Source organism: Typopeltis vanoorti, chromosome 11, assembly GCF_054136105.1.
Source record: "Typopeltis vanoorti isolate ZY-2024b chromosome 11, IOZ_Tvanoo_1.0, whole genome shotgun sequence".
In the NCBI taxonomy this organism is placed as follows: Eukaryota; Metazoa; Arthropoda; class Arachnida; order Uropygi; family Thelyphonidae; genus Typopeltis; species Typopeltis vanoorti.
Window position 1 is genome coordinate 82,134,115 of NC_143559.1, and position 119,885 is coordinate 82,253,999.

The 119,885-nt window shown below is 37.2% G+C and overlaps 2 protein-coding genes across 5 annotated transcripts in view; both read right to left on the reverse strand.

Annotated features, from left to right (window-relative positions):
• LOC150101798 (calcium-activated chloride channel regulator 1-like) overlaps nucleotides 1-19,671 on the reverse strand; it is a 146,083-nt gene extending 126,412 nt beyond the window's left edge. Inside the window, exons 1-4 of one of the 3 annotated variants that reach the window (XM_090400349.1) lie at nucleotides 19,574-19,671; nucleotides 4,439-4,638; nucleotides 4,039-4,339; nucleotides 3,475-3,581 (exon numbers count right to left, since the gene is read on the reverse strand). In XM_090400349.1, the coding sequence (XP_090256475.1) occupies nucleotides 3,475-3,581; nucleotides 4,039-4,339; nucleotides 4,439-4,594 (564 nt within the window). In that variant the 5' untranslated portion in view covers nucleotides 4,595-4,638; nucleotides 19,574-19,671. Of the gene's footprint in view, nucleotides 1-3,474; nucleotides 3,582-4,038; nucleotides 4,340-4,438; nucleotides 4,639-17,840; nucleotides 17,992-19,459 lie in introns of those variants that run through there. The other 2 variants (XM_090400348.1, XM_090400350.1) reach the window with 2 other exon arrangements.
• A 30,615-nt stretch (nucleotides 19,672-50,286) lies between these two features.
• LOC150101799 (calcium-activated chloride channel regulator 3A-1-like) lies at nucleotides 50,287-108,617 on the reverse strand. Of its 2 annotated transcripts, XM_090400208.1 has the most exons (15): nucleotides 108,155-108,617; nucleotides 95,793-95,915; nucleotides 89,177-89,346; nucleotides 88,453-88,753; nucleotides 77,163-77,269; nucleotides 76,629-76,802; nucleotides 76,342-76,472; nucleotides 76,031-76,142; nucleotides 75,486-75,713; nucleotides 72,149-72,469; nucleotides 65,435-65,695; nucleotides 63,383-63,647; nucleotides 63,027-63,164; nucleotides 59,988-60,248; nucleotides 50,287-51,126 (listed from the first exon to the last, which is right to left on the reverse strand). In XM_090400208.1, the coding sequence occupies exons 3-15, from the start codon at nucleotides 89,339-89,341 to the stop codon at nucleotides 50,666-50,668; spliced, it is 2,925 nt and encodes a 974-aa protein (XP_090256334.1). In that variant the 5' UTR covers nucleotides 89,342-89,346; nucleotides 95,793-95,915; nucleotides 108,155-108,617; the 3' UTR covers nucleotides 50,287-50,665. The 2 variants fall into 2 exon arrangements, with proteins under 2 accessions (XP_090256334.1, XP_090256333.1); XM_090400207.1 differs by lacking the exon at nucleotides 95,793-95,915 and having other exon boundaries at nucleotides 108,155-108,616.
• Between the last annotated feature and the right edge of the window lie 11,268 nt (nucleotides 108,618-119,885).

Below are 119,885 nucleotides of genomic sequence, written 5' to 3' on the forward strand. Positions count from 1 at the left end.
AGCCACACTTTCTATTGTTCCTCCTGAAAAATACTCCTCACGCATCCTATCTTGAACACCACGGATCATTGAGTTCTCATACATTACACCTCTTATCACCCTATTCCTCGATTGCTCACGTGCATCCCTCACGCTCTCTCCCATAACAGTTTCTTTCTGTGCTCCCCTACTTACCTGCCTTCCTGACATCATTCTATCCCTAGTCCCTGTGCTCCCTTATATTCCTCTCATTCCCTCTATCCTGCTGTTTCCATTCTTTCCTTTTTTATCATTCCTATATATCTGACACTCATTTCCTCTCTTCCACTTATCCTATTCTCACCTCTTCTATCATTCATACAACTCTCTCTCATTCCTTCCTCTCTTATACTGTTCCTATTCTCTCTTCTACTATTCCCATAACTCTCTCTCATTCCTTCTCCTCTACTACTGTTCCTATTCTCTCATTCCCTTAACTCTCTCTCACTCCTAATTCGCCTTGCATTTGTCTCTTCCATTTGCCTAATCTCATCTTTCACACTTCATCTCATTCCCCAGATATTCCACCTGCTCTTTCAGCTCATCTATCTCTCTCTCTGTAAGTCAGCCAGTCTTGTTTGCCATTCATCCTCCCAATTGAGACCATCTCCGAAAATTTCATAATCATTCAACCTTTCCATTCTCCTCACTCTTATTATTTTATTCATACTTCTCTCACCCTCTATCATACCCGTCATCTTTCTATGTGGAGAATCTCCCGTCTCTGACTCAACGAGGTCAGTTTTGGTCATTTCTAAATCACCAAGTTCCTCCCATTGCCTGCATTTTGTGCACATACGTTTTTCCCCTTCTTTCTCCTGTCACATATACAATCGCATACATTCCGCAAGTCCTGCATGCTACAAAATCCTGATATCGTGCAAAATGGAGTTCTTAAATGGGGGGGGGGACTTGCAATACATCATTTGCAATTTTAACCGCTGCTGCCGCCATTATTCAAAATAGTGTTGCTAATTAGTGTCAAAAAATAAATGCTAAATAAGTATCAAAAAGTATAACTATAAGAAAAAGTACAAACAATTTCAAACAGAACATTTAAGTACACTAGATATAAATAAATAAAATGAAAACTTATCCTTCATCTTGTCTTCCACCGTTATGCATTCGATTCCGACCCCATCTTCTCGGTAACCTTGTTTTCAACCCAATTCTGAATCCAAGTTCTCACAAGCTTCTCCAACAACTTAACTACAACACCTGACACACAGATAGGAATATAGTTGATGCTTGAGTTTTATCACCTCCTTTATGAAGTGGCACAATCTTGCCCTCCTTAGGAACTTGACTCAGTGCAAGACTCTTATTAAAAAAAATATGAGTATGATTGATGTCAACTCCCTGCCACATTCCTTCAAAATATGCAGTGATATATTATCAAGTCACACAGCCTTATTTACATCTAGTTTGCTCAACTCTCCATAAAGTCATTCACAAGATTGAAAGATCTTTATGAACTGCTCATTAAGTATCTCTACCACACCTTCTGCAACAGCTGTCTTTATACCATTTTCTCCAATCAATGTCATCCTTCCATAATCATTCTTTCTTTTGCTGGCTACATATCAAAAGATTCCTTGGGATTCTTTTTGGCTTCATTAGCTAACTGCTCTTCATACCTGTCGTTAGCTACCCTCACCAACCAAGTCACCTGCCTTTCCTAGTCTTTGTAGTCCTCATGGAAATGGTTATTTCCACTTCTCTTATGCTACCTCCATAATGCTCTTTTTTCTCTGCATCACATTCTTAATCTCTTTATTCATCCATCTCACACCCACCTTATTTAACCTTCTCACCCTTGGAATACATTTAGACATTGCATCTACTAGATAGTTTTTGAAAAATCCCCAAAGCTGCATTGATCTCTTTTCCAGCTAACTCCTCATTTCATGCTACACCTGCATGAAATGAGGAGTTAGCTGGAAAAGTCTCCTGAGCTCTTCATAATCACTCCCTTGTAGTTTCACATATAACCCTTTTCTTACAGAGGTCCTCACACTGCTGGCAACCATCCCAGTAATCACCTCATGGTCACTCTCACCAATTAGTGGGTGATTTGACACTTCATTTATAATTACATCCGCTGATGAGATGACCAAATCCAAGAACCTCAATCCTCATGTGCCCTCTGTTACATACTGTCTGAGGTAGTTATCCTTTAAAAACTCAAGAAACTCATTTTCTTTACTTCCAGTTGCTATCTCATCATTCCAGTCTATATTGCCATAATTAAAATCGCCCATAATGATCACTCTTTTCTTATTTGCTTGGCTAATTTGACTATACATTTCAGTCACTACCATCCACATTTCCTGGTCTATAAGAACATCCAACCAAGTACTTCATTCCATTCACCTCTATCTCACACCATACTGCCTCAAAACCACTAGCACTATTTCCCTCTTGCATCTCAATCTCTCCATGAAGTCACATTCATAAGATTGAAAGACTTTTATGAACTTTTGAATAGACCTTTATGCTCATCAAATAAATCAAAATATTCTATGTAAAAACAGAATTGCTTTTGTTTTCTAAACCATGTTATTTCGAAATTGTGTAAAAAAAAAAAGCCATGTAAAAAGAGAATTAGCTGTAAGGTGATATTCTTGGAATGCAAAAGCATTTGATAGATTACCACATGATAAGTGGGTGTATAAGCTGCAGAGGATAGAAATAGATAGAATCTTGCTTAGATGAATCACAGGTCTCTCTGAATGATACCAGAAGTTGTGTATGATGGAATCATATATCAGAAAAGGAAAGTAACCAGTGGTATGCCTAAGGGTTTTGTTCTTGAGCCCCTACTGAAACTTGTTTGTTAATGATATTTCATGTGGACTGACTAGGGATGTTCAAATGTTTGCCAATGATGCAAAGTTAGGTAAAATTATCATGAGTAGTGCTGATGTTAATTATCTAAAGGAAGATTTGAATAGACTTAACTTGGACAGATGAGCAGAGTTATAGTTTTAATATTAATAAATGCAAGGTGTTACACTTTGAGATGCAGAAACATAAGGTTACATACTGTATCAGTGAAGCTTTTCTTCAGGAAGAGGAGGATGAGAACTGGAATCTTGGGGTGATGGTAATCAGTGTATTAAAGTTTCAAGGATTTTCAAGTTATAGAAATAACACGTTACTGGACACATATTGAGATTCCATTGTAATCATGTGCCCTAACTGTATGTTCTTCCTAGTATTGTTTGAATTATTGTACTGAGGATGTCCCAAGATACTTGGGATGAAATATTTACGTAGTAAAACTTATCACTGTGGTTAGTACATGTGTTTTTTTAGTGATTATATGTTTTATTTTCTCTAACCATAAGAAGTGATAAAGATCTAAAAACAAGAGCAAAAATTCTGCTCCCATTAAATAATTTATTTCCAGTGTAAGTGACCATCTCTTAATTATTTATGATTATGTGGTTTTACCTGTTTGTCCTTTTGATATAGTACTGGATATGATGGATTGCTAGGATTACCAAATTCATCAAACACTCCATATCTCAAATGGGCCCACTGATGCACTAACTGACGACCTATTGAATGGAGGGGAAAATAATCTTGTCTTACTGAATTCACAGATATGATTGTATAGCTATTACATGTAATTATCTTGCAAACTACATGTATTTCTAATTTACATAAAAATTACTGTCAAAGATATTCTTGGAAATAATAAATGTGACAAATGAAAGCTATCACTTTCTAATAAACACGATTATGTTCATATGAGATCAGAAATACCAGACTTATTTTGTAATGACCTATTTTGTAATAAAAAAATATGAGATTATTTTTGAAGAAAAAAAAGAATTTCACAATTTATTTAAAACTTACTATATTTCAGTTTATTAATAAACATATAAACAAAAATTCTGTTTTTAGGTATTCAAAATCAAACAGAGTCAAATGAATTCTGAAATACAGTGTACTGAAATTTATCAAAACTCAGAACTAAGAATAAGATATCTTAATTGTGGATAAACTTCTCACCTGCATTACCATACCTTTCTTTCATGGGACCCCTTGCATCTCTTAAGAACTTTGGAGTTAGATGTATGTACTGTCCAGGCTTTCCACAACCTTCAGGTTGACACGTATATGGATGATCTCCATAAAGAGAATTTGGTGGCGCCACTTTAATTAAGGCTTCTTTGGAATAATCCAACTTACTGGTAATCACATAGTGGTCTCTCTCTGTCCATGTATTTGGCAATGCTATTATAACATTTCTGAAGAACACACGTCCCAAACTGGCTGTGAATAAGTACTCTGAAGCATCGGTAAACATTTCCTATAATGTGATAGAGTATAACATAACAGTTACAGGAGAATTTAATTCAAGCATAGTGAAGTTTATTTATAATGAATAAAACCAAAAAGGAATACAAACCTGGATGGCATCCACTAGGCTTTCATCTTCTGGAATGCTCCTGTCAATAGCAATAAGGACGTCTTCATAACCATGGTCATGGAGTCTAATTTGAAAACTTGGTGCCTCTTTCAGTAGCACAATAGTAGATAGAATTCTCACAAGCCATGCAATCATGATAGAATTTATTTTTCCTTTATAAAGTTAATTCACAACAAAATCTGGAATAGAATGAAGAAAACTGTACACAATACTATGAGATAATATCTGCAAATAAACAGCTACGTCTGATATCATGAATGAGATGTTTTTTTCTTCTTTAAAACAAAAGGAGTGGAGGGTGGTAACAAGCACTTTTATATGAAGGGCTTTGCTCTTACATTACTGCTGACAAGAAATTATTTTTGTTTTCATTCTTATTTTACCAAAAAGGAAGCAAAAGAAAAGTTTGTATGCAAAACAGCTTCATAACTTGTGTACCTCACAATAAGTTGCACTAGTATTCCATAATGCATGCATCATGTTATCCATTATGGGAAATGGTAGCTGCCCAGTTACCTTTTTCATGAGAGGCGAGTTCACCTTCAATGAAGTTGAATTAGCGGAAGCTGGACCCATGGGAATAATGGGAGCTAACACAGTGGAAGAAGTTACATGTATATCCATGTGGAAGTAGCAAAATAGTATATTACCACAATATTCAAATTTCGGGTTTTTTTTTTTTTTTTTTTTCTCTCTCTCTCTCTCTTCCGGAAAAACAAAAGAATTGGCAACTTGTGTGCAGAACACATGACTTCACATAAAGCTAGCCTGGTATCCCCTAATGCATAGCACACTCTACTCTTGGGTACCTATAATGTTATGTGTTATTACACTGCCCAGCCACTTTGAACTTTTAATGAGGTATTTGCAAGTTGAAGTTCCCATATTATCCACTTTTTTTTTTAATAATAAAAGAAAGAAAGAAACATGTTGAGAATCAGCCGAGTCACTATAGCAGAATGACATAAGAAGAAGAAAGCCACATTTAACTGGTTAGCTATTTCACCAAGGTTATTACAAAACCTATCATAAGGCTTCCCTCATGGGAATTTGCACCTTTTCCCTCTAGAGAAAATAAAAAGTTCCAAAACATACAAAGAGTACCATGTAGATTCTTGCAACTCAAAAATGCATTATGCATTATTAATTATTATTGCAGTATTATACATTATTGATTATGCATTGTGCCATGCATAGGTGTGTGTAGAGTGGTTTTAGCGCACCTGAAGGATAAGCAACTTTTTCGTATTTTAGTTGATAATATCTTTGTTAAATTACTGTAGTTTTTAACAAAAATATGGGTGTGTGACATTATGGGTGTGTGATTGACTGAGCTATTTAGTTTGTAAGTAAACCTTTTTTTTTTTTTTTTTGGTTGTTGTTTAAATATGATATTGTCAAAATGGTGCAAAATATGTTGCAAGATGATTTAAATTTGCAGGACTTTGTGCAGTGAAGTATGAAATGTATTCGCTGAGAAAATGAAAGGATATGTAGAAGAAAATTAAAACTGGAGACAGCGTGTAATAAATATTTCAAAAGTGAGTGACTATTAGGTGATGAGAACACAGTAAACGTTAATAGAGTAGACAGTATCAACAGTGTAGGATGGAAAATGTCAGCATTATTGTTGAACGTACAGCCATGGAAAGAGAGGTGAATGAAATGGACATTAATAAAGAAATATCACACTTGAATGCTATCTTTCATAAGACAAAGTGTGAAATTGAAAAACTGCTGAAATAGCATGAGATCAGCAGGGCTGAAAAGAGAAAGAAGCAGGTGGTTGAAGTAATAATAAAGACCAAGCTACCAAACAAGAAAAACAACTTAAGAAAAAAATTTATGTACGAAGATTTGGCGATCAGGAGAGTACTTAATGAAAGTGTAGCAAAATCATGTTTCCCTGAATAAAAATGCACAATATTAGTGCATTTTATATAATATATACACGAAAACAAAAGGTAAAAGTATTATTTATTAAATATACTACCATTTATTTCAGTCTGAAATTAACAGACTATTGTCAGTGGCTTAAAAAATAGTTTTTACATGATAGAATGCAAATAATTGATTTATTCAAAAAAAATGAGCCGTGTGATGTTAAATCGCCGATAGCGTTATGCTTTCATTGAAGAAGAGGTTAATCATAAAAGTGTAAAATAAATTGCATAAATTATATATACATATATACAGAGGATGTAATTATAAATTAGGTGTCAAATCATCCACCAATTGGTGAAAGTGACCACGAAGTGATTACCTGGGTGATTGCCAGCAGTGCAAGGATCCCTGTGAGAAAAGGGTACATGTGGAACTACAAGATGGGTGATTATAAAGAGCTCAGGAGACAGCTTGCAGGTGTAGCATGGAATGAGGAGTTAGCTGGAAAAGAGATCAATGCAGCTTAAGGGATTTTCAAAAACTATCTAGTAGATGCAATGTCTAAATGCATTCCAAGAGTGAGGAGGTTAAATAGGGTAGGTGTGAGATGGATGAATAAAGAGATTAAGCATGCAATACAGAGAAAAAGGGCATTGGGGAGGCAGCATAAGAGAAGTGGAAGTAACCAATTTCATGAGGTCTACAAAGACCAGGCAAGGAAGGTGACTCGGTGGTGAGAGTAGCTAAGCTAAAGAGAGGTATGAACAGCAGTTAGCTAATGAAGCCAAAAAGAATCCTAGGGAGTTCTTTTGATATGTATGTAGCCAGCAAAAGAAAGAATGATTATGGTTGGAGGAAATGGTATAAAGACAGCTGTTGCAGAATGTGTGGCGGAGATATTTAATGAGCAGTTCATAAAGATCTTTCAATCTTGTGAATGTGACTTCATGGAGAGATTGAGAGCAGTTGATGATGAGGAGGAGAGATTGACTGTAAGTGAGCAAGAGGTGTTTGGGGAGTTGAGTAAACTAGATGTAAATAAGGCTGTGGGACTTAATAATATATCACCGCATATTCTGAAGGAATGTGTCAGAGAGTTGACACCTTCCTTGACATATTTTTTTAATACGAGTCTTGCGCTTAGTCAAGTTCCTAAAGAGTGGAAGGAGGGCAAGATTGTGCCACTTCATAAAGGAGGTGATCAAACTCAAGCATCAAACTATAGGCCTATCTCTGTGTCAGGTGTTGTGGTTAAGTTGTTGGAGAAGCTTGTGAGAACTAGGATCCAGAGTTGGGTTGACAACAATGGTATAATCTTTGGTGAACAGCATGGATTTGCTAAAGGGAGGTCATGTTTTAGTAATCTACTTACTTATTACAATAAAGTGACTGCTTCCTTGGACAGAAGAGAAGGATACACAGTAATATACTTGGATTTCGCAAAAGCTTTTGATAGAGTACCTCATGATAAGTTGACAGTCAAACTAGGGAAGATGGGGTTGGATATTAGATTAGTGCATTGGATTGGAGACTGGCTATCTGATAGATATCAACAAGTTGTGTATGGGAGTGCAATATCCAGGAAAGGGAAAGTGACTAGTGTAGTGCCTCAGGAGTCTGTTTTAGGGCCATTACTGTTTTAACTTGTATATTAATGATATTGGGGAAGATTTGGATGGAGATATTCAGTTGTTTGCAGATGATTGTTGCCTTGCAAGAAGATTTGAATAAATTGAGTGATTGGGCAAGCAAATGGGGACATGAATTCAATCTTGCAAAATGTAAGGTTTTAAAATTTGGAAAACAAAGATGGGATGCAGAATTTATGCTTGGTGAGAATATATTGTTGGAGGTAGAGGAAATAAGAGATCTGGGGGTGATAGTGGATAAGGATCTAAAATTTAGGGGAGACATCACCAAAATTGTGAAGACAACACAAAGACTTCTGGGAATGATGCGGAGTACACTGACGTGTAGAAGTAGGGAGATTCTTGTTCCGTTGTATAAGACTTTGATTAGGCCACACATGAACTATTGTGCCCAGATTTGGTCACCGGGTTTTCAGAAGGATGAAGAGATGTTGGAAAGGGCGACTGACTAAGGAAGTTTCTGACCTCTGGAATGTTGAGTATGAGGAAAGATTGAGAAGATGTAATTTGCAGAGTCTGGTGGAGAGAAGGAAGAGGGGAGATATGATAGAGACCTACAAGTTGGTAAGGGGTTGTTATAAGATCAATGGTGGAAAAGTTCTACAGAGAATAGTGGGAGATCAGGGGAGAACCAGAGGTCATCCCTGGAAATTGTATAAAGAGGGTGTGAGTAGGAAAGTGAGAGGCAGGTTTTTTTCGTGCAGAGTTGTGAATGATTGGAATGCCTTGCCTGAGATTGTGGTGTCTGCAAGGAGTTTGAGTGTGTACACGGTATGATGAGATGTGTGTGTGTGATAAAAGGACCTCCCAGATGAGTCTTTGACTCCATGAGGTCTTGGGTAATAATAATAATAGTAATAATATGTAAAAGGCACATTTCAGACCAAAGAATGTTGTAGTCTGCCTCTATTCCATGTGGCGCTAATCCAGATTTTTATCAGATTTTTTGTGAAAAATATGATTGATGTTCTTGTATTCTTTTTTTTTTCTATCAAATGTCCAGTATGTCCAAAGTAGGAAAGATGGCAATCACATGGAACCTGATATACACCTGGAAGAGACATAGGTGAGCATTTATCTTTAGAAGAGAGAGAAATATGTTGACAGTTTATTAATAGGAACATAAGTCGCTACTAAATCATATTTCTTCAGAATTAATTCTTGAAATCGCTTCTGAAATGCCAGAGACATATGGGATTGGAACCCAACGTATTGATCCCTTGTTGTTAAGTTAGGTTTAGGAGTCAAACAGATGTTGTGTAGTGCTTTCAGAGAAGTCATTTAATTTCATATATTGTTTGATAGTAGAGTTCTTCCTATAAATAATGGGGAGTTGAACAATGTCTTAGCTCGTCAAATTCAACACTTTATGATTGTTGTCTTTTGAGAAGGATGATGTGCAGATTGTTGAAGAATGTAACATCCCGTGAAAGTGGGTTTTCTATAAACTGATGTTAAATTACCTGATGGCAAGCAGATGTAAAAAAAAAAGGTAAGGCAAAGGAAATAATTATCTTTGACAAATGATTTGAGAGGCAAGAAGAATTCTGTCAGAGAAGATGAAAAAGAATTGTTAAAAGAGGCAAAACTGAAGAGCAAGAAAGTGAAGATATAAGTCTTCTATGCTATGATAGAGTGACCTGAGGAGGAAGGCACTGGTAGCTAATGAATCTATACATAAGCTGTGCAGAAGGAATGATTTAGGATTTGTGAATCTGTGGTCTGTGTTTGATAGAAAGAAGGATTTGTATGATGCTGATGGACTGTATCTAAATGGTTTTGGTGTTAGTCTAGAGTGAGAGAGAGAGAGAGAGAGAGAGACTTGTTTACTGAGCATGCTGAAGTGCAAATTCAGGAAAGCTTGTGCAATTCGGGTGGAAGCAAGTGAGTTTTTGTGAAGGTACCCATGAGGCGAGTGAGCATGTGATTGACCAAATATGGGATCTAGACTCTTAAGCTAAAATATTGAATAGGGTAGTCAATTCAGGAAAGTAAAGGTGGGTGAGGGCCTAAAGGGATACTGCATTTCTATACACTAGTGCCAGAAGTTTCAAGAACAAGAGGGAGGAGTTTTTGACATTGATCAGTGCAACCTTGCCAAAAGTTGCAGGCATTAGTAAGACTTGACTAACAGCAGATGTACTTACAGAGATAGAATGTGAAGGGTTTAGTATTTTCAGGGAAGATAGAGAAGATAGGATGGGAGAGAAGTACTGCTGATGACAGCAGATGAATTGCAGCCAAAAAAGAATAGGAGATAGGGTGGTTGTGCATTGGAAGCAGTCTGGTGTGAAATCAAGGTCAGTAAGACAAAATATACAGTTGGTTGTCTGTATAGGCTAGGGAGACAGGTGATTATGATAAGATTAGGAAGAAGCTTAAATTGTGGCATGGTGCCAAACATTGTAGGGTAAGGATGTTAATAGTGCATGGGAAATAGTTATCTAGAAGATAACTATTATCTAGAAGAAAAAATATTAAATTATATATATAAGATATGGAGGGTTAATCAGGTAGCGTTAGATTATTATTATTATTATTATTATTCAGGCCTCCATGGAGTCAAAAGACTCATCATGGGAGGTCCTTCCTAAGAACATAAAGTCTGTCAAGATTCATTGAGGGGAGGTCCCCCTTAAGAAACACAAAGTCTATCATACCACTCCTTAAACTCATCCACTGTTCTTGCTCTCACCACTCCATCAGGCAATGTATTCCACGGTTCAATCACCCTCCACGCAAAGAAACCACTCCTCACCCTCCTGCTCACAGTTTCCTTTTGCAACTTCCAGGTATGGCCTCTTGTCATCACTCCTTCCTGCTGTTCAACCAAGCGAAAGAAACTCCCCAGTGTCAACCCTGTAACCACCTCTCAACAGTTTAAAAGTCTCAATCATATCACGTCTCCTTCTATCCACCAAACTCTGCAGTCCACATTCCCTCAGCCGATCCTCATAACTATCTTTGTACAGTCCTGAAACAATCTTTGTTATCTGCCTTTGTACCCTTTCCACAGTTAATTTATCCCCTTCAAATCCTGGGGACCAAATCTGAGAACAACAGTCTAAGTGTGGTCTGATCAGAGACTTATACAATGGAATAATAACCCTTTTATCTCTGCAGGTCAGTGTCCTTCTCATAATTGCAGAAATCCTCTGTGTTACCTTCACCACCTTTGCAATATGTCCCCTAAATTTCAGGTTTCTACCAATCATCAACCAGATGGATAAGTAATAGCTTTAAGCACAAGCTGCAGAAGAAGAAAATGCTGTGGAGGGTATATAAAGAGAAATTGACAAGCAAACTCATGAACAGTACAAGGCTCAAGCATGAAAGGTGACCAGCACAGCAGGGAAGGCAAAATCAGATTACAAAAAGAATTTAGTTGCCACATGATGAAAGAAAATCCCAACCAAAGAGTTCTTTCATCATGCAGCAATTAAGAGGAAGAATGACTATGGAAGATTAACTTGAATGACTGATGATGGTCACGAGGTGATAGAAGCAGATAAAATAGTTGACTTACTGAGTGAGTCAACTTTACTTTGCAAAAAGTATATCATCCTAGTGAGCTTACTGCTTTAACATATGTGACAGACACTAATGTGGGAACAGAGGTGGATGAATTGGAGGTTCTTAGGATATCGCAGAATCTCAATATAAATACAAATGTCAGATTAGATGGGATATCAGCTTGAGTTTTGGAAGAATGTGCAAGGGAACTGGACAAGCATCTGACTAGGCTCTTTAATTTAAGTATCAGCTCTGATAGAGTTCTAAAGGAGTAAAGAGTAATGAGAGGTTCTAAGTAGCAAATTATGTAGCAGATTATGCAGTAGCAAATTATAGACCAATCAGTATCTCAGGTATAATGGTAAAAGCACTTGAAAAATTGGTCAAACACAGAATTTAAGAATGGGTGAATAAAAATATGATACTCTATGAGGGACAACATGACTTTGTAAAGGGTAAATCATGCCTAAGTAATCTGCTAACTTTTATAATAGAGTAATAACAGCTGAATTGGATAAAAGAAATGGCTATATGATGATTCTGCTGGATTTTACAAAAGCATCATTTGCAGAATATCGCATGTAATTCTATTACACAAATTGGAACAAATGGGATAGATACGATACTAGTTAAGTGGATAAGAGGGTGGCTGCTGGACAAATATCAAAAAAAGGTATAACAGCATTGAGGTGATAACAGGTGAATAATGATGTGCTGCAAGGTTCAGTGCTGGGACCACTGCTGTTTTATGTACAAGTAATATAGAAAATAACCTGAAAGGAAATGTTGATGATGTAAAATTAGGTAAAGTATTAGTTAATAAAGGTGATGTGGAGAGCTTGCAGGATGATTTAACCATGCTACCAGCCAGGACATACATACATATATATATATACATACATATATATATATATATATATATATATATATATATATATATATATATATATATATATATATACACGTCCACATTACCATGGAATGCGAAGTGCATATTACAATTTTAATACCACTGATATTACATTGAAATTTATGAAGGATATGAAGCTTTTGAGAATGCATATTTGATCTTTAATGGCCGGTAAGGTGGTTAATAGGCTGTCAGCATGGGAAAAGATAACGGATGTCAGTTTAATGTGGAGAAATGTAAAGTTGTGCATTTTGGGATAAACAGATTACAAGCTGTGCATCACATTGATGACACTGTACTCCAGGAATTGAGATTTAGGTGTGGTGGTAGACAAGTTTAGAGTTAAAGTTTACATTACAAGTAGAGATGAGGAAGTTATTCCTCTTCATAATACCTTGATAAATACACATCTAGATTACAGTGCTCATGTCTGGTGTCCTGGGCTTTTTTGGGAATGAGGAAGTGGTGGAGAAGATTCAGAGCTGAGCGACCAAGATGGTGAGTTGTCTGTGGAATGTTCCCTATGAGGATAGATTGAGGGGTTGTGGATTGCATTAGTTAGCTGATAGAAGAAAAAGAAAGAGAGGATATGATAGAAAAATTTAAGTTGCGTAAAAGGTTTTATAGGGTTGATATAAAGGAAATATTTCAGCACTTGGCTAGAGGGGCCAAAATAAGGGATCATCCTTGGAAGTTGAATAAAGGTGTGGTTAGTAGGGATATGAGGACTAGGTTGTTTGCTTGGAGAGTTGTGAATGAGTGGAATGAGTTGCCAGAATCAGTTGTGAGTGCTCTGTCTCTTAATGGGTATAAGGAGAGTATTATAGATAGTGTGGATAGTTTAGGTCTCCTGCAATGAGTCTTTGGATTCCATAGAGATGCCCACACAATAATAATAAAGAACTAAATTAAAGCCAAATTTTAAAATGTCAAGAAACGCAAAAACACAAAATACAACATGGAAAAAGGAACAAGGAGTGTGGAGGAGGGAGATGTAGAGAACAGACAGTTCTTTGAGGACCTGATCAAGTCTGAGTGATCAGATCCTCAAAGAAGAGAGTAATATGATGGATTTCACTTCCTATGCTCATTCAGAATAATCCCATTTCCTATTATAAAATCAAATGACATACAACATACTCTGCATGCTAAAAACAAAATTCATGATCCTTATGAAAACCAGTTATGTCCATGATGCATTGTTCAAATAATAGGTGAACCTAATGATCGAGATGTATAAATTGGTAAGGGGCAATTACCAGATTAAGATGGATGAGATTTTTCATAGAATATCTGGAAACGAGTGGAGAATGAGGAGGCCATCACTGGCTACTGTATAAGGCAGGTGTGAGCAAAGGAGTGAAGAGTAGATTTTTTTACATGGAAATTAGTGGGTGATTGAAATACATTGCCTGAGAGTGTGGTGAGTGCAGAGACAGTAAATGCATATGATGAGCTGTGCATGTGAGAGTGGGGACCTCAATGAGTCTCATGACTCCATGGAGGTCTGTTAATAATAATAGTAATACCCATCATAAGGGAAATAGAACTGAATGTGAGAATTACAGGAATTCCACTAATTGTTCCATACAAGATCTATGCAAAAATTGGAGAGTCCTCAGTCTGTCCTCATAGCTAACACTGTGAAGTTCAAATATCATTTTTGTTATCTTCCTCTGTACCTTCTCCAAGAGTAAGTTATCTTCTTAAAATCCTAGTGACTAGATCTGAATATAATTCATATGTGACATGATCAGGGGTTTATACAGTGGAATTACTACTCTTATTAATTAATTATCTACTACTCTATGCTAGCCAAAGTCCTTAATACTACAGCTATCTTCTGAGTTACCCTCATCAATTCCAAAATATCATTACTTCCCATAAACAATTTTACTTCAAATTAATCTTATCTGTCAAGACTCTAATACTGTTATATCATCTTCTAAGAGCATCAATCCACCTATATCTTGGTCTTCCTTTGGATTTTTTCCTACCATCAAACACTTGTTTTGCATCAAACACTTCCTTTCCCACTCTGTTTAACAAAGTAACCACACTGCCTAATATTATTCTGCATACATATTCCTGAATGCTAATAATGTCAAGTTACTTCCTAATACCTTTACCATCTGTAAAATTCTTTGCCAGTTTGTTTGATCCAGCAGATTACTTTTCAGTATTCACCCTAGTTCCTTGAGGAAATGTGTGTGTGTGTGGGGGGGGGGATTTTGGATAAAGCCAATACAGAATACAATTTAGTCAGCTAAATCCCAAGTCATCAGCATCTGTCTACAAGTAGCCCAGTCAATGGTGCACTCAGGATTTAATCATGGGGGGGGGGGGGGGCGAGTTGAGTAGACAATTTGAGATTACACACCACTCATTGCATAGAGCATCTGCAGTCGCCAATACATGATACCCGTGATCTCTTCTGGCCTGGCTCAGGCAAACGAAGTAGCACTCAGTCCACCCCCGAGCAATACTTCATTCACCTTGTGTTCACAGCAGCCGCAATTCCTGAGAGCTATAGAATATTCCCACCTTATGTGACCGCTAATTCATTAGTATAGAAATTGAAGACACGACATAACATAAATAAAATAAAATGAATTTTAATTAGGAAAAGATTTTTGGAAAATTTTCTAGTTTTTTTTCTGGGGAAGACCCCCCCTCTGTATATTATTATACAGTATATTATATTATATATTATTATATAATTATATTATTATGATGCGACACCTCCAGGGAGTCCAAAGACTCATCAAGGGAGAGTGTGCCAACAGCATCAAACGAATGAACCCTTCCAACTACTAACTGTACTCAAACTTGCTTGACTTTTTGCAAGCCATTAGTAGCAGAGACCCTACCAATCGACCAACCTTGAAGAAGATATTTTCTTGGCAAGTTGAATTTAAATCTCAAATTACCAGCCAATTCCTTTTTTTGTTTTTAACATCGGAATGGAATGCACATTAGAAGGTGAGGATCAGACATTAGGGTGGAAACCCCAGTTAGTTCCCCACATTCTTGAAAAGATTATGTGAAAGTGTCAACTTTTCGTTATCTAACTTTAATCCTTAATAATAATACTTGTGTTTATCTTTTTTGTATTTCTATTAATAAATGCTAGAGAATTGTTTTCTTATTGAAATTCATTTAGTAAATCCTCCAACTATGATAGAAGTAATTTATGCAGCATTTTAAATCAACTTCAGTATGAATGTTGCAAGCTTTCCACAGCACACAATCATATACTGGAACCAATTTTCAATTCTTATGCATTAATGCTTGGCATTCATCGCAAAATATTTCTTACAAATATTGTTAGCATATTATGGCACATTAAATTATTACTTCAATATAAAATCACCCTCATTAGAATTAAGTAATTTTTTTTAATACATAAATCCAAAATAAGTCCTTTCCTGAAAAGGAGGCATATTAGCCAGCAAAAGTTGGTTGATTGGTAGTGCCTCTGCTACTAATGGCTCAGCAAAAAGTTAAGCAAGTTTGAAAGGGATTCGATGCTGTTGGCACACTCTCCCTCAATGAGTCTTTGGACTCCCTGGAGGTGTCACATAATAATATTCAGTTTCAGGAATGAAGCCAAATCCCCCCCCCCCTGCACTCCCAATCACTGAGGTTGATGCTTTCCAATGATGCACTAAATAGAGATAATGTCCCTAAGCCTAATATTAATCTGTATGCCTTTTGTTGAGTTGTAGGATTAAAAAAAAAAAAAAAAAAAAATTAAGTCTCTGGAGAAAAATCCCCTTGCCAGCACCAAAATGAGGGCAATTAGATTAGGATGTAGGGGTAAAAAAAAGTCTACAAACTGTTTCTCTAGTCTGTGACTAAGTTATTAAGTTTATCTGGAAATATGATCAAAGCAACTTCGACTATGAGTCTGTGTATTATGTGTGCATTCTTTTGATAGATTTCACTGTTTTGTGGAATGAAAAACCCTAACTACCTCCATATACAAGAGTATATGGAGGTAGTTAGTACTTACTTTCAGCTGAAAAGTCTTCTAAACTTTCTTTGCATTCTGAACAGGAATTGAAGTCAGATTTTTTCCAAAGGCCATTTTATCAGGGGTGAATGCTTGTCTTGAAATTCACACTTGCTCTTGTTATCATTCAAGGAGTGAGAGGGGCGATTGAAATCGGATTAGCGGAATAATGAATTACTGACCATTTAAAACTATATATTTAGAAATTTATGTACATTCAATCATACAAATACAACATTTATTTTACAAATGATATTCTATCTTTTTCAATTTAGCTACTTGAATACAAATTCTACTCTACGGTTCTTCTTTATGAGCTAGTCAATAACATCGTCATAAAAAGTTGGTTGTAACTTTTTTTCCCAAGCAACACGCACACTTGTAAAGGCTGGTTGAAGCTCACTGGCTACAGCTACTTTGACTGCATATGGACTGTGTTTAAGACAACGTGAAGGGAGCGGAGATGGCTATGCGCGCATAGTCATTTCCGCATGAAATCACAGTGCTGCTGCGAGGACCTGGAAGCTCCGACAACCGAGCAAGCCAAGGTAGCTTTGACTAGATGAGTAAGCATTGGCCTTCGATACACAATGCAAAGCTCAATTATTGCCGCACAAGCTTAAGACGTCTTCTGTCTACAAAAATAAAAGCCTAAATGAAATGCTTATAAATGCATGCATCTATTAACAAATAAATATTACTTCTTTCTCAAGTAATGAGCTTGCACAGCAAGCATGGAGAATTCGCACCTGCATTTTATTTATATAGACTGAGCTACTGAGATCGTGTCATTAACCAGAATGAAACTACAGGCTTTCTTCGGGAGATTTAGCACAATTTAAGGATGCTTTTATTATTTTTTTTAATACTGAATTTGTTGTATCAGTTGGTTTCATGCTGGTAAGTCAAGATGCCTGAAGGCTCACCCATGTGGGCAAAACGTTCATACAGCAATGTTTATTGCTAAGAGAAATCCATACTGTAATCTGCCAGGAAAACCCGAATGCATAGCTGTATAATGTCAGCGCCGTAACGTGGGTAGGTCGAACGGTGCCAGATTAATCGGGCGCCGATTTACCACGCTACGAGACTGTATACAATATTTTTATATTGTACATGGTGAATACCGAAGTATTCTTCAAATGCTGTGTGCAAGTGTTTTATCATTTGAAACGAACAATCAGAATTCCACAGGCTAAAGTTATATCTATAAAGTATTATTTACTAAAGACGAAAGAAAGAGTACAAGCTCCAGACGTGTGTGATAACATATCCGAAGTAACAGAAAACAAAACATTTCGAATTAACATTACAATCTTTTTAAAATCAATCAGTCAGTAAGTAGACTATGGACCTCATACGGACTATATCATAATATGCAATTCTTTTGGGCTTATGGACTTTACTTACTTAAGGAAATTACACCGGGTCTGATTTCAACACCTTGTTTCTTTTAAATGTATTATTATGCAATACCTCCAAGGACTCGTCGTGGGAGAACACACTATGTTACTAGACAATTCGCCCCCTTCTCTACTTCTGAATACAATCCATAAAACAGCACTGCGCACACCTTAGATTAGCTAAATTAATGTTTGATTTATACGAGTCAGCTTTAGAAATAAATCGACAAACAAAAGAGTTGAAGGCAAATAGAGTATACCTACACCTTCCTGTAGGCAACCTATTTCTGGAATATTCCCGGTTCCAGAATAAAATTCGTTTGTGTGAGTACTCGCAATGGAATTAAATAAAAAGGAAAGAAAAGTAATATTAAGAAAAGAAAGTTCTGTTTTTTAATATTGTGCTGTCAACAGCCTAACTAATTTTGGGATCAAGGAGCTACCGATAAGCTTGATACCTCGAGAATTTTTATTGGACCAACCTGAGCGCTGGGATCCAATCGAGTACGGAATTTTGGAATGTGGTAGTTGCATTTGGGGTTATTGTGAGGTGCGCTTTTCAAGAATATTAATTAAGACAAATTTCACTGTGCTAATCATAGCATGCTACACAAAGTAGACTGAATTAACTAGAATTATTCATACACTGCAATCAGCATCATACGGTTTAGATGTCATGGGCTTTGTTTCTTCCTGACTGTTTGAACAATTATTTTGTTTGACAACATTACGATGTCAAGACCTATCTGATTTGTTGGAAAGGCAAGTTATAAATAAGTACTAAAAAATTAAAAGAAAAAAAGGCGAACGGATGATTTCATATGATATCATTAGCACCAAAATGACCGCCCCCCCCCAACACACTTTATTTTATTAAACACAATTTCATGCGCATGACTATTTCTGGGCTTTCATTCCATGGCTCCTCCCCAAAATTATAGACGGCCAAAAGCAGATGCAAAATCAGGATTGATTGAATATCTATCTGAAATGTATTCACCTACATACTAAAGTAAACAATATGGATGCCAATATTTCGCCGTGTGCGATGTTGTAGCGCCTTACCGTATTTGCGGTTAGGAAATACGGTAAGGCGCTACAATCACTTATGCTGCCCATCAAGAACAGTTTACTTTCTACTTTAGCTAGCTTTCTTTTTGCTGCGTAAATAAACGCTGAGCAGAAACAAAACCAAGAGGAATGGATTAACCCTCTTGCTATCAAAGTTAATGAAAACCTTGTGGCACTCATATACTAACCCGGAAGTGCTTTCGACGAGTTTCCGCTTAACTGCTCTCTGCACATTTTGATGTGGGTCAAGGTCAGTACAAACTCTGCCACTAGAAATTGACTATCCGTATATCCTAAAAAATTATTTATCTATATAAAAATCCACCTCGGGTAGGTCGACTTTGCCGTGTCGCTACGTTAAGAATTTGTAGACAGTGAGAGGCTATGAATGAAAGCTGAAATGTCGCGAACAGTTTCGCGACATTTCAGCTTTTCGCGAACATACAGTTAGTAAGTTTCTTTTTGTTATGAAAACAAACAGGTACGCATGCATGCAGTAGGCGTTAACCTTCTCACTAGCAATTTTAAAAAGGCTACTAGCATACTTATACTTACAAAGGTGTTGTCGATGATAATAACTCCAGGTATGTAAGAAATATCACGTGATAATAAAATTATATAACAAAATATATAAAATCAAATATATAACAAGGTCTCATCTAACGTTACTTCTATATATATTCAAGGACGGAGTTTCCCGGACAGCAACAAAGTTATCCCTGCTGCGATGTATAAATACAACCACAAGCAACTACGCAACATCCGAGATACTAGAAGAGGCAGTTAGTTGTTTGCAAGGTGACGTAACAACTTCAGTCCTCGCACGTGGACGCTGTTAACTAACTACAGCTTTGTCGCTATAGCAACTGTATTGATCAATTACTATTTGTCAGAACTTTTCCAAGCCTATGACAGTAATTTTAATATATATATATATATATATATATATATATATATATATATCCTGTTTTCTAATGTTGCTTAAACCTTATTGATCTTTTTGTGCTTGATCATCCAAATTTAAGTCAAAGTCGAAAATGGATTTCATGAACTTATATACTGAGTTCGGGGTCCAATGTAATGTCGTGTGTTTCTTCTTTTTTTTATTATTATTATTACGTGACGTTTTCTTCTTTGCTATGAGCTCATCCATAAATTAAATAATAGAATCGATGAACGTATTTATTTAGATGGGAGCAAAAATCAGGGCGGTTTGTCAATGGATCTTCAGATTCCCTTCAAATAAATAAATACTGTGTATTATTTATATGATGCATATTCGTTAGGTTGCATTAAATTAGGACAGTCTGTGAGTGGATCTTTAATTTCTCTTCGAATAAATAAATAAAAGTGACACTTTAAAAGATTGATCAGAGGGCGCAGTGGTGTCAAAGACTTTTTTTTTTTTGCAAGGTCTATTAAATGTGTACTTTATTATTATTATTATTATTCCTGACACCTCCAAGGAGTCCGAAGACTCATCGCGGGAGGACACCTACAGCTGTCTCAACCACTACACCGAACCTCTACTGCGAATCATCTCCATCAACGCCATCTACCGGCCACCACAACTAGTACTTTTTGTCGGTAAATTGCGTGTCGAGATTTTGTTGTGAAATAAGAAAACCAAAAATATATAAATACTTATTTAAAAAAGATATAAGCCACACAAACTTTCCGGAAGCTTGCAATCTTCGTGTGAAAAATCCTTGTACACTGCGACCTTCACGTACTGGTGACATTGCTAGATTGGAGATTAATTGATCCTGAAAATTTTAAGTCTAGGCTTTTAAAGCTTGTACAAATGACGGTTTCAGTTAGTCGATGTTAAACGCACACCGACAAAGATCAAAAACTAGAAAGCAGTAAAAGTTTAAAAAGATGTAATAAATCCTTTCATACATTTTATTTCCTTCATAGAAGTAGGCAGAGTTCTTTTAACTCTAACTTTTTTTGGGAAATCGTAGGGTGGACAGTCTGACCATTAGCTGTCATCGAAAACAGAGCCAGTGGCTAAAGATGATTTTAAGCCATCGGATTAGAGTATAGCAGACAAGTACCGCCATCTAGTGATCCTAAACCTTAACAGTTCAAAGCATCTGATGTAATGTTTAGCTTGTATGCAGCCATTTCAATGGAAATAGAGGCTGTGCGATTTGATATGTAATCTTTTGCTACAGACCTAGCTGTGGATGTTCTCCTGATCCTGATGGAGTGAGGCCAATGGTGTGTGTTAGAAGGAACGCACAATCTTGAAAAAATAGCAGAAATAGAAGAATAATTAACAAATTGTCAGAGGCGCAAAAATATATATTTACTCTATTGGTACTACAGTATTCAAGAAAAGTGGAAACGATTGTAATTTTTGCAACATACAATAAGAGTCAAAATTCATTCATAAAAGAAACACTCAAAATTCAGCAAACGTAGAAAATATGTAACCTACACATACCGGCCACTGAATTAGAAACATTTATGGAGATGTACGTAAACGTCACTTACACAGTGTATATGCAGAATACTTGGTCTATTTAAGAATGCTGCTGATCAGTAATCGGCAATAGTGTTGATCACAATGGGAAAAACAAAGGGTCTTTTGAAGTTAGATAAAAGGCTTATTGTGAGTGCCCGTCTGGAGCCACGATTTTGAAAACAGCAGAGTTGACTGGTTTCTCAAAAGGTGAGCTATCCCGGGTGTTTAATCAGTGAAAAAAATATATTTCTTGTCTAAGAATCATGACTGTTATCCTAAATCAGTCTTCAGGAACAGACTGGAAACGTCTGAGAAGGCTTGCAGATAAACAGAACTTCCTGTGTGTAGCAATGGACGGAAGCATTTAATGAAGGTAATTCCCAACCCATATATCACCGAACTATGGCAGAAAAAAAAAATCTATAGATCACACAGACACACATACACACACATTCAATGAACTATCCGAGTAAACTCAAGTGATCCTCACAATGATGCTAATTTACCAGTTTATTTCCACAACTCAACTTACCATTGGACGAAAAAATAGTTTGTTGTATACAGGAAAACCTCGCTTAGCGCGATTAATTAATCCATCAATTAATACGCGCTAAGTGAAATTGCGTTAAGCGAATACACTAAACAATAGAAATGATTATAATTCATCCATCAGATAGAGTAAATTTCAAAAAAATTAAAAAAAAATTATATAAGAGCTTTATTAGAGGACAAAATCATCAAAAATCAATTGCTTACATTTTTATTTCATGTCTGAACATTTGATTGAACTACTTTTTTCCAAAAAAAAAAAAAAAAAAATTAAGGAAAGGGGTTTGAATACTGCTCACCTTTTTCATCTTGTCATGCAATTTGCGACAGCTGGCGACCGCTTTTTCAAGATTTCAGCGGACTTCGAAGCTTTGTTCCATATCAGGATCAGCATCAAACAAAATTTCCCTAGCATGATCAAATGCGATTGAAAACTCTCAAGCTCTTTTGCAGTTCGTTTCTTAGTCTTAACATTCTCTTCTTGTTTGCACTCCTTACCTTTCTTCTTGATATGCACGCTGTTCTTCTAGTTCAATGAGATCATTCTCGCTTAGCTGTTCTGAATGGGAATCGAACAAGTTTCTTCATTATCCAGTTCATTAAATTCAAATTCTTTTCCTGTTGTGATTTTTTCAATAATGTTAGATCTTGGATTTTGCGCACGATAAACTAACATAGGCTTAAGTTTAAAGTTGCCTTCGGCATTACCTCTTAATAAAAGCGTAAGACGATCTTTAGATATTTTGTATCCTAGATGAAATGTGTTACTTTTAGCTAAGAAAGTTTTGGTCAGCATACGTTTTCAAAAGAGACCAGTTTCGTCGACGTTAAATATTTGACAGTCGTCATAATCACCCTCCTGAATTATCCTTTGCAATTCAAGAAACTTGGCCGCAGAATCTTTATCAGCAGCAGCAGATTCCCCAGTTATTCTTACGTTATGCAGTCCAGTTCGATTATTAAAACGGTCAAACCATCCTAAACTCGCAGTAAAACTTTCACATTCCTCTGGAAATTTGGTCTCTTTCGATGAGGTAAAAATATTAAGAGCTTTTGCCTGAATATTCCTTGTACTAAGAGGTATCCTTTTTCGGTTACAATCATTAACCCAGAGTGATAGAAGACGCTCCATCTCGATCATTAAATGGCTTCTATTTTGATGATCAGCATGCTTAAAGAAGCACTAGCAACTTTTCCTTGTTCTTTGCATTGTTTGCTCTTATTTAATATACTCTGAACTGTAAACTCGCTGTATCCCAAGTCTAGAAATCATTGTATTACTGGCGCCACTTTCATTTTATTTCTTCTTCTTCTTCTTCTTCTTCTTCTTCTTCTTCTTCTTCTTCTTCTTCTTCTTCTTCTTCTTATTATTATTATTATTATTATTATTATTATTATTATTATTATTATTTCTTTTCTTTTATTACGCTTTCTTTATCAGTCTATCTCTTTTCCATATGAGGGACTGAATATAATAAATCCTTATAGGTATCTAAATTAAACCAAAATGAAGGGAAAATGATTGAGCAAAGAGAACAGAGTTTGCACGTGCGCTTGCGATGATAGCTTTGAGTCAACTGCCGAGTGTTGCCATCCACCGCCCACTGGCTGCTACATTGACAAGTGCCGCCGCTCGCTGCAGATTGGCGACGAAAAAATTCGCATAACGTAAAAAAATCGCGTTAACTGATTAATCACTCGCTTAAAACGGGAAATAGTATCATTTCACTCAATCGCGCTAACTAATTATCGCTCATGTCGAATTCGCGTTAAGCGAAGTTCTCTCTCAGATCAGAGCACTCCTGGTATCGCTTTTTACAGTAAATCGGGACTCCTCCTCTGTAACTTACTACACTTGGTCTTGGGTTTAGTTGACGTGAAGCCTCGCCAATTTCAAACGTTCTCTCCTATGATGTGAGGATAGACGCACGGAGACTACAGTTCGCCTAGCATACAGACTACCTTCATGAAGATTTCTGAGTGCAGTGGAAGCAGATACTTTATTGAAAGTTTTTCACTTGATTAGACTATAAATTAAAGACGCCAAGACATTATATTATTAGTTTAATCCTTTATCCTAATATATTTGGATAAAGGATTAATCCGTGTGGAAAGGTTCTATACATCTTCTGTAGTAGTATGTGGCATTCCTTCACTGCATCTCCGTGATGCTGTTTGTGACTGTTGCGTTTGGTTCCACAATCTGTGAACCATAGAACGTGGGATGCAGCCATCTGGCTACCTCCAACTAACTTTGGACTAGTCTTACGATTGCCTTCCACCAGAATTCATCAGTTAAATGATGTCTTGTTAAATGGAAAATCACTCCAAAAATTCCGCTTTTATATATATGGTTTATATTCCTTTGGTAACATAAACCATATATATAAAAGCCATATATATATACATACATCTTACCATTTTGTTGTGACATCACACTTTTCTGTGGTGTTTGATTACGATGTCCTTTTGTTGAAAAGACCAGAATTAGCATCCTGTTTAGAACATTCAGAACTTAATATTATAGGGACTTTTCAAATGAAGGTGAGTTAGACAGTCTCTTGTGGTGCTGGTATGGTTTAACGCTTCTAAAAAGGGATTTTCATCCCTCACCCTCAAAAACAGAAAAACTGGATAAACATTTAATTATCCGACATACTACATCGGTCTCATTTTCTTTAGTTGCTTTAGCCGAATTCTAAACAACCAAAACCACAACGAAAAAAAAAACAAAAAAAAACACCTTATTGATAATGATGCATGCGCTGACTATTTTCCCAAGTAAGTAGAACCTATTGGCGCTAAGAAAACAGAAACATTATATTACAACTGCATTTCCTGTATATTTCATGCACTTGCAGATGTAACGGAAGTATGGCTTTCCTTGAAGATTTTATAAAAGATAACATCATATCTATTGTATGTTTCATGCACTTGCAGATGTAACGGAAGTATGGGTTTCCTTGAAGATTTTATAAAAAGATAACATCATATCTATTTTAGTCGTAATGTGCAGTAGCTCTTCTGCTTTTGTTTCAAATGACTTTTGGTTCTATTGACCCACAGCACATTGTTGAACTTCAGTTCTCCTCAGGCAGGAACTTGCTCTCCTTTAAATAACCTGGATAACCTTAATTACAGTCTCATCACTGAAAGTAATACCTATGATGAAACGACTTATCTCAATAGCAGGTCTTATAGTCTCATATTCTTTGTTTTCATTCTTATTTGACACAAGCTTAGAAAGAAAATCTCTCATTTCAAATATCTTCACAACTAAACAACGTATATGTTATTTATTCCACAATGCACAGCAGATTAACTTATCGGAATACATAATACCATGCAATATGGTGAGGTCTCATCAGTGGAAACTAGACCCTGAGATTGGAAGAATAAGGGAAACGTTATCTGTTTCAATATCGCATTGAAAATTAACAAGCATACAAACGAAATTATGGAAAACTACATCAAAACAAAGTCAAATCAGCAAACGCCTTTTTATTCTCGTATAGGTGATAGGCCGTTTTAGCCCTAACTTTTAGAGACTGAGGGGGAAGTTCAATCTCCGTTGGTAGCCAATTAGACATAGCTGGCCAGAGACTGTCACTAATTATATATGGCATCCAGTGAAGAGAGGTGGGTGATAAATGCCGTCATCTCGTGATCCCTAATCCTCCTAACATTTTGCGAATCTTGTGTGGGTTCTACGGTCGATTTCTTGAGTTTTACGAGATGAACGGCCCTAGTTTCCAGGAGAAAAAACCCGCTCTCCGTTCCTGAGATCCGCTAACTCGGGAACCAGTCGAAGAAAGGCTCAGAAAACGTTCCTCCAGTAAGCGGAACGAATATCATTTCGGGGACAGAACACCATAATCGCCTCCTTTCCTCATTCCATTTCTGATGGAATTTTTATACTTCGAGTATTTAACATGTTCTTCTGATCGCATTCTTAGGGAAACATTTTTTTACCACAGTTCTGTCACAGCTTGTTTCATTTTTACAACCTTTCAAAGTAATTATTCCAGTTATTATTATTATTATTATTATTATTATTATTATTATTATTATTATTATTATTATTATTACTTGACACCTCCAGGGAGTCCTAAGACTCATCGAGGGAGGACACCTACTCTACATCTCTTTGTCTCCACCACTCGACCTCATCCACAAACCGCCTCATCTACACTATCGCCATCTGCTGTCCACCATCACCACTATTATTTTCACAGACAATCACAATGAATCACAAACAATATCCAGAAATTTATAATTTCTGATTAGAGTTCTACTTCCTCTATTTTTAAGTGTATTTTAATACTCTCCAGAGTATTTTGTCTTATTCATGTAAATAGTCATGTAAATTATCCTGTAAATAGTCTTTTCTCTTAATATTTAGTATTGTATGTAACATGTGTACAGCCCAACGGCAATTAGCGATCTCTTTGAACAAATGATGTAAAACTTTCAAGGCTAAGGGAAACGCTCTATAGTCGAAACGGAATTTTGAAATTTTGTTTACAAGTTCGACCCTAAGTGACCTCAAGGTCAATGCAAAAAGGGGGCAGCAAAAATTCAAACGGATGTTCCGCTGGTTGACTTAATGAGATTAGAACACGAAGACGGAGAAAAAAGGGCTTGTCGAAGGTTCCAGAACCAGGAATCATATGACACCGTAAGGGGTTCACGTAAGTGCACGGGGTTTAGAAAACTGAACCCAGGGTCTCAAAACTGATGGAATATAAGATGGGACTTCCAGATACACTAGAGGGGGGAGTTTTTACACAGAGAAGAAACGAGGAGACGATGTGATAGAAAGCCTTAGAGTGAAGTCCTGACGTGTCGAGGAGGAAACCAAAGGAGGGAAGTTGGTGGTTAGAGGAAGAAAAATGCCGCATGCCGTCATTAGCCCAGAAGCGTAGATGACCAGGAGACGAAACAGCTGAGGAGCAGCCGAACTTGTCGATGAGCCGTTCCGCTTATCAAAGTCCGTGAAGGCCCTGACAATTCGCGACCCTTCTCCAGTGTGTTAACACGCCGAGGAATCGTCACCCACATCCCTCGAGCCAACCTGATGAATTATCGGTAACCCAAGGACTTGAAAGAAGAAAGATCCAAAACCGAGACAAAAAAAAGGAAACATAGGAAGTCGCAGCCAACGGAATTGGAGAATGCAACCCAACAGAAGACAGCAAATGTGAGTTAAAATATTGTTTTATTTAGACTGTGTGATGCTATGAGAATAGGTTGTAGAACTGGAAAAATACATGTCAGAGGGACATTAATAGCCAGAATAACTTTTAGAGACTTGTTCTGTCTGGATTTTGATGATTGCATCTAAGAATCTAAGAATGAGTATAGCTAATTCCTAGGAAATATTTTGGGTTATGATTTTTATCTAACGCCGGTATATAATCATGTATGGTTTTTATTAACTAAGTTTACAAATTATTATATTAATCGTAACATGCCCTTAACGCCGATTATTCAAGTATTAAGAAGTTTGTTAATGATATTTCTTTAAGCTGGATAGATAACATGATGTGTGCCTTGTAATAATTGAAGTAGAGATACATGCAAGTTTGTTTTTAGACTTTTTGGGGGGAATTATATAGGATCACCCTCTGTCTTATAGTTTAAAATATATGCCTGTTTTGTTGACTATTAAATCCTATGTTGCATTTTAAACGAAGTTTTGCTTGATCTTATTTTTTAATTGCAATGCATTGATCCTAAATAAAAATCAAACCTAAGCGGGAAATGTTGGTGTAAATCAAGCATGGGCAACCTTTCCTAGTTCGGGGGCCAAATTATCATTCTGTCTCCGAGTCAAGGGCCGGACCAAATTATTAAATAAAATAAATTAATATTAAATGAATTAAAACAAGTTGCTACTTCATATTTCATGTATTTATAACATAATGCTTTGGTATAAAGCTGTACATAAATTTTATAATATAATGAACGACATGACAATTTAATGGGAAGATTGGCCTTGTACTTCAACTACGAGACTATCAGTATTGACGTTAATAATACTTAAGGATAATCGCATAGAATTTTCGAGGTTTTCGTCCGTTATTCTTGTCCGAATTTTTGATTTATTGTATTTCATCCTCGAAAACAACTGTTCACACATATATGTGCCGCCGAAAAAACAAATGATTTTTCTTGAAAAGGCGTGTAAATTTGTATATTTTTCTTGCACCAAATAAACTTTATAAAACTCCGTCAAAGCAATGTTGTTAAATTGTGATTTTATCACTAAATCTGTCTGAAGCTCAATAAGTTCCATCTGTAAGTTTTCTGGCACATTTTTTTACATCAGCATCCATCTGACGAGCAAATATAGCGAATGTGGAGTCTTTATTTTTGAAGTCGGCAAACCTTGTATCAAATTGCTCTATCAGTGCCTTCAGTTCATCTCCATAACGAGTATAAGGGATATTTTTATGGGTTGCTAGAGTAGGAAAATGATAACAATTTTTAGCTCTTATTCTTATCTGACTTTCCAATCGAATATTCTTATCTGACTTTCCAACAATCCTAGTTTATTTCAAAAAGCTTTGACATGTCCATGCAGTTCATGAACCAATTGTCCTTGTTTTTACAATTTTAAGATTCGGATCGTTCAGGTATCCTATGACATCTACAAGGAATGCTAAATCACAAACCCACACTCATCATCTTTTACTTGGTTAATTGTGTTTCCTTTTATGGCGGTGATAATACTGGCTACTACAACTTCCATAACATTTGTAAATTTAATCGATTTTGCACACAGATTTTGTTGGTGGATAATGCAGTGAAAAGTTGTTAAGTTTTCCAAATGGATCTTTAGTTCAATTGCTCTTTAATGAACTGTTCCAATAAATCCCTTCTGTGCACCAACCATTGCAGGGGGCTCCATCAGTGCATATGCCAGATAGTGAACTCCATTTAAGCCTAAATCTCTCGAAGACTATGTTGACTGTTTCAAATATATCTTCACCGGCCGAAGCGCCAATAATTATTCTGTGATGTTGAAATCTGCATCAACTCCTCGAATAAATATTGCTAGTTGTGCTGTATCGGAGGCATCGGTGCTGTCATCCAAAGCAATTAAAAATGCTTCCAATCTAGCAATCTTCTCTTTTAAACTTTTTTTTTTTTTTGATATCATCTGCCATAATTTCTATCCATCGGACAATAGTAGGTCTCGACAAACGAATATTTTCGAAGTCTTTTTTCTTTTCAGGACATATTATACTTGCAACATCCAGCAGACATTCTTTGATAAATTCTCCTTTACCAAATGACTTAGAATGTTTAGCGATTTTTTCGTTTACCACAAACCTGCGTGGTAAGCGAAATGTTCAACAAGCAAAGCTGCTTCGTTCTTTGCTTGTTGAACATTTGCTGCTGGGTATCAAAGTTCTTCTCCAACTTCTGTATTTCAATTTTGGGTGATCCGCATGTCTCGAAGTAAAGTGTCTCCTCAAGTTGTATTCTTTGTTGACGGATACGGATTCGTTGCACAGCAAACATACAGGCAAACCTTTATTCGGAATAAAATAATAATCCTCCGTTTCAGTTGTCTTGAAATTGACCATTCTCTGCATCTACATTTCTTTTTTTTTTTTTTTTTTTCGCAATAACCCCTGACATTGTCCCAAATTTATAAGCGATATTCAGAACTGTCAAACAAAATTGTCTTCTACACCGCAGGCACCGAGCAGAACATAACATCAATGCAGTACTGAACAAAGCATAACACCAACGCAAGTACCGAATTGACACGTTGTAACACGTTCACACACGCCGCTAGTCAAAGAGAGAAAACATAGTGTGTTTTGCGCAAGTCATATGACGTCAGCTTAATGTGAGTTAGTAGAACACACCATGTTTTCTCCCACCATGAATCAGACAAACTTCGCTGAAATAGATTAGTGCCGGATCAAAAGAAGTAAAGGACCGGATCTGGCCCGCGGGCCGTGGGTTGCCCATATGTGGTGTAAATAGTAAGTGAGAAAAGGGCCAGGACTGCAAAGCAAATTGATAACTTGGGGACGATAAAGAGATTTTGTTGTGAAAGATTTAATAACCTACTGGAAGTACTATATTTCTTGCACTATATCGAGAGGCATGGATAGCACAGTCAAAAATCTAAATAAATATTTCCATTGCTCTTGGGTAGAAGGAGTATAGAATACAGAAGATAAGAATCTAGAGTAAAAGAGGAACGTATAAAATTAAGTGCCGAGAATATTACACTGTCGCAGCATCCCCTGGATATACTGTATATAAGTAAAGAAACACAATATATTACAATGGCGCATCGATAGGATATATAATAGGAAACACGAAAGATTACACTACCTTTACATATAGTTTTGCTTTCTTACAATTCTTTCTGAATCTACTGATCCTGTCGCCAGGAACTTTCGGTATTATCGCTTCTTTTCCGGGACACTTAATTAAATTCTTAATTCCTCAATGAAGTTCTGAATTATTTTTTTTTAATCTTTGCAAAGGACTTCTTCACACGCTTTCTTAGCTGAATAAAGATTCTTCTCTCGAATCCTCAAGGTCTGGTTCTTGTTTTCAAACATTTTAAGTTTTCTATAATCACATTTGAATAGTTGAATCTACAGTTCATCTCTGAAAGCTGCTCATTCTTTTAAAAAAACAAAAACAAAAAAAGGTTCACGCATTTTGTCAGCTTGGTTGGTCAAGTGCCCCCCCCCCCTTTCTAACCAATAGGCACAGGTTCAAATTCTACCTTAGCGCATGGATGTTTGTGATTGTTTTCAGGTAGGAGATGAATTTCACCTGTTTGAGACCACCGTCCTTGATTGCCTAAAGGTCTAAAATGTTATGGAAAAAAGTTCCATCTCCAGATCAAAAGCGTAATACTAATTATGCTTCTCCTCCACCTGAAGAACGCCAGTTATTGATTTTCATTTTTATATGTCGCACTTGTCAAGCGAACATTCCGTTAGCTTTTTTTTTAAAAAAAGAAGTAACGAAATTCTAGTGGCTATTGTTCTAGCAACTACACTGGTGTTTAAAAGATAAAGACGGACTGCATTTTTTAAAAAAATGTTCATGACTACAATCAAATGGGGACATAAATTTATTGCCAGCATACTAATAAATTATATTAAACAAAATGTGTTATAAATTTCGTACAAATTAAATTGCAATACGTTTTTGGCAAAAGTCGCAAATTTCCTAAGGACAGTTAAGAAATTAATGTACAGTGCTTACAGAAAACTATGCATATCGACATTTCAGTATGGAATATATCCACTCCAAATTGCGATGCAGCTCCACACTGTCATACCAAGCTTAGCACCAAGTGATTCAAGAGTTCTTGAGGAGAATTGGCCCTCCTCCTTCGGAGCAAGGATAAGGTCTTGTTTGTTTTCTAGAGGGAGAATTTCGAGCAGCAATGCGACTAGGCGAAGAATTCCTTTTTGTGGATGGCAATGCCACATCATATCGTACATGAGCAGTGGAGATACTTTTGAAGACCGAGGATATTAATCGAATCGAGTGGCCGGCACGCTCACACTCCCCGGTTCTTAACTCCATAGAACACGTTTCGGACACAATAGGAAGAAGCATTGTTGCTCGAAATTCCCCATCCAGAAAACAAACAAGACCGTATCCTTGCTTTGAAGGAGGAGGGCAAATTCTCCTCAAGAACTCTTGAATCACTTGGTGCTAAGCATGGTACGACATTGTGGGAGCTGCATCGCAGTTTGGGTGGATATATATTTCGTCCGAAACGTGTTCTATGGAGTTGAGATTTGGGAAGCGTGTTGGCCACTCGATTCGATTATTATCTTCGGTCTCCAAAAGTATCTCCACTGCTCGTGTACGACATGGTGTGGCATTATAATCCGCACAATGCCACACCAATTCCTCGCCTACAGTCACGGAACAATCAAACATGACGTTTAAGAACTTCTTTGCAATATCGTTCACCAGTCATAGTCCCTTTTCCCAGCACTTGTAGCTCAGCCCGTCAATTAAGCATAATGCCTCCCTTTCAAGAACATTCTCGCGATGGTAAGAAGTATCACTTTCACTCCAGATCATGTATCTTCTAGAATCTGAGGAAAGACTAAAACGACTCTCATCTATAAAGAGTACATTAGTCCATTGTCCAAGTTTTATGGATACAACACCACTGAAAACGTGCTCTACGATATGATGATAAAGGGACACAGACTATAGGCCTTCGTGCATACGTCCTCTAAAGAGATTCAACGATGACTTCTAAGGTCGGAACAGGCACTCAAGGCCTAAATCCTTGGAAAACGTGATGATGATGATGTCTTGCTAAAGTTTGTCGAGATATCCGAGTACTTGTGCTTGAATGGAGCTGACCTGCCGTGGTGCGTCGATTACGTTTTGCTGTTATAACCAAAATTCTGTGTTCATGCTCCATGGTAGAGCGAGGGAAACTTCTTAACAAACGTCTGGAACACATTCCAGCAGCTTGAAATGCTGCCCAGAGCCTGGATACAACGTTATGTGAGATTCCAAACTCTGTGGCAATATCAGTAATTCTGGGGCCTTCCTCAAGCTTTCCAATAATTCTTCCCTGCATTCAATCATCTAGATTCTAGATGATCTCTTTGAGACATTGCAAGACATTCAAGTTTGTAACTTGATTCCTTCACGAAACGAGCTTCTTTCAAACACAATTCGCTTAATGCAGCCTTTTCTAAAACTATTTTTGTTTTTTTATGTCGTTTTCGAGTCACTTGATGTCAGAAGAAGTATGGAGAGATTTCAGTTGATTTCTGATTGGCAAGGTTCTAACCCGCAAAACAGAAACACCGAACATAGAATACTCACGATTCACCCATACATTATCTTTTGATTTACCATTACTTTTTGTACATTTTGACAACGTCTAGCACGTTGTCAAAATTCACGCAACTGTCGCACGCAAAGATACCCCTTTGTGGGCGATTCGAAAATTTGAATGTATAACCACTTTCTACTCGAAATCATCAGTGATACAAATTGCCATAAGCTGATTCGTCTGAATGGGAAGTTGTAATCTTCAGAAATAGAATTCGTCCTTAGATTTTGTACACGGTGTACTTTTGTTCACTGGTGTCCTTTTGCACTGTATATAGTGCAAAAGGACTCTTTTCTAGCCAATGCCAATCATCCTGTGATTGGTATTGGCTAGAAAAGATTAACAAGCGTATTAAATTAATATATAAAATTTCTTATAAGACAGTTTCTTCATGTTGATCCATTTATTTGTTTTGGTATGAATCAAGACCTTTAGCAGTGTTTTTTTTTCGTCTATCACCTGTCAACAAAAGAATGCCAAAAACTTCCAAATGTCTTACTTAATTTCTTATGAACCGTAGACTTTGCGTTACCGAATACAGTTTTCTTAATCTGACTGCGTGTATGTTGTGGGAATGTGTGAGACTTTCAAGATTTGTTGGAAAAAATTCATGTAGTTTTTTTTAATTCGCAATTTAGTTTTGAATTATTTGATATATTTCCAAATATACATAATTCACGCATTTCTAAAAATTACTGAAAAGTTATTAATAAGTTTTATATATGAGAATGTGTCCTTTTCTGTAGAAAATACATTCTTTTTTTTTTTTCCAGAAATCTTACTAATTCTCCAAATTCAGCGATTCAGGACTGCGTGCACTTATATTTTAAAAATAGCATCTGTCACTTTACCTTTGAAGAATAAGAAAAGACATTTTATGAGCCATGAGTCGAGGGCACCAGTAATTGGGATTGGTGGGAATTATGGAACGTGTCCAATTGGACACAAAAACTATTGCGTCCAATTTATAACTGTACAACCAGATACATGATGCCCATCTATCCTTAACTTTGCGTTTTGCCCTAACATTATTTTAATAATGTTAGGCCTAAACGAATGCTGCCTACAGATTTTTACTTCTCATTTGCCAACTATCATCCATATTGTGAGGTATATTTACTTCCGTATTAATAATAATAATAATAATTATTATTATTTTATTTTAAATCTCTCAATGTCTGATCTGAAATACCTTGTTTGGAAATATTTTATCAACAACGAACTGCTGTTATTCGAGACAATAAGGAAGAGAACTTCAAAACAGGATTTATTTAATATACATTGAAAACCATTCCGCCGATTTTGGTTGAACCACAAAACGCATTTTCTGCAGCAGGTTTACTTAGAACCCAATTGAGAACTCGTCATAGTGATAGACATATCGATTGTTTTTTATTAACGAATCTATTTTAAAAATTTTGATGGACTCTTAAGTATTTTAAGATAAATATTTCAAAATATATTTTAAGAAAAAATAGTAATTTTTTTTCTCTAATAAATTTTACCTTTTTTGTATCGATAAATATTTTAAGATGAAGCTTTTTGAGATAAAATATTACTTTAAAAAAATATTTAAAAAAAAAAAAAAATCGAAATGAAGAAATCAGCATACAAAATAAAGCTCTACAAGACGGAGAAACCTATTAATAGGTCCTACGGATTTTTGTAAAACGCAGTTAACAAAGAGCAAAGCAGTCAATTAAATGCTAATATGGGAACCAATATGGCGATTATTAGCGCCCATTCCTTTAAGAATGACGGTAATATGGAATACATCAGATCTGAAATAAAACGCCATATATTTCAAATAACTAATATTCCCTATAAAATATTTCCCATATAATTATTAACTGCTCGTTAACAGAGGTGTAGTTAACATGCCGCGATACACTGCAGTGCAGAGGTGAGAAAGCTGAGGCTTGTTCAACAACAGCTTTGTGAGAGAAGATTTAGCTGTTTGGAGTTATTACCGAAGTAGATGAGGCGAGAGTAATGTCTGTTAATGCTAATAACAGACATACATGTTTGTTATTAATTATTAATGTTTGTTATTAATTATGTTATGTTTTTCAAGACGGTTTGCTTTGGATGATGAACTCTGCTATACCCCAATATGAGACTGGTTTATTTACATTTTGTTAAAAAAAAAAAAAAAATGTTGGGGGAGGGGGGAAGCGACATCAGTTCTTAAGATACCCAAAGGCCCATGAAAGTGTGTTTCAGAAGGTCCAAACACAGGTACACGACAACCGGGCGACGGTCAACCGGGGGCTTCACAATGGGCGACGGTCAACTGGGCGATGGTCAGCTGGGCGATAGCCAGGTGGGCGACAATTAATTGGGAGACCGTCATGTGGGCGACAGAAATTTACAAATTTCTGCACGGTTAGCAGGCATACGATTTGGCGGATTTTTAATTTTTATTTTTTGTAAATATTGGTAAAATATATATAAATATAAATATGGTTAAGACTTATGAGGTATGAACTACGAGTTATGTGTAATTTCCACATAATTGGAAAAAAAAAAGACTAAAAATAATCCAGACCTAAACATCTAATCTGACCTAAGCTTACCTGCGTGAATTTGCCTCCGATATTCTAATTTTCGATAAATTAAAAAAAAAAAAAAAAAAAATTTTCGAAGAATTGATCATTCGAAAAACTTACTTTCGAAGAGATGGTTGAAAAGAGTGGTCCGAAAATGATTTCGAAATGAAAGGCATAATCGCACAATAAAATAAAGAAAAAATACAGCTGAAACTGAAAGTTGTTATTTGGTCCTTTTCATTAAAATTGAAACATACTATTTGATTTTTAAGACCATGGATTTAATAAACATTTATACAAATCGTCTACTAATTTCGCTAATTGTAACTGTCTAGTTTTGTCAAGATCACGCGTGACATCACACAAATAAGTCTTATGCGTGTGATGTCATGAGTGCTCTCCAGTTTGTGTAAATGTTTTCAATCCATTACTTCATTCTTTTGTTTTTTACATTTAATACTAGCATAACCTTTCCCGTCTTGACAAAGCTAGACAGTTACAGCTAGCAAAACTAATAGACGATTTGTATAAATTTTATTAAATCCATGATCTTAAAAATTAAATAGTATGTTTCAATTTGAAAAAATACAGTTTTTTAATTCATCTATTAATATTATTTTGTAATAAACAAACATATTTACGCATGTTACATAACAGCACAGTAGTAAAAAACACTGACTAGGCATGCAGTCAGGAATACATATCCATACTTCAAGTAGAAAAAGCCATCAAAAGCCTGAAATGTGGAAAGGCAGCAGGAGTAGATGATATTCGACCAAAAATGCTCAAGAATTGAGATATAAAAGTCTTACAGTGGCTGCATAGTTCAGAAGGCCTGGACAGAGCGACGAATTCCAGATGATTGGAGTATGGCTCTCATAGTACCCATATATAAAAAGGGAAATAAAACTGAATGTGAGAATTACAGAGGTATTTCCCCACTGATTGTTCTTGGTAGGATATATGCAAGTATACTTGAGAAACGGTTGAGAAGAATTGTGGAAGAAAAGCTTGGTGAAAACAAGCTGGATTCAGGCTGCCAGGATCAAATCTTCACTTTACGATTTTTTTTGTAGATCTGGAAAAGACATATGACAAGGTGCCAAGAGAGAAGCTATTCAAAACACTACAGTGTATATGGCGTCAATTGGGCATTATATCAAGCAATACTTAGTCTTTATTTGAGTTGTAAGTCAGCAGTTAGAATTGAAGGAAGTACGGGAAGGTGGTTTAATGTCAAATCTGGTGTCAGACAAGGACGTACATTATCCAATCTGTTATTCATTATCTATATGGATCACATTATGAAGAAAAGTGGTATTAAATCAGATATCAAAATTGGCGATGTTAATGTCAGCTCTTTGCTTTATGCGGACGATGTTATACTCCTAAATAAATCCGCTACAAGTCTGCAAGATTCCCTGACTAAATTGAATAGCTGTTGTAATAGATATGGTATGAAGGTCAGCAATAAAAAGACAAAGACAATGAAAATAGGCATACACATTGAAAATATCAACTGCATTGTGAATGGAGAACTAATAGAACATTTCAGCTACTTAGGCAAGATTTTTAGTGAAGATGGTAAATTAAATATGGAAATAGACAACAGAATCAACAAAGCTGATACGGTAGGAAGTCAACTGGATAAATTTATATGGAACAAGAGAGAAATTAGTCAAAAAAAAAAAAAAATCTAAATTAGCTGTATAGAAGACAGTGTTCAAACCAATTTTAATTTATGGGTCAGAGAGATGGGTTAGAAATAAAACACTTGACGCCTCTAATCTTTCTTAGGAAAGTACTAAGAAAGATTAGAGGCGTGAACAGAGAATGAATGGCAATATCACATTAAAAACGAGGATATTAGAAAAGAACTTGACATTGTCAGCATCCAGGAATGCGTTAGCAGGTGACCATACCGCCTGCTAATATGGTCACTTAAACAGAATGGGAGAGGAAAGATGAGCAAAACAAGTGTTTTCTGCCAGGTTGGCAGGAAAAAGACCAAGATATAGGTGGATTGATACAGTAAAAAAATGTGTTAGAAGACAGAAATATAAGATCTGATAATTTTGGAGTCTTGACAGGTAACAGACTGATTTGGTGGAAAATTGTAGATAAGAAGTTAGTAATGATGTAAATTTTTCATGTAGTACTGTCAAATCCTGTACACCCTTTGAGGGTATATATCAGGAATTTGATGAGGATGATGATGATTCTAGTTATATGCAATACCACGTAAATATTCTGTTATATTTTCCCTATCGCAATTTATAACTTTTTTCAAAATATATTTTTCATCGTAAAGTCAGCTTCATCGTAACGTCTACGTTTGTGCTGATGTTGAAAACCTGCTACTGCTCTTTCATAATCAACATCATATGTTTTTTGAAATTTTTTTGTAGTCCATTTATAAAAATCCATAAATTTGGATGGCTTGTGCTGCTGCCAAAGCTCAATTGCAATTTTCGATGACAGGCTTCCGGAGAAATTATGGAGTCCCGGTTCTATTATTCCTTAGATGACCTATGGCAATTTCTTAATGAACATTTATATTTTCGGAATTTAGTAATGGCCACATTTCATGTATCCTATAAATAATTTTGTGTATGTTTCAAGAGTCTTATTAGGTAGTAAACAATATAAAACACAGAAACACAGGACCTCCATCCTTTCTAGCTAAAATACAAAAATATGAGCAAAAAGAGGGGGAGAAAGTAAAAATGTGCCATCCATAAATAATTCATTCATGCTTTGGCTCCACATTGCATGACTTTCACGACCAAAAATTAATATTGTCATTATGATATAAACGAAAATATTTATTAACTAGTTGACTCATTTTTTGCATGGGATATTCAATATAACTTCTATACAATTTTGTAATTCTATACAATCCAAAAAAAAAAATTACATTTATCGGGTAGTAGATCAATAGAATAGCATTGCATATTTGATCGATTATTTTATCGCCCAGATGTCTGACGCCCACTTAGCCATCGCCCAATTGTCCGTGTCCCTACTGATACTACCTCGTCTCTATTCTTCACGTGATTCTGTCTACGCCACGCAGCGTACCAAATTTCAGTCTACCCCATAATATCGTATTCAACACTTTGAAGACTAAAAAGTTATCAATACCGAATTTTAAAATTCGTTTTCTGTTGTTCATGTAAAAAAAAAAAAAAAAAGTATAACATAATAAATTGTCTTAAAACACAAAATTACTGGAGAGATGAATAGGCCTTTGGAGGAAGGGCGTCATAAAGCTGTAGTCCGGAAAGAATTTAATACCATTGATTTCAGAAAGCTCAAGGTCGATTAGAGTGCGTAGTGGTGTTCACTGATAAATGCATAGCCACGGTTAGGACAACTCCTGCCAATCATGATCTGTTTCCCAATTTATTTATTTATTTTTAATTTATTATTGTGTACGTTTTTTAACCTATCATTAGTGCCTGTGAGGTATATTCATTATTAACGTATTTGCACTAGTAAGGAATTCAATTTAATATATGAATAAAATGTCGTAGAGGCATTATATTATTTCTGCGCAGACTTGGCGATTTGTTTTGCAGCTCCTGGTCGTGTCAACTAAAGTAGGACCACATTGCGCAGTATTATTACACATGGAACAATAATCACATAGCGAGAGAAGACAGTGTCATATTAGCCATTGAAATTTGGACCTTCTTTCAATATGTATACGTATTCAAGGACAGATTTTCTTTGTTTCTAAGGCAGACAGAACCACTATAACAGCAGCTAAATATTACGGTACAATGACGTAATCAGTTGCTCTAGGAGCCGGAAAAGTGGTAACACTCCACACGTTATTTGGCGCAACAAAAGTCAACAGTTCGCGATAAAGTATAGCTCTTTCCCATGGTAGCTTAATAAAATATGTGCTAAAATTATATAATAATGCTCACTAATGAAACAAAGAGCAGAACTCCATTTTTCATAATGTGGTTTATTATTAAATAATAGTGGTTAAATTAACCATGAAAGTCTTAATAAGTTATCCTAATATATTAACAAAAACAATGCAGGTTAATAATTTGCTTTATTTGCTATATATATAATACTCTATAATAACATTCGTGCATGCAAATTATCTCAATTAGAATAATACTTCCGCTATAGTAAATGTAAACAAACCACAAAGAGCCATCAATGACATAATATGCCCTATTTATTAAGTGTATTTTATTGGCATGCTACGCAGCGAATGAGGGAAGATGACAATTGACAATTGACATTTATGTCTTTAGGGGTGAAGCAAAATGCTTTTCATATTCCCCGCTATCTGTTGTGGTTACAGTGAGGGTAAAATTTACGAGCAGTTTGCTCGCGCTGAATGGGCATGGAGATTATGCATCGTTATAGGAGGCTAATATAGCTTTTGGTCTTCTATATTTGAATATGTCTGTTGCCTCGTATGCTGCAGCTTGTTGAACCAAATCATTGGGATGCGTGGACGTCTTTAGGAAAAACTTGGATGCTAAGGATTGCAGAAAAGAGAGAATATAGGGAATGTTTGTGTCTCTGTGGAGCTGGTTGTTTCTAACATACCACGGGGCGTTCAGAATCATTCTCAAGCATTTGTTCTGCACTCGCTGTATTTTGATAATGTTAGCATTAGAGGTGTGGCTCCAGGCCGGAGAGGCGTAGGTGATTATAGGACGAATCATCATCTGGTATAGTTGCAATTTGATTCTGTTCCTGAGCTTGCTATTTCTATTAATTAGCGGATAGATCTGAGCTATGGCTTTAGATGCCTTTGCGCACGCAGACTTGATGTGTTGGTTGAAAGATAGCTTTTTGTCGAGAATCACACCCAGGTAATTTGTTTCTGTCTGCCAGGGAATTTTAGTATTGAATAGTAACACATCTCCTGCAGGAAACATTGGTCTTTTTGAGAAGAGAACAGCTGAGCTTTTCTGGGGATTGACTTCCAATCTCCACTTAGAGAACCAGTCCTCCAGCTTTAGAATGTTTTCTTGAAGCTTTCTGGTAATGAGATGAGGTCTGAGAGATCTGGTTAGTATTGCCGTATCGTCCGCATACGGGGCCAAAATAGAAGTCATCGGATTGTGCGGGATGTCTGACATGTATATAGAGAACAGCAATGGAGCCAGTAGAGATCCCTGCGGCACTCCAGCAAATATGTGGCGCTGGGAGGATGTAGAACCGTTAATTTTTACTTGCATTGATCTATTCTGAAGATATGAATGGATTAAATGAACCATTTTTAGTGAGGTACCGGCTGAGATAAGTTTGTGCAGGAGTCCAAAATGCCAGATTTTGTCAAATGCTTTGGACAGGTCTAGGAAAACAGCTCCTGTGCACTGGCGCCAGTTGTAGCTGGTGGTTATGTATTCGACAATTCTGTGGATTTGCTGGGTAGTACTATGGTGTTGTCGAAAACCAAACTATTCTTTAGGGAGGATGTTTAGGTCATTTACTGAGGTTTGGAGTCGTGAGAGGATGACCTTCTCCGCTACCTTACCCAGATTGGAGATGAGACTGATTGGACGATAATTCTGCGGTAAGTGTGGGTCTTTGCCTGGCTTATGTATGGGAATTACATCAGCCAGTTTCCAGGAGGAAGGAAAATAGTGAAGTCTTAAGATTCCATTTATTATACTGGTCAGGTGCACCATAGCTTTTCGGGGCAGCAGCTTGATCACCCTGTTTGAGATGTTGTCTGGTCCAGGAGCTTTATTGTTTTTAAGTTTTTTAATAATATCATATAATTCAACAGGTGATGCGGGTGTAATATGGTCAGCACTGGTGTCTGGGAGGTTTAGTGCATGCCTGACCTGTCTGTGGATTTTATAGAGATGATTGAAATCTAAATTGTTATAAGAAGGTTTGCACTAATCCTCAAGATTTTTTAGTATGACTTCTGCCTTATCTGCATCTGTGTGAACTAGGCCCTGGTTTGAGATTATAGGGGGAGGGATCTGTTTTTATTTTTGATGCTTCTCAATAGTCCCCAGATAGAGTGATCAATAGGTGAGATAGAGGCTAACTTTTTATCCCAAACTTGGTTTCTGTGTGTTTTAAGTGCATCTCTTACTGATCCGTTTAATCTGTTAAGCACTGTCTTGTCCTGAGGCGCACGAGTGTTATGAAATCTCTTTCTAGCTCTGCTCTTCTCTCTGATCAGGTCCATAATGTCCTCAGGCAAACGATCAGGCTTGGGAACAGGTTTCTGGAAGGTTGCAACCATTATAGCGGACTTAATCTGTTGGGTGAGGCTAGCCACTGCAGATTCCACATCTTTTGGTGTGCCTATGTGAGGGATGAGGGAAGATGGAAGTCGTCTGCGACATCTCAATGGCAGCCAATGCAAAGGTACAAGGTAGCGTTCCGCATTGAAAAGTAATCCCCAATTTCTTGGAAATTACTTTTGGGGATTACTTGCCCGAAATTCCAAAAAGAAACACACAGTTTATTTTTGGCATTTCGGGGTTAAATTAATTTAATGAAGTAAAAAAAATCACAAACAACACGCCGAAAAGAAACACCGACTCGCAATCTAAACTCAACTAAGACTGCGCATGCTCAACAATGACTTGCGACGCAGCATACAGGCCAGAGTCAAAGTGGGGTATTCGTGTTACCTAATCGCCATTTTCTGAGGCTGCACTTTTAAATTTTTACCAAATAACCGGGACAAAATGACAAACTGGCCGGGACGAATGATAGGCCTACACACACACACACACACACACACACACACACACACACACACACACACACACACACACACACACACACACACACACACTGTCGAAAAATAAACCGAAACGTTTTAAAAATAGAACTAGTGGCGCCACCTGTTGTATCTTTTTGTTGTCGAAAGAGGTAACCTTCATTAGTTGTGTCAACTGTTTATGACATTTGTTTCATTAGAAGCAGAGTTATAGTGCCAAGAGTGACAGTGTGTTTTGACGAATGGTCGGGAAATGAGTTTCAAACAGACAGCTGCGATTAACTTTTCTGTTAAACTTGGTTTTTCCCAAACGCATCAAATGCTTCAAAAAGCATATGGTGATGAATGCTTATCCCGTACTGAAGTTTACGAGTAGTTTAAGCGATTTCAAAGTGGTCGTGAGACGCTTGAAGACGACGAAAAACCGGGCAGTACAAAAACTGGACTGAGCGAAGTTAACATCCAAAAAGTGAGTGATTTCATCAAAGAAAACCAGAAATCGTCCATGAGATTGATTAAAGGTGAATTGGGGAGATTCCAAAATCAACTGTGCACAACATTTTGACCGAGAGTTTGGGCCTTCGTAAATTGAATTCGCGATTTGTTCCCTACAAGTTGACCGACGACCAAAAAATGTATCGTATTGAACACTGCAAGGACACCTCATTAAAACCGCTCGTACGGCGGTTTTAATAAGGTAATGAGGATCGTTTCTGGTGACGAAACGATCGTTACTGGTGACGAAACGTGGTGTTTTGAGCATGAGCCCGAAACAAAGCGCCAGAGTGCTGAGAAGAGACCCCTAGAAGAGGGGCATCGGAGTCGCTTGGAGAAGTTAAAAGTAAAGACAATGCTGATTTTTCTACGATTACAAAGGCATTATCCACAAAGAATTCGTTTCGCCTGTCCAAAGGGTCAAGGGTGAATTTTATCTCGAAGTTTTGAAGCGATTGATAACGAGAATTCGTCGCGTACGGCATGAATATCGTAAAGACTGACCATTCGTCAAAACACACTATCACTCTGGGCACTATAACTGGGCTTCTAATGAAACAAATGTCATAAAGAGTTGACACAACACTAATGAAGGCTGTCGCTTTCGACGACAAAAAGATACAACAGGTGGCACTACTAGTTTCTTCTATTTTCGAAAAGTTCGGTTTCTTTTTGGACAGAGGGTGTGTGCGTTTGAATTATATATATATATATATATATATATATATATATATATATATATATATATATATATATATATATACTTAAAGTTTGATGCTTAAAGTTTGTTTTCTGTGGTACTTATTACATTTCGCGTGATAATGCTTAATTTACGAAACGAGTTATGATACATCTGATATTATGCATTACGTGTTGATGACGTCACAGACTAGTAAGTTTTGAAACGTTTAAAAGTGTTAGTGGAAAATGCACACACCTATAATTGTGATAGTATCTTTCTCAGTAAAACAAAGGAAAATCTTCAAGTCAGTAACTGGGGGGGGGCGGTCTAGGGTTTTTAGTTCCACTTCTTGATGTTTATAACTATCAATTTGATTAGGATTATTGGTTTTATTTTCTTAATTCAAGCAAAATGAAGGATACAGTAACATATCCTGTTTCTATTTTATTTTATTTATTTTGCAGCTAGAATTTGTTATATTTCATTTTCTATTCTGATATATTTACGAGTGCAGTGCTTTGTAATATTATTAATGTCAACTGCTGGTTTGCATCTCTATCGTCCGGGAAACTCTTTTTCGAATGCTGAACAGTTTAATGATGGTCGAATAGAAGCAGTGATGATATTATTGCAGACTGCAGAAACGAGGTGTCCGAGTGGTTAAGGAGGCGAACTGACAAGTCCTTGGAGTCCCTGCATGTGTTCGAATCCATGCACTCCTCACGGATCTTTGTGAATCTCTTTAAATGGTGGATAATTTCGTCGTGCCGTATGACAACACTATCCTAAATCATATTTGATTTGTAGCTTCACATTAAAAAAAAATCAGGCGTGTTTGAAATTGAAAAAAAAAAAAAAAAAAACTTGTGCGAAATTATTACTGTCATTTCGAATGTAGTTTGGGTGGAAATTAAAAATGATATTTAGGATTTCTATTAAGATACCTCGAGCACTTTTGATGTTGGTTTTAGTCAATCCATTTGTAGGCCTAACAAAATTCATTTGATAGTACTGTAATTCAACAAGTAACAAATTATTGCAGACAATCTCAAACTAGTTTATTAGCAGTTTTATATAGTAACACTATTCTTAACAGCGAAACTAGAGCCATTTTGGAACATACACTAAGTGGTCACTATATTAGGAACTCCTTCTCATTAGTAAAATAGACCATTCCTGTAGACGTCAGCAGACAGGCATCTAAAGATTTTTTTTAAAATTTTTTTTGTGTGTGTAATATGTAAATGGTGTAATAACCAGACAACTTCAAGCCAACAGAATTCCTGTGGACCACTTCAGCTCATTGATGCACGATGTCAGAGAAAAATGGCAAGGATTGTGAAACGTGACTGGAGGACCACAAGAAGGCCAAATCACAGCTCAGTACAATAGTCGTGATCAAAACATCATCTCGGGGTGCGCAGTTAGTCGACGCTGTCACGGCTGGGGTGCAAAAGCAGACGACTCTCCCAGGTCTCAACTAAGAACAGGAAGATACGGCTTCAGCTGCGCATGATCACTAACACTGGGCAGTTGACGACTGGAAACTTGTCGCTTGGTCTGAGGAGTCCCAGTTTATACTGTATCATGCTGATGACAGAACCAGCATATGATGGCAAAAACATGAAGCCATGAACCCCCTTCCTGCCAAGTGGCAATAGCGCAGGGTGTAATGATGGGGAGATTGATTCTTATCGCACGTTAAGTCTCCTGATACCAGGAGACTTAACGTGGGATAAGACTTAACATAATATCGCGATCTTAATATGTATCGCATTCAACCCTGAATTACTGAAGTTAAGATGCGATATGTACATACTGATTTCTTCAAAATCACTATATTTATAAACCTGAATATATACAATAATAATACATTTATTTCTGCTGTATTTTGAAATGTTGTATCCCTTACTTCGATGTACTCACACAGACAAACATCTATTCTTATGTCAATGTCAAGTGACAGATTAGTTCCAGATGAAACGGATCTATCTATCCTTTGTGTAGTTACTAGCTGTGAGCACAACACGATACTTTATCACAATACAATGTTTGAAAATAACTTATTGTTCGTATCGGGTTTTCCCATCTGGAACCATTCTTCTGTTTTTTTCATATGCACTCTATTCTTTTTACATGGTTTTCATTTACACGGTTTTTTTGAAACCAATCTACCGTGTAAATGGAGAATCAGGTGTATTTCTTAGTGTGTGCAGAACTAATATTTGTGTCAGATTTTGTTTCTGTTGTTTATTTTTGTCGCATCACCATTTATAACATTATCTGAACACATGAATGAAAACATAGTAAAACTGAAGTTTCAATAAAGTACAAACTGGACCAGTGGCGCACTCAGGATTTAATCTTGGAGGGGGGCCCGAGCACTCAAGATTTAATCTTGGTGGAGGGGAAACCGAGTTGAGTAGACGATTTACGAATATACACTACGCATTGCATACGACCTATGACTGAGCAACTGCAGTGATCGTCAATATATGGCAAGTAGTATAGAAATAGAAGACACAACATAAATTAAAAAAAAAAAAAGAATTTTAATTAGAAAAAGATTTTTGGGAAATTTTCTAGTGCTTATTTCCTTTTTGGGGGGGGCCTTGGCCTCCTCCCTGGGTGCGCCATTGAACTAGACAGTTATTATTGAAGTTTTAATCAAGAACAAACTCTTGATCAGACAGAAAAACTTTTCCAAATATAGAACATAAAAATACGTTTTTTGTAGATATAAACACGTTTTCCAATCGAAAAATGGTACCATTCCAAGAAGAGTCTGATGCTCATAAATTATGATCGAAAAAGAAATTTTTTTTCACTTAATTATTATTATTTTATTTTATTTTTCAAGCTAACGTTTGTACAGTTATCTACCAAAATGGTCCCTGTTAGTATGAAAAATAAATAAATAAATAAATCACTAAATAAAACAAATCAGTATAACGAAAAATTCAGAACAAAAAATAAATATTTGATATTATTACACTTTTTTATAAAATCTTTATCAAGTAGCTTTATTTTTATCCTCCTACATGTTTCGCCAATCTGTTTCTATTGGCATCCTCAGGGAATACAAATCAGTAAGCACAAAATGAAGGTTACAGACTAGGTTATAACCGATGGTTCTAAATCATACAAAAATTGGTATTGTGCGTGACAATGTGCGTGTCTCGTTAACGTGATTTATTCGTGATGACTCATGACGTAATTGTTATGAAAGTTCATTTCTTTGATATTTAATGATCTGATAAAAGTTTTCCAAATTTCTGGTAAAATTAGACCTTGATTCTTGTTTAGGTTTTCAGTTTTACGGACGACTGTAGCTGCTTCTTTAAAGGTTCTTGAATGGTAGTTATCTTCTGTATGTATGGCATAAGGCTCTTATCCCACTCAATGTGATGGTTAGTAGAGGCAAAGTGGCATGAAAGGCCTGAAATGTCTTGTCTGTTATTTCTGACATATCCTATGTGTTCTTTCTTTCTCGTTTCGAAGCTTCTAGATGTCTGACCTACGTAACTAATACCACATGAGCAAGGAATATTATATACTCCAGAGTATTTGTAGAATGGGTGAGGATCTTTCGGTGATCTTAAAAATTTCCGAATAATATTGATTGGTTTGAATGCCACTCTGATCTTATGTGGTTTTAAAAGGTTAGCTAATTTTTTGGAAAGGTTGTTGACAAAAGGAATCGTAATTGTACTGATGTACTGGACGTCATCACGTTGTCGATGTGGTATATCAGTAAATAGAATCTTGTTGTAGAGTCTTTTAGGGTAACCATTTAAAGAAAGTTCTCTGGATATTGTGGTTAATTCCGTTAGTAGGTCATCCTTGTCTGTCGTATACTGTATAGCTCTTTTCTTGAGACTATGGATAATGCTAAGTTTCTGAGCTATGTGATGAGCTGAGTTGAAATGGAGGTAATAACGTCCAGTATTTGTAGGTTTTCTGTATACAGATAGGTTGATACTATTATTGGATTGTTTCTTTATTAAAATGTCGAGGAATGGCAGTTTTTTATCTTTTTCCATTTCTAATGTGAATTTGATGGTATTTTCCATTTCTAATGTGAATTTGATGGTATTTTCCATTTCTAATGTGAATTTGATGGTATTGTGGAAACTATTGATTTGGTTGAGGTAATTCATTAGTTCTTCTTTTGTATGATCCCGAATGATAAAGATGTCATCTACATATCTGTACCAAATTTTCGGTTTTGGAAAGATCTGGGATAAGATTTTTTTCTCTAGATCTTCCATGAATAAGTCAGCACAAGGAGGTGAGAGGGGGCTACCCATAGCTAATCCAGTGAGTTGTTTGTAGATCGTTTCTTGCCAAATGAAATAGTTAGAAGTTAAACAGTGATTGAACAAAGTAGTGATGTTTCTTGGGAACAATTTGTCTAAAATGTTGATGACTTCAACCACTGGAATGTTAGTAAACAGAGATGTGATGTCCAGGCTTGCTAGTATATCCTCTTCAAAAATAGGGATGTTTTTTATTTTATCTACAAAATGTTTTGAGTTTTTAATATAAGTATCCGAGACGTGAATGTGTTGTTGTAAAATCTTCGCAAGATACTTGGATAGTTGGTAAGCGGGAGAATAGATTCCATCAACTATTGGACGTAATGGTATACCTTCTTTGTGAATTTTTGGAAGGCCATACAATCTAGGAGTAAGTGGGTGCATAGATTTTAATTTTTTTATAATTTCTATAGGCCAATTATTCATTCCACGTAATAATTCATTGGTGTCATTATGATTTTTAGTGGTAGGATCTCTACTGAGAACTTCATATACAGACCTGTCAGATAATAGATTTTTAATTTTTTCTTTATAATCTGAAGTATTTAATATAACTGTATTATTACCTTTGTCGGCTTTAAGTATGATGATATCTTTATTATTCCTTAATTTGAGAAGCGTTCTTCTTTCCATTTGGTTAGAGTTGGTGTTAGGAGATCTTGACTGAGCTGAAAGGATTATGCTGCTTTTTAATCGCAAGTCATTAGCTGTTGGAGCTGGTAGTAATGAGAAGGCTTTTTCTAAGTTGCAGATGAACTCTATTTTAGGAATGACAGTGGGTTTTAAAGCAAAGTTGAAACCTTTTTTGAGGATAGAGATCTCAGGTTTACTTAAAACGTGTTTACATAGGTTAATTATCACTTGCTTATCTGGTAGAGAAGGTTTGCAGTTGTTATGATTATCATACAGTAAACTGAATTTATCAATTTGTGTCTTTTTGCTGTGATTAAATGTTTTGGTAAAACTGTGGTTAATCATATTGTCTAATAGTTGCCATGTCTCAGTGTCAAGATTATTAGAGATATCTGTGAATAAATTATAGCACTGTGAGTCTATTTTGCTAAGCATGAATGCTAAGCCTTTTTTGAGGATAGAGATCTCAGGTTTACTTAAAACGTGTTTAGATAGGTTAATTATCACTTGCTTATCTGGTAGATAGTTTCCACAATACCATCAAATTCACATTAGAAATGGAAAAAGATAAAAAACTGCCATTCCTTGACATTTTAATAAAGAAACAATCCAATAATAGTATCAACCTATCTGTATACCGAAAACCTACAAATACTGGACGTTACCTCCATTGCAACTCAGCTCATCACATAGCTCAGAAACTTAGCATTATCCATAGTCTCGAGAAAAGAGCTATACAGTATACGACAGACAAGGATGACCTACTAACGGAATTAACCACAATATCCAGAGAACTTTCTTTAAATGGTTACCCTAAAAGACTCTACAACAAGATTCTATTTACTGATATACCACATCGACAACGTGATGACGTCCAGTACATCAGTACAATTACGATTCCTTTTGTCAACAACCTTTCCAAAAAATTAGCTAACCTTTTAAAACCACATAAGATCAGAGTGGCATTCAAACCAATCAATATTATTCGGAAATTTTTAAGATCACCGAAAGATCCTCACCCATTCTACAAATACTCTGGAGTATATAATATTCCTTGCTCATGTGGTATTAGTTACGTAGGTCAGACATCTAGAAGCTTTGAAACGAGAAAGAAAGAACACATAGGATATGTCAGAAATAACAGACAAGACATTTCAGGCCTTTCATGCCACTTTGCCTCTACTAACCATCACATTGAGTGGGATAAGAGCCTTATGCCATACATACAGAAGATAACTACCATTCAAGAACCTTTAAAGAAGCAGCTACAGTCGTCCGTAAAACTGAAAACCTAAACAAGAATCAAGGTCTAATTTTACCAGAAATTTGGAAAACTTTTATCAGATCATTAAATATCAAAGAAATGAACTTTCATAACAATTACGTCATGAGTCATCACGAATAAATCACGTTAACGAGACACGCACATTGTCACGCACAATACCAATTTTTGTATGATTTAGAACCATCGGTTATAACCTAGTCTGTAACCTTCATTTTGTGCTTACTGATTTGTATTCCCTGAGGATGCCAATAGAAACAGATTGGCGAAACATGTAGGAGGATAAAAATAAAGCTACTTGATAAAGATTTTATAAAAAAGTGTAATAGTCTTATGAATAATTATCAAGAAAAAATTCAACATAAATATTTGATATCTTTGTGTCCAATGGACGTCTACAGTACAATATTGTTAAGAGGGAAAATGCTGAATTCCCTATTGACATACTCTTCTTTTTATAACCGCTAAATACGAGGCAAAAAAAAAAAAAAATTAACTATTGTCCAGCTGCAACAGAACTGAAAACAGAATGACAGAAATGTAGTTATTAGCTGTGAGCACAAGACGATACTTTATCACAATACAATGTTTGAAAATAACTTATTGTTCGTATCGGGTTTTCCTATCTGGAACCATTCTTCTGTTTTTTTCATATGCACTCTATTCTTTTTACACGGTTTTCATTTACACGATTTTTCTGAAACCAATCTACCGTGTAAATGGAGAATCAGGTGTATTTCTTGTGTGCAAAATTAATATTTGTATCAAATTTTGTTTCTGTTGTTAGTAAAACTGAAGTTTCAATAAAGTACAAAGTGGACAGTTATTATTATAAGCAAAACGACATCATCCTACATTAAGTACAATTTGATATCAATGAAACTGATACCTTTCTGTAGTACTTCTAAAAATACAATGGCATTATATATCGCAGCACTTGCAGAGGGAATATAAAATATTTCTTCTCCTACTGTCTCTAGCTACTATTCTGATAACCCTATTTTTTTTTCTCGTATAACAAAACATACATTATTATATACAAGTTCCTTTGTACGCAATAAACAGAACTGATGAAATTTTAAATTCATTAGGAATTAAGTTCTTGGAGATGGTTCTTTTCTTTGCCACAATGTTTTTATCGGGGTTGCCTAGACTCACACAATTGCCTTTCTAGATTTCGGGACTCAATTATATTACTGTATCATACTTATGAATTATTTTTTTTTTGCGTTCATAAATCAGCGCTCCAATCACTAGGCCTAATAATAAGACAACGGTGACAATTGTCCCTATCATGACAGCTTTCATAACATCTTTCGGAGGTGGACGATCTGGGACATAACCAAAATGTACCGAGACGATGTTAGATGGATCACTGAAACTGTGTTTTCTGTGATAAGCTATGACGGCGAAATACAAATCAGAAGTGTTCGTAATGTTGTTAGGCGTAAAAGGTAACTGATCTACTTCCAAGTGATACATGTCTAATTCTCCAGACGTTTTTCTTTCGTTGCTGTTAACGACAGGAATTCCGTATTTGTGTCTGTTTTGATTAAAATTCACGAGTAAGTCCTTAAGATTGTGACATTCATCAAAATGGTTGATCAACTTTTCTTTTTGCTCACTAAATCGAATGGTCATGTAGGGATCTGAAAAGGGAAAAAAAAAAGTTTTAGGATACGAGTAGTGATTATGATGAGTTATGAGTTCTAAAAAAAAAAAAAAAAAATATATATATATATATATATATATATATATATATATATATACACATAATATACATATATATATTTTATATAATATATATAAAATACGTAATAAATTTTTTTACTTGGGGATATTGTATATTAGGATAACCAAGTAATTTTATAAACTTGGTTATTTTAACTCCTAATCCCAAGTATGCAAATAATTAAGTTTGCGCCTGAAACAAAGTCTAAAGATGTTACAACACCAGGGCAACTCATTGTAAAGGTAGTTAAGCTCTGATCACTATTCATATATATATATATATATATATATATATATATATATATATATATATATATATATATTATAAATAACAAATACAACGTCCATACATACACACACACACAATAAACCAAAAAACCGCACGATTCATTAGAAAGAAACCAGTATCTTGGGATGCAAATTGTTCTGATGGACATCCCTAATCCTCTCATCCACAGTGAACACTTTGACCGCTAATTCTTGCATGAAGATTGTAGATTGTTTCAGACTAGGTGTTGCCCAGCTTAGAGACTATATGACCCGATGGATTAGGATCAGGATCGGACTCTGTGTTAAAGACCGAAAGACAACGCCCGTCTTCTCAACGCCCACATTGTGCAAGCATGTTATCCGATCATACCGTATGCTTCCCTAGCAACCTAATTTTCCTGATTTGAATCCCACCGAACACTTGAAGAATCATGTGGAATGCAGAATCCCCTGGTTGATCCCGGTACCTCGCCCGGTCGCTGACCTCCAGATTATTCAGTATAATTGTTCCGGAACATCTCAGGACAATGGACATCACTAGGTCCTCTCATCCCCACTGAACACCTTGATCGCTATTCTTTACATGGAGATTGTTTCGGATCAGGTATTGCTCAGGCTGGAGATTATATGGCTCGATGGCTATATATATATATATATATATAATGTAATTAGAAGGATATATATATATATCCTTCTAATTACATTTCAAGTAAATGGCTACTACTCACTGAAGACTATCAACAAACTCCTCTTCAAATTTCTCCCTTGTCGCAATGAAGATACTACAATTTTTAAAGGGAACATTTCTATTCCTTTGCATCAGCTCTTTCACACCAAAATTGGCAAACATTCTAAGAAAATATAACATACGGACTTTCTTCACGACACTACCAAAGCTACGTTCCGTTTCAAGTCGGCCGAAGACTAGACGTAACAATCTCAAATATGTCGGCGTCTACCAGATTTTCTGCAATTGTGTTAAACCATACTTTGGCCAGACGGAAAAATCAATTGAACTTCGCATCGAGGAACATCAAAGAGACATAAATTTACAAGAGGATACGAGCCAGTGCTTTATCTAGCCATGTTTTGTTATCCGCAAATTCCAACGAAGAAGGGCCCACACATTCAGTTCTCTGGGTTAAAATAGCATTCATCGTTGTTACGACGAAAAAGAAAGGAAAATAATAGAATCAAAAGAAATAATCCTTACCCAGGTACATATCAACAGTAACCTTAGTTGAATGAGTTGAATGTGTGCGACAGCTAATTTTAGAGCGCCAGTACTGGACCACTGCGCTATGGGAATCAGGCAAATTGTAGCTTAGATTGTTGTTCAAATGTGAAGGGTCCAGAACTATTTCTTTTGATTCAATAATTCTTCTTTCAAATTCATCCTTGCATATATATAAATTAGTAGTGCGTTCCCAATCAACTTGATGTGGCTGTTCTTCAAGGTTAGAGTTTGCCGAGAAGAGGACATGACTAGAAAGGGCACTCGCTCGTGTTCTACTGTAAGAGATGTCACGTCTATGTTCCTCAAGACGAAGTGAAACAGATTTATCTGTCTGGCCAAAATAAGGTCGGCCACAGTCGCACAAAACTTTATAAACACCAGGAAAATGCAGTTGGTTGTATTTTGGTTCTGGTCGACTCAGAAAGGAACGCAAGAAAGTTTTGGTCGACTCAGTACTGGCACTCTAAAATTAGCTGTCGCACACATTCAACTCATGCCAACGGTAGCACGCGGTCACCTATTCAAATATGACTGTTACTATGCTACTTTTTATTAAGTTGGAAAGTCCATGTTTTTTACCTTGTTATTTTTATGTCTTATGTTTTTTTTTTTTATTTCTCGCCTGAAGAAGTCGGAGCACCGATGAAACTAGTCGTGATTTATTAAAGGTTTTTGTTATACTTTCTCGGGTTCTAGTCAAATATATATATATATAGCAAAAAACTCGAGTATTCAGAGATATAACCAACTAACTCACCTTCAATTGAAACGTCCTCATAAAGTTCCTCACCACATTTTGATAAGAATTGCACCAGTTAAAGCACTGTCTGAGATCGTTGAGGTCCATTAGAACGACTGTTTGACTACTTGTTATATTTGAGAGAATAGGACATAAGCCCCATGAAAAAAGGTGGTCCAGAATTTGGAATACATAACTAGAACATTATCTTCTCTCTTCTGACTATGCTATTTAAACATTGAGAAAGCCAAATAACAAAATTGATTCCACTTCATTTAGCCAAAGCAGGGCTTTGGTTTCATACTGTATAATTGCAAACCATTTTGCACTTACAGAATGCAATGAACATCTAGATGGACTGAAATTTTAAATATCGAATTACAGTAAAACACCATTCAAAAGGATAAAATGATTGCAACAGACGTTTATGCATTTTCCAAAATAGTCTAAAAATCGAGATCTTTGGTAAATTCAGACTTGTCAGCCAGGTTAGATGAGTACTTAGCATCTCCCTTTTCAAATAACCGCATGGCGTAGGAATATTAACAAAGTACGGATATTTGTGTCTTTGAGTAATAGGAGATTTTCATCTTCATGTGTAAGAACTCCTACCAAGCTTATATTTGAAGGCCTGAAGTGGCTTGTCTCCGCAGAATGGTTTCTGTATATCTGACCTTTTCCAGATCTCGAATTTCAGTATAAATCCGACATACGGTACACAAGTAGCATTCTTCATTGTGAGGAAGGAGTATTTTTAGACAGCTCTATAAGAGGATTTCCATTCAGCTACTAGATTACAATTGACAATTGACAATTGACATTTATGTCTTTAGGGGTGAAGCAAGATGCTTTTCATATTCCCCGCTATCTGCTGTGGTTGCAGTGAAGGTAAAATTTATGAGCAGAATGCTCACCCTGATTGGGCATGGAGATTATGCATCACTAAAGGAGGCCAATATAGCTTTTGGTCTTCTGTATTTGAATATGTCCGTTGGATCGTATGCTGTAGCTTGTTGAACCAAATCGTTGGGATGTGTGGACGTCTTTAGGAAAAACTTGGTGGCTAAGGATCGTAGAAAAGAGAAGATATAGGGAATATTTGTGTCTCTGTGGAGTTGAATGTTTCTAACATACCACGGGGCATTCAAAATCATTCTCAGGCACTTGTTCTGCACTCGCTGTATTTTGATGATGTTAGCATTAGAGGTGTGGCTCCAGGCCGGAGAGGCATAGGTGATTATAGGACGAATCGTCAACTGATATAGCTGCAATTTGATTCTGTTGCTGAGCTTGCTATTTCTATTAATTAGCGGATAGATCTGTGCTATGGCTTTAGATGCCTTTGTGCATGCAGACTTGGTGTGTTGATTGAAAGATAGCTTTTTGTCGAGAATTACACCCAGGTAATTTGTTTCTGACTGCCAGGGAATTTTAATATTGAATAGTAACAAATCTCCTACAGGAGACATTGGCCTTTTTGAGAAAAGAACGGCTGAGCTTTTCTGGGGGTTGACTTCCAATCTCCATTTAGAGAACCAACCCTCCAGCTTTAGAATGGTTTCTTGAAGCTTTCTGGTAATGAAAAGAGGTCTGAGAGATCTGGTTAGTATTGCCGTATCGTCTGCATATAGGGCCAAAATGGAAGTCATCGGATTGTGTGGGATGTCTGACATGTATACAGAGAACAGCAATGGAGCCAGCAGAGATCCCTGCGGCACTCCAGCAAAGATGTGGCGCTGGGAGGATGTAGAACCGTTGATTTTAACTTGCATTGAACTGTTCTGAAGATATGAATGGATTAGATGAACCATTTTAGTGAGGTACCGGCTGAGATAAGTTTGTGCAGGAATCTAAAATGCCAAATTTTGTCAAATGCTTTGGATAAGTCTAGGAAAACAGCGCCTGTGCAATGGCGCCAGTTGTAGCTGGTTGTGATGTATTCAACAATTCTGTGGATTTGCTGGGTAGTACTATGGTGTTGCCTAAAACCAAACTGTTCTTTTGGAAGGATGTTTAGGTCATTTATTGAGGTTTGAAGTCGTGAGAGGATGACCTTCTCTGCAACCTTACCCAGATTTGAGATGAGACTGATTGGACGATAATTTTGGGGTAGGTGTGAGTCTTTGCCTGGCTTATGTATGGGAATTACGTCAGCCAGTTTCCAGGTGGAAGGAAAATAGTGAAATCTTAAAATTGCATTTATTATACTGGTCAGGTACACTACTGCCCTCCGGGGCAGAAGTTTAATCGCACGATTAGTAATGCGGTCTGGTCCAGGAGCTTTTTTGTTCTTTAAATTTTTAATAATGTCATATATCTCAGCAGGTGATGTTGATGCAATATGGTCAGTGCTGGTGATAGGAAGTTTGAGTGAGTGTCTGACCTTGCTGTGAATCTTATGTATGTGGTCAAAGTCAAGGTTTCCATACGAAGGCCTGCATTGCTCTTCCAAGCTGTGCGCTATAACCTCTGCTTTGTCCACATCTGTGTGAGCAAGGCCCTGATCAGTTAATATTGGGGGAAGGGATCTGCCTTTGTTTTTGGTATTTTTCAGTAGTCCCCAGATGGAGTGATCACTAGGTGAAATGGAGGATAACTTTTCATCCCATACATAGTCTCTGTGAGCTTTCAGTGCATCTCTTACTGCCCCATTTAGTCTGTTTAGATTTGTTTTGTCTTGTGGTGCACACGTGTTACGGAATCTCTTTCGAGCTCTGTTTTTATCTCTGATTAAGTTCATGATGTCTTCAGGCAAACGATCTGGCTTGCGGGCAGATTTGTAGGAGGAAGCTACCTTTATAGCAGAATTAATTTGTTGTGTGAGATTTGTAACTGCAATTTCTACTTTTTCTTTTGTGCGTATGTGAGGAACAGGTCCAATATGATCCTTGAATGCGGCTGACAGTCTTTCCCATACAATGTAGGAGTGAGAAGGAGGACACAGGAATTCCTGATTTCCCAGCTGCAGCAGTATTGGATTGTGATCGGATGATAGTTCATCCATAGAAATGATACTGTACTGAAGTTTAATATCCTGCAGGATAGCTATATCCAGGATATCAGCAGTGCCGAACGTAATGAGATGAGTTGGTTCGGTGGGGCCTGCCACAACAGCGTTGCTTGATCCTAAGTAATTGAAAAGGATGCAACCATTCTTGTTTGTGGTTGAACAATTCCAGGCAGGGTGCTTGGAATTCAGATCCCCGGCAATAATGGTGGGCCCTCTGATGACTAAGATGGCATTTAGATCAGAGTGAAGTAGAGATTTTTGGGGAGGGTTGTAAGCTGAGTAGATTTTCAGTTTGCCAGTGGAGCTGGTGACTACTTCCACTCCTGTGATCTCAAGGTTAGTGGTTGAAGGAATGCTCACAGAGTGGTGCTTAATGTAGTTTTTAATGAAGATGGCAGTGCCACCACCTCTGTAGAGTAGTCTGTCATTTCTGTATAGGTGATAGCTCCTTATTGTAGGGTTGTCTGAGGGTCTTAGATGAGTTTCGCTGATTAGAATAACATCTGGCTGATACCTAGATGTGAAGGCACGGAGTTCCAGGATTTTGTTTTTGAGGCCATTTGCGTTCCAAGCAACTATTTGAAGAGATGCTGGAATGAGTTTGTTACTATTCATTTATGAGAGCTGTGAGGATGACCTGTGTTTCACGAAGAAATCTTTTAGTGGAGGTTTCAGTAGGGTTTGATAGGCTAAAATTTTGTAGCATGTTTGCTAGTGAGGCCGTGATAATAGCTGTTAGGTTTTTAGGTGCTCTTGGTTGATTTTGTTCTGGAATTGGCCCAGTTGTACGGGTCACATCGGCATAACTTCTTGTTTGCTTTTGGTTGGAGGTCTCCGACTGTGGTCGATGAGTCTCCGGTTTTGATGTCTGGGCCGCTGGTGTTCTTGTACTGTAGGAGGAGGGCTGATTGATTGCCTCCATCCGTCTGTTCTTTGGGTGTTGAGTACATCCTTTGTAGTTCGCCGGATGAGGGCCACTGCAGTTGGCACATTTGGCCGAGGTGGTCCTTGGCTTAGTGCAGGTATTGGTTGGGTGGCTGTCTCCACATTTTAAACATCTATATTCTGCTCGGCATAGATTCTGGGCATGGCCAAACTTTTGGCACCTGTGGCACTGCCCAGACGATGATCTTTTACGGAGTGGTTCCGGTGTGACGATGAGACCACAGACTGTTTTTAAGTTGTAGATATCCTTATATATTTTGTGAATCTCAACAAGGTCTAATGGCATGGGAGTTTTGTCTGCTTTGTACATTCTGCTCACTTTGACTGGTGGCAGATCCTGAGAATTTAGGTCAGCAGCGATTTCTGCTGTGTCAATGTCTTCACAGACACCACGAAGGACTACTTTTAAATTTTTTTCAGAACTGAGCGCAAAGGTATGATGCTGGATGCCTCTGCTGTCCAGTTCCTTGGTCAACCTTCTGTAGTCTGTCACTGTTGCTGGCTGAATCTTTATGCCTTCATCCATGTTTTTGGCCTTAATGAAGCCAATATGCAGATTGGACATTGTGGATCGTAAAGCTGCCCACTTTTGTTTTTCTCTAAGGATGACCGGAGGCACCTTTTCTTTGGGAGAGGTAGCGGCGTCCGAACCCTGAGAATCCTGTTCCATTTCGTTGTCATTGTGCGGTTCTTCTGTTGTTCTTCGCTTTTTGCGAGCACGCACTTCTACAAAGTCTGAAGGTGTAGAAGGCATCGACTCTAAATGATCTTCAGCGACGACTTTGTGAGCACGCACTTCTGCAAAGTCTGAAGGAGTAGAAGGCATCGACTCTAAATGATCTTCAGCGACAGCGTCTGAGACACATTCGGGGGGAAACGTGTCATACAGTTTAACCTTTCCCGGCCAGTTATCACTCAGTAGCTTTCCCAGTCTGAGGAATTCCCTGTAGACTTCTTCGAATTGGGTCTCATTTAGAAGTTTTGTCATTTCAAGAAATAAAAATGTGTTGAGACACAGATGGAGAAAGAGTAGAGGTCCCTCAGGTGCCCCGAGCAGGCAAAGACAATCCTGTGAACTTTTGAGGGTCCACTAGCAGATCCCGTAGACACTCTTAGGTGTCTACCAGCAATAAAATGTTACTCTATTATATATATCCCGTAGATCAAATCGATCTACCAGCAACGGTAGCAAATATTTCACCTTAAAAAACCTTAGAAAATGAAGAACACTTACCTCTGTATATATCATTTATCATTCAAAACTATCGCCACTAATTAACAACACAATGACTCAGCTGACTCTTTAATTTCATCATCAATAATACACTACACAAAACACTAACACACGGGCCGCCATTTTTTCACAATTCTACTAGATTACAATAACGAGAAATGCAAATATATACTCCACTTCCGCCATCTAGCGAACGTATATGGAACTCGTTCTCGTTCGTCATTTACATTTACAATTAACCCAAAGACACTTTAAAAAATGCTCTTCCTATCAAAAATTAATACGTTATACACAAATATGAATACATTGTTGTTGAAAACAAATAATAGTCACACTAAATTAAATTGAATTTTATAAACCTTGCATATAATTTCCTTTTGATTTTAAGCCTGTGTAGTGTATACCAACACTTCCGCTTCAGTAGCGCTGGATCGAAACACTGTTATACGTTCTATTTCAATCGCTGACTAGAGGATTTTTTTTTCCCTAAAAAATCGAGCAGCATGTGGGTTTCTATACCCTATACCTTGCAGTAATTCGGGTTTTCAACTCATACAAAACTCACACAATTTGAGACAGCAGTTTACTATTTAGGGTTAAGGAATATGAGGTGGCGATAGTGTATCGTATTTTCTCCTCGATGTCTTGAAATCATCTGTAGTTCTGGACTCAACTACCCATCGACGACTAATTGACTATATACCTATTTCAAAAAGTTAATTAGACTAAACGAGTTCTATCCACTTCCTTAGGGAAGAAATAACGTTGGTGAATTTATCTATTCATGTCTTATAGTATTTAATGTGTGTGTGGGAGAGAGAGAGAGAGAGAGAGAGAGAGAGAGAGAGAGAGAGAGAGAGAGAGAGAGAGAGAGAGAGAGAGAGAGATGAATGTGCAGTATAGTTAATATTGCTATCTGAAAGTGAGTTAGTCGCAAAAAGAGGTGAAAGAATTTCCCCAAAACTTGGATTTCTCATCTCGCAAAACAGATAAGTTGCCCACCAAAACATTGTTTATAGACATAATACGGCCTAACAAAAGCCGCAGTTCGAAATAACCAACTGATATTTTACCTGAGAATGCTTGGCTGCAAACTGCATTCCTTTAATATATGCAAAGGAATTCAGTTTCCGATTATTCATATAATTATTTCATTTCGGTTTTGAAAATTTATAATAAAATAGCTAATATTTTAAATGTTTGTATTGAAATGAAAAATAAAATAAAAATTCTCAGCGGTCGTATAAAATTTGCGGACCACCTGGAATACATTCGCAGACCTTAGCTTGACACAAACATAAAATATTTTCAAATGAGTTTCCTTTCTCCATCTTATTTACTTACCATCCATGAAATCATCGGCGGTTGTTGTCCAAGTGAATCGGATAAGCTTGCCATGGCCCAGAGTACTCGCTTTCAAGTCTGTGATGCGAGTTGGCTTAAGTTGGTCCATTTCTGATTTATTTGCACTTTGCAATTTAAACTCTAAATTTGCTGTCCGAGTAAAGACAGGTAGTGATTCTCCACGATAAACTAATTCGTTAAGTTTCCAGTAATCAAAATCGCTGGTTGTAAAGCTAGCTGAAGAAGATCCGCTAGGATGATCTGCAAAATGACACAGTAATTTAAGTAAGCTTAATATTTGCATAAGTGAATATGGTTAAAATTACTTTATACTATTCCGAATATAAATAAAATAAAATAAAAACTTATATGCATTTTCATTCTCTAAAGATGAAACTCTTTTAACTGTAACTTCACATCACTGCTTGGGTACATTAATGTCCTGCAGTGATAGATGATGATCAGGCTGCGTTAGACAAATTTCGCCATCTTGTGTTCCTAATCCTATCTTCTTCCAATAAAAAATATTTTGTTTTTCTTATTGCAAAGTATCATCGGTGTAGGATGAAGAAAAATAATAAAAATTTGAATATATCCGAACAGTGAAACGCGATGTTACAATACAACCCTTTGAAACATACTATAGGTTGTGAGCGTTTCATTTCTTTTTTTATGGTTGTTTGATCAGTGGATGTGGCTTTTGTTCACTTGATTTATCTGACTTTTAGTATTATTAATCACAAAAGATGTACTCGATCTCGAAGAAGCATATTCATTTTCCGATCATACGCTTTAGAGTCCAAAACAACTGACACTCTCTTCATTAGTTCCCGTGATGAAAATGTTATTGTTTTTAGTGACCTCAAGACTCGGATTTGAAGTTGGAATATTCACTTCAGAAATTTTGACGCCATTGACGACTTCAGTCAACATCCTACAAGAAGACCACTCAGAACTTCTATTCCTTATATAAAAGTAAAAGCATTTCGTTTCTGAGGGTGTAGGCAAAGAATCTGAAGATATTCCAACTCACCTTCAAGATCATCAACCAAATCAGCAGTATTTTACCTTCTCTAAAAGACAGACTATCTCCTTTGCTTTAACTGAGTTCATAAATTTGGTCTGGTTCAACATGAAATTGACAATATTAGCTACAGAATCCAATTCATAGCTGTTCAGTTGTATTTTTATTGTTCTTCAAACTGTTTCACCAGATGTACATTGACATATTTGTTAATATGATTAATAAATAGTCATTTTACTGTATCATACGTTATTGTGCAAAATAATCTTAAATAGTATTATTGGAATGTATTCTGTGGTCTGATAAGTTGCAGGATTAAAAATACTAAGGTTCTTCTGGGAGAAAAAAAAATATATCCAATAGCTCTGGAATTGGTTGGGAAAAAAGGCACAGAGAAAATTCCTATGGTTGATTACTAGGATCGAGTCTCTTTCTGCTGATCTGACTTCAGGAAAGTTACCAAGGCTACAAAAAAAAAATCAGAATGGTGGTAAATAATGAGATGGGGCCTCTTGTAACATTTAAAACTCATTTTCCTCTGTGTAACTCAGATTTAAGTAGTGGTACAGTTTATCCGTATGAATTAATCTTTGTGCCTTATTCTTGTGGATGGAGATATCGTCGGCTTCTTCCACCCTTTGTGTCACATTGACAGATTTTATTTCTGACAGAGAGTGTGGAGCGGTATGAAGATTGACTTTCAGAAAACACCACTGATTGTGGTAACATGTAAATTATGCAATGAAATAAAACTCGATGATTTCTTTTGCATTCGGTTTCTTCTAAGTGTCTAATTTCAATACTAAATCTGAAGAGACTTCATCAACATTTAATCATTTTTATATTGAATTTAATTTTCTTCAAATGGATTGCTAATCGTTTTCTGATTGTCAGCCTTCGTTGTACGGATAATAGAATTAAAATGCTTGCTCGAAAAGGAGCTTTTAGGTATTCTCAAACAATACTTTTAGATACCGCCATATTTAGTCTTGATGAAATTACAATCGGGAAATGGTCGAAATAGTTCTTACCGTTTAAACTTCTTACACCGTAATTTTAACCTTTTCTTAAATTATTACAATATTTCATTGTTCAGACGGATAAGATAACGTCATTGAATTTATGACTCGTGGATATCTGTTGAATATCCCTGTGTTTTCTGTAATGATTCCATTTTAAAAAATCAACTTCAATAAAGAAATCAAATACAGATGTTGGACAATTTAAGTGTTTATTTTTTAGTTGTTCCACAGACTAAGTTCTCATGTAGTAATCGAGAGCTGATTAAAAGCTGGTCCTGTTGTCTTCGACTATTAGCCCTTTGGATGGAAAGCACAAGTTTGGAATCCCATTTATGAAGCGAAGAAAAACTTTTATAAAGGCTTTGTGAAGTGAGTTAGTCATCTAGGAAGGTAGAAAGGTTCCTCTCCTCTCTGGAACTGTTTTTTTTTTTCATTCTGCTAAATAGGCAAAGCGATCAGAAGAACACAGAAAAAATGTGTTCTTCTGATCACTGGTATAGTGATCAGAAGAACAACCACTGGTATGGTTTTCTTTTAACCCGTTGGGGTTAGATTCCTTCATGATCGTTTACTGCATATTATGATAGATGCTTCTCTTTAGATTTTCCTATTCATATATAAATGTTTCTCAAGGATCCATTATTTAGTATCCGTTAACTCGTATTATTAATGACCTTTCTTACTGACCTGAAGTGTAGTACTGTCGAAAAAGGTTTGGATTTTCGGCACTTGCCTTAGATTACTTTCACACTTAAAATCGGGCCCTATTTGGAAACACTTATTGTGTATTTGCATAGCCGGTTAGGCTTAAAAAAAACATGATTTATATCAAGTTTTTTACCGCTGTGGATCGGAGACCAGTGCCAAGCAATGATCAATTAGAAATTTTTAATTTTCCCCATTTGGTTAGAAGTAGCAATCACATCTGGTCATTGAATAAAACAGGAATTAGGAATGAAATGCAAAGATCAAGATTAAATCGGCTGAGGTTACCTGTCACATCTTCGACTGCAGGTACACCAAGAAACGTATCTTCACCAAGGACCCGAATGAGAATAGAGTAAATCCCAGGTCCCTTGAAGTTGGCAAAAGAAGTAGAATAAAGACCGTCATTTTTTCTGATATCTGGACCTGGAAAGAAACAAAAATTCAGGTTGTGAAATGAGCACATATTTTTCTGCTGGCAATATTTTCATGAATTAAGGGGAGTGTGAAATAATGAGTATATTCAGAGCCCGCTTAATGACAATCAATATATTTTGGATTCAAGGCAGATATTAAAAATTGGACCTGATGGCATTCTTCAAAGATTTTAACTGTTATCCGTTAACCATACAGAATGCACTTACCTACTCCATTGTCGAGAATGGGAACATGAGTCTGCGAACCGTCAGGTCTTGAAATAACTGCCGTTATGTTCGCCCTTAGGACACTGCTGTGACCTTTTGTGACGTGTACAAATATTTTTACGTGTTGAGGTTTGTCCAACACGGTTTGGTCGATCCAGGCACGAATCCGAACAGGTTTCCCAAGTTTATAGTTAGCCTCAGCCACGATTTCCATCTTAACTTTTACTGGGACATTCCATCTGTTCTCCAGTTCTACTAGAGTAACCTAGAAAAATAAATAAAAATAAAATAAAAGTGAACAATTAGTCAACAATTTTTTTTTAAAAGGGCAGCAGTTATCATATACATTCAATACATGATGATAAACTCTGTGGATATGTACCTAATTTTGGGGAACCATGTAGAGTTACTTGCGTCATCGAGAGATTCTTCCATTTTCCTCAGGATCCTACCGTGAAGCAAGTAACTGTGGAGTAGGAACACCACAGTGTTCCTACTCCACTGAAAAATGAGTCAATAATGAAAGAATAATTATAGTTTTTCAAACTTCTTTTTCTTTTTTTTCCCCCTATTTTTAATTCCGTAGTCCCGATATTCGGATAGCATTTATCTGTCGTGAGCGGTGTTGCTGTCATTTCAAAAAAAAAAAAAAAAGTTTGACTGAAAAATAAGAATCCCAAAATATCTTATCTTATATTTTCTTATCTTTTTACATCTTTATCAATGCGTTAAGCTAAATGTTCTCTGTAATATGGCTTTCTTACACCTAATGTTTGTTTGGTTAGGATAGTGAAAACGCCCTAATAACAGTTGCACGTGTTGCTTTTTTTTTTTTTTTATTTGTGGTGGTGGTGGGGGATGGTTTCTGGAAATAAAATACTCTTCTATAGAAATATCGGCTAACTCACCTTCGATAGCAAGCCTCTTATAAAATGTTTCGCCAATACTAGGTATTTCCAGTGTAGCAAGCTGAATGCGCGACAGCAGATGTCGACAATTCAGCTTGCAGTCATACTGCATATAAAAGAAAACATCTAAACTGTAATTGCCAGTCTTTTACAAAAAAATCTTGTCGTGATGAAAATTTTTTTTCATATTCAGCAGTCTTCACAAATGGTGGAACATCTTATAGTACAGGATGACCAAAATCTACATTTTGGCTGAAAGGTCCGAGTTCGAATATTTCCTGGGATTCGAAACTAGGTGTTTATAGCTACTTTTCAAATGAAGGCGAGTTAGTGGGATCTATTACAATGACTAGGTTTTTTCTTCAGAATATCGGTTTATACTCCTGTAAAATTAGACAAATCAGTCAACGAAATGATACAATTCTGAAAATGTAGACATACTTTTCCGGACTTCTCGTAAAGAATATTTCAATCTAAAATACGATTGCGTTGTTATCAAGCGAAATAAATTTGTTATCTTAAAAACCATTTCAAAACCAATGCAATAGACATCATGTAACAATAGTGACTCATATAACACAGACTGAATCAAGATCCTTTGCAGCATATTGTATAAATAAAAAAATTAATCCGCTAACATTTCAGACGAGTTCATTGAAGTTCTAACTATTGAAGACTGACAAGCAGCCAATCTCCATCATTATTGAAACAACATGCTGTCATTTGTAACACAGGATTTTGTATTATTCTGCCTAATTTTGAAAGTAAAATGGCTAAAATTTCAGCTAAAATTAGATGACAAAATATTTAGTAAAGATATTCAACACACAAATTTCATACATATGAAATTTGTGCATATGTAATTTTTTCATACGTAATCAATATGCAAAAATATAGTAATTAAATTACTAAAATAGAAGAAAATCGATTTTAAAGTTGTCTAAAAAGTTCTGTAAAGGCCGTTATTCTCATACTGAAACGTCAAAATTTCCATATGAGACATGAATCTTTAAGGAGATATCGAATTCGTGAAATTAAGATTTTGAGTAGTTTGCGACTGTAGTAGTTCTAATTTAGTAGTAGTTAAATCGCGTTGTGTGGGTTTTATCAATAAATTAACATCTAAGGGAAAAGCATGACTTACCTGATCGGCTTGCGGCAACACAAATGTATCATTAACAAACGCATCTTCCGAAACAAATGGAGCACTTTTTTCAAGTGTCGCGTTGTTGCTCTTGATCAAAATGAAGTTGTAAGCACCGCCATTTTTATCAAAAATCTTCAAACGAATATTTTGTAACTTTGGAGATGAAAATGTGATCGTTTTCTCCATGAGACCTGGTTCATTCACGATGGGAATTGATATGTTTTCACGGTTTCCCAAAGAGATCACTTCTTCCGCTAGCTAAAAGAGAAGAAAAACAAAGGGTAATATGTTATAATTTGAGTGAAAAACATAAAAGAGATCCTTAAACTAAATTATATAAAAATATCAAGAGTAAGCGATCTTGCAGAATCCATATACACCTCCATTTTCTGCCATATTTCAGGTAATTAAACCATTTCGGGGTATAAAAACATCTAAACTAAGATCTGGAAATACACAACGAGGAAGTTTCGAGGGATATTAAAATTTCTGCATCTGTGGCGTATCCAAAGACGGTAGCACTTTTTGCTGGAGATCCAAAGATAATTATATAAATCTAACTAATTCTCTTCCTAAAAATGAGATGGAACAAATCGGGAACAGAAATAATAATTTTAGTCAGTAGACAAACTATCCTTCCAAATTTCGATGACACCTTGTTGACTGCGGAAAATAAATGTAGCTATACAAAGTTTGTAACCCGCAAAGATGACCAGCGGCAACGACAATCGGATGTCATTCGAAAATGTTCTTACATGCTATTTTTTCAGCAATCATGCTTTCCCAAGTTGTCCATCTCCAAACACCAGTTGTCTGAAATCTGGTTTGTAGATTAGAATAGCTACAAGCAACCTCATACGTTTTTCCACGATATAGAGAAAACTACTGAATGAATTTTTCAAATTTGTTAAAACATATACATCGACTTTCATGAGGTCAGAATACACGAAATGCGAACTGTGAATCAGCGGAAATAATTGCCATGGAAACTACATCAACTCGATGGAAGAGATTTAATACGAACGATACCAAGAAAATGCTTTCGTATATGAATGTGTTGTCCAAGCTAAGTGGGCAGTTTAATCATGAAGGGCATTATATTATTTGGTTCTCCAAGTGAATAAAGTTGCATATGTGTCGTATTGTATCAATTTTATGATACCAGCCTTTATACAGTATCTTCCTACACGATAGAACTTCATATAACCGAAAAATAAGTGTGAACCGCTGTTTGAAGGGGAATAACATTGGAAAATTGCAGAAGCCAACATAGAGATTTAGAAAGCTGGCATGGAAGACGACAGTCTTCTTCATTAACAAAATTTATTGATGCTTTAAGAAAGGATAGAACATAATGATGCAGTTATTAATTTCTATCCGGATATTTTCTTTCTATCAGTAAGTGTTCCGTGACTTATGCTAGATAATGTAAAAGACGAATGATAAAAACGGAGGAGCAGTTGGTATCTAATACACTGTCTTTTCAAATTAAGGGATATATTTGAGCCTCTCTCTTTCCCTTATAACATTCAGCTATTGTGCTACCAGAATATATTCTCGACTGCAAAGTATGATGTGTTCGTCAACTAATTGAAATTCCTGCTTTGGGTCATGATTTCGAGACAGATACCTGAGAATGTGGACTATGTTTGAGCTCCATCAGTTCATTGCCTCAGTTCAAATTAGCTGCAGATATGGCAAGAGTTAAGAAGCCTTTTGTTTGGAAGGATAATATACTACGATCTGCGTTGATTGTGTAACCCACCAAAAAAAAAGCATTTGTACTATGAAAAGGGGAAAGAGTTAAATAAACCACCTTGTATCACTTTCCCTCATTTATTAATCTTTTAACAACTGCCTTGAATATAGAAGTAAAATTGTTTACATTTGTACAAAGTTTCTAGCGTTTAACTAACTTTGCCTTCTAACTAAGGGGAAAGAATTTATTTCTTACTATAGTGATATAACTCGGTATTCTTGGACAAATTAAAGGCAAGCCTTTTTTTATTTTCAAACTGTTCTTCTTTAAAAGCCAGCGATAACTTCTTTCCTTCATAATGACGCATCCATCATCTTTATCATCAGAACTGGAAAAACAGCTCTCAATCATTTCCTCGTCCGCTACAACCTGCAACAGGTTACATTTCTTGCTGAAAAAGAAATTTATTCTGTGTAAAGAGAGCTATATGTCCGAAACAGTTCAACGTTGCCTGCAAATTGTTACATTATGACAATGCCATTTTACAAAATATTAAGCACACAAAAAAGGGTCTTTTCGCAAAAACACTACTGTGTGGCCTAATATTATATAATATATATGGCACTGAAGCCAAACACGTACTCCAAATAAATCAACTATTTTCTATCATGTATGTTCTTCTCAGTCAGAGTTTCCTAAGGAATCTCCATATATTTGAAAGAAATAGCAACTGATAAACAACAGGGGACTCACGAACAGCAATGAAATTTACTTTGATGTTATATTCGATACAGCAAGTAGAACGTTTATCTAATTTAAATGGGATTCCCCTCCAATATACCTTTTTTTCTTTCTACTTGGGACACACATGTAAGAAGCCAAAACTCCTTTTGTATTTCACTTATGGTTGGACTATAGAAAGTTGACCAAAGAACTGGACGACAGAGGCATCCAGTATCATACCTTTGCGCTCAGCTCCGAAAAAAATTTAAAAGTGGTCCTTCGTGGTGTCTGCGAAGACATTGACACAGCAGAAATAGCTGCTGACCTGAACTCTCAGGATCTGCCTCCAGTCAAGGTCAGCAGAATGTACAAAGCAGACAAGACTCCCATGCCATTAGTCCTAGTAGAGATTCACAAAATTTACAAGAATATCTACAACATAAAAACAATCTGTGGTCTCATCGTCACCCCAGAACCACTCCGGAAAAGATCATCTTCTGGGCAGTGCCACAGGTGCCAGAAGTTTGGCAATGCCCAGAATCTATGTAGATCTGAATATAGATGTTTGAAATGTGGGGACAGCCACCCAACCAATACCACTGAGTCAAAGACCACCTCGGCCAAATGTGCCAACTGCGGTGGCCCTCATCCTGCGAACTACAAAGGATGTACTCAGCACCCAAAGAACAGACGGATGGAGGCAGCCAATCAGCCCTCCTCCTACAGTATAAAAACACCAGAGGTCCAGGCATCAAATCCGGAGACTCAGCGGCCACAATCGGAGACCCCCAAAAATAGAGGCACCCAAAAGCAAACAATAAGTTATGCCGATGTGACCCGCACAAATAGACCAATACCAGAACAAAATCAACCAATAGCACCTAAAAATCTAACAGCTGTTATTACGGCCTCACTAGAAAACATGCTACAAAATTTCAGCCTATCAAACCCTACTGAAACCGCCACTAAAAGATTTCTTCGTAAAACGCAGGTCATCCTTACAGCTCTCATAAATGAATAGTAACAAACTCATTGCAGCATCTCTTCAGATCGTTGCTTGGAATGCAAATGGCCTCCAAAACAAAATTCTGGAACTCCGAGATTTCACATATAAGTATCAACCAGATATTTTATTAATCAGTGAAACTCATTTAAGACCCTCAGACAATCCTAAAATAAGGGGTTATCGCCTATACAGAAATGATAGATTACTCTACAGAGGTGGTGGCATTGCCATCTTCATTAAAAATTATATTAAGCACCACTCTGTGAGCAACCCTCCAACCACTAACCTTGAGATCACAGGAGTGGAAGTAGTCACCAGTTCTGCTGGCAGATTGAAAATCTACTCAGCTTACAACCGTCTCCAAAACTCTCTGCTACACTCTGACCTAAATGTGATCTTATGCGTAAGAGAGCCGACCATTATAGCCGGGGATCTGAACTCCAAGCACCCTGCGTGGAATTGCTTGAATGGTTGCATCCTTTCCAATTACTTAGGATCAAGCAACGCTGTTGTGGCAGGCCCCACCGGGCCAACTCATCTCAGTACGTTTGGCACTGCTGATATCCTGGATATAGCTATCCTGCAGGATAACAAACTTCAATACAGCATTATATCCGTGGATGAACTATCAACCGATCACAAACCAATTTTACTACAGCTGGGAAAACAAGAACACCTGTCTCCTCCTTCTTTCTCCTACATAGCATGGGAAAGACTGTCAACAGCACTGAAGGATTATATTGGACCTGTTCCTCACATAAGCACAAAAGAAGAAGTAGAAACTGCAGTTAAAAATCTCACACAACAAATTAATTCTGCTATAATGGTAGCTATCTCCTACAAATCAGCCCGCAAGCCAGATCGTTTGCCTGAAGATAGGAAAAGATTCCGTAACACGTGTGCGCCACAAGATAAAACAAATCTAAACAGATTAAATGGGCCAGTAAGAGATGCGCTCAAAGCTCATAGAGACCAAATATGGGAAGAAAAGTTAGCCTCCATTTCACCTACTGATCGCTCCATCTGGGGACTACTGAAAAATATAAAAAACAAAGTCAGATCCCTTCCCCAAAAATTCTCTGACCAGGGCCTTGCTCACTCAGATTGATGTAATCAAAGCAGAAGTTATAGCACACAATTTGGAGGAGCAATGCAGGCCTTCGTATGAAAACCTTGACTTTAACCATATATATAAGATTCACAGCAAGGTCAGACACTCACTCAATCTTCCTATCACCAGCACTGACCATATTGCACCAACATCACCTGCTGAGATATATGACATTATTAAAAAATTAAAGAACAAAAAAGCTCCTGGGCCAGACAGCATTTACTAATCAGGTGATCAAACTTCTGCCCCGAAAAGCAGTAGTGCAGTATAATAAATGCAATTTTAAGATTTCACTATTTTCCTTCCACCTGGAAACTGGCTGATGTAATTCCTATACATAAACTAGGCAAAGACCCACACCTACGGCAAAATTATCGTCCAATCAGTCTCATCTCCAATCTGGGTAAGGTAGCGGAGAAAGTCATCCTCTCACGACTCCAAACCTCAGTAAATGACCTAAACATCCTCTCTAAAGAACAGTTTGGTTTTCGGCAACACCATAGTACTCAGCAAATCCACAGAATTGTCGAATACATCACCACCAGCTACGACTGACGCCAGTGTACGGGAACTGTTTTCCTAGACCTATCCAAAGCATTTGACAAAATCTGGCATTTTAGATTCCTGCACAAACTTATCTCAGCCGGTACCTCACTAAAAATGGTTCATCTAATCCATTCATATCTTCAGAACAGATCAATGCAAGTTAAAATCAACGGTTCTACATCGTCCCAGCATCATATCTTTGCTGGAGTGCCGCAGGGATCTCTACTGGCACCATTGCTGTTTTCTGTATACATGTCAGACATCCCACACAATCCGATGACTTCCATTTTGGCCCTGTATGCGGACGATACGGCAATACTAACTAGATCTCTCAGACCCCATTTCATTATAAGAAAGCTTCAAGAAAACCTTCTAAAGCTGGAGGGTTGGTTCTCAAAGTGGAGATTGGAAGTCAACCCCCTGAAAAGCTCAGCCGTTCTTTTCTCATAAAGGCCAATGTCTCCTGCAGGAGATGTGTTACTATTCAATACTAAAATTCCCTGGCAGACAGAAACAAATTACTTAGGTGTAATTCTCGACAAAATGCTATTTTTCAACCAACGCATCAAGTCTGCGTGCGCAAAGGCATCTAAAGCCATAGCTCAGATCTATCCGCTAATTAATAGAAATAGCAAGCTCAGCAATAGAATCAAATTGCAACTATACCAGATGACGATTCGTCCTATAATCACCTATGCCTCTCCAGCCTGGAGCCACACCTCTAATACTAACATTATCAAAATACAGCGAGTGCAGAACAAGTGCTTGAGAATGATACTGAACGCCCCGTGGTATGTTAGAAACAATCCACTCCATAGAGACACAAATGTTCCCTATATTTTCTCTTTTCTACAATCCTTAGCATCCAAGTTTTTTCTAAAGACGCCCACACACCCAGCGATTTGGTTCAGCAAGCTGCAGCATACGAGGCAACGGACATATTCAAATATAGAAGACCAAAAGCTATATTAGCCTCCTATAAAATGCATAATCTCCATGCCGATTCAGGGCGAGCAAACTGCTCGTAAATTTTACCATCACTGTAACCACTACAGATAGCGGGGAATATGAAAAGCATTTTGCTACACCCCTAAAGACATAAATGTCAATTGTCAATAATAAAATAAAAGGCATTAGGTGATTTTTTTATATATAATTTTCTATCTAAGTGATGATTTGAAGGAACAATGCAAATATAGAATCATAAGTTGCACCAAGTAGCATACTTTATAATTGAAGTCCTAGCGATAGTTATTAAAAGCATAAAAAATTATTCGATATTTACAATTGTGAATGAACCTGTTGCATACTGTTTATTCCATTTTTTTAAATCACATTGAAAATTTCCACGAAACTTCAAAAGGAAAATCTCTCAATAAAATATATTATTTTTATGTGAGTAATCATGTATTCAATGTTACATGATTGCAACGTCCGACACACAAACCAAACGTCAACATGCAACTTATTCTTAAGGATGAAGGCTGCATCTGAAACGATCGACAAATGCCATTCATTTTTGTATGATGGTCAAAAACATAATCAATTCATTAGAAATTAATTAGTCAAACGAAATTTAGAATTAAGAGAATAAATAAACTGATTCACTTCCAAACAGAAATTTACCTTCAGCTGCTCTTCTTCTGGGTGCTGTAGTGACACAATCTTTATCAATGCATCCGTAAGTTCTTTAGTGTTAATATCAGATGGGTTATTCACTACAAAGCTTAAACCACCAGTGGCTGTACTGAGATTTTTAAGGTATTTTGCGCCCACATTGCCCATGGCAACAGTATGTAGGACAACTTTCGATTTAACCAATTCTTCCATGGCCTTGGAAACAGGGACGATGTTGGGAAGCTGGTCATTGGAATTCAACACATGACTCCCATTGGTAATAAGAATAATTATTCCACCTTCTGGAGAGACATTCTCACTATGAAGTGCCTGTAATACATACGTAAGACAATAATCTCACACAAAGCTGTATACAAGGTACTTGGTACTAAAGTAAAATAGATATTTCAGAAAATAAAATTATAATTTTGAAATAAATTTAATGCATTAAAATTTTATCACCTTTTGTTATAAAAAACCAGCAGCGTAAAAGCACTATTTTATTAACATAAATTATTCATTGAACATATTAAAAAAAAAAACTCTCTGCACCTTCCAAAATCAGTCTCTCGTTATCACTGGAATGTTAATGCAATCTCTAGATGGCATCCATAGATGAAAACGATACGAATATATAGCGGATGGGGTTTCAAGGTTAAAATCTTGAGTTTTTGAGACAAGAAACATATTAATTTACATCGAAGTGCAACCAACTGGGAAAGGAATTGGGAGGAAATCCTAAAAAAGTGCTCCTCGTCCGAGACTAGACTATAGTTCAGAATACACTGCTTAAAAAGACGTCAACGGACACCATAGTGTGAGGAACAAACAGCCATGGCACGAGCCTTTAAGATGTCAGACCTTCTTTCGCTGTGAAGACTGCAGCAATCCTACGAGGCATATTTTCCACAAGGGTGCGATAGCGATCGAAGGGAATTTTTGACCATTCTTCCTGTAGGCATTTAATGCGATCCTGGACTGTTGTCGGGGGGACTTTCCATGACCTCATGCGATGCCCCAGTTCATCCCACAGATGTTCAATAGGGTTGAGATCAGGGCTCTGTGAAGACCAGTAAAGTGTGATGATGTTCGTGTCATGTCAAGAAACCACACAGTTACAATAGCAGCCTTATGACACTGTGTACTGTCTTACTGAAAAAAGACAAGGGACAGTTCCGTAGAAATGCCACAAACGCCGCATTTCATTGCCTATAATGTTCAAGTATCTCTCCGAATTCAATGTTCATGGCACTAAATCAGATACAAAGCTAGGAAAAACGGGACCATACCATATCATCACATCGCCACCTCTAAATTTCATAATTAGCGTTATGCACTCTGATAAGAGACGTTCACTAGGCGTCCTTCACCCCCCCCCCCCCACCTGCCTGGAGGGTGTATGTGATTCGTCGCTCCCTAACATAGCCTTCCAAGCTGCCAACACTATACACGCTCTTTGCGCCGCTGAAAACGACGCTGCAGTTTGGTTTCAGGTATGTGGGCATGCCTAATGCGGTCCTACCAGGGAAACCCATGCTATTAGCCTCGGTTCTGAATGTTTCTGTGCAGATTCGTGTTCCAGTCGTTGCCCGGAACTCTGCATTCAAAGTGGCCCAATTTGTTAACATTTTGCCGAACAGACAGACTTGCAACATGGCATCCTATCCAACGCCTCTTTCAAACTACGGCAGTTCCCTTCTAGCAGCAATTTCATCCTTGAACTGACTCGGTAGCATCATATTTCCCTAATTTACACCGGCTACAAACACGTGACTTGTTGCAAGGCACGATGCACGTTGTCATTAACTTCTTTCCAAACAGTGTAATTTGATATGCCTGATTCTACGAATGTGATGACTATTATTCGCTCATAATGTAGAAATGCTTTCATAATGTATTGATGATGTTTTCCAAAAGAAAATAAAACGTTCCAAACTGAGTTAGCTAATAGCATAAAAGTATCTGCCATCCTCAATATTATGTATATCGGGAGAGCCAGACGCCCTGTTTGCTGTCGACCACCTGATTTTCAGCTATGCCAACTGTGTCCACCATTTCTTCATCGAACTTCTTCTATGATGAACTGAAATTGAAGCAAATGAAATCTTGATAACACAGATTTGATTTTCTAGATCGCTGAATGGTTATATTATTATATATCCCCTATTTAACAGCATATTGGATCAGTGAGAGCCTTCTGAACAGCCTCGATATCCTGAGAAACGAGATCCACCAAACAGGATCAAATCATCTTAGAAGTATCGGCCTTTAGGGAGACACGAATTCCAGCAATTCCATCAGACTTGCTGGAGGTTAATAATTGTCGTGAACATTTCGTTACGTGTTTATTGCAATGCACTAGGTCACTTGACGGATGTCATCTACAAACCACGACCAAAATCACTATCATGTAAAGGAACATGATAATGATTTGGGTCATGGTTTGTAGATGACATCCGTCACGTGACTTAGTGCACTGCAATAAACACGTGAATCTGTGTAACTGAGTTACGCAATGAGAGGAGTAAGAAAAACGCTTCGTCCATCATCACCTTGCACTCTTGTTATTAATCCTAACAGATCCCATCGTTTAATGTAGTTATCGCTATTCTCTTGTCCATCAGTAGCATAAAATAACTGACCTGGAATTCATTACTTCATCTGACTCTTTTCCAGTCCTGTGGCACCATAGGTTCTTTTGTCCTTGCCAGCTTGGTAACTCACGTAGCCATTGTGATTACGTTCTTTGCCCATAATATCACACACACACACACACACACACACACACACACACACACACACACACACACACACACACACACACACACACACACACACACACACACACACACACACACACACACACACACACACACACACACACACACACACACACACACACACCTAGAGCCGATCTACTGACCAGTTATTATTATCATTCGAAAATTTTGGAAAAGAAAAGGCTATTTTAGAGTAGGAAATTTTCTTCGAGGAAATCACTTCAATACTACACGTTCCAGACAATTCATTCTATTTTTGTTTAAATGTATTTTTGTCTCCCTTGCTGTTTTTGTATGAGAAGACGGGATAACTCGCCTCCAATTAAAAAAAAGTCTTATAAAGATTCACAATGGTGAGTGTAACTTGATAATCGGTTGTAATGTCTGGAGGCTAGACAAAAAAAAAAAGTAGCTAGTATAGGTGATTTATTATTATTATTATTATACAAATGCCTCCTGGAATCTTGACTTCAGATTAAAAACAAAAAGACCATAATGAATATGGTCTTTTTGAATAGTTTTGAATATAGTTTCTTACGTTGAGAAATATTTCTATAGTATCTTACCTTAAGGCTACTTTCCAAAGCATTTTCTATATAGGAATCCTCGGACCCTGTTGCTGTTGGTAGCAGATTCAAAATATCCTGTCTGTCCGATAACGTTTTCATACTTTTCATAGGCATAAGTTGGACAGCCTTCTGGTCGAAGGTCACCAGGCCTAACTGAGATTCGTATGGTACAATTTCTTTAATAAATTCAGTGGCCGATTTATTTACAAGAGTCAGTATCTCCCCCTAGAGAGAGAAACTTTAGTTTCAGTAAGGATCAGTATTAACATATTAGTATTAATATTTTCTAGAAACTCATCAAAAGAGTACACCTGATTATATTATCTCACTATTTTCGAAGTTTTGCATATTTATTTCAATATTATTGCATGTTAATCTGTCACCGAATAACATAATGTATATATGTAATTTATCATTATATACAAGAATAAAATCTGAAATTGTAGGCTTCGAGACAACTTGCATTACAACATCATAAAAGAAATGAACTTCAAAACAAAATCTACATAACCTAATGAGTAAGTAAACATACTAATACATACCTCAGCATATTTTGAGACATCCATGGCTAACACGTAGCGTCCCATTGTGTCAGGATTTGGCAACAGTACTCGAAAATTGGGTAAAATGGAATCATTGGTAGCCGGAAATATCCTGTTAATATTATAACAGAAAAGCTGATTGACAAATAATACATAGTATTTCAATTAAACATTTGTGTACTGATTAAAGTATTCTTATAGTTAAAATTTTCTGTTGAGTTCAGCCTGTGTTATATATAATAAAGACCTAAGTAAGGCTGCATGTTTTATTTATTTATTTATTATTATTTTTTTTTTATCATACGGCTTACCTTGGATTGTTATCGAAGTCAGCATGTCTGTTGATGACATCTTCTGTGCTGGCATACTGGCATTGGATATTATGTTCATTAGGAGCCCACACATTATGTTTGTAATCGGTATTGTCACAGAAATTCTTTACCTGTTAAAAAATTATTCGTTATAAAGTGGAAAAATGGACATGTCTATTCAATAGTAAAATTAGAATATTTTTCTTTTAAAATCACAATAACGTATGCCTAAGAGCAATAATAAATGTATATATTGGGAAATAAATTGATAATAAAGACAAGCTTACCGAATGTAAGAATGGACCGTACATAATTGATGCCTTAGCGACTGTAGATTTAGAATCTGGAATAAACACACAATCTGGGTCGATATTGGGATAATCCTCTGATATTTGACATTTGTCTCCATTGGGTCGTATTATCCACCCCTTGATGCCTTCTATACACGTTGTAGGAAGAAACTGGAAGGGAAAGCAATTGCGTTCCAAGTATGTTTTTCATTCTATAAAAATCTATATATTTATAAACACAAAATATGTCATAATACATTATGTTAGAGGTGTCACATCATAATAAATAATGACAGGGTTATATAAATATTCATGATTAGTGACCTGCTACTTCCTGGAAGAGAACTGCATAATAACTATCATAATAACAATTTGGGATATAATCATATTCTTTTGGGTTAGTATTAAAATATTAAATGAACTAAAGTTACGTTTAACTAGTGAAACCATATGAATGTTTTTCTTTCCTTCCTCCAAGCTCATTGTTAGAACGAAATTAAATTCAATGATAAAAATAACATTATTTGATACCTTGCCATCCTTTTGATAGAGTACTGGATGCATCTCGTCTCTTGGATTACCATATTCATCAAATACACCATATCTGAGGTGGGCCCACTGATGTACTAATTGTCGGCCTATTGATTGAAAAAAAGAATGTAAAAAAATGAAATATAGCATGAATTCATTGAAATTTTTGAGCAATTCACATAACATGAAAATTCCTATTAAGTTGTCACCTTATTACATCAGTTAATATGCTGAAATCTGGTATTAATGTAGCATTACACTTCTGCTAAGCATTAGTACTTATATTAATTGAATTAATCCAATAATTAAGTTATATTGGTAACTTAATTATTAGATTAATTCAATTAATATAAGTACCAATGCGTAACAGAAGCGTAATGCTACATTAATACCAGCTTTCAGCATATTAACTGATGTAATAAGGTGTGGCTATCCTAGATATATAATTATGTACATATGTAATTACTTTCTACGACAGAAGCTTATCGGGATAGTATCATTACTTAAGAGTCCCCCTCCAACCAAAGAAGACACTATTAAAATATTAACCATCTCTAGTCGATGTTCGAAATTCCAGAATGCTAACCCACATGATATATCCTATTCAATTAAAATCATTCAAACCACAATAAGTTAAATGAACGTGTAAGAAAGATAAGTGAAGTAACTTCAGATTCAATAAATTTGAAGTAACTTCAAATTTATTGAAAAGTGCGCTATAGGACTAAAAGAAGATTTCTGGTATGTACAGAATGGTACCCGTGCTGCTTATATCATTAATGGGGGAGAAGCGTTTAGAAACTCCAAATGATTTGTCTCCTAGATATTCTGATATCTCCTCTTCTGAGAACCGCTCTATGGGATTTTATTAAGATGGTTGTTAGTAGGAATTATGGTCAAAGAAACTAGGGCTACGAGGGTAACATATTATGGTTGGTAACTGTATATACCTGCAAGTTTCTTCGTGTTCAAAATGTCATTCTATCTACAGTCTTTTCAAATGAAAGGCATCGTTCACACTGACTGAGTTACTCATGATCTATGACTAAGGTTATCAAGGACTATGTATCCAAATAATATTCAGTGCTGCGTTGGACCAATGTGGAATTAGATCATTTTGAGCGACTAAACTGCTCGCCATAATCTTTCATCATAGACATTGTAAGAGCATGAGGAATACCAATCATGATATAAAGGATAATTATTTTAGAAAAGTTAAAGATAAAAATATAGGAATGTTTGTGTTATCATCATTGAAGAATATAGATTATACCCCTTTAATGAGGTATGAAACCGACAAAACTAACTGCAAGAAAATTTTGTTTTAGTTTAAAAAAATTGTGAGTGAGTGAGTGAGTGAGTGAGTGTGTGTGTGTGTGTGTGTGTGTGTGTGTGTGTGTGTGTGTGTGTGTGTGTGTGTGTGTGTGTGTGTGTGTGTGTGTGTGTGTGTGTGTGTGTGTGTGTGTGTGTGTGTAAGCTCGGTTTTACATCCCACAAAACAAGTACACATAATATACTGGCCTCATTGCCTTAATTTCAGAAAACTAACCTTGAAGATGGGGTATTGTTAACATGGAATACATAGCTAAATTATTTTGGTCTAATAAGAATTACGTCAAAAGCAACTAAGGCTGTGCGACTAGTGAATGAATTTTCCCTTTAAACGCCACATTTTAAAGTGTGCCAGTTGGAAGTAATATCACACTACATACAGCAGTTATGTGATACTTTAAATAATGTATGCACACATTAAATTCTCTTTCATGATTGCTGAAAAAAAACATGAGAATAATTATAAAGATGCAAAACTTACACACATGAAGTTCACAAAGGAAAAGTAATCAGATTATAGTTATCAGTACGCCATCATTCTCCAGCTAGCTACTAAGATAAGGACTTATTTGAATCTTCCCAATGCGATCTGACATAATTCCAATTAGCACTGTGAGTGTTATTTAATCTCCAATATTGACGTTGCGTTTGTTTGTGGGATAGCTTCGGCCTTAAAGAACATGTTGGAGGACTACCTATTATACTGGAGATGCATCTCCCTGCAACGTTCAGCTCGCGCACACGCACGCGCACGCACACGCACACACACACACGCACACACACACACACACACACACACACACACACACACACACACACACACACACACACACACACACACGCACGCAAACGAAAATCCGTTAAGTATAGAGTAACTTTATGACATTGACAAATTTTGTGATCTATCGGGGGAAAGAGAGAGAGCTGTAAACGAAGAATACATTAGTTCCAGAGAAAGCAAGGAGTAGATTTACTGGAAATCCTTCTTTTGAGACTAAACTAATATTCTTCAACCCATTTCAGTAGCCATTTCAGCAGGGTAGCAGTCTCATACTCAGCGAAAAAAAAAATCATCTCTATCCCTCCCTAATATTAATAACTAAAGTAAAACTAATTATATGAAGAGCCAAAGGCTTCAATTCGGCGATATGAACTTATTTAAGTTAAGAGAAATTGTATCCCATATTGTTTCTTAGCCGAATAAGAAACTCAAAGAGTTTCATGCTGAATATAGAAACTATATAAAGTCCGGCGATTCCAAGCGTAAGCAAATACCTGGATAGCAGCACCTGATCCCATAGGGTAGTGCAAACTGAGGCAACTCATAGAAAGGGTGGAGCAAGCTCCGATCACTATTTTAGATATTTACCCATAATGTGAACTTAGCTTCTAGGAGCTGTATTACTGTTCTACATTATGAGAGAAGGTCACTATCCAGACCGGTTTCAACCTTTTTTGAGGTCTCATCAGTGAGTAGGTAGACTTAGTTAATACCAAGTTTGTAGCGAAGAGAACTTACATCCCTTCTATGAGAATAGCCATGGAGGTGTCCTAATAAATTACTAATTATATGAAGAGCCAAAGGCTTCAATTCGGCGACATGAACTTATATAAAGTCCGGCGATTCCAAGCGTAAGCAAATACCTGGATAGCAGCACCTGATCCCGTAGGGTAGTGCAAACTGAGGCAACTCATAAAAAGGGTGGAGCAAGTTCCAATCACTATTCTTGATATTTACCCATAATGTGAACTTAGCTGCTAGGAGCTGTATTACTGTTCTACATTATGAGAGAAGGTCACTACCCAGACCGGTTTCAACCTTTTTTGACTTCTCATCAGTGAGTAGGTAGACCTAGTTAATACCAAGTTTGTAGCGAACAGAACTTGCATCCCTTCTATGAGAATAGCCATGGAGGTGTCCTAATAAATTACTAATTACATGAAGAGCCAAAGGCTATTCTCTTCTCAAAGAAGGGATGTAAGTTCTGTTCGCTACAAACATGGTATTAACTAGGTCTACCTACTCACTGATGAGACCTCAAAAAAGGTTGAAACCGGTCTGGGTAGTGACCTTCTCTCATAAAGTAGAACAGTAATACAGCTCCTAGGAGCTAAGTTCATATTATGGGTAAATACCAAGAATAGTGATTGGAGCTTGCTCCACCCTTTCTATGAGTTGCCTCAGTTTGCACTACCCTACGGGATCAGGTGCTGCTATCCAGGTATTTGCTTACGCTTGGAATCGCCGGACTTTATGTAGTTTCTATATTCGGCATGAAACACTTTGAGTTTCTTATTCGGGTAAGAAACAATATGGGATACAATATCCCTTAACTTAAATAAGTTCATGTCGCCGAATTGAAGCCTTTGGCTCTTCATATAATTAGTAATTTATTAGGACACCTCCATGTCTATTCTCATAGAAGGGATGTAAGTTCTCTTCGCTACAAACTTTGTATTAACTGAATGGGGAGTTATGGCGGTTGCCAGGTGTTTATATATATGATTCGTGATTTTGATAGTTGTTATAAAATGTGATCCACGAAAGTTAACGAGTATATTTACTAACAGTAAATAGTATTACAGTAGTTAATTGTTTTGGTTTTCAAACTGGTCCAAAGAATCAGCTGAGTAGGTAAGTCAAGCAATTTTCAAAACAATGGTGATACGCTAGGCCTACTGCCATTAGGTTCGCCATTGTTTCATTGCACCATTACTTCATTAGAAACTGTCTACTTATTATCGTGGAAAGGAAAAGTCATGTCCTGCGCTATAGAACATGGCTTGGGTCTAACCATGGATGCACCATACGAAGAACTTAATTTTAAGCAGCTCCTGACAATATTCAAACATATAGGCAATTTGCTTCACACTAAATGGCCAGGAAAAGTGGTAGTTTATGAGATAAAAGAAGTTGATTCAGATGACTCTCAACTCTTAGAACTTCTTCAAGACAGCGCTAGCGAAACAGCAACAACTGCTAATGATAATCCCCTTACAGACCACTCTGATTATCAGGAAGTTCGCGCTCGCAAAAAGCGCAAAATGGCAGCCTTTGCACCTCCAAATTCAGATGAAATGGAAGAAGATGGCCCTGTCCCAGACTCTCCTACCTTCTCAAGGGAAAAGATCCCCGGATTATTCTGCGTGAAAAGAATAAATGAATGTCGCTAAGGACTACAATGAACAACTTACAGATCTCTTACAACCATGCAAAGAATGTCACAGACGTTGTTAAAATTCACCCCAGGACTGTGATGGACTATTGTCGGTTAACATCTGAATTAATACTAGGGGTATTCAGTATCATACATTTTCACTTGGTTCAGAAAAAAATCTCAAGGTAGTGATAAGAGGTGTATCTGAAGATGTTTCCACAGAAGAAATCACTGCAGATTTGCGCCAGAATGATTTACCACCAGTAGAGGTCAGCAGAATGACTAGGAGAGAGAAGACTCCAATGCCACTAGTGTTGATTGAGATCAGTCAAACCTACAAACACATTTATGACCTGCGACCATCTGTGGATTGAAAATCTCTATAGAACCGTTAAGAAAAAGAGCTTCAACTGGGCAATGCCATAGATGTCAAAAGTTTGGTCATGCCCAGAAAATGTGTAGGGCTGAATTTAAATGCCTGAAGTGTGGGGTCGGTCACTCAACAAATATCTGCACTAAGCTAAAATCTACCCTGGCCAAATGTGCCAACTGTGGCGGTCCTCACACTACCAACTACAGAGGATGCTTGCATAATCCACGTAATAGAAAATCTAAAGAAGGAACATACTCTTCCTCTCTTAGCACACCTACGTCAGCGACTACTTCACAGCCTCCTATAGTTCAGAACAAAAACTCAGAAGCCCATCTACAGAAAACTGAGCCCCCCCCCCCAAAAAAAAAACTCAAAATCAGCAGTCTAGGACATACGCGGATGTAACTCGCCCTAAACAGACATCCCTGTAACATTCAGCATCACACCCAAATCTGACAGCTATCATTACCTCTTCCTTGGCAAATATGCTGTTAGATTTTAGCAGATCCAATCCTTCACAAAGTTCTACTAACAGATTTCTAAAGAACACCCAAGCCATCATTTCAGTGCTCACTAATGAACGGTAACAAACTAAAACCAGAATCACTGGAGATCATTGCGTGGAATGCGAGCGGCATGAGAAATAAGATTCTAGAACTTCAAAATTTTGTCCAAAGACATCAGCCAGATGTCCTTTTACTAAATGAGACGCACCTAACACCTTCAGACAATCCCAAAATTTGTGGATACCAATTGTACAGAACTGATAGATTAACCCACAGAGGTGGAGGCACGGCAATTTTCATTAAAAATTTCATCTCTCATCACTCCACAAACATCCATCCTACCACCAACCTTGAGGTCACCGGCATTCAGATTCTTACGAATTCTGTCGGCAAATTAAGAATCTTTGCAGCATACCATCCCCCACAAAAAAGCATTATTGCTCTCGGATTTGAACGCCTTATTTGATACCGGAGAGCCTAGCATTGTGGCTGGTGGTTTAAATGCCAAGCATTCTACCTGGAATAGCCATTCCACCAACAAAAATGGACAGATACTACAGAACTATGCCGGATTCAACAACCTTCATGTAATAGGTCCTGCTGATCCTGCCCATCACAACACTTATGGTAGGGCTGATTTCTTGGACATAATCATATTACAGCACATCGGACTCCAATACAGTTTAATGACAATTAATGATCTATCATCAGACTATAACCCAATACGGTTAAAATTAGGAAATCTTGAAAAATTATCTCCCTCCCCCGTTCACTCATTCATTCCTTGGGAAAGGCTCTCCAAGGCACACTTCCAAAATATATTGGTCCTGTTCCCATCATTAAATCAAAAGAGGAAATTGAAACAGCTATTAAAAATCTAACAGAACAGATTACAGCAGCCTGTGCAGCAGTTACTACCCCTGCAACTACCTCCTGCGAATCCAAACACTTGCCTGAAGATATTATGAATCTGATTAGAGAAAAAAGGCTAGAAAAAGATACCACAACTCCAAGGGGCCACAAGACAAATGGATCTTGAAAAGGTTCAACTCTGCAGTGAAAGATGCCCTCGCAGCACATAGACAACTCTGGGAAGAAAAACTGACCTCCATCTCCACTGACAACCACTCCATATGGAATCTTATCCGAAAGATTAAAAACAGAAATAAACCTCTTCCCCCTCTTCAAACAGATTCAGGTCTCATCCACACTGATGCTGATAAAGCTGAAGCAATAGCAAATCATTTTGAAAAACAATGCAAACCTGCATACGACCATCTTGATATTAGTCATGTATACAAGATCCACCGTAACGTCAGATATTCGCTCAATTCTGCTCTCACGCATTCCACTCAAATTTCACCCACCTCATCTGCTGAAATATATGCTATTATTCAGAAATTCAAGAATAAAAAGGCTCCTGTACCCAATGGTATCTTCAACAAAGTTATAAAACTTCTACCACGTAAAGCTATTGTACATCTAACAAATATAATCAACTCCATCCTTCACTATAAATATTTCCCTTCCTACTGGAAACTGGCGTGCATAATACGTATTCATAAACCTGGAAAAGATCCCAGTTTGCCTCAAAATTACAGACCAATCAGCCTCATCTCTAATCTCTGCAAAATTGCCGAGAAGGTAATTCTTACTAGACTTCAAGATTCAGTACTCCGATTAAATATCCTGCCTGAGGAGCAGTTTGGCTTCCGACAGTTGCATAGTACCACGCAACAAATACACAGATTGGTAGAACACATCATCACAGGTTTTAACTGGCGTCAATGCACTGGGGCTGTTTTCCTTGACTTAGCCAGTGCATTTGACAAGGTTTGGCATTATGGTTTGCTATACAAACTAATATCATCTGGTGTACCAATCGGAATCATTCAACTTATAAAGGCATACCTCTACGATAGGCGCATGCAAGTCAGGTTGTGTGGAGTAGTCTCGACACAAAAACACATCTTGGCTGGAGTTCCACAAGGGTCCTTACTAGCACCAATCCTATTCTCCTTATACTTGTATGATATACCACACAACCCATTATCTTCAATTAAAGCCCTATACGCTGACGATACAGCGATATTAGCCAGATCTTTAAAGCCTCACCTAGCCATCAAGAAACTGCAAGAAAACCTACTGCAAATTGAACAATACTTCTCCAAATGGCGACTCCTAGTGAATCCCCTGAAGAGCGTAGCCGTCCTATTCTCCAGAAGATCACTGCTTCCTAAAGAAGATATTCTCCTTTTCAACACTAAAATTCCGTGGAAAACAGAGATCAAATATATTTGTGTAATACTAGACAGAAAACCGACCTTCAGTTCACATATCAGCAATCTTTGTGCCAACACATCAAAAGTCATAGCCCAGCTCTACCCGCTAATAAACAGAAACAGTAAGCTGAGCACCAGAATCAAACTTCTCATATACAAACTGATGGCTCGTCCAATACTCACCTATGCTTCGCCGGCCTGGAGTCATACTTCAAACTCGAATATTATCAAATTACAACGTATCCAGAACAAATGTCTCAGAATGATCCTGGACGCCCAATGGTTCATTCGGACTGTCCAGCTGCATCGGGACACAAATCTCCCCTATATTTACACTTTCATGCAGACTATAGCAATCAAATTCTTCTCAAAAGCAACTGTGCACCCTAACAGACTGATCCAACTGGCTGATGATTATGACGCAATGGACTATTCTAAGCACAAAAGACCTAAAGCCATCCTAAACCCCAACACTGAGGATTAATCTCCTAGCCCACTCAGGGCGAGCAATTAGCTCAAACTTTCTCAACTCACAGCTTCTCCCAAGATAGCCGGGAATATGAAAAGCTTTTGCTTCACCCATTATTGTCAGTAATGTTGTCAGTTGTCACTTGGTATTAATTAGGTCTACCTACTGATTGCCAGAAGTTCCTATTTCCAGCGACCCTGAGAGAGAGCGCCATGTTCCATATTCCAGTCCCTGATCCTAGTGGTAAGATCGTTTGCAATCTATTTTTTTTTTCTACGGTTGTCTAATTTTGCCTTGTGCCTGTTTTGCAGTTTTCCGCCTCTAGCTAGTCTAGCAGGAGATTTCGGCAAACAGGGAACGCTTGGCCCTGGTTCTGAAGGTCCTTCCTTTCTGGGACTTATTATTTTTTTCTCTAAATCATGATTTCTTTTTCACCGTGATTCAGGACCCTTGGCATCGAAGCGGACGCCGACACACCGAAGAGGATGTTGGCGAAAGCTCTTAGCGAAGCAGTAGGGGCAGAAAATATAGTTGGCTTTACCCCTTATGGAGCAGGCAGGTTCCAGGTAATAATAAAGAATGTGGAAACCAGGAACAAGTTAAGTAAAGGACCTAGAATGTCAAGGGAAAAATTTTTTTCCCTTTGTAGTAGGGAGTGTTTTCAAGACAATAAGAATAGAGAGGTTCCCTGTAGAATATCTGGAGGGGGGGGGGGGAAACCGAAATAATCAACAAAGTGTTTTCGAAATGGGAAGTCGTACGCGACGTAAAAATCGCTAACGATACAGACTTCCCCGATTGGAAGACTGGCGAGGTAACTTTCCGTATGGAAATGAAGGCCGAAGTCCCCAATTTTGTCTTTCTAGGCTCTTCCAGGGTAGTAGTTAACTACCCTGGAGTTAAGAAACAGTGTTATAAGTGCGGTTCTCTGGAACATCTAGGTAAAGACTGCCCCAAGAACAAATGCAGGAACTGCATGGGGGCAGGACATACCCTACCTCAGTGTGAGGCACCTTGCCTTAAAAGTGGCACCATAGATCACAACACCTGCCCATCCCGAAACCAGGCAGAAAGGATGGGAGGTGCTATCACGCCAGCCATAGTAACACCAGCAGTAAATATTAATGACACAGAACGGGAAGACTTCCCAACCCTGCAGGCTGCACATAACACGATAGCAACAGGGAATCAAAAACGAAATAAGAAGGGAGCGCCCGTAACTAAGAATGCAGAAACGACCAACAAAGAAAGAACAGAGGAAGAAGAAACAGCCAAGGATCAAGCCATCACCACAGATACCGCAGTGAAAGAAATAAAGGAACGCAACCAACAAGAAACTACCACTTTAGATACAGAGAAGGAAAACGAAGCAGAGGAAGAATGCGAAACGGAGTAAGAAATGGAAACTACTAAAGAAGAAGGTACACAAAAGCGGTCACGAAGCCTGAAGAAGGGAACATTAAAAAATCAAAACCAGGTAACACAACCTCATCGAAGAATCAGAAGCTGATGAGATGGAGACCAAAACAACAATACAGGAAGAGGCTGAAGAATTTTCTATAGAAGAAATCAAACTAGTTATGGGTGAAAATATGTTTAAAAATGGGACTGCAATAATAAAGAAATGGAGAGGACCCATCGAATCCGCAGACAGTGTATTCTTAACAATGTACAGAGAAGATGGGCCAACATTCCTCCTTCGGAAAGGAATTATAAGTATGAAATGGAAGGATATCTATATCGAGGACATAGCCACGGCCGTGCCCAACCAGGTAACGGGTCATCTGGGCATGACACAGGTCGAGAGTAAGTACTTCTGCAGAACTTTGAGAAAGTTAACAGAGTCAGAGATCAAAGAAAACACTGAGTGGTTTGGACGCAAATACTTCCAAAGGTTACGACAGCTAGGAAAGTTGAGTTAGTTCACGCAGGAGGGGGGAAAATTAAAAAAAAAAAAAATATATATATATATATATATTAATTTTTTTTCGCTTGCCCCAACAGGTTTATGATTATTAGTCCACAAAGGAGGGGGTAGACCTGAGAACCCGAGCTGCGAAGGCTTACATCGAGGCGGTGCAGCTCCTTGTGGGCAGCATCACTCGGGCCAGACTCTTTCCCCCACTCTGTGAATCGCTTTCTATTTTGGGAGTTTCACTTGAACTTCTTTGACTCCATTGACTTCTTTCAAAGTCATATCAGGTTTCTTTTTCTTCAGACCAACTCTAGAATTATTTTTTTTTTCTTTTATTTTCCTTTTTTTTAAAGCTTTATTTCAGATATGTTACAGTGTAAACTGTAAAGAACAGATATCAAGAGATTTTCTCCCCTCAGTCGCCCTTCAAAACAATGGATCCCTTTAATTCGGCACTAAGCTAATTAGTCAAGTTCCAAAATTCGATCCTATACAATTTAAGTTTAAATTGTTTTCCGTTTCTCTTTCTTGTAGGAACAAGAGACGTCTACAGACACCTGGTTTAATTTAATTTAAGTCACGTTTTTTTTTATATAGAGCAATAGGTGTTAGGAGATGACATCTTCAGACACCTGGTTTAATGTAGTTTAAGCTATGGGGTAAAGCACGTTTTGAAGTTTTTTTTTTAGAACAGGTGAGAAGAGATGACATGTACGGACCGTTTAGCCACAACCTCTTGTTTACATAGTTAAACAGGTTGACTGAGGCCTCTTTATTATCTCTTACTATCATACTCTACCTTTCTTTAACTTCCCCTATTACTACCTGCTGACCCTCAGTAATCTTTATACTCCAAAGGCCGATGATGAAAGACATGAACTCCCATTCTACCTACTCACTGATGAGACCTCAAAAAAGGTTGAAACCGGTCTGGGTAGTGACCTTCTCTCATAATGTAGAACAGTAATACAGCTCCTAGGAGCTAAGTTCACATTATGGGTAAATATCAAGAATAGTGATTGGAGCTTGCTCCACCCTTTTGTGAGTTGCCTCAGTTTGCATTACCCTACGGGATCAGATGCTACTATCCAGGTATTTGCTTACGCTTGGAATCGCCGGACTTTATATAGTTTCTATATTCGGCATGAACCTCTTTGAGTTTCTTATTCGGCTAAGAAACAATATGGGATACAATATCCCTTAACTTAAATAAAGTAAAACTAATTTCTAATCCATGACTGAAATAGCTACTTACCTGCATTACCATACAGTTCCTTCGTGGACTCTCTCGAATCTTTTAAAAACTTTGGAGTTAGATGAATGTATTGACCAGGTTTTCCGCACCCATCATGTTGAAGTGTATAGGGGCGATCTTCATACAGAGAATTTGGTGGACTCACCCTAATGACAGCATCCTCAGAATAGTCCATTTTACTGGTAATTACATATCTATCTTTCTTAGTCCACGTACGCGGCAACGCTATCGTAACATTTCTGAAGAACACTCGTCCTTTAGTAGCTTCAAATAAATATCTAGAAGCATTAGTAAACATTTCCTGAAAAAGAACAGAATGTCCAAAGTTAATTACAGAAGATTAGCGTCGATTTATTTCTATTTGCAATGTTCTCAATAAATTATATTTTTATAAGGGTAAAAGTTTTAAAGTTTTCACCTAAATAGGAAAATATATGCCATTTGCGGTCCTTCGAATTTCTATGAATATATTGAACTTTTACTTTACATAAGAAAGACAATAAAATTGTGAGTATATTAGTTGTAACCTTGGGGTCACTCAGAGAGCTTAGTTTCAAACTCATGTGCTTCCCTGTTGCAAACATGACCCTGTGACGTTAGCTCATTTACATTATAAGCAAACTCTAACACAGAAACAAATTGAAGACAATGAATTATTTTATACTTTAATTTCAAACATAATATATTTTCAAGAATTGTTAGTAGAGGTATAAAGGTTTCATACTTTAATTGATTCCACTAAATCATTGTCTTCAGGAATGCTTTGGTCGATGGCAACTAGTATTTCTTCATAGCCATGGTCGTGGAGTTTGATTTGATAACTTTGCACTCCTGATAGTAGGATGAAAATGACTAGAATTCCTGAGATCCATTTCACAATTGTAGTCATGGTACCTAGAAAAAAAAATACGATAAATTCTATTGTCAAAGAGCAATTGAATAACATAGAAAAGAAATGTGGTAGGCAGGGAACCGTGCAAATAAGGAAATACTGTTTACTTTTGAAACTGGCTGATTCATTCTTTAACTAGAATTGTAGGATTTCAAATATATAAAAGATAAAGTATTGCTACTGTTGGGAAGTTTGTTGTCATGAAAAATACTGATTTTTCATGACCACTTTGCCTCAGAATCAGGGCATTATTTATGAGCCGCCGAGTACTTTAAGGAAAAGGTCTAGATTGAAAAGAAGAAGATGCATATAAATTAAATGATTATCTGTTTTTATAATCGGTTTCTCGTTATGGATTGGGTAGGACGAAATCATAGATATTAGCCTTTTTCTCCAGAACTGGAGATATTCAAAAATTACATGCTGATTTATGTGCGATTTGAATCATGGAGGGACAGACGTGTGCAACTCGTTTTCTGCGTATTTTGTGAATAAACAGTTCCAATTTAATCTTTTATTAAGGGGATAAGACAATGATCACATTCATTTGTAAAAATACCTCTTAGGATTACAGAGACAGTGAAGACTTTATATGTAAAAGACAGGCTGAAAAATCATAGCTGAATTAACACACTATAAATACTTACATATTGTGCAGAAGTGATTGACTCCTTAATACCAGCTGTTAAGATTCCGTTTAATGATTAATTTCAATGGAAAGTACTTATAATAATGATAAAATGCAGGAGCACAAGTTTCGAGTAGCTTCTCAGACGCCGTTTGGCGGAAGTGAATAAGCGACTATGAAAAATTGCCCCGGACCATGATGCCTCCTCCACCAAACTTTGCATTTGGCTCAACTCATTCGGGAAAGTAGCATTATCCTGGCATACATCACACTCAAACTCACCCGTCTGACTGCTAGATTGTGAAGCTTGATTCATCACTCCAGAAAACGCATTTTCACTGCTCCAGAGTCCAATTTCGGTGTGCTTTACACCACTCTACCCGGTGCTTGGCATCGGGTAGAGTGGTGTAAAGTGAGACTTCTGTGCAGCTGCTCAGCCATTGAAATCCATGTTCCTTGCTTCAGTAAATAGTTGTGGGGATGACGTTGCTTGAAGAGATATTTCAGAACTCAGTAGCGAGTGCTCCTACAGATAACAGGCGATTTTTTCGCGCTATGCGCTTCAGCACTCGGCGATTCCGCTTTGTGATTTTATGCGGCCTACCAGGTCAGGATTGTGTTGTTGCTCCTGGATGTAACAACTTCTCAATAACATCACTTACAGTTGATCGGGGAAGCTTCAGAATAGCAGAAATTTCCACAACTGTTGTGCAAAGACGACATCCTATCCTAGGATAGTGCTGAGTTAAAAGAAACTGAACTCTTCAGTATACGATCCTTTTACCATTAATGTTTATCTATGAAGATTCTAAGGCCATGTGCTTTCTTTTATTTGGTCATAGCTTTTTTAGGAATGATGGAGCAGCCAATCACCATCCTTAACTATGACAAAATAAAAGAATGCACACGGTCTTAGAATTTGTTGTTCCTAACACTATGTATTATTGTCTAAAAACAGTACGAGTCCTACGTTAATTTTCTTCGGGTGCAAGATTAACAATTCGAATTTTAGGAAGCATAAACTCTACTTGCTTATGCAAAAGATCGAATGATCCAGGAACAATCTGCTAAAAGCTCTAGTAAAAGTTCCTCCAATCCTCCAGTCAGAGAATGCAATCGAAAACATTCTTCTTTTACTTGTAACTCTTCAGGATGTATGGTATTGATAGCAATGTCAGAGATGGTTTCCAGTCGTTTACTGGAAACATGAGTGGTTGACATAATATTATTTTAAAAATAAAGGTTTCACACATATAAAGGAAATGAAAATTTATTAAATACTCCTCTATATTTCGCTCAATTTGCATCGACTGAAATATATTCTAGTTTCCTTTATATGTGTAAAACAGGTTATTTTGAAATAATATTAAGATAGTTTACTAAAATTAAGAGGATGATATTCTTGGATTGATTAACCTAGATCAGACAGGCCCGCTAATACCACAGCTGATAAGGAGCAGAGAAAGTGATATTTAAAAAACTTAAAAGCATGGACATAACGTTCTTCTTCTCTCTTCTATCATCTATGTGGATGATGATGAGGCCGAATGAACTCTTTCCACTTCCGTCTGTCCCGTTAGAGTCCGAACAATTCTGTCCAGTTTGGTGTCGCTTGTTGTGATTTGGTTTTCAGGTTCTCTTTTATTTTGTCTCTCCATCTAATTCTGGTCCGTCCTTTGAATCTTACCTTCTATCGTTGTATTCAGGGCTTTAGATGGTAGTCTTTCAGTTCCCATTCTGGTCTCATGGCCAACCCATCGCAGTCTTCTTTTTTGGACATAACGTTACATTACGATAAATGCATTACACATCATCTAATTTGTCTAGGAAATCGTGGACAATCCACTTCCACATGTGACTATTAATTGAAGTGGTTATTGTCTAAAACATCGACAAAAAATCAAATAAAAATCAAATTTGATTTTATTTTAAAAGAATATTTAAACATTTTGCACTAAAACTGTAGATATTCGATATATTTAGGATTTTATAAAGCGAAAAAAAAAAGTATTACTTTTTCATTCCTTGTAAATAATGTAATTGTGGTTATTATTTAGAGGTGAAAGAAAAGGTCTGACATATTTATTCCCATGGACAAATTCTAATATTGTACGATATGAGTGAAGAGAAAGATAATTTTCAATAAACTGTAAACTTTTGTAAAGGTGTTACTAACGCTGATTTTTCTGCCGTCAGAGGGCTCGATCCAAGAAAGAAAGTATTCCATATTACAGGCTGTTGTTTGTATTAGTAACTGTGACGTTTCTGTGTAAACATCGAATAGATATGTTGTTATTTTGAGAAAATTTAACGTTGTGTAGAAGAATAATAATACCTAAGCTGGATAGCTGTAAGTACTATGATATATTAATGAAATTTGTTGAGTATAAATTATGAATTCTTTTGGCGAATTCAGTGTTTGAAATTTTATTGCAACTCATGGATAACAGTGATTAGGGTTAACAGTTGCTATGCTGAATAAATGTTCTATAAGTAATGTTTTAGTGAAAGATTTTGATTTTGTTTCTTCAAGATGGTGGCGCTGTTTTCAAGATTATGTATACAAAATTATTATAAATATTATGATACTTATTATATTATTATAATTATTATGATACTTATAAATCGCTCGATGACATTTTGACTTCAAGAAGTATTTCTAAAAGACAATAATAATTAGAATACATGTATGGGGATGCAAAGTTCATTGTCTATTATGACGCAGCGTCATGTTTATTGATTTTTGTTTTGTTTGTTTTCCATTTTTGGTTGCCACTTAAGTCGTGAAGAGTCATATGTCCCTTAAGTGTTACCATTATTTTGTAGTATTAATTTTTATTCCCAAATCTGATTTTGATATGTGGATCTCTCGTTTTATTGTTGGAAATCGCCGACCCTCCCACATACATGCTGCTAAATGACTGGTTGACACAAAAATGGGTATGTAAAATCAGGAAATTTTTAAGCTTGAAGTTTTGTTTTTAATTTTCATAAATCGTTTTTCCTCTTAAACTCAAACACGGCCCAAGATATCGTAATTCATATTTTTCCATTATGTAGAAATTACTGCCCCCCCCCCCCCACCACCCCAGAGAGAGAGAGAGAGAGTGTGTGTGTGTGTGTGTGCGCGCGCGCGCTCTTGAAATCTAGTATTAGGCGTTCACTTTTATTACTGAACAAAAGCTATAAAAAGTATTTATATCGGCTAAGACTAAATGAATTTTTAAACATTACTAATACGATGACGGCACGGAATTTTATAAGACGTCAGAGAATCCACATTTAATTAAGCAGGAAAATAATAATAATAATAAATAATATATATACCGTATTTTCCGGTGTATAAGACGCAATTTTTTACCTTAAAAATTCATCTTAAAAATGGGGTGCGTCGTATATAATGAAGGTAAAGATTGTTTCCTCTTTTCAACGTCATACGCACTCCCTTTTATGTTCCAAGATCTTTGTAGGCGGTTAATGGTGCAATCAAATTGATGCGTGACCTTCACGTGACTTCTAGTGCGTCATTGGCTAAGAACGGAGAGTCCCTATTCGAGTTTCATAATATCTTATCCGAGTAATCAGTTACCGATGTTTATCTGTATTGAGTTGACGTGTTGAGATATTTTGTGTTAGGTTTTAGGTTTTTTCCAGAAAATTGTATTAAATTTCTTGGGTGCGTCTTATACATAGAAGCGTCTTATATACCGGAAAATACGGTATATATATCAGCTGAACGTAATAATATACACACTATGTTGTATAGGTCTGATAATAATTGCTTCATGTTTTGCACTGTACTCGTCAAGATGCCACGTTCAGCTGAACTGACAGACTTCCAAGTGGGATGGTAGTTGGGTGTCACATCAGTGGTCTTTCTGCCCGTGACATTGCTACTGTCTCAGTATACCGAAATCCATCATTGCTTATGTCATTCATAGATTGAACATTGATGGTACTACCACATTTGAAAAACGCCCTGGGAAGCCACCGACACTCACTGACAAAGATCGACGAGCTCTTTCTCAGAATGTTCGAGCATCCCGCACGTCGTCAGCGGCGGACCTCGCAGTCGACCTGGAAAATGCTGTCGGAACATCTGTCAGCACTAAAACTGTTCGCAGAGTTGCATGCCTTAAGAGCTGCTGCGAACAAGCCACAGATCATCCCCTCAACGCCAAACGACGTTTGCATTGGTGTCTTCCACACCGTTCCTGGACTGTAAATCATTGGAATAGAGTTCTGTGGAGCAACGAATCACGCTTCCAATTGTTTCAATCTGATAGTCGTATTTGGATCTGGAGATTACCCTGGAAACGGTTCTGGCAGGACTGCATCATTCCAACTGTCAAGTTTGGTGAAGACTCGGTAAAGCTATAAGGGTGTTTCAGTTGAATGGGGCTTGGTCCATTGGTGGACGTGCCCGAAACCATGACGTCTGATGACCACGACCTGGACAACTTCACGCTTCCGACGCTATGGAAGTACTTCGTCAGTGACTCATGTTTCAGCACCATGCCATGTCATACTGCACTGCGTGGCCGAGGCTGATTTCCACAAATCAATATTGAAGTGTTAGTCTGGCCGGCGTCCGCACGGTTAACCTATTGGCTATGCGCTTCTCAACCATATGCCTAGGGAAGGAGTGTCCTAGGTTCGATTCCCGTCGACGACGTGAGGAGCTTAACACGTTCGTTGCCAATCACGCGATATCGCGCGATGCGAGTTCTCACCAAACGGCCGATCACGCGTTATCGCGCTGACGTCGCTAACTAAATAAAAAAATAAAAAAAATTTGGCCACCACACGAAATTCCAATTTTCAGCTTAGCAATGAAAGTGTTAAGGATCTTCCTCAGCCATAGCCAAGTTAACCGATGTTGGGCGTGAACAGCAGGTTTTTTCCTCAATTTATCTTGGGTTTTTCATCCAGCAAGCAAGCAAACCGGCTGCATTAATACGCCAGTAACCCCTCATTAGGAGGGACTCAACCCGTCTTAGGGCGGACGAGAAGGATAGGATAGGAGACTGGCGAGCTCATAGTCCAGGCCTCAACACCATCAGACATCTTTGGGGTGAATTAGAAGCCAAATTCGCTCCAGACCACAGCGGCTTTCATCAGCATCAGTAATGGGGATAGTCTTGCGCGAGGAATGGAAGAGTATTCCTGTTTCGATGTAGCAGAAGTTGGGTGAAGGCATTCTCCAAAGAGTAGTTGCTGTCATTCAGGCCAAAGGTAGTTCCACACGGTGCTAGAAATGTAATTAGAACTCATTAGGTGTCCAAATACTTTTTCTCAACATAGTGGTAGAGCACTTGGTCCTCTGGTGTTTAATTTGTACATTAATGATATTGAGAATAATTTGAAAGGAAATATCCACTTGTTTGCTGATGACACAAAATTGGGAAGAGCGACAGTCAATTCAAATGATGTGGATATTTTGCAGGATGGCTTAAACAGACTGACCGTATGGGCTAAGGTAAATGGCTGTCAGTTTTTAACGTGGCTAAGTGTGAGGTGATGCACTTCGGGAGGATGAGATCACATGCTGTGTACTATATTCATGGAACTAAACTGCAAGAAGCTGACAAGCCAAGTGACTAGTTGTTCCTTGCCTCATCAACTCGTCAACAATATTAAGCAGGTTATTGTGGACAGAGAACTTAAGTTTAGAGGGCTTATTGCAAATGTTGCCAAAACATCGCATCAAATTACATGGTTGTTGAAGAACACAGATAAGTAGGGATAGGGAAGTTATTGTTCCACTTTATAAGGTATTAATACGACCACATTTGGATTATTGCGCACAGATCTGGTTACCTGAATTTCTTGATGATGAAGTGGAGAGGATCCAGAGGCGAGTTACAAAGATTGTTGCAGGTCTGTGGAATGTTTCCTGCGGGGAAAGATTGGTCTGTTGGCTCCAAAAACTAGCTGATAGACCTAAGGGAGGAAAAAATGGTAGAGGCATATAAATTATTAAAGGGGTTTTATGGGATTGATATTTATGGCTTTTTTTTTTTTTTTTTTTGAACAGTGCAGAAAGGGAGAAAATGAGGGGTCATCCTTGGAGAATGTGTAAGAGTGTGGTTAACAAGGGTGTTAGGACTAGATTTGTTTGCTTGGAGGGTTGTGAATGGGTGGAATGTGTTACCAGAGATGGTTGTGAATGCTTCGGCTGTGAATGAATTTAAGAAGTATGATAGGTATTATGTGAATAATGGTTAGTATATCAATGTGTGGTCTCCCGCGATGAGTATTCTGACTCTATTAAGACACTGTTGTAATAATAATAATAATAATACTGTATATTGCGTATGTTGTACTGGCCCGTTGGTCTGATTGCCGGATGAAAAATTCGAGTATCTGTGACAAAAATCCTATCCCTTCGTATGAGACCGGCTAACTCACCTTCAGGTGAAAAGCCCTCATGCAGGCTCTTCATGTCTTAGAACGGGATTCGTGTAGGACACGAAGAGGACTTTCATTTTTATTAAATCTTTAATAAAATTAAAGTTTCCTAATAAACTTAATAGCAAAATATACACTACAAAAATCCTATGACAAATAAAATGAGAATGATCTCTTCATGCAGTGCTTCTGCAAGAGGTTCTCTTCCCAACATGATTAGAGACACTGAAATGTTATTGTGGTTCTCTGTAGGTTCTATAACACTTGCAAAGATCAACTGAGAAATTAACAGCCTCTCCTCCCTATTCAGGAATTTAAAAATACATTCTTAAAAGATACCTCCAGCAAAACAAGGATCATTCAGGTTATGTTTTATTTGGATATCTTTTAAGAATGAGCAAACTAACACCGAACAACTTTATCCTCTTCACGAGCTAATGATGGACACATCTTACATATAAAGGTAAAATTTACACAATCCTATCCTATTCTTCTCATCCGTCTAGGACGGGTTGAGTTCCCTCCTAATGAGGGGTTACAGGCATATTAATGCAGCCGGTTCGCCACTGCATCCCCTAAGGGCGATATTCATGACTATATCCGTGTGTGTTCACGGGGCCCGTTTGCCTGCTTACGGGATGAAAAACCCCAGATAAACTGGGGCGAAAAAATCCTGCTGTCCACGCCCAAGACCGGCTAACTTGGCTATGGCTGAGGAAGATCCTTAAGCTCCTCACGTCGTCGACAGGAATCGAACCTAGGACACGCCTTTCCTGCGAAGCGCATAGCCACTAGGCTAACCGAGCGGACATTTATACAATAGATAACTATAAAGACTGCAGTGCAGTGCAGTGTACACTGGGTCTGACAGAGAATCTTCTTCAGGGCTGCAGAAGACTTCTCCATTGTATTACTTTTCCTTCCTCCGAATATCTATAAAACAAAGCAAAAGAAACTTCCCAAAACAAACAAACAAACAAAAAAAAAACATGCAACAAAAAAGAAATAGGTCTAAAATAGAATACTATCAGAGGTTGTTGTTTGGGATTAGCCAAAGCAATTAATGCTGTAAGGTCAGTGTTATATGTCCGATAAATATTTGTGGGATGAAAACCGAGTTAATCCGTGAAGAGAAACCCTGCAGCCTCTAAGAGACCAACTGTTTCACGGTTTAAATGAAAAATCCTTTGTAAAGTTTATTCGAACGCGATCTTTCCGCCTAAAGGTGTTGTAGATATAAATGAATTATATACAAAGATTGTCAGAGATATTTGACTCCATTGTGGTCTTAGATTTCCAAATAAATGCATGGCCATAAAATTGGAGCACAGCAACAACTATCAGAATATTTCACATCTTATCGTCTGTTAGTATCGAATAGAATTAAGTCCTTTTAAAAATAAGATAGTTTATCCCCCCCAAAAAAATCAGATACTTTAGACCGAAGTTTCATTTGTTTTCATCCACCCTTATCGGAATTATAAATGATCCCACACCACAATCTTTTAGCAATCTGTAAGTGCTTCTACTATAATTACTACTATTGCAAAGAAACCCCCCCTTTTTTTAACCCTAATAGAAATAATCTAGAATATACAGCTTACAAAAAATTCTACTAATGTCTGTTACAAGGTAAAACTTTCAATCTTTAATCTGAAGCAAATGAAGAGTTCCGACAAGCTGATCTGAATTAATATATCCTAATAGATATATTAATTCAGAATATATCTAATCGTAGAATTGATCTAATCAGAGTAATCAACTGACTTAATAAAATAGGCCTCTATTTTATTAAAAATAATAAATTCTTAATACAATCTATATTAAGCTAAAATACTGGGGGCTATGAAAATAATGGAAACACCTACAATTTTTTGGAGAATTTTTTATTAATATACTGTAGGCCCACCTCGGGCTGTTAGAGCACCATGAATTCAACGTGGAATAGACTGATACAAATTACGTACAAGAGATAATGGAATTTGGGACCATTCTTCCTGCAAAATATGTTCCAACTGTGCCAGTGATGTTGCAGGCGGAAAATGTGATCGAACCTTGGAGAACCGATTGGAGGCAACGCCTTGTCCGTTTACATACATTGCCATAATCTTTGATAATGCGGCTCGTGATGCACCTACGATTTCTGCCGTTTTGGTTACGACAGCTCCTGAAAACCGGTCTCCAATGGTCATACCTTTTTGGAGGTCACTGAGGTCTGACATTTTGCACACTAACTGCACAACGCTAATTCAACATTGACTATGGCACTGCTGTGTGACAGCCGATATCATACTCTACCGTCATATCGCGGATGACGGTCTCTCTGTGATTGTTCTTTATCACTGGCACAGTTCGGATATATTTTGCAGGAAGAATGGTCCTAAATTCCATTATCGTATGTGCGTGACTTGTATCGGTCTATTCCACGTCGAATTCATGGTGTTTTAACAGCATGAATTGTTATAAGGTGTAGACCCACCTTATTAATAAAAATTCTCCAAAACAAATTGTAGGTATTTCCATTATTTTGATAACCCCTGTCTGTATTAAGCAAGGGCGAAGTGTCCTAATACGAAACATCAAAGTATGCCTGTTAGAGATATAGTTGATTTCAGGGTTTATTTTTATCATTATTATGTATTGTACTTAGATTTCTAGTGGAGGTATATTTTTGTGGGTAGTTAACTTTTATTTTTTTGCACAGAGTACCAGATCTGGGAGTGTGCGCGATCTCATTCATGTTCTTCTTGGCCTTAAACTTGCACAGACAAAGGGAATTGCCACAGTAAAGCAGTTGGTTCTGTGTGGATACTTCTCTAGTCGTTTTCGAGGAGCATCTTTTCTTAAACGCCTACTTACTTCTTCTTCTTCTTTACTTAGGTTCTTAGGCGACAGTTTGTCTTAAGGAGAGAATTCCTCATGCAGAAATCTTTCACAATCATCGTGCTTTGGATTCCATTATTTCGAGTGCGTTTCGGAGACGTTCTCAGGGAAACGTCAATTAGAAAAACGTATTGTGATATACACTCAGTTCACAGAACATTAAGAGCCATACAGACAAAAGACAGGAAGCAAAAATATATGAGCAATATCAAACCATAAACTAAAATATTGACAGGGAGCAGTTTGGTAAATTAGTAAAACAGATTGATTGGAGCTTGGAAGAAGACATAGATCAAGACATGGCCAAATTCAACCAACAGATTAAGCAATGTAAAACACAGTCAGAATTTGCGACAGAAAAGAATTAGAGGAACGTCCCAGCCAAGAAACTTGAACTGCTACTTAAAAGAATAGATTTAAAAGTTTCAGGTCATACTCATTTAGAATATACAGGTACACCACCGATTTTCTGGCACCATTGGTTCCAGAGCCTTGCCGGATTAGCCGTTTTTCCGGACCAACGGAGATTACCGTAATTAAAATCCATCTGTACCAATCTGACCCACTAATTACACCTAATATTTCTAAAACACCATAGACCGCTAGAAACTTAAATATTAAATGTGAATTAAGCGATTAAATCAAATACATTATAAATGCAAATTAAATGTAGATTAAATTATTTAATTCAGTGCACACATATACTGATGGTAATGATACCTGTTTATCGGTACACTATAAATGAAAACAGGTTCAACAATCGCTGCACTTACAAAAAATGTTACCAACCGCGACCAAAGTTGAAAAATATTACAGTTTTTCGTAGGATTTCAGAGCTAATCACAAAAGTCACAGTTGAAGGTCTCCTGGATTACTGTCTGTTTTATAGCTAACTGATTCTTCATAGATCTCTGAAGAATCAGAACGAACATCTTGAAGCAAAGTTGTTTTGTGCTTTGATCTTTACATGCTTTAACAGTTTTTGCGTACTCAAGCAACTCATGAACAACTTCCTTCTCCTTTGAAGATTCATTAAATCCCATAAAGCAATTTTCCAACATTTTCATCTGGAGAATTATCAAAGGTCAAGAATGCCATAACTTACTATGACACCGCAAAAATTACCATGAACTTGGCCTTGCTTAGAAGCTCTATTTATAAATAAATGTAAGCTAAATTAACTAAGAATCACTCAAGATGAAGGAATCATCACTAACTGCAGATATACATCCTCTGTCCAAAAAAAAGAAACCGAAGTTTTCGAAAATAGAAGAAACTAGTCGCGCCACCTGTTGTATCTTTTTGTTGTCGAAAGCGGCAACATTCATTAGTGTTGTGTCAACTGTTTATGACATTTTCATTAGAAGTCGAGTTATAGTGCCAAGAGTGACAGTGTGTTTTGACGAACGGTCGGTTGTCACGATATTAATGCCGCACGCGACGAATTCTCGCTATCAATCACTTCAAAACTTCGAGATAAAACTCACCATTGACTATTTGGCCAGGCGGAACGAATTCTTTGTGAATAATGCCCTTGGAATCGTATACAAATCAGCATTGTCTTTACTTTTGACTTCTCCAAGCGACTTTTTTTTCCGATGCCCCTCTTCTGATGGTCTCCACTCAGCACTCTGGCGCTTTGTTTCGGGCTCATACTCAAAACACCACGTTTCGTCGCCAGTAACGATCGTTTCAAGGAAGTTTGAGTCTTTACGACGGTTTTAATAAGGTCCTTGCAGTAATCAATTCGATACATTTTTTTGGTCGTTGGTCAACATGTGGGGAACAAATCGCGAATTCAATATACGAAGGCCCAAACTCTCGGTCAAAATGTTGTGCACAGTTGATTTTGGAATCCCCAATTCATCTCCAATCAATCTCACGGACAATTTCGGGTTTTCTTTGATGAATTCACGCGATGTTTTGGATGTTCACTTCGCTCAGTCCAGTTTTTGTACGGCCCGGCTTTCCGTCGTCCTCAAGCGTCTCACGACCACTTTGAAATCGCTTAAACTACTCATAAACTTCAGTACGGGATAAGCATTCATCACCATATGCTTTTTGAAGCATTTGATGCGTTTACCGAAACGCATCAAATGCTTGGATAAAGGATTAAACTAAATTTATTGTAGTCTAACCAAGTGGAAAATAAACTTCCAACACCTTTCTCTAAATCCACAATAATTTAATAATGAGGTGGTACACCTTTTGGTAACTCGTATAGGTAAATATGACTTCTCCATTGCTTCTGCCTTAGTATCACCACTTTTGGGTCTGGCTCCCACTGACGAGACCTCAATAAGGGTCGAAACCAGTCTGGGTAGTAGCCCCCCCTTCCCTTAATGCATACCATTATACATGTCCGCAAGGAAATGTGCTTTGCATTATGGGAGATACTGAGACAAGGAGTAATGAGAGCTTGGTCCACTTTTACCACGAGTTGTCTCAGTCCTAAAGATACTTCAGGACTGAGGCAACTATCAGATGCGATTTCGTAATTTTGTAGTTTATTTATTCTAAATAAATTACAAGAAGCAGTAGAAACATAAAAAAAAGTAGATATGGAATTAAGGATGAACCAAACAATAATGGGAATTAGTTTGCTAAATGCAGGGTACAAAAGTATATTCAGGAATATTAAAAGAGAAAGTTAACAGTATTGTAGAGAATAAACTACTATAATGGGATGCATTTCGAAAACGCCCATCTTGATCTTTCATAGACTCAATTTTTATTCCAAAATGATTAAGAGAAAAGAGAATTTCAAAAAGAAACACACATGGCCTTCATTGATTATGAAAAAGCCTCTGATAAATTAATAAACCAAATTATTTAAAATATTAACCGATCTAAATATGCCAACCAGCTCTTACAGTCTGTTCAAGGAATAACAGTTAAATTAGAACGATATCAGAATGGAAAGACAACAAACGGCAAGGATATCACCACTACTTTTTAATATATATGTGTACATACACACAGGGTGGTTAAAATTAAAGTATTCCTCTTTAAGGTCTTATGGAGTGACACCCAGTAATCCAAATGCTGCGAGACTTTGCAGGAAATATTGTGCGTCATACGGAAGCAATATCTGAGAAAAGAAGAAAAAAAGTAGTTACAAAATTCACCATCAAGGGCACTGTATGATGTACGAATGTAGATGTAGTTATTTTTATCTGTGTGTAAGGAGAAAAACGACACAAGCATAAATAAGCGCCTCCGTGGCGCAATTGGAAGAACGACGGTACATTGCGCCCTTCGATTGGAATAGGCCTAAGTTCGATTCTCGTCGCGACGGGAGGAATCTTTATCTGGTCGATTTCAATCGATGGTGAGTTAGCCGATCTCATACGGAGGTAGCAGGGTTTTTTCTCCCGGAAACTCGGGTTTTTCATCCCGCATACATACAAATCGGTCCTTCAGAACACACGCAATTTACAGACAAAAATTACTAGTTGTGGTGGTGTTGGAGGTGGGCGGTAGATGGCGTTGATTCGTAGTAGAGGTAAGGTGTAGAGACAGTTGAAGATGTCCTCCCGCGATGAGTCTTCGGACTCCTTGGAGGTATCAGGAATAATAATAATAATAATAATAATAATAACACATTTTTATTCACTTCCATTACGCATTCACCGGCTCTACTGTTCAATGTGCTGCCCTTCCCTGCTTGCCACAAACTGCATTCTTTGCACAGTGTGTTCAATGTAGACCACAACTGGTCGGGACTGATGTTACATTATGCTGCCTGTCAGCACTGAAAAGTTATCAGAATGATCCCGATTAACCCGGTCTTTGAGAAATCCCCAGAGCTAGAAGTCACAGGGGTCAGGTTAGGTGAACGAAGTGGCCATGCAGTGGGAAATGCTCGGCTGATCACTCTGGCTTCCGTGAAATGATACATAGCCCATACCTGGCAGTGTGGATATTCACAGCCCCGTTCACGTGAAAGTGAGCCTCATCTCCCCACAAAATCACCCATGGCCACGCAGCGTCCAACTCCACTCGAGCAAGGAGTTGTGTAAGGCACATCCATGTGTCTTAATACAGCACGTGTACTGTATGAACCAACGCTATTATTCATGGCCTGCTCCCCACCAGCTGTGACAACTTCATTCACCTGTGAACTGACTGGTTTGCGACCTCTGCCAGGTCTAACTCTAAACGATCCCTTTCTTCAAAACGACCAATCATTCGTCACAGAACACATGGAAATATTGGACTTCGTCGACATTTGTTCAGGCGACAAAATTCGCGGAGTGCGGCAACAGCATTGTAATTGTTTATGTAGTACAGCTTCACGAGCAAAGCTCGTTGGAGCAAGGTTAGTGCCATCACTGTGAACAATATTAACAACCATAATGAAGGGAAAAATTCCGTGTTCATCTTTTTAAACCCTCCTGGAAGAGAGAACGTGTGGTTTCAATTCTAGTCGCCGACTGGAGGAACGTTTACTAAGCCTTTTTTCAACCGGTTCCCGAGTTCGTCGATCTCTGGCACGGGCAAGCGGGAAATTATTAAATTTAATCATTTATCAGAAAAACAGCTGGATATACCAAGTGAGACCATAAAACAAATGAAGAAATTTTACAGCCCCTGAATATAAAATCAATTAACCACTATATAAGTAAATATAAACAAAAATGGTTAGAATATCTGAATCGAATGGACAGTAGCCGATGCCAAAAATACCATACAGATATAAAATAAATGGAAAAGAATAATTGCAAGGCCATCAAAGCAATGGCATGAAACTGGAACTGTTCACTTGACCTAAAATCCATTGGAAAAAGAAGAGACAAAACAATAAGACCAGCTCTCCTAGATGAACAGAATATCAAGGAGTAGGGGAAAAAAAAAAAAAGAAAAAGAAACAGAAGAGAAATGAAAAAAAAAAAATCCAGAATTACTATAAGGTCTACTCATCCACACAAATGTCACTCAGACAATGTTAACTGGGTATAAAACGCACTAAAAATACTGCCAGAAGAGATAGAATATGCAGTCAATCAGATGCAAGCTTAAGGCACCAGGGACATGAAATAAGAATAGAAGATATTAAGACAGGAGGAAATATTCTTTATTCACATGGTACCTAATTAAAGATAGAATACCCAAGAAATGGAAATCATCTAAAACCATCCTCATCCATTAAAAAAAAGAGAATTTTGATAACTATAGGCCAATATGTCTTCTGTCTCACCTCTATAAAATATTCACAAGAACAATATTAAAAATAGAATTAAAAAAAAAAAAACACTGTCTGTAATTCTGTATGAAAATAGCAGCAAAGAGCAAGCGGGATTTAATACACGATTCTCTACAATTGATTATATACATACAATAAACCAACTAACTGAAAAATGAAGAGAATATCATCTTTCAGTTTGTCTGCTATTTATCGATTTCAAAAAATCATTCCAAACATAAGGCAGTTTTCCAGGGATACTCAAAGATCAAGGCATTGAACAACCATATATCAGGTTAATCAGGCCTACCAACTGAATTATGAATCATGTTGTACTACCAAATCAAATTGCAGAATAAAGTCGGAGTGGAGAGCTACATTTGTTTAGGATAAGCGATCAAAATGGACTTAGATATATAATATGAAATAAATAGACGCAACAAGGCTGCTTGGAAAACTTTTAACTAGATAAAAGACTATCAGAAACCAAAAAATAGATATCAAAATAAGAGCAAACCTTTTGTAATAGTAGTATTCTACCAGCTATGATCTAGCAGCGAGACATGGAACACAATAAAAAAGGAGGGGGGAAAACAAAGCCTAATAACAACCCAAAGGACAGTATAAAGAAGAGTGTAATATAAGCAAGAAAGATCACATAACATACACTGAAATAAGGAAAAACCCTGGATTCAAAGATGTGGTAGAAGCTATCTTATAACGACAAAAATTGTGGGCAGGTTATATAGTACGCATGCAAGACAACAGATGGACTTCAAGAATAACAGATTGGTATCTCAGGCATATAAAAATAAAACCTGGCAGACACCACCTAGGATATGGGAGGATCCTATATTAAAGTCAATAAGAAGGAAATGGAGTAGATTGGCTCAGGTTAAAGAAAGTTGGTCTCTTTGCGACCTGCAGTCATGGAGAAAGCAAGACTGAGAACGGTCCCTCATGGAATCATTGAATAATTTTCCATAGTTTAGGTAAGGAACGGAGACATAATTAACATACCGCGGTACACTACAATGCGGAAGTAAGAGAGCTTCGGTTCAACGACAGCTCTGGAGTTACTGCCAGAGCAGATAAGACTCTGATTTCAGTGTAATATGACCGTTCTTCTTCTTCTTCTGGGCAGTTTTCCATTTTTTGCGCAGCAAAAATTCCTGCCACACCTCCGTATGAATGAGACCGGTAATTCACTTTTTGTTGGAGAAACCCTGATAAGTGTTATTCGCATGCTAGAGACGGAAGTCGATCCAAGTTGTCTTTCCAATCAAAGAGTGCCGTTAATGCCGACTGAGTTGTGGAGACTCTTCGGTGGAAATGAAACAAAATTGTTAAGCTACCTTTTTTCTTATCATTTACAACAAATTAACATCATACTTTTGACTCAGGTTTCTTATTTTCCGTCAAAAATCTCAGTGTAATGAAAATTCGTCCATTGCTGGACTTCATTTAGTCCCATAGCTTCGGCCATAATTGCAACTAGGAATAGCAATTCCTAGTTGCAGTTATGCTTCAGTCATTACCATTGAATCCCAACGGTAATGACTTGAGTCTACCGAATTGCTTGAGTCATTACCATTGAATCCCAAACGAAGACAAAAAAAAAAAAAAAAATGCACACACATAGTTGAATAACAAAAAAGCAACAGTTATCTAAGGTCTCTTAAACATGGAGTTGAATGATTGTTATACGAGAAGACCAGTGACAATTTTCTTTCTTAATTCTATTTGTCGATGCTGTAAAGCATCGCTGTCTCTCATTAGACTGAATACAGCACTAACACCATTTGGTCTCAACTCTTCATCTAAAGTTTTTAGTTCACGTGATTCAGCTCCATATACATCACTGTATCAAATTTTATTTGCTCTGTAGTAGTGCATTCAGCAGTATAGAGAGATTAAAAAAAAAGAGTTCTGAATACTGAATTATAAAATACGTTTCTCGTTATTAATTTAGTGAAAAAAAGAAAAGAAAGAACAATACGTAATAAATCTGTAAATTCAAGTAGTATTTAAACACAAAAGTCTGGGACAGAAAGAAAAGATAAATAGGCTTTGCTGGATCATTTAAACTTACGTTTATGTTTTGTGTTGTTCTTTGAGGAAAGAGATCATAATGCTGTAGTCTGAAACGAAGACTTTAATATCACTGGCTTTAAAAAGCCAAAATAAGCGTATGCACTGGTATGCTAAGTATGCAACCGACACTATTAGGAGTATTTCCACCAACCATGACCTTTCGAGTTAATTTTTAAAGCTGCTATGTACTTTTTTAAAACATATCTTTATGCCTGTGGGGAATATTCAGTATTAACGTATCCTCACTAGTAAGGAATTCAACTTAATAAATGAATAAAATATGGTAGAGACAGATTATTTGCTGCACAAGCTTGCAGGTCTCTTTCGGAATTCTTGAGTGTGTCAGGTATAGCGTGACATCATTCTGGAGCGTATGATTACATGATACCTTCATGAAATCGAGTCCTAGGACTCATCGTGGGAAACCACTCTACGATACACAACTCAGCATGCTCCACCTCTGCCTGCATTATAATTCTGTACATGCACTACTTATGTCTGTTTACAAGTATTTTCTGGTAGGTTTTGCTTGTTTTACGAGAGAAACCCCCCTATCCCTCCCCTTCCCCAATATCAGACTGGCCAATTCACCTTCACATTTCAAAAAAAAGCTCATAAAGATTCCTTGCGTTATGACGTGATCGAACCCGGGTCTTTTACCGTCAAAGGCTGCATGTTCCGAGACTTTTCCGAACGTGCTTTGGATGTATATATAATCTTTCTTTATGAATTGTTCCATATTGAACATCGTCATCATTTTCCTAAAGTATTATATCATTCAAAGATAACCCTCTCCATCTAAAATAACCCTGCAATCTAGAATAAATAAGAAAGTTCACAGACGAGATATACGGTCTATATGTTCACTATTAAAATCCCTTCTGTTGAAAAGAAAATCACTCTGAAGTGTTAGCTGATAAGAATTAAAGAATAATTATGGGGAGGGGGAGAAATCACATGGCGAGGGAGAGCAGCGCGATATTAGCCACTGAAACTTTGAACAACCTTCTTTCAATATAATACGTGTACTCAAGGACAAATTTCTTTACGTTTTAAGGATAGCAACGTCTAAATATTACAGCCAGTGATGCAATCAGTTGCTAGGTTAACCGGAAGTGGCGCAATAGTCAACGTACTTCCTTTGGCCACATGAAAAGTTAGTTCACAATAAATAAAGTATACCTCTTTCTCATGGCAGTTGAATAATATGCACGCTAGCTTCAGATACCAAATTAATATCCATGATAGGATATTAATAAGGAAATAATTCTCATTAATGAAACAATGCGAGGGAGCTTCATTTCGTCACGATGCTATTTATTATTAAATAACAGCAGCTAAATTAACCAGCATACGCTTAACAATTTATCTTAAGTATCTACTAAAAACAACTCAGCTTAATTTCATTATATTTTAATTGCTATATAATAGCTCTAAATAGCAAAGCGTTCAACTGATCTTAATTATTTTCATTAGAATATCGCTTCAGTCACGTGTAAACAAACCTCAAACAACAATCAGTACACATAATATTTCCTTTATTTAAGTTAAAAATTTTATTGGCATATACTATTTGTTCTGAATATCATTCTACGTATATTTCACTTACTGTTAATTTACTGCTGTAGGAACGAGGGAAAATTGAACTCGGCGACTCCTCAATGGCAGCCAATGTAATAACAGAAGATAGCGTTCCGCATTGAAAAGTAATCCCCCTTTAACTAGTTCTTGAATGCGATTAGCAATACAGAATATTTAATTATTTAACCAAACCTGGTAAGCTGAATCGGTTTCGTCATGTTGGAAAAAAAGTAAGCGAATACTTCAAGTTTCTTGTCTCTCGCACTTGATCGTATCCAACTGGTAGACTTCGTATTACATTTCGCGTGATGACACTTGATAGACTAAACGAGTTTTGATGAATCTAATATTATGCCGTGCGTGTTGATGACGTCACAGACAAGTAAAATTTTTAACGTTTAAAAAGGGTGTGAATTACTGGAAAATACACACACCAGTAGTTGTGATGGCATCTTTCTCAGTAAAACACAGGATGATTTTCCACTCAGCAATTGCATGCATTGTTGGAAAGCTTTTAGTTCCATTTCTTGATGTTCATAACAGTGGCGTAGCTAGGGAGGAGCGAAGGGGGCGGTCCGCCCCGGGCGACATTGAACCTTTTTGAACTTTTGCAGTTAATTTTAAAATACAGTCTCGAGAACTCAGTTCCAAATATCGTAATACTACTGCGAATTTTCCTCACAATTGCTGTTAGTGTTGCTAGTTGTGAGAGGATTTTTTCTGAATAAAATTGATTAAGAATTACGTACATTACTATGAAATAGATTTCGTCAATGTCATCGATGATTTTGCTAACAGAAAAGCAAGAAAAATAGCATTTTAGAATGTTGGAATTAAAGTTTTACTTCAACAATAAACATAGTGTTTTAATTTATTTCCCTATACGTCGTTTTGACTTTTTGTAGTATTTTTGGTGTGCATTGAGAGGGGCGGCAAACTCAGGGATCGCCCCGCGCGGCAAAAGCTCTAGCTAAGGACTCTGAATGTGTCCTTACGTGTGTTAGGACATATTCACAATTGCCATTAATAGCGGCACTTGGTTCTGTCACTATTAATAGCAACTGTTGGCTTGTGTATATAAATTACATCAAATAAGTATGGACTGGTGATGTGAATAACAGGGTGGTTGTTAGAGAGTAATTTATTTAGGAGCAGTCCTGTATAATGCCTCTAACTAGTGCCGTGTTACAGGGCTCTATGCTTGGGCCACTACTATTTAATTTCTTCATAAATTAGGAAATGATTTGAGGGGAAATATTTAGTTGTTTGTAGGTGATGTAAAATTAGGTAGAGCAGTAATCAATAAAGATGATGTTGATAAAATTTACAAGATGGCATAAATAGACTAGTAGTGTGAGCAAAGGGGAATGGGTTTAAATTTAATGTGGCACAGTATAAAGTTATGTATTTTGGAGTGAAAAGATTACCAGCTGTACCATATTAATGGAACTGTATTCCAGGAAATTGATGAAGCCAGGGATTTGGGGTGTTAGTGGATAGGCAGTTGAAGTTCAGAGGGCATATTGCAAAAGTGGCTAAAACAGCTTACGCGATTACCTGGTTATTGAAAAGATAAGCAGGTTATAATTCCTCTTGAGCCTCATTTATTGAGGTCTTGATAAGGATTGTCCAATCAGGTATATAATTTACATAAAATTTCTAACATTCGCATAAAGAAAAGAAATTTTTCAGGCATGTTTCCAAATGAAATTGTTTTTGTTGCAGGGACAAAATTCGGTTTGTCCATTCACACTAGAATATTTCCGATTTTTTTCAGTTTTGTTTACAAGCGAGTCAGTTTACTGGCAAAATGCATTGGTTGGATAAAATTTAAAGAACGCTATTTAGGTGACATCATTTAGGTGACTCAATACATCTATTAAGATGTATTAATTTCAATGTTAGTTTCAGTTTAGTCAATCTGTAGGCATAACAAAATTCGGTTGACAGTACCAAAATTCAAGTAACGCATGATTGCAGACAATCACGCATTACTTGGATTAGGACTAAGACTACTATTGCGAATCGTACAAAAATTGTTTGCTTCTCAATAGCAATATTGTATAGCAACACCATTCATTTTCATGCCAGTGAACTCAAAGCCATTGTAGCATATACATATGCTTAGAGTACCAAGTACAGGTATGCAAAATAGTACACGTCTATATTATACTATAGACATAATTTTGTTTCCTGATTTTACCATTAAGATAGTTCAGATTAAATGACAAAATGTAATAGTCATTTTGTGGACAGGGTGAAATTATTAATTTCTAATTGTTTTGCCAATAAAAACGGAATTATGACGGATAAAACAATTGCTCCTTTAAGTCTTTACATACACTGCAGTGTAATTTTTAGTTGACCTTTTGATATTGTGACATAAAATTTTCATTAAACAAACTCTGTTGCATGGTTGGATATTTTACTTTTATAAAATTTCACGAAATTTCATATTCGATTAAATTTGTCATGACATTTAAGGATGTCTGTTAAAATGTGTTGAGTCGTTTTTCAGTCGATCGTTGTAATAGTAGAATTAAGCAAACCAAATTATATCCACAGTGTATATTTCCAATAACGCCTGTGGATTCAATTGCTTTTAATAATGAATGACGTCACTATATAAGAATGTGCATATTAAGCTCAGCTTTTATGATTTTTAACGATTTTTAATTTGAATCCATTTTGTTCCTTTGTGCCACAGTAAATGAGTCGATTGAAACAAATATTGGGATCGGCCTAGACAAATTATTGCATAGGTTCCATATGCGAAATTTCTATAAAATTCATATGGCCAAAGTCCAAGAATAATTATTCATCCGTGTGAAAAGTAGCACAGATGATTCGATGTTAGCTGATACACCACTCAGCAGAGAACATCTATTTTGAAAGAGGAAAGAATGTGTCATACTCGGAAGTATTGCATCCATGTTTCCATGATAAATAAGTTCTGCTTGTGCAGATATAAATTGGCAACAAAGCACAATAATACAGTCTCATTCCAAATTAACAATTTGTTTCGAGAACATTTTTTATTTAACTTATCAAATAGGAGAAAACATTAAAATGAGGTCATTTCACATATTCAAAGTGGAGGCCAAAGCCAAGCAGAACCATCTCACTTCGTTGTATTGTCATATAATACGCATAAAGAACAAAGGATGAAAGCAGTTCATATTTCTAACGAAGAAGAAAAAACATAGTCGTTTGATTTTGTATTGAGCTGAAGTAATAACTGTATAATTCCATTTTTCAGATATTAATGGAAAAAACGTTATCTGTATCCGGTTGCTTTTAATTACGTGATAAACTAGTCACGTTCCTAGTCAAATTTTCTTCCTTATTTACATTTGATGTATGATACTCGTGCATATTGTGATCAACCTAAAATGTTTCATGATAAATTTAATAAATTTCGATTTTAATAATTTAAATTTCATTAGCTCTGTAAGTTATAAAATGTAATTGCATTGAAGTTATACTTGATCTGCATAATAATACTTTATTCGTTAAGTACGGTAATACATGAAAAAAAGTACAGACATTTATTAGATATATGAAGAGCCAAGGGCTTCAATTCGGCGACATATGACTTGTTTAAGTTAAGGGATATTACATCCCATATCGTTTCTTAGCCGAATGAGAAACTCAAAGAGTTTCATGCCGAAATATAGTAGAAACTATATAAAGTTCGGCGATTCCAAGCGTAAGCAAATACGTGGATACTGCAGCAACTGACCCTAAAGGTAGTGCAAGCTGAGGCAACTCATGTCTAAGGTGGAGCAAGCTCCGATCACTATTCTTGATATTTACCCATAATGTGAACTGAGCTCCTAGGAGCTGTACGCTGGAATAAATGTATTAGTCTTAAGGGAGATTATGTTGAAAAATTAAAATAATTTTGAAATTATAAATTTGTTTTTTCATTGTTAGGCCGAGAACTTTTCAGACCACCATCGTATAATGCTGTGCATTATGGGAAAGGCCACCGCCACCCAGAGGTTTTCACCTTTTATTCAGGTCTCACTGTTCTACATTATGAGAGAAGGTCACTACCCAGACCGGTTTCAACCTTTATTAATTTGTGAGTTCAACAAAAATCTTTATCTTTATCTTTATTGAAGTCTCATCAGTGAGTATCAGTGAGTAGGTAGACCAAGTTAATATCAATTGACAATTGACATTTATTCTTTAAGGGTGAAGCAAAATGCTTTTCATATTCCCCGCTATCTGTCGTAGTTACAGTGAGGGTAAAATTTACGAGCAGTTTGCTCGCCCTGAATGGGCATGGAGATTATGTATCGCTATAGGAGGCTAATATAGTTTTTGGTCTTCTATATTTGAATATGTCCGTTGGCTCGTATGCTGCAGCTTGTTGAACCAAATCGTTGGGATGTGTGGACGTCTTTAGAAAAAATTTGGAAGCTAAGGATTGTAGATACGAGAGAATATAGGGAATATTTGTGTCTCTGTGGAGTTGGCTGTTTCTAACATACCACGGGGCGTTCAAAATCATTCTCAAGCACTTGTTCTGCACTCGCTGTATCTTAATAATGTTAGTATTAGAGGTGTGGCTCCAGGCTGGAGAGGCATAGGTGATTATAGGACGAATCGTCATCTGGTATAGCTGCAATTTGATTCTGTTGCTGAGTTTACTATTTCTATTAATTAGCGGGTAGATCTGAGCTATGGCTTTAGATGCTTTTGCACATGCAGACTTGATATGTTGGTTGAAAGATAGCTTTTTGTCGAGAATCACACCCAGGTAATTTGTTTCTTTCTGCCAGGGAATTTTAGTATTGAATAGTAACACATCTCCTGCAAGAGACATTGGCCTTTTTGAGAAAAGAACCGCTGAGCTTTTCAGGGGGTTGACTTCCAATCTCCACTTGGAGAACCAACCCTCCAGCTTTAGAAGATTTTCTTGAAGCTTTCTGGTAACGAAGTGGGGTCTGAGAGATCTGGTTAGTATTGCCGTATCGTCCGCATACTAAAATGGAAGTCATCGGATTGTGTGGGATGTCTGACATGTATACAGAAAACAGCAATGGAGGCAGTAGAGATCTCTGCGGCACTCCAGCAAAGATATGGCGCTGGGACGATGTAGAACCGTTAATTTTAACTTGCATTGATCTATTCTGAAGATATGAATGGATTAGATGAACCATTTTTAGTGAGATACCGGCTGAGATAAGTTTGTGCAGGAGTCCAAAATGCCAGATTTTGTCAAATGCTTTAGATAGGTCTAGGAATACAGCTCCTGTGCACTGGCGCCAGTTGTAGCTGGTGGTGATATATTCCACAATTCTGTGGATTTGCTGGGTAGTACTATGGTGTTGTCGAAAACCAAACTGTTCTTTCGGGAGGATGTTTAGGTCATTTACTGGGGTTTGGAGTCGTGAGAGGATGACCTTCTCTGCAACCTTACCCAGATTGGAGATGAGACTGATTGGACGATAATTCTGTGGGTCTTTGCCTGGCTTATGTATAAGAATCACATCAGCCATTTTCCAGGTGGAAGGAAAATAGTGAAGTCTTAAGATTGCATTTATTATACTGGTCAGATGCACTATAGCTTTTCGAGGCAGCAGCTTGATCACCCTGTTTGAGATGCTGTCTGGTCCAGGAGCTTTATTGTTCTTAAGTTTTTTAATAATATCATATAATTCAACAGGCGATGCGGGTGCAATATGATCAGCACTGGTATCCGGGAGGTTTAGTGCATGCTTAACCTGTCTGTGGATTTTGTACAGATGATTGAAATCAATGTTGTTATAAGAAGGTTTGCACTGATCCTCAAGATTTTTAAGCATGGCTTCTGCCTTATCTGCATCTGTGTGGACTTGGCCCTGGTTTGAGATTATAGGGGGGAGGGATCTGTTTTTATTTTTGATGTTTCTCAGTAGGCCCCAGATAGAGTGATCAATAGGTGAGATAGAGGCTAACTTTTTATCCCAAACTTCGTTTCTATTTTTTTTAAGTGCATCTCTTACTGCTCCATTCAATCCGTTAAGCACTGTCTTATCCTGAGGTGTGCGAGTGTTATGAAATCTCTTCCTAGCTCTGCTCTTCTCTCCGATCAGGTCCATAATGTCCTCAGGCAAACGATCAGGCTTGGGAACAGGTTTCTGGAAGGTTGCAACCATTATAGCTGACTTAATCTGGTGGGTGAGGCTAGTCACTGCAGATTCCACATCTTCTGGTGTGCATATGTGAGGGACGGGTCCTATTTGATCCCGAAGTGCTTTAGACAATCTCTCCCACGATATGCCTGAATGAGAAGGAGGAGACAGGCATTCTTGTTCTCCCAATTGCAGTAGAATTGGGTTGTGATCCGACGACAGCTCGTTTAGTGATGTAAGGCTGTACTGTAGTTTAATGTCTTGCAGGATGGCTATATCCAGGATATCAGCAGTGCCAGATGTACTGAGATGAGTTGGTTCGGTAGGTCCAGCCACAACAGCATGGTTTAATCCCGTGTAGCTAGAAAGGATGCGACCATTTTTGTTAGTAGATTTACTGTTCCAAGTAGGATGCTTTGCATTGAGGTCTCCAGCAATGATGACCGGTCCTTTTACTCCAAGGATGGCATCCAGATCTGAGGTCAATAATGTCTTTAATGGAGGGTTGTATGCAGAAAAAATTTTGAGGTTTCCAATTGAGTTTGTGAGAACATTGATTCTTGTGATTTCGAGGTTAGTGGTAGTAGGGTTGATTATTGAGTGATGATTGATATAGTTTTTGATAAGGGTAGCTGTACCTCCACCTCTATACCCAAGCCTGTCGTTTCTGTAAATCTGATACCCTCTGATTTTCAGGGTGTCAGCAGGCCTCAGGTGAGTTTCATTAATTAGCAGTATATCTGGGTTGTATCTATTATTGAATTCCTGGATTTCTAACAGTTTGTTTTTTATACCGTTGGCATTCCAACCGATAATCCTAAGAGAGTTTGGGACGATTTTTTTTCTATGCATCAGAGAGGGCAGATAATATGGATTGGGTTTGCTGTAGGAATCTTTTTGTGACACTTAAGGATGGATTTGAGTTGCTGAAATCCTGCAGCATGTTTGCAAGAGAAGAGGTGATAACAGCTGATAGATTTGAGTGTGGATTATTCCGGTTCTGGGTTTGTGCTATCTGTTTGGAGCGGGCCACATCAGCATATGTTCTTACTTGATGTTGAAGATTCGTTTTGTTAAGGGGCTCAGTTAATGATGGGGGAGCACCTGTTGTCATGTATTCACTCTTGGAGAACTGAGTAGCCTGAGCTTCAGGAACTCTCGTACTAGATGACGAGGTAGATTGATGACTTGGATCATTCCATCTGTTTTTGGGGTGATGTATACACCCTCTATAATTAGCAGGGTGAGGACCCCCACAATTAGCGCACTTAGCCTGGGTGGATTTTGACTTGGCACAGGTGTTTGTGGGGTGATTCTCGCCACATTTTAGGCAATTGAACTGAACTTTGCATAGCTTCTGGGCATGGCCAAATTTTTGGCATCGGTGGCACTGCCCAGAAGATGATTTCTTTCTCAATGGTTCTGGGGTGATTTTGAGTCCACAGATTGATTTTAAATTATAAATGTCTTTGTAAATGTTATGAATTTCTACTAAAACTAAAGGCATAGGTGTCTTATTTGATCTAAACATTCTAGTGACCTTTATGGGGGGTAGTTCCTGTAGGTTAAGGTCAGTAACTATTTCATCTGTGTCAATATCCTCGGAGACTCATCGTAAGACTACTTTCAGATTTTTTTCGGAAGCAAGTGAAAATGTGTGATATTGGGTTCCTCCCAGTTCCTTTGTAAGATTTCTATAGTCAGCCACCCCTGTGGTGGGCTGGATTCGTATTCCCTCGTCTGCATTTTTAGCAGACGTGTAACGAATCTGTGAATTAGCCATGATGGTTCTGAGTGATGTCCATCTCTGCTTTTCCCTTAGGATAATCGGTGGCACCTTTTCATTGGGGGAAACAGAGGGATCTGAAGTGGGAACATCCTCGTCCATACCAACAACATTTGTTGACTCAGCAGCAAGAATTTTTCTCTTCTTACGTGCGTGGGTTTCTTCTTGATCAGAAGGATTAGAGGTAGAGACAACTAGATTGAGTTTTTCCTCCATTTGAGGGGCGTCTTCATTTTCCTCAACATCGACTTCAGGTGAGGAATACAAATTTAAGTAGCCGGGCCAATCCCGTTCAAACTTTTTGAGGAGCTTTTTAATAAAACTGAGTGCTAGCTTTTTATCGAGTGACTTGATAATAGTGTCGGGGTCAATCATGCTAGTAGGCCATGTCAGCTTGAACTTCTTTTGGAGTTTATCAATGAGTTCAAGAGCTGACTCTTTATCGAGCAAATCAGTGAATACGTCTAGGTCAGGTACGCTCATATCGATTTAACTGCGTATGTGCGTTAATAAAATATCCCGCAGGTCTGAAGACCTGCCAGCAGAACTTTTTGTAAAATATCCCGCAGCCGAAAGGACTGCCAGCAATATCAAGCATAGGCGTGTCAACCAGCAATAAGATGTTAAAATACAACAACAATGGCGATACTAATGGTAGTAGGCCTAGCGTATCGCCTTTGTGAAGTCAGTTGACTTACCTGGATAAACCAGTATGGAAAATAAAATGCCTGTTTATGGCAGCAAGCAAATAACTGATATTACTAATGAATATAAGCATAAATCTCTAAAAACTTATCAGTCAAATTCACAATTCACCATCAATAATACACGACACAAAACACTAACACGCGAGCCGCCATCTTGATCCAAGTTAATATCAAGTTTGTAGCGAACAGAACTTACCACCCCTTTATGAGTATTGCCGAGAGGTGTCTTAATAAATTATTAGACTTATGAAGAGCCAAAGGCTTCAATTCGGCGACATATAACTTGTTTAAGTTTAGGGATATATATCCCATATCGTTTCTTAGCCGAATAAGAAACTCAAAAAAACTGGGGTAGTGACCTTCTCTCATAATGTAGAACAGTAATACAGCTCCTAGGAGCTCAGTTCACATTATGGGTAAATATCAAGAATAGTGATCGGAGCTTGCTCCACCTTAGACATGAGTTGCCTCAGCTTGCACTACCTTTAGGGTCAGTTGCTGCAGTATCCACGTATTTGCTTACGCTTGGAATCGCCGAACTTTATATAGTTTCTACTATATTTCGGCATGAAACTCTTTGAGTTTCTCATTCGGCTAAGAAACGATATGGGATGTAATATCCCTTAACTTAAACAAGTACAGACATTTTTTAATAAATATTTATATTTAAATATTAGAAATATTCTTCTTCTAAGTAGTGACCATTTATAATGTTTCAAGTGATTTTTTAAGGACCAAGAATTTCAAATTTGTAAGTTGTTTCAACGGCTGCAACAGTTAAACGAGGCCAAATCTTATGACAACGTGCATTTTGACTGCACTTCTTTGTTGACTGCGAACAGGTTCCAGTTTCTCTTTGAGACTGTGTGTCCAGTGTAAGCATGGTGTCCCCACACGATGCTTACATTATTCTGTAATTTATTCTGTAATTCTCTAAGAATTTCACCCATTCTGACTAAGCAGCAAAGTTGTTCACGAGTGGTGCAATCAGAAATTGGAGCGCTGACAGGTTTATCCCTCGACCGTCACCTGACGCAGCGAGAACTTAATCGATCCCATTGCGTTTCGGGGAAGTTCGACTGGGAAGAAATTTTTTACACTTATCTATATAACAAGTGTGATGACCTTGGAAAGTAAGTTCTGACCTTTTTTAATTTGTCATAGTATATATCATCCCACTTCGATTATATATTAGATTTCAATTATAATGAAGTTTCTCTCTGTTAAGATCGTGTAAATTCACCTAAACTTGCGTTAATACGACAACAGGGACAGAATCAAATTTCCACTTTCTGCGTCAACGATATAAATGTCTGTCCCAAAGAGATATATACTGCACTAGTCTTAGTTCTCATCAAATCAAATTGAAAGTGTGTTGAAAACTTCTCAATACCAGAAATTCAAAAACGAAGTTACATGTGGAAATAACATTTCTATTACTTTTATTGAGTACATTCGTATATTCCGTTTTCTCTTTTTGTTGTGACATTTCGTGATAAACACGTAAAGTTGTCGGTCTATTTGACCAAGTGGCGGATAGTGTTCCTCTCCAACAGTTGTGGGTTCGAATCTGGCTGTGCACATGGATGTTTGTGAATGCTTTCAGGTGGAAATCACCCGGTGTGAGACTGTAACCAGTCTTGTTGAAAGCATGAGCGGTTTTCCAAAAGTGTTCCGTGGCGGATTGGCTAACTTTTGCACAACCACTGTAATAATATATCACGGGTATATTATTCTCTGGTATAAAATTCGGCGCAACTGGTTAAAAATTTAATGTTTAAAACAGTCATTTGGACGTCTCTGTGGTTGAGTCGGTAACGATTTCCGGTGGGAAAAAACATTGATTCCCGTCCTGGATGCAAAGAACTTTTAGAAGGGCTTTTCAGCTGAAAGGAGTTAGCCGGTTTCATATGGAGTTTGGTAGGATATTTTTTTCCTCCCGGAAAAAGGTGAAATGTGAATGAGTTCCTTCTTGCTCATCCACGGTATTTGTGTACTGTTGGTTGACCAACCTCTCGTGGATGGGTTCCCGATTAAAAAAAAAAAAGTACAAATATTTGGATTTTTTTTGTAGATGATGCAGCAAGTGGGAAAAGTCAGTGTATTAAAGGCACTGGTACTAAGTTCATAATCACTTGCAACTGGCTGGATATAAGACTGAAATTGAGTAGTACCCTGCATAAGGTATTGCTACGAAGACAGCGCATTGTGGTTATAAGTTAAAACGTAACTCTATTTCACATTCTAATTTAGAAAGCATTGTAGAGCAAGTGAGCAAAGAAACTTGATTTCATTGACGGGAAACTAGATCAAATAGTGAAGAGGATTCCTTGTTTCTTGAATTCTTGATTCGAGTTAATTGTTGGATCGATTTCAAGTTGCGGTTCCCTATTGAGTTTCATAGGGGAGTCATTGCTGCTCCCTCATCCCTAACAAAAAATATTGACTACAGCCCATTGAATTTGAATGGTAGGAACAGACATTACTGAACTGAACTACGAGAATCAATGAAATGAAAACGAGGCATGCATTTTTACTGATTTCCCAAAACTCCAAATCATGCTAATACTCAAGGAAATAATTCTGCTCAATCTTACAAACAGTGGGAAAGATAGTATGGCCTCAATAAATGAAATAGTCAAATCGTTGTAGATTTAGATTCATTCAGGAAGTAAAATGTCACTGTATAGTACAGTAGGTACATTAATCAATGATTGCTTGCATCTTTGTAACGTTTGCGAAGATTGCTTGCATCTTCGCATACGTTACAACAAAGCATATTGGAAATTCGAACGAATAAGTTATTAAAATTTAATTTTTTTCTTGTTATTATATAAATGTTATCATATAAATGTTAATCGATGTACTGTTTAGTGTATGAAAAGCATGACTAACGGCACGCACTATTTTAGAATGAAGTGCAGGTAACATGCACTCTACTAACGTCATGGTTTATTTTAACTTGCCAGAGTCGCCATTTGGTATATGTTATTCCATCCTCCTTTAAGGGTCCGTAGTACAGTATAGTGGCGCAGGAGGCTTGGATCAGCTGGCAGTCAGCCAATTGTTGAATTAGGCTTTTAATATATCCGTCATTCTGCTTAATCTGCAAATAGCGCCAATGATGGATAGCATCAGTAA

Coding starts and splice junctions, on each gene's coding strand:
- LOC150101799 (XM_090400208.1), bottom strand. CDS start 89,341: ATGACTACAATTGTGAAATGGATCTCAGGAATTCTAGTCATTTTCATC. Junction 88,754..89,176: donor ATTTAGTGGAATCAATTAAA/GTATGAAACCTT, acceptor GTTCTTTTTCAG/GAAATGTTTACTAATGCTTC. Junction 60,249..63,026: donor TGCAGTCGAAGATGTGACAG/GTAACCTCAGCC, acceptor GTCATTTTGCAG/ATCATCCTAGCGGATCTTCT.